General features: G+C 38.9%; 2 protein-coding genes and 1 non-coding gene across 10 annotated transcripts; 1 reads left to right on the top strand and 2 right to left on the bottom strand.

Annotated features, from left to right (window-relative positions):
- Positions 1–25,245: 25,245 nt before the first annotated feature.
- Positions 25,246–74,233, top strand: Hltf (helicase like transcription factor). Of its 6 annotated transcripts, XM_040754634.1 has the most exons (26): positions 25,536–25,948; positions 26,522–26,729; positions 31,465–31,631; positions 32,832–32,965; positions 33,734–33,831; positions 35,879–35,953; positions 37,217–37,408; positions 41,023–41,118; positions 43,666–43,735; positions 44,839–44,935; positions 47,231–47,310; positions 47,391–47,435; positions 48,202–48,288; positions 52,190–52,287; positions 56,166–56,309; positions 57,098–57,236; positions 59,419–59,554; positions 60,971–61,150; positions 64,921–65,045; positions 65,613–65,791; positions 66,160–66,285; positions 66,679–66,791; positions 67,209–67,389; positions 71,098–71,178; positions 71,701–71,872; positions 73,481–74,233. In XM_040754634.1, the coding sequence occupies exons 1-25, from the start codon at positions 25,926–25,928 to the stop codon at positions 71,851–71,853; spliced, it is 3,027 nt and encodes a 1,008-aa protein (XP_040610568.1). In that variant the 5' UTR covers positions 25,536–25,925; the 3' UTR covers positions 71,854–71,872; positions 73,481–74,233. The 6 variants fall into 6 exon arrangements, with proteins under 6 accessions (XP_005079723.1, XP_012975777.1, XP_040610568.1 ...); XM_005079666.4 differs by lacking the exons at positions 25,536–25,948; positions 73,481–74,233 and adding an exon at positions 25,246–25,472 and having other exon boundaries at positions 44,842–44,935; positions 71,701–71,991; XM_013120323.3 differs by lacking the exons at positions 25,536–25,948; positions 73,481–74,233 and adding an exon at positions 25,246–25,472 and having other exon boundaries at positions 71,701–71,991.
- Positions 46,197–46,318, bottom strand: LOC121143387. The gene has a single exon (XR_005880590.1). It is a non-coding gene; the product is annotated as a U6atac minor spliceosomal RNA (small nuclear RNA).
- A 1,848-nt stretch (positions 74,234–76,081) lies between the features above and the next one.
- On the bottom strand, positions 76,082–108,152 carry Gyg1 (glycogenin 1). Of its 3 annotated transcripts, none has more exons than XM_040754637.1 (8): positions 107,999–108,152; positions 105,824–105,959; positions 103,253–103,427; positions 102,826–102,988; positions 92,751–92,877; positions 79,152–79,371; positions 77,137–77,187; positions 76,082–76,888 (listed from the first exon to the last, which is right to left on the bottom strand). In XM_040754637.1, exons 1-8 carry the CDS (start codon positions 108,135–108,137, stop codon positions 76,715–76,717), a joined length of 1,185 nt encoding a protein of 394 aa, XP_040610571.1. In that variant the 5' UTR covers positions 108,138–108,152; the 3' UTR covers positions 76,082–76,714. The 3 variants fall into 3 exon arrangements, with proteins under 3 accessions (XP_040610571.1, XP_040610574.1, XP_040610572.1); XM_040754640.1 differs by having other exon boundaries at positions 105,824–105,954; positions 107,999–108,098; XM_040754638.1 differs by lacking the exon at positions 77,137–77,187.
- Positions 108,153–119,180: the final 11,028 nt, after the last annotated feature.

Here is a 119,180-nt window from a genome sequence, read left to right as displayed (position 1 = left end):
TCAAGTTGTGTCTTCCCTTTCCCATTAAACCCTCCCATGAATGCCCCCACAGACACATCAAGAAGTATATGTATGTGATTCTAAGTCCAGTATATTAAATAATAAAGTTAATCATTGTGTGAAGGTAAGGTGGAATGCATGTCTAATCTCTGTGTTTCTGCTCTGTCTCCTTTCATCTGGGAAGTTGGGTAAGTATGAAGGTTGTAGTTTTGCTCCTTTGTCTCTGTATGAAAATCTCTATGAACTGTTTTATTCCGTTTAAAAAGTTGGTTAATATGAGTGCTAAGATACAAGTTGTAGAGAAACTTAATAAAATGTTTCATATGGATTTCCACTCCTGTGAAAATGTAGATTTAAGAACATTCAAGGAATGCCATATGCCATGCATTCACCTTTTGTGAAGCAGATGTTAAACTCATAGTCATCTTGTAATAGGATTATCACTAGAGACTGGAGAAACTTGGATAAAGCTGTTTTAGACCCTGGTCCTCAATTACAATGGAAGACTTGGTAGAAAGATGAACTAAGACCATTGAACAATGAAATATGGCTACAAGTATGGAAGTCTCCTAAGACCAACTTCTTGGAGAAGAAAATTATGTTGATATACAAAGGCAATATTGATATGATGACCATTTCCTGAATTTACTGTACAGCATCTTTAAATGCTAGGGACAGAATTAGAGAAGTAGGAAAGAAAATTGAGTCATTTACTAAAGTTACACAAGGGCCAAAAGGAAGCCTTTATAGATTTCTTACAAAGACTGACTTCAGTAGGAAATAGAATGAAAGCAAATTCAGAAGTTAGACAAATAACAATTGAATCTCTGGCTTTTGAAAATGCTAATGCATAATGCAAAAGGGCAGTTAGGCCATTAAAGGTAAGACCAGCACCCTTGGAGGAATGGAACAGAGCTACAATTAATATAGAATCTCGTGACCATGATCATGCTTGGATAGAAGAGGTAATGTTCAAAGGTTTGAAGAAAAATCAAAATGTCAAGTATTTCAATCATGGCAAACAAGGTCACTTAAAAAGAGAAACATAAAGCAAATATTTTGGCAAGCTTCTATAAATATGACCAAAATTACAAATATGAATAAGTGACATTGTCGGTGAAGGCCTTGTAAACACAGAAGCAGATATCATAATAATGGCACCAGAATCTTAGGATCCAAATTGGCCTTTTTAGGAGGTAGATGTTCACCTTTTAGGGCTTGGAAATTTATCTCAGACAAAACAGAGTACAACACGGGTTGAATGTAGAGAGAAAAATTAAAGCCACATGTGGCTAACATAGCAATGAACTTACAGGGACATGATTTGTTACAGCAATGAAATATGCAGATTAACATTCCTCCAATCTCAGAAACAAACCATAAACTAATATATGTTTCTGGAAAATATATTAGAAAGTATTATAAAGAGCAGTAACTGACCATTCAAGTTGTACAAGCACAAGGCACAACAATTGCTGATCTTTCAAAGACACCAGCAGCCCTACCTTTAAAATGGTTGATGGACAAAACTGTATGGGTTAAGCAATGGCCTTTAATAACAGAAAAATTACAAGCCTTACAACAGCTGGTACAGGAGCAGTTAAATGCTCAGCTTATTGAAGAATCAACCAGCCCTTGGAATTCTCCTGTATTTATTATTTTTAATAACATTATTTGTTAATGTTATTAAATTAATATAAATAATGTTATTAAAAAGAAATCTGAAAAATGGAGAATGGTAACAGACCTAAGAGCTGTTAATAAGGTGATTCAAACAATGGACTCTTTACACACTGGAATTCCTTTGCCTTCTTTATTACCTATAGGATGACCTCTTTTAGTTATTTATTTAAAATAGTTTCTTAACTATAACTTTACCAGAAAAGACAGAAAAATTTTTGCTTTTGTGGTGTCTACTTATAATAGTTCTCAACCTGCTAAGAGATACCAAGTTCTCCCACAAGGAATGCTAAATATCCCCACTCTGCCAATATTTTGTAAATCAGCCATTGGAACTATTATGTAAGCAATTTCCCCAATCTATAGTTTACCATTATATGGAGGATAGTTTACTAGCTGAAACAAATGTAGATTCTTTATGGTAGAAGTTACAAATTGCTTCTGAAAAAAATACAAAGAGGATATTCTACTAATTATTTTAGGATATAAAATAGGTGTACAGAAAATTAGACTCCAAAAGTTACAAATTAGGAGAGATCAATTGCTGACTCTTAGTGACTTTCAATGATTACTAGGAGATATTTCTTATATAAAGTCCACTATTGGAATAGAAAAAAAATGAACTAATTTGTCCAAAACCTTAAATGGTGACAAGGACTTAAATAGGCCAAGAGAATTATCACTGAAGCTGAGAGAGAATTAGTTTTCATGAAAAAGAAATTACAGGCCAGGTGGTGGTGGCGCACGCCTTTAATCCCAGCACTCAGGAGGCAGAGGCAGGTGGATCTCTGTGAGTTCGAGATCAGCATGGTCTACAAGAGTGAGTTCCAGGACAGCCTCCAAAGCCACAGAGAAACTCTGTCTTGAACCCCCCCCAAAAAAAAAAGGAAAAGAAAAAGCTTGGTGCTAGAGATAGAGAGCATGCACAGGGTTCTGGGTCTGAGACGCAGCAATGAGTTAGGGGTAGGGAGCTAGAATGTATTTTACAGTGAAGGCTATTTCAGTTGACACTAGCCAGTTCCCAGGGTTCAATAGCTACACCGGACAAGTGGCTTGTGAACTTGGACTGACAACATGGATACTCCAGGTCTAGGGCATCTAGGGGGCAGTTGCTGCTCCCATTCCTCTGCCAGCCCTCACTGAGAATGTGCTAGAATGCAAATAAATCAGGAAAGGCAGGTTACAAATCAGAAAATTTAAGTAAAGTGGCTCAAACCCTTTATGATTGTGCACAAAAGTCAGAATTATATGATATTCTTATGGTATTAATGGATTTTACAGAACCTTTCAATATAGTTACTGATTTGCAATATACAGAAAGAGGGTTTTGCATATTGAAACTGCTGAATTTATACCAGCTGATACAGAATTCACTTTATTATTTCTTCAGTTCCAAGAAGTAATCAAGAATAGGAATCATATATATATATATATACACATACATATATATATACACATACATATCTCACATCCAATCCCACATGTGTCTGCCAGGTCTCTAGCACAAAGTAATGATGAAATTGGTCAACTATTAATAGGAAATGTGCTGGAGACCTCAGAATTTCATAAAAACAAAACAACAACAAAAAAAGCAAAACAAAACATCATGTCAATAGCTAAGGTTTGAAAAAAGATTTTTCTATCACTTGACAAAACAGGCCAAGGAACTTATAAGGAACATGTCCTTGTCCTTTATACAAAGAAACTCTACTACCACTGAACAAATGAAACATCTGAAGAAAAAAAAAAAAGACAATTCCAAATGTAAAAGTCTCATGAAAAAGACTGAATTGGCTTATTGGTATATCACATCTCCAACAAGATAAAACTTCATAAATTTCCCCAAATGTTTGTTACCTTTCTCTTAGTCATACTTTGGAGCAATCGTGTCCTCACTTTATGTATCTGGTGCTAAAACCTGCAATGGGCTATAAATGGGCCTCTTTCTAAGGAACCCAGTCTCCTAACTGAACCTAGTTTCTGATTTGACTCTGTGTATGTGTGGATCATGTGTTTTACTGGATTCTCCCACCTTTCATGTTTGAATCCAAATTCTAGAGTCCATATCATCAGTCACATCATCCCTCCACCTGCTATGCTGCTTCTCCGCTATGGGCTTCTGAGGTTCTCTGGGTTCTGGAGCCTGTTAAGCCTTCCTGGGTGCCAGTTACATGGGAAAGCTTTCTCTCCTTGTACTTGCTCTCTCCTCTTATACTGTGTAAGTGTTACCCCAGAGCTGCCTGCTTTGTCTATTACTATAAAAGTCACACCCACTGGTATGCTAGGATGCCCCTTTCACCCCACTGGCCCCCATCATATGGAAAGGGATGTCTCTCCTCTGTGATTTGGGACATTCTCTCTGTCAGGTCTCTCAGTCTGCTTGAGGTTGCCCTGGATTGAAAAATCTTGTCACCAGGACCTCTCTCTTTTACTCTTTCCCTCCTTTTCTCTTCCCCACGTTTTCATGCTCAGAACTATGTTTGTAGTTATGCTAAGCACAAGTGTAGTTCATTTACAAGGCCTTTAGCTTTCTGATTATGGTACTAAGCTTAAGCCTGAAGCAAGTTAACTAAAACAAGTAGTTTGCTTAAAATCAGGTACTTACTTAATAGAATATGGCCCTCAAACCTCTCAGACATCTGCTAAATATGGCATTTAAAGTGTTCAATGAAAAAACTTCCTGTGATAAAAAAAAATTCCTGCTACTAGTGGTGATGCTAAGGTCTCCAAAGAAGATACTGAGGCACAGATGATTCCACCAGGATTTTGGTAATGCTAACCACTGGGCAAAAGCTGTTCCATGCTGGCATAGTTCTGCCCAAACTGTGGGACACTGTTGGATTTACTGTCCTGTTCTTTCTGGCCAAGGTAGGTCAGTTTTCCCAAGTTTGTCATCCAAAGAAAAGTCTCTCAAATTGTCTGGGTCTCAAACCCAAAAACTAGCATTGCACTGTATGGCAGCTGAGGACTTACTGTTGTCCAACCAAACAATCAAAATCGTCCCGGGGGAGTTCAGGGTAACTGTCCAGGTAGCAGAGTAAGTCTCTGTCCTTTTAATTGATACAGAGGCCATTTAGATTTTAATTACTGCTCAAATTTATCCTTCTCAGATCTCTGAAGTTGTTGATGCCTAACTGTAGCTTATTACTTTAACAATGATAGTAAGCACCCAGCCGCTCCCCACCCACGACTACATGTGCCTATTCAGTTCATTTCATGGGTAAAAATTCGGCCTTGCTTTTTTCTAGAGCTGAGAAAGGCAGAGGTCACACTAAAATGGAAACTTACAAAACAGGTTTCAATGTAACTTTTTACTATTCCTTTATTTAAAGAATCTTGTTTTGCAATGGTTGCTTTTGGTAACCAATCATTGTGTCTCATGGTAAATGATTGGATGGAAAAAGAAAAGGTCTAAAGTTTACGTAAGTTGTGAGGATCTAAGGAAGTAATTTAAGGTATGTAAATGCAAGTGGTAAAGAGGTCTAAGGGGGTGAGAGCTTAAGTTAGTTGTGAGGGTGGAAGAAAATGACTTCAGTACGTAAAGACTGTTGTAAGTTTGGTGCCTCCACCAGCCTGTGACAGCAGCCGAGGCAGCAACAGCTTGCATCACCCGCTAGGAGTGGCAATTTCCATTGTCACATTGCTATGAGTTTGTGTACAGTTGAGTAGCAATCTGCAGCCCCTTTAAAAATCATGGCGGGCTGGAGAGGTGGCTCAGAGGCTAAGAGCACTGGCTGCTCTTCCAGAGGTCCTGAGTTCAATTCCCAGCAACCACATGGTGGCTCACAACCATGAGATCTGGTGCCCTTTTCTGGCCTGCAGGCAGACATGCAGGCAGAACACTATAACAATAAATTAATCTTTAATAAATAAATAAATAAAAATAAAAATCATGGCACCCCAGATTCCTCTCTCTGTCTTGTTCCTTCTGTCTGTTTCTTCTCCCTCTCTTGTCTCTCTCTGTCTCTCTCTCTCTGTCTCTCTCTGTCTCTCTCTGTCTCTCTGTCTCTCTGTCTGTCTCTCTCTCTCTCTCTCTCTCTCTCTCTCTCTCTCTCTGTCTCTCTCTCTCATCCCTACTCCAAGACAGCTTTTTCTCTTCCCTCTTTCCCAATAATGCATTAGATCTGTTGCCTAGTGTTATGATAAAGCTTGAAGGGGACCATGCAAATTCCATGGCAGGTGACATTGACCAAGGCAGAGGGGCAAACATGCCAGGCAATGTCCCCCTCAAGCTTTATCATAACACCTGGTATGATCTCTTAGTAGCAGACTTTGGCCAGGCCCACCAAAGTTACCTTCCTATCACTTTATCATAACAAATACAAACTATAAAGGTCTTGTTATGAAGCAGTCACCTGAGTTGACCACTCAGATACAGTGTTTAGTCAATTGAACAGCTGTATTCCAACCAGCTGGGACAATACCCAAATTGTTTAAGGATCTAGGTGTAGCTGTTGGGCCCTTCCCCCATAGGGATCTGCTGACCAGCTTGTGACTAGGAGCTTATCTAGCAAATACTACTTGTTTCCCTCCTTCCGGTAAGGCCCGAACACAAGTTCCTGTTATTTGCCCATCCTTATTGCCGGAGGGGACTGGGAACGTGGACTTCTGACCTTGGTAGTTTTCCACGGTGTCTGCACACTGGTATATAAGGCTTCCCTCCTTTCTAATAAATGGGCATTCTCCTTGTATGAATGACTGGCTGTCTCTTGTCTTTATTTAAATCCTCAGGCCTCTACCCTGAATCTGTGAGAAGTGTTGTAGTGCTGCCACTGCTACAGTGCCTTGAGTGTCCAGAACACATGATTTTTAGAGACAGAAACTATGTCTTGGCATCTTGCTTGGCAGTTGAAGGGGAGTGGGGAGCTCTTTCACAAAGTAAGTAGTTTGGAAGTAAGCAGTTTTAACAGAAGCTAAGGTAAGTTGGTTAGGACATCCTGACCTTTGATTCCAAGGATAGAGTTGGATAATTTTTCATGGGATTATTCATCCAGCAAATCAGATTATAGTTAAACCTAAACTGACCTCAGCAAGAATAGAAGATGGGGAAAACTATGACTGCCTTGCCCCCTCATGGTCTAAGGAAGTGATTTGAAGTATGTAAAAAATATTTCAATTTTTTTACCCATTCACTATGCTATTGTTATATTAAGACTTCAAAATTCAGTTTTAGTATTAATCAGTGTAGTTCTGGTAAGTTAATAGCCTAGTTCTGGTAAAGCACTGACTACTATTATCATAGTCACAAGCTCAAATTTTTAAATTTCCTAAGCACTCAAAAGTGTTTCTCACTCTGCTGAAAACATTTGTGCCCAATCCATATAGCTAGCCATCCCTGTGGACAGAGGAAAAAGTGTTCATGCCATTAACCCAAACCACAGCGTTTTCTCTGACTCAAATATGTGAGTCTACCACTGCTGTTTATAGTCACTTCACCACTTTTTCTGCAATGAGGATTTCAGTATAGCGTACAAACTAGTAGTGTTCATATGAATAAAGCTTTCATCTCTTTTGGTAAACTTAAAAGTCAAGTAAGCGGGCCCGGAAAGATGGCTCAGAGGTTAAGAGCACGGACTGTTCTTCCAGAAGTCCTGAGTTCAATTCCCGGCAACCACATGGTGGCTCACAACCACCTTGAATGAGATTTGGTGCCCTCTGCTGGCATGCAGGCAGAAGACTGTATGCACAATAAATAAATAGAATATTAAAAAAAAAAAAGTCAAGTAAGCTATAGGGAGTCCCGACTTGAATCCATCTGTCACAGGTCAAATGGCCTCCAGATAAGTACTGCTGTCAATCAACAGCTTAAGTTCTCTCCCCATTTCTGGTTCCCCTGGTTGTGGGACCCCTCCTCTATTCTCAACCACTAGGACTACAGACTTGGAAGTTTCAAGTATATTCCCAAGATAAAGATTTTTCCCCTAAATAGCCAGGCATGGTCTCCAAATCAAGTTCCAGGAGAGCCGGGGCTATGCATAGAAACCCTGTCTCCAAAAACAAAGTAAAACAAAAGATCTTCCCCAAAACTCCTTAAACTTACTTTTCATCTCTAGTCTAAATCTATCCTATGACGTCCAATCAACTCACATTGTCCATTCTTTTGGTATTCCTCCCAACCCCACCGGACAGGCCATTGTGGAGCGCACCCATGCCACTCTCAAACAGTATTTTAAAAAAATAAAAAAGGGGGAATATGTCACCTCCCCCAATATTCAGTTATCCACCATACTTTATATTTTAAATTTTTTGACCACAGACAGTAATAATTTGTCTACTATGGAGAGACATTGGAACAAACCTTCCCAGTCTTTGGGATGGGTCAGATGGAAGGATTTGATTACAGGAAAATGGCAGCCACCCACTCCCCTACTAGCTAGGGTCCGAGGGGCTGTTTGTGTTTTCCCTCCAGGAAGTGAGAAGCCTATTTGGGTCCCCGAACGGTGCATCAGGCATGTTGACCCCGACTCTGCTCCCGACACTAGGAATGCTCACCATGATAAAAATGATCCAAACATTGCCAAACTCAGGTAAGGGAAGTATGGGCACTGGTGAGGAAAACCCCTCCCACTGTTTTGATGCCAGTTAGTCACTGCAGCTCCCCATTCATCGCCTTTATAGCACTAATAAATACATTGGGAGTGGCTGCTGCCAACACGAGAGTCTGAGTTTCCCCCTCCTAAAAGGGGAATCTCTGCTTTATTAAAAATATTTAATATCTCCATGATTAAACCCTCAGTTGAAGGGTGGATTGGATTAAATGTCTAGGCCCTCACCTAACAAAGGTCAAAAAAGAAAGGGAACCTAAGATAAGAAGTTGCCCTCAGTTGGAGGGTAGATTGGAGGATCATCCTCAATGGAAAGATAGATTAAAGATGGGTAAATTAAATAAACTGGTAACAGTTAATAAATGAGGTATTAGTATTCAGTAAAGAAAAAGACAAAGGTATATAAAATAAAAATGTTTGGTTACATTTATATAGGGTAGGTTATTGAATTTTGTGAGTCATCTCTAAAAACTTTTGGCAAAAGCCTGGCCTTTCCGCTTTGCATCTACAGAATTACAAGGAGTGGGTATGGCTGTAGCCCCTGAGTGTAGCTCAAAACTTCTCTAATGAAGAAATGATGAGGGACATACAGGACTTTTTCAACCTTTAGTTTTAATTAAAAGATTGACTGGAGTTGTTCTGTTAAAGAAGTTTCAGTTCAACAAACTAATCATAACCTAGGCAAAAGGAGAGATATGTATGCATGGTCTGTGTGTATGGACGTGGCCACATCAGTATGTATGAAGTGTGAAATGTAAATGCGTGAATGTTGACAAAAGCAACTGTTCTAATTGCCTTGGATATGATTAAAGGGATACTTAAATCCCTTCAAACAGTTAAAAACTACCTAAATCGATTTAGATATAGCCAAAAGAAATATCCAGTCAGTCGGTTAATATTTTAATAAAAAATTCAAGTTAAGCCCTCAGAGCCAGTCAGAGAGAGAGAGAGAGAGAGAGAGAGAGAGAGAGAGAGAGAGAGAGAGAGAGAGAGAGAGAGAGAGAGAGGTTTTTTCAGGGAACTGTCCTGCCACTTTGGCAGGCCCCACCCCCAAAGGTGTCTGTGTAGATGCAAATTAGGCCTTGTCAGCTCAGATGCAAATGAGGCCTTGTCAGCTAGTGAGAGCTACAGGTTAGAAAAAAAAAAGGACTATTTGGGACATAGTATAGTTCACAATCCTTAAATGATTCTCAAAGGTACTTAATGGTTATGTCCCTTTTAAAGGACATCTACTAATAATTTAAATAGTGATCCCAATTCACCTAGATAGTTGACTAAGGAGGGTAGACAAATCCTTCTACTGTTATGGTCCAACTTCAACAGTTCAAACAAAATTTAAAAATAAAAGGGGGAGTAATGTCCCCAGTCCCCACATGATTCATTAAATAATCCACTCCTCATTTAAAAATTTTTAAAATATAAATGCCAGTGAGGAATCTGCTTCAGACAGATTCTGACGTAATGAAAGTTAAACAACTATTACTCAGGTCAAATGGAAACATCCATACACTAGACAGTAGAGAAGACCCTAATTTGGGGTCGAGGGCATGTTTGTGTTTTCTTACAGGAAAAGAATAAAGCTTCAGTAGCTGTCACAACATTTGGTGAGATGCTTGGAGCAGAGAAAGCTGGACCTGAGACCGTGGGAGCCTGCTCAAGCCAGTTTGAGATCTCCTAAGTCGGTGTTCCTGACCCTTGCTGTCATCAAATCTACAGCCCGAGAAAGAAATAAAACAGTCAGTTCGAGATTTCCAGTTTCTCATCAGGCTTGCTACATCAACCTCCTGGACCCGTTGAGTTTTCATCCCAAAGCCAACAAAACTGGAAGATTAGCAGCTAGCCTTTGATACACCTTAAAACAACAGAATTCATTTTGCCAGCTTTTCCCTTTGGGGGAAAAAGGACCCATTTAAAACATTTGGACATTGGTATGGACTGTGATGAGTGGCAAAAGCCTCTTTTCAGTATTTGAACAGGACATGGTCACTTGAAATATCAGACTTGGTAGTTCCTGTTTCTGGAATCACACCTATGCCAGTGTGTTCTTCTGGAGAAATGTGGTTTGTCCTGGTGCGACAAAAAGACTTTGACTCGGGTTACATGTTCGGCTGATACTACTGACATTAAATCGACAGACTACATCACCACAGGAACAAATTGGTACTCTGTAAATAGTGCACAAGCCTCTTGTTCATATTTTTTATAATGCTACATGTGTAACATCAATGATTGTACCTAATGTATCTGTGCAAGTGCACTCTCTAATGCTTTCCTAAGTAGATTCAGTGCTAAAGCTCTTGATAGGACTCAGATAAGGGCTTACTCACTGAAATACCATGCCTTTCACAGCCCCTAAGGCTAGATGCCTCTTCCTGTTTCCCTGTGGTGTCTCCCCGATTCTGGGGCCGATTCTGGGGCCGGAGATTAAACCACCAGCCAGGAGGGTGAGAAGTCTGGAAAGAATGGTATGTAGATGAATGGCAGAAGTCCTTAAAAAGGGAAGCTCCTTTTTCTTAGAGGGACTTCTCTTGAGAGCTCTCTCCTAAGCGGACTGGGGTCTCCTCCTAAGCTGACTTGGGAAGCATAAAGTTTTCTTAAAGCAACCGACCGGTCTCTGTGTCATCTATCCCGACCACCTCGCTACATTCTCGGATGCAGGCCGCACAGCAGGTGCGACAGGACCCCTCCTCTATTCTCAACCACTAGGACTACAGACTTGGAAGTTTCAAGTATATTCCCAAGATAAAGATTTTTCCCCTAAATAGCCAGGCATGGTCTCCAAATCAAGTTCCAGGAGAGCCGGGGCTATGCATAGAAACCCTGTCTCCAAAAACAAAGTAAAACAAAAGATCTTCCCCAAAACTCCTTAAACTTACTTTTCATCTCTAGTCTAAATCTATCCTATGACGTCCAATCAACTGCAAGCTGCTCCAAAACTACCCACAACTTGCCAGCCACAGGTGGTCCCTTGGAATCAGGGAACTAAACAGATGTGCCTGAGTCTTCCTCTTCCCAACCTTTGACTGGCTCTCTAGCCTCTGTTGGCCCTGACAATATGTCTCATTTGCAGCCTTGAAGCAATTAAAGGGCAGCTTACATCACCATTATTATCAACACAAAGGCTGGAATATCAGGTCCAAAGAAAATGTGAAAAAAAAAAGGCTAACTGTGGTGTCTATTAGAATACCAAAGAACATGCTGGCCCTCGGGCTTTCTGAGCACTGCAAATACCTGTAACAAAGTCCATGCTGACTGGCATCCTGGCTCTTTTCACACTACATCTTACCCTACACTTCTCCAGGATGAGGCCTTGAGGGCTTCCCTGCCCCCAGCTTCTCATTCCTATGTAACCCTGCTCTTTTTGCTTTCTCTCCCTTTTCTCTTAGTCTTCTCTCTTCATCTCCTGTTCATACCCGATCTTGGGCAAGTTCACTGCTTTCTCTCTCTCATCTGCACTCTGACAGATGCCTCTGACTGTATGTACTCTTCCTCATATCTACAGCACAAACCTTTCCTTCCCTAGACAATGCCTCGGAAAGACGTTCTCACTTTATACAGAGACAAACACATTTGCCTTTACTTGGTGCTTTCACCTTGGCCCCTCAGCAGCATTTTGTCATTCTTATTTGGTTTGGCTTTTATATTTTGAAATGGGGTCTCTTTGTTAGTGGCAGCAGGGAGCTAAAACCCAGAAAGGCTTCTAGCATCCTCAGACAATCCACATACTATGTCCCCATGTCCTGTTACTTCTATCAGGTAATGCAAGATCCTTGACTTTGCTGCAGGAAAGAACAGTTGGTGTGTTTATTTGTTTAGACAGAGAAAAAGGAGAAGGATATTGCACACTGAAAACAGGAATATGCACTATATATGAAATTTTGTGGATTTCTAAGTTATATTACTCAAGGGATATAATTTAAAGACATGTTTAAAGATTGAGCAAAGCTTAAATTCAAGCAAAGTTTTAAATTAAATAAAAATATGAGCTGGTTTACCTCTCTTGAGTAATTTCATTGAGTGAGATTTAAACGTGTTTTAATGAGTTACATAATTTGTATTTAGTTAATAATAGATTAGTGCTAACACACTTAAACCCAAATACACAAACATTTTGGCTCTAAGTAAACACAGTATATTGTTTGTAAAATCTTTCTTTGAGGTGTCTTTAGGAAGGCAAATACTTCCTTTGTGGACAATTTTGATTTTATCATCTGTGAAAATATTTTGACACTGTATTGCTTATTTTTGCTGTGATTAAAACAACCACAGAAAGAAAGAAGTTAAGAGAGGGGGGGGAGAGGGAGAGACAGAGAGAGAGGGGAGGGGAGAGAGGGAGAGACAGAGAGAGAGAGGGGGAGAGAGGGAGAGACAGAGAGAGGGGGGGAGAGAGGGAGAGACAGAGAGAGAGAGAGACAGAGAGAGAGAGAGAGACAGAGAGAGAGAGAGAGACAGAGAGAGAGAGAGAAAGAGAGAGAGAGAGAGAGAGAGAGAATTAGTGACCAAGGGTTTATTTAGCTTGCAGTTTAAGATGAGGAGTATTTCATCATGGTGGAAAAGGCATGGCAGCTGGCAGACATGGCAACAGGAGTAAGAAACTAGGTGATCACATTTCATCCATACGCAGGAAGCAGAGAGAGACAGAGAAAAGGAAGTGGAGCCAACTGGGACCACATGTTGGAATACATGAACATAAATGGGAGTACTTTATATTGAAACCATTGTTGCGCCCAAACTCTGAGCTCCCAAATCACCAAGAGTCCTGATCCGATGCAAAAGCAAAGAGTGTTTAATTTTATGAGTTAACTCAGGTTCCCCTGTCCATCCGACACAGTGGGTGAAGCAGGAGGACCTGAACAGCAGTGGGGCAGGGTATATACTGGGGTAGAGTAAGGGGAGTGTCTGGGGGTCTACTAGTTGTATAGCAACAGTCTCAAGAATGGTGTACCTCTGGGCTTGGGCAACCTGTTCCTGTGTTGATTGGTCAACTGCAGCTGCAGGAAGGTTGCTATGCCTAGAGGCCCTCTCAGGGTGGTTGCTTTGCTGTGCATTTCACTGTCATTAGTAAAGTACATCCACAGCCCACCAGCTAACTTCCGATTGGTTCCTTGCTGCATCCTAATGACTAGGATAAGGTCTGGCAAGGTTGGGGACTCAACACATTTCTGAGTCAGAGGACTACATCTCTCTGGGTCTTTTCTGTAGCCTGTTATGGCTGCCAAAGTGGAGGGCTAGATGAGGGTCTGGGCCCTTCAACAATAACAGACTCATACCCTGGTTCTAGAGTCAGGGATTTCTTTTCTATCCTATCTTATTATGTTATGCCCAGTTTGGGGAACCCAAAAAATTCACCACCAAGGAGACCATTCACCGAATGCAAGAACAACGATTTCTTTATTATATCGAGCTGCAGCAAGGACCCCACTCATCCAAGAGCAAGTGGAGTACCTGCTTTTGACTAAGCAGTGTGTTTATAAGGGGAAATTGTAGGACCAAAAGTCCAAGATTACAAAGTTTCCATGGTTACATAGGATGAAACAATGACTATATGCTTCAGGCAGGGTGCAATTAAGGAGAATGCTGCAGAGGAAATGAGTTTGTTAATCATCTCCTGGACCAGGGACTTTTACAACTGTGAATTGATAGCTGTCCGATCTTTGAAATAGAGGAATGTTCATACAGCTTGAGGGCATGATATCTGGTCTAAGGCCTTGCATCATGTAGACATTTGTTTAACCTTGTCTGTTAACCTTGTCTGGGCTGCCTTTTGTGAACTCAGAAAGGCTTAAGAGTTTTTCTTTTTCTATTTGGACTTTGGAGTCCAAGTTTTAGACTTTTATTAATTTTTCCCATTTTAGTCCTTTCAATCACATGATAGCCCAGGCTAGCCTAGAATTGCTACACTCCTCCTGCCTCAGTTTCCTAAGTGATCAGATTACAAGTGCCAGCCTTACCATTCTCTCTGTCTCTCTGTCTCTATCTCTCTGTCTCATTTTTTTGAGACAGGGTTTCTCAGCATAGCCTTAGCTGTCGTGGAACTCAATCTGTAGTCCAGGTTGGCTTGAACTCACAAAGATCCTATGCCTCCTAAATGCTGGGACTAAAGGCCTGTACCAACATCACTCAGCCCCCATTTTCTTCTTTTTTATTTTATTTTATTTTAATTTATTTAGTTTTAAATTTAAATTTAGATTAGAAACAAGGTTGCTTCACAAGTCAGTTCCAGGTCCCTCTCCGTTTCCCTCCCCTCCTCCCGTGCCCTCCTCCCAGCCCCCCCCATTATCCCCTCATTTCCCCAGGGAGGGTAAGGCCCTCCATGGGGGTGTCCATGGTCTGTCATTTCATCCAGGGCAGGGCCTAGACCCTCCCCACAAGAGTTCAGGGTGAGAGTGCATCTCACATTGTTGGATGGGAGTCCAAAGTCCGTGTGTATACTCAGGATGAGTACTGATCTACTGCCCAAGGCTTAATAGATTACCTAGACCTCCTCACTGACACATTCAGGGGGGGTCTTAATCAGTCCTATGCTGGATTCCCAGGCTGATGCCTGGGATTCAAAAGTTAACCTTTGTCAGGTCGGCTGTTTCTGGGGGTTAAACCAGCCCAGTCTTAATCCCTTTGGTCATCAGTCCTCCCTCTCTGTTACTGGCTTTCTTGAGTTCAGCTCAGTGCTTAGCCATGGGAGTGTGCCTCTTCTTCCATCAGCCACTGAATGAAGGTTCTGTTTCCCAGACTCTCTGGCCATGGGATTGTAGGCTGGCACTCCCCAGATCTATATCTAAAATCCATATATGAGAGAGTACATGCCATGTTTCTCTTTTTGTGACTGTGTTACCTCATTCAGGATGGTTTCTTCTAGTGTCATCCATTTGCCTGCAAATCTCAGGATTCCATTGTTTTTTTCTGCTGAATAGTACTCCATTGTGTAAATATACCACATTTTCTCTATCCACTCTTCAGTTGAGGGGCATCTAGGATGCTTCCAAGTTTTGGCTATTACAAATAATGCTGCTATGAACATAGTGGAACAGACATCCTTGTTGTATGAATGGGCATCTTTTGGATATATATACCTAAGGGTGGAGTTGCTGGGTCTTGTGGTAGGTTTATTCCCATTTTTCTGAGGAATCTCCATACTGATTTCCAAAGTGGCTGAACAAGTTGGCACTCCCACCAGCAATGGAGGAGTGTTCCCCTTTCACCACATCCTCTCCAGCATAAATTGTTGTTGGTGTTTTTGATTTTAGCCATTCTGACAGGAGTGAGATGCTATCTCAGAGTTGTTTTGATAAGCATTTCTCGGATGGCTAAGGATGTTGAGCACTTTCTCAAGTGTCTCTCAGCCATTTTAGACTCCTCTATTGAAAATTCTCAATTTAGTTCTACAGCCCACTTTTTAATTGGATCCTTTGGTGTTTTGGAGACTTGCTCTTGAGTTCTTCGTAAATTTTGGAGATCAACCCTCTGTCAGATGTGGGATTAGTGAATATTTTTTCCCATTCTGTGGGCTGCCTTTTTGTCTTGCTGACTGTGTCCTTTGCCTTACAGAAGCTTCTCAGTTTCAGTAGGTCCCATTTATTAATTATTGATCTCACTGTCTGTGCTACTAGTGTTATGTTCAGGAAGCTGTCTCCTGTACCAATTCGTTCAAGGGTACCACCCACTTTCTCTTCTAAGAGGTTCAGTGTGGCTGGGTTTATGTTGAGGTCTTTGATCCATTTGGACTTAAGTTTTGTGCATGGCGATAAACATGGATCGATCCGCATTCTTCTACATGCCATTCTCCAGTTATGCCAGCACCATTTGTTGAAGATGCTTTCTTTATTCCATTGTATATTTTTAGCTTCTTTGTCAAAGATCAGATGTTCGTACGTGTGTGGGTTAATACCCGGGTTTTCAATTCGATTACATTGGTCTACCTGTCTATTTTTGTGCCAATACCAAGCTGTTTTCAGGACTATAGCTCTGTAATAGAGCTTGAGGTCAGGGATGGTGATGCCTCCGGACGTTGCCTTGTTGAACAGGGTTCTTTTGGCTATCCTGGGTCTTTTGTTTTTCCATACAAAATTGATTATTGTTCTTTCTAGGTCTGTGAAGAATTGTGCTGGGATTTTAATGGTGATTGCATTGAATGTGTAGATTGCTTTTGGCAGGATTGCCATTGATCCTACCTATCCAAGAGCATGGGAGATCTTTCCATTTTCTGAGGGCTTCTTTAATTTCTTTCTTTAAAGATTCAAAGTTCTTACGATACAGGTCTTTCACTTGTTTGGTTAGCGTTACCCCAAGGTATTTTATGTTGTTTGTGGCAATTGTAAAGGGTGATGTTTCTCTGATTTCTCTTTCAGCCCTTTTATCATCTGTATATAGTAGGGCTACTGATTTTCTTGAGTTGATCTTGTAGCCTGCCACTCTGCTGAAGGTGTTAATCAGCTGTAAGAGTTCCCTGGTAGAGTTCTTTGGGTCATTGATGTAAACTATCATATCGTCTGCAAACAGTGAAAGTTTGACCTCTTCCTTCCCAATTTGTATCCCCTTGATCCCCTTTTGTTGTCGTATGGCTCTGGCTAGAACTTCAAGTACAATGTTGAAAAGGTATGGAGAGAGTGGATAGCCATGTCTTCTTCCTGATTTTAGAGGAATTGCGTTGAGTTTCTGTCCATTTAGTTTGATGTTGGCTGTTGGTTTACTGTATATAGCTTTTGTTTCTTCTTAAAACTGTTTTTTTCTCAGCTTCAGATATCCTACTCTCAAATTTTCCTCCTTACAGCCTCTTCTGATGGATCCTACTCTTAGGTTTTCTGACTTTAAAATTAAATATCTTTGGTAATGTTCAAACTATGCTCACTCTTTCAATGAAATCAACCAACTCTGTGGCTTTACCAAGTAGCTAAATGCTATCCCCATTTGCCTCAATGTTCATCTCACAACTACCAGTTTCTCCCTTGAACTTCCACCTTGAATATATAACTGCCAATTTAACTTTTCCACTACCTATCATTTTTAGACATTAGAAATCCAAAAGTAGATACTATGAGCTGGGTAAGATGTGGAGTAGATGAAGTCTTCATATGACTAGGAATGGAGAAGGGCCACTACAAAACAGAATAGATTGCTTTCCAAAGAGAAAAAGAGGGAACTTACTAGGAATTCATAAAGACAGTAACAGAACAGTTGAAAAGTACCAAAAAGAAAACCGATGATACACTGAAAAGAAGTCCAGATGAACACAACTCCAGAAAGCAGGGTCCTCACTGAGTGTACGGTATCCCCAGAATCCTGCTCAACTCCTAGTCCCACCTATCTTACTTCCCTATTGGCCAACAGTGCTTTATTCAACAACCAATAAGAGACAGATTTACAGAATGGAATCTCCCATCATCTCCTCTTTTCTGTCTAAATAAAAAGAAAGATTTTAACTTTAACATAGTCAAATTATATATAACAGAACAGCTATCAAGGAAGAACACATTTACAATATTTTGTCCATCAACATTCAGCAAGATTTAAAGAAAATATCATCTATCCCATCCTTGTGAGTCCCAAAGTTGTATATGTAGCTTATCTTTTATCATAACTAAGGAAAACTATAATTATAACTATCTGCCTTCAACTCTACCAAAGACCACAGAAGGATAATACAAAAACACTAGAATTGACAGAGACATCTTGCTGCCTGGACAGTCACCTGATGTTCCTCTGTAATGTTAGGGCATCCATCTTCAGCCCATAGGTCACAGTGTGTCTGGAAGACTTCTCAGCAAAGTAGGAAATTTCAAACTGTCTATCTGCATTGGCAGTCTGTCAATCATTTTCTGTGTCCTGCAGAAAGTCTTGTAGACTCTTCCATGAATCAGGAACCCTAAAGGACTGTTTGAGTTCAGCAGTCACTTTCCTGTGGGTCCTGTTTATATAGCAACAGTCAAGCAGTCTAGGCAAGAGCAGTTTCTTGCCCAAATGGCTAATCTTGCCATGTTGAAAGCAAACTCCATAGCGAGTCTCTTCAATGCCCATCTTCCTCTCAGATGTAATTGGTGCTGCCAGGAGCAGATATTTCTCGTTGTCAAGAAAAACCCTAAACCATTTTAAATGCCATTTTCTGAAGGCCTTTGAAAGGTTTGAAGACTATCTATCTGAAATACATCTCTATATATCTAGAAAACCTAATTTACCTAACTATAAATTCTGACTAACATAAGTAACTATCTATAGTCTGCATTTAATTATGTATTATGTTTTAAAAGATCAGTATAAGCACAATACTTAATCAAGAGGAGAAATATACATATCACAAAATTGACCTTGAATTTGTATCAATAAATAAAAAACCATACCCATACCAAGTATTCATTTCCATACCATAATTCCCCTTTTTCCTTTAAAAAGAGATTGGTTGTGATCATTAACCAATTATAAGCAACCCCATCTAATGAAAACAAAGATTTATAAACAATATGGGAATTTGGACGTCGCTCATTCCAAACTGCTTCTTGCTGGATGGGTTGCTGTTCATACCATGGGAATCATGACAAAACTCAGAAACCTGTATAAGTCCTTATTTCAGGGTCTGTAAGGCTGTCTCAATTGTTGGAACACCTGGCCCACTGCTTGGTTCAAGCGTGATTCCAGCTCATCGCCTCAGTCTATGTTGACATGCAGCAAATGCTGCCGGCTTGGATATGTGGTCACTGCCACTTCCAGCTATACAGACACAACTTTCAATCGTTACCAGAGCCTCTTAAAAGAACCTTGCTGTTTTGTTTTGTTTTTTTATGCTGTCAGGAAGACTCCCTTAAGCGAGCCGCATTAGTCTCTGCTTGTCTCTAGCAAAACAGAGCCCACCTGAGAAAAATGCTGCTACCAAGAACCCATGCTTTTCTCCATTCTTTTGTTTCTAAAATTCCTTTAAAGCTTTTGTCAATCTACGTGGAAATTCAATTCCACGTGATGACACCATTATGTTGAGTGAAGCCTTTTCCCTGCCAGCTGCTTTGGTTTTTCCCCACCAGTCGCCTGGGCTCTGCTGTGTTGTAGTCCCCAAATAACACACAAGACGCTGTATTAATTATGAAGCTGTTGGCCTTGCTTGTTTCTTACTGGCTAGCTCTGACTTAAGTATTTAATCCATAATTGTTAATCTAAGTATTTATCTTACCGGTGAAAAGGGTCTGGACTTCTTACCCCTATGGCAGCTACATGATGACTCCGTGTTTCTCCTCCCCAGAATCTTGCTCGACTCCTAGTCCCACCTATCTTACTTCCCTATTGGCCAACAGTGCTTTACAGAATGGCATCTCCCATCACTGCCTGGTCAGGGTAGACTGAAACCTCTGACTAGCAGGGTCTCCCAACATAAACAAAAACATCAAATATCCACATTCATTTGCTTCTTCATCTAGATGGCAAAAATACTGAGGTATAAAAAAGCAGAATGTATGTATGTATGTATGTATGTATGTTTGTATGTATTAGTTCTGAAGGCTGTAAGTTAAAAAAAATCAGAAAAACAACACAATCATTTTTTGATGAGGGTTCTTCTTAGTTTTTTAAACACCAAGTTGCCTCCATGTTCTGTGATCATATGGCCTCCTAATATCCATTACATTAATACATTGTCAGGTATTTGTTGCCCCTGATGAATTACTGACCGAGCATGTTTAGCTCTGTTTTGTGTAGGTTCTGGGATAGAATGAGACCCTAACTCTATGATAGGTAGTTAAGAGAACAGCAAAACTGAATGAATAGATTCCTAGTTTGGGAACAGAAATTTGAAATCGCATACTTTGAAAAAAGTCTTTCAAAATGTGTCTGCAAAAGCAAATCCCTTATAAAACACTCTTCTCTCTTTCTCTCTCTCTCTGTAATATGTATGTATGTATGTATGTATGTGTGTATGTGTGTATGTGTGTATGTATATGTGCATGTATGTATGTCTGTATGTATGTATATGTTTATGTGGGTACGTGCATGGGTATACATCCATGTGTGTACAGGCCAGACAGGAGGATCCCTGGAACTTCATAGTATCCAGGTCTCTTAGTAAGGGGTTCTGTTGCTGTGAAGAGACACCCTCATCATTGCAAACTCTTACAAAAGTAAACACTTACTTGGGGTGCCATACAGTTCAGAGTTTTAGTCCATTATTATCATGAAAGCATGATGGCATGCAGACAGACGTGGTGCTAGAGAGGAGCTGAGAGATCTACATCTGGATCCACAGGCATCAGGAAGAGACTGAGACAACTTCCTACAAGACCACACCTACTCCAACCAGGCCACAACAGCTAATAGCGCCACTCCCTATGAGCCTATGGGAGCCATTTACTTTCAAACCACTACCGTAGCCTAGCCCAAAGAATGGTCTTCTGTTCAATGAGAGATTCTAAAAATATAAAGTAGGAGATAGCAGAATATACTCAGCATTGACATCTGGCTTCCATACCCATGGGTATAGACACATGCACGAAGTGATGTAACCACACAAACCACAAACATTTCCCTCCCTCCCTCCCTCCCTTCTCTCTTTCTCTTTGTGTCTCACTCTCTCACATACAGCCCCCCCCACACAGAGGTCTTTCATTCACTCATGCAAACAAATTTTGTAAGATATTTCCCAAAGTATATGGTTTTAGTTTTCTGTCCTCAATCTAAAATTTCCCATTATTTTCATTTACTCTAGTTTCTCATTTTTCTTTTGGTGTGTATGTGGGGCACATGCATGTGGAGGCCTGAAATTGACATCAGGTGTCTTCTTCCCACATTCTCACTGTTGAACCTCAAGTCTGGAGAAAATTACACTAGGAAACTGGGAATGAGGATTTGGAGTGCAGACATTTGGGACAATTACTTTTCATTGGGAGAATAACAAACAATATTTTATTATGCTTGTTTCAAGACTTGAATTTCTTTGAAGAGAAGAAATGTTCAACACCAAGATGGATAAGGACTTTCTACATCTCTCATGTGAAGGCAGCAGGCAAAAGCACCTTGGCCTGAGTACTGCCATTTTGACTTCAGACTCCATTTTACCTGTAGGGTGAATAAAACTTCAGATTCCCAAGCCCTATGGGAACTTAGAACTTTGCAATAGCTGACCCTTCTCCTCCTTAAATCATAGAAATAATCTTTGTGCATCTTTAGAGTTTTAGAAACATTATAACTGTTCCTAAGAACAGAAGGAACAAATGAATCTGATTGGTTGAACTGTAGAGAGCCTTTTGCTTTGCCTCTTGAGTGCTGGGATTAAAAGTATGTGTCACCATACCCAATTACTCACTTTTTGTTTTAGTTTTGTAATAAGGCCCCTATGTAAACTCAAGATGGCCTTCAACTAGTTAGTAAATCTTCTCCCTTCACTTTTCAGTTACTGGGGTTCAGGAGTGGGCCCCCATGCCTGTGATAATTTTATGAGTAAGTCTTTCCTTTGATTTTTCACAAATTTCTCGATTGGTCAACTATTGTTGCTTTCTGGTCGTGTGAATTTTCTGAAGAGCTAACTGTGCTGCCTGCTTGCTAAATAAACCCTTATCAGCAGTGGTTTGTACTCCTTAGGGATCCCATTATAGCCTCTATTTCTCTTTAACCCACCACTTTACCTAACAATGTTTGAAAGGTCCAACGTTAGTTGAAAACGTTATAAAATCAGCAAATGATTAGTTGGGTTGATATATATTTACTACTTACACTTCAAATCACTATCAGTTAACATAATCAAAGACCTTGATATTAATCCACACACCTATGAACACCTGATTTTGACAATAAGCTAAAATTATACAATGGAAAAAAAGAAAGCATTTTCTTTTAATCATTTAGCCACAAACTTGGCATAAAATGCCCACCAATCTCTCCAGTGTTTATTAGGTAAAAGAGAAAAGCTTTGGCATGGTCATGGCAGCAGCTGGAAAGAATTCCATTTACATTTCTGTACAAAGGTAGACTTGGAGTGGTGCTGCTGCTGAGGCAGGTGTGGTAATGTACTCCTTCAATCCCAGACCTCAACCAACCGTATTCCTCATCATAGGTTGAATGAGTCGTTAGAATAACTCATTTCACAAGGATAATATCAAAGGTAATAATACAAATTAAAAAATTATTTACTTTTATTTTAGATACATTGGTGATTTACCTGAATTTATGTCTAGTTATGGACAGTTGTGAGCTGCCATGTGGTTGCTGGGATTTAAACTCAGGTCTTCTGGAAGAGCAGCCAGTGTTGTTAACTGCTGAGCCATCTCTCCAGCTCCATCATCCATTGTTGAAAATTGATACCAATTAACCAAGCAAAACAATACTCAGCATTAATTTTCTATCACTGTTTTATTCTCCCTGCTATGGTTTACCCAGCACTTTGTCATGGAATTGGTACCTAATTATGTAAGAAAAAACATTTGAAAATAAATAATATTTTTTCTCTTTTCTTATTCTCTTTGGCTCTTTTTCTGTGTTTGTATGTGTATATGAATGCATGTATGATATTATGTGTGCTCATTCATGCAGCGGTATACACACTGAAGTTACAAGAAATTGTTGGGTGTCTTGTTCCATCACACTCTTCTGTATTTCTTTCAGCTAGTCTCAGCCTCCAGAGAAATCCTTCTGTCTTATTTATTCAACATGTAATTGTCAAACATCAAATATCAATCATTTTAGGCATCTGGCAATAGATAGCATAATTAGAAAATTATATGGCATATTTTTAATGGATAAATACTATACAAACATGAATCTATACATTTACATATTATTTGGGCAGTAGCTAAGGAAGCATTGTTGTATCACACTTTGAGTCCAATTTTCAGATGACTCCTCTGGTGATAATGATATATATATGATATATATGCATATATATATATGATATATATATAAATGGCAGCCTCTTTGGAAAAATAAGTTGTATAGGGCTTCTTTTTACATGACTACTTGAGTAAATATATTGGTTTTATAGCTGAAAGATAATGCTGAAGTTGACAATGGGTTGTTTTTGTTGTTGAGGATTGGGTTTTGTTTTCCATAGAAAAAGCTGCCAAGTCTAGAAAGAACCATGTTATATGGAATTTTATCTTTTAGGCCAATGAGCATGGTTTTATTCATTTTACATATAAAATGCTATTAGCTGTGATTGATGATACAGGCTACTGTGGAGGCTGAGGGTTATGCCTCAGGGTCAAAGTTGACCTGGGATCTACATTTAGTTCAAGACTAGCCTGGGCAACTAAGTCTTTATCACAAAGATAAAAGTAAAATAAAGGCTGAGGATATAGCTTTCTGGTAGACAGTTTGCTCACACTGTGCAGGCCCTAGCATTCAGTACCCACTACTGAAAAAAAATCCAAACTTTGTCCTTTGTACTATAATGCATCATGAAGAAAGTACAATACCCAAAAGGAAGTCATCATCATCTTTACTTTTTTCCTGTTTACATGCTTCAGATTCTATCAGTTGGAGCTAGAGTGGAAGAGTGTCTGCTTAATATAGACAAATTTACAGGAAAGATGATAGACCTTCAAATGAATCTTCTGCAAGGTTGATAAACTGTTTTGAGCTACGATTGTACAGTGTTTAGAATGCTGCAATCCTAGACCTAAATGATCTCGGTCCACCTTTAGCCTTTTTAATAACCATTTATTGCTCTCCTTTGTATTAAACACATTTTTTCATGATCATCCAGTAAATCATTTGGGATGTATAGGCAGCACTACTTTTCAATAAACTAAAAAGCTAAGGATAATGTCAGCACCTTAGGTACATAAGAGAGAGGTTTCCTGTTATACTGTTTTCCACCTGCCTAATGGTCCCAACAATGTATTTGAAAACTGTCTTGATTTACAGCGTTCTTTGTTTTGTTAGCACAAAAACTTAACCAAACATCTTCCATTGGAACATAGCATTTGGGGTGATCTAAATCTCTGTTCTCAGGCCATGCTCACTGATATTTGCCTTTCAAGCCTGTTAAAGTGAATTTTTTGTCTGTTTGTTGTTCTTTGTTGTTGTTGTTGACATTAGTATTTCCCAGGGTGCCATGCCAGTGGTCCACTTGAAATGCTCTCATTCCATTGCTGGTGCACAGATCATTATTATTTAAGACAATGAACACACACAAGCCACCCACCTTTCACACTATGCCAATGGAAACATAAAATGGACTTCTCTAGGAAGGATGACTGTCAGTGGTGAAAACATTTACTAATAATTCTAGCAATTCTAATGGTTTACAGCATACCACATTATGTATGTTTGGCTCAGCACCACCCCTAGCTTCCTAGTTTAGGTGCAGGTGAAGATGCAACAATTAAAAGACTGCTTCAATAGCGTTTTTTTGTGGTCTCTACCTTGGCTGTTACTGATGCACACACAACCCTAAGGCCTAATTTTCCTTTAGATTATAAAGTTTCCTTACAGTGTCTCCTTCAATGTCCTGAGAAAAACACAAGTGGCCTCAGTGCCACCTCACCTTACACCAGTGCTGGACCATTTTCAGCAATAGAATCCTCAGGTTGTTCTATTTTTGGCTTTCCTCTACTGAGTGATAAAAATTTCTTTAAACACAAGAAAATAAGGTGAGAGAGGGAAATTAATGCTCTTCCTCAGATTTCCAGGGTTCAGGGTCTCGCACACACCGAGGTTACAAATTACAAATATGGTCAGGGCATCTCAGAGGAAATGAGGCAGGCATCCCGTGCAGAGCTCCTTCTAGGGGAGGCCCAGTCAGGCGTTATATCAGATAAGGTGGGCTAGGGGAGGGTCCGACCTAAGGGGACAGCTTTATGGTTTTGGGCAGTGGCTGGAAGAAGCCTTTACTCAACATCCAGCAGGGAACCTTAAGCCAAGAGGCTCACTTGAAAGACCTCGAGGTTTTCCCGCGCAACCACCCTCGGGGCGCGGGAGAACCCGGATGGAACCTCCCCGACACTCCACTGCCTTTGAATCGCAGCATGGGGCGGCGCTCCCCACCCTCCAATGTCCTGATTGGTTGGTATTCACAGGGTCTTCATTTCGATTGGACAATCGCGGTGCCGATCACACGACGTCACTGGCCTCCCAGACTGTTGCTGAGGTGGTGGGAGTCGACTTCTAAATAAACCCGCGGCGGCTTCTCTCTCGAGGGTCGCTCCCTCGCGGTTCGGCTTTGGTTCCCGGTCCCTGGGCCGCGAGACCTTGAGGGACTGTTTCAGGCGGCCTGAGAAAGCCCGGGCGCCCAGGGCATCCCGAGGTCACCCCGCCCGGCGCCATGTCCTGGATGTTCAAGAGGTGAAGGGCTGAGGGGGTGGGGCGCGAGGCCCGGGGCCCCGCTGCCGGCGGCCGATCCGTGCGGCTCCTATTCCTTCTGCGGGTCGCTTGCACCCGAGAATCTGCTGCCAGCACCTCGGGAAATCTCCACCGCCGACTGTGGGGGTCCGAAGCTCCACCCGAAGCGCTTTATTCATCAAAACACCCATTAGCTCCCCACAGTGCTCCAGGCATTGTTGTCCCCCCGTACGCTGGGAATTGTTATTGTGACAGCTCCGAGACAGCCCTGACTCTGGGTGTCTCACGGAGACGAGCACAAGCCTGCTGACGCGTGTTTGCAGAGGAGCTGAAGGGGAAAGACGACTTCCAGAAGGCTTCCAGCAAGCATCACTTTTAATCATCGACAGCGGTTCTTATGCCCATCCCTGCAATAATTATCCTTAAGATTGAAGTTACCCTTAAAATAACAGGGTGATGGATAGGCAAGGGGCCTGCAGGTCAGCGTCCTATGATGTCATAGTTTAGATAGATGTTCTGAAAGAGTTAAAGCAGTGAATGCTGGATGTCAAAGGTTAAGGCTGTTTTCATAGCCAGACGGTGCAGTGCATGCCCTTAATCCAAGTACTCAAGAGGCAGAGGCTGGCAGATCTCTGAGTTCAAGGCCAGCCTGGTCTGCAGAACGAGTTTCTAGGTTAGCCAGGGCTACACAAAGAAACCCTGTCTCGAAAAAACAAAAAGGAAAAAAAAAATCAGATACAATGGTAATTTGGTTTTAAATCCCTTCTTCATTAGTTGGCATGGAAATTTTTGACATTTTAGTGTAAATTTCCCCAGGAAAGAATTTCCAGTATTTCACAGGTCAGATTATCCTGGTAGCATTCCTCACTCAGCTCTTGCTTTAGCCAGGGTAATTGTTACCTGGTATTTGCCTCATAACATTTCACTTGCTAAAATAAATTGTAAGGAAATGATTGCCCTGAAAATACTATTTGACTGTGTTCTTTGAGAAATAATTGGTTAAGTTCTGTTGTTTTAATGTGCCTTTTGTTTGTTTTTATTTTTTTTAATAGGGATCCTGTTTGGAAGTATTTTCAGTCTGTCCAGTACGGAACCCATGGAAATTTTTCAAGACTTTCACACCCAACTTTCCTTCCACGTTTTGAATTCCAAGACGTTATTCCTCCAGATGACTTCCTAACTAGTGATGAAGAGCTAGATCCCATTTTATTTGGAACTTTGAGAGGTCAAGTTGTTGGACTTCGCTATTACACAGGAGTAGTGAGTATAAGAGTAGATTCTAAATAAAATTGTTATATGCTCATGGTTTTAACAGTAAATTATATTAAATGGTGATACACACATATTTATAATTAATGTTTTATTTTGAGTGACTGAAATATGCACTCAAAGTCTTGTTGTAAATACCTTTGCCATCTTTGATTAATTTTTTACGTTTGTACCATGCTTACAGTATATAAAGTACTTTTGTCCATACTGTCATTGATTCTTATAGTTACTGAGGCTCTCTTCCTCAATGGAAGATAGAGATGTAGATGGTTAAATGATTTGTCCCAGTGCAGAAAATATATGCTGAATTTAGGAAGCAACTTCAAATCCATCAATTTTTACTAGATAGGTTATCTACTTTTGAGTTCTTTATTTTTGCAATAGACTAACCCCTGTTTTTCTTCATATTTATTCCTGTTCTCTAATTGAATGTGTGTGTGTGTGTGCATGTGTGTGCATGTGTGTGCATGAGAAAAAGAAAAGAGGACAGATTGAGACTATATATATTCTGCACAGTAATCTTCATTATGGCCATCTTTGTTATTTGGATGATACTTCTAATATCCAATTGATCGTGAGAAAATTTCAAATATAAAATTAGAGTAAGTCAGAGGTTAGCAAGTATTTTCTATATTTTATTTTTTCCTTTGATCTTTGTAAAAAACAAATACTAAATGTATCATTTTATATTAGTATAGTTCAGTATATATTTCTTTAAAATGCAGTTTGTGGGCTGAAGAGCTGATTCAGCAGTTACGAACACTTGGCTGCTTGTGCAGAGGACTGGAGCTCTGTTCTCAACACCCATGCCTGGCAACTGACAACTCCCTTTAACTACAGTCCTGAGGTCCTATGCCCTCTTGTGGCATAGATGGGTACTCATACATAACCCCGGTATAGAATATACATATATACATGATTAAAAATAAAATATATCTGAAACAGCTTTTATATTTCATTTTCATAGCAATCAGTAATTAGATTCTGTTGATTGTTAAAAATGTTTTTGTTATTTTTATAAGGATCAAAACAGGGTTAATGCATTATCTTCGGCCTTTAGGGCTGTAAGGCCCACTCTTGTTTCCTGTTACATACCTGTGTGTCAAAAGGTCTGTATTTGTTACTTTTCCCCTTCACTTGTATCTTTATGTTAAAGCTTGTTAAAAGGTTTTTTTGTTGTTCTTGGGGGAAGGGGTTTGAGATGAGTTTGACTCTATAGCCTAGCCTGGCCTGGAAAGGTAGTTCAGGTTGACCTTGAACTCATAGTGAACTTACAATGCTCACAGTGGTCCACTTGCCTCAGCCTTTTGAGCACTTGATGGTTTCAGAACTTTTTTTTTAAATTGAAATAAGTTATCAGGAGATACTTTGGGGGGATTCTGTGTTTCCCGTTTGTCTTGTCTTGTTTTTCATTCTCTGTATTTTTTTATGTTGAAACATACCATGTTGTTTAGTAGTTATATAAGATGTGCCATCTAGGAGATTACTCAGGAAAGAACAATTATTTCTTGAGTTTTTGTAAATTCATAATTTTCATTTTCTACTTGAGAGTTTGGCTAAACATAAAATGCTTGATCCATATTTTTTCCCTATATCCTAATGCTGCACAGTATATTGTTAGTGAAAGTTGATGCGGGTAGGATTTTCTTTCCCACTTAACTGAATTGGAATTTCTTTGCCTGATGATTAAAAGATATTCTTATTTTAAAAGTCTATTAGTTTCATTAGAGTATTTGCTCCATAAATTTGTTTCCTTCTATTTCATAAAAACTTCTGTAATTATAGTTTGCTTTATTTCAGAGTCATTTCTTTTTTAGAGACTCCATATTCTCTCATTCACTTCCTCTCTCTGACTCGATCTCTTTGCTGTTGTCTCTATACTACCTGTGTGTGTCTTCTACTGCCTCTGAATATTTTTTACTATCATTTTTCATTTTTCTGTTTTCCCCTATCATTTATTTTTCTTGCCATGTTTTTCAAATGCTTTGTTTAGACTTGTGTTAATTTTACTCCAGTCTTTGCTCTTGAAATACTTTCTTTTTTCTAGTCCTTTTAGTAGTCTATCCATTCTTTTTTGTTTGCTTGTTTTGTTTTGTTTTTTGAGACAGGTTTTCTCTGTGTAACAGCCCTACCTGTTCTGGAACTAGCTCTAAAGACCAGGATGCCCTCAGACTCACAGAGATCCACCTGCCTCTGCCTCCCCAGTACTGGGATTAAAGGTGTGCACTACCAACACCCAGAAATCCATTCTTATTTAATATGTAACTGTTCTTTGGTTCTCACATCCCTTTATGAGTTGTATTTTAGATTTGTACTATTGCAAAATTTACATTGTTTTCTAAATTACAGTTTTGTGAAGTATTAGATTATAGTTATTAATCCCATAGCAGTTACTTATGTTGATCTTAGAATAATCTCTATAACATTAATTAACTAATAAGAATATATGTTGAATTGGCGGGGCTGTGGTGGCACACACTTTTAATCCCAGCACTGGGGAGGCAGAGATAGGCTGATCTGTGTGAGTTCAAGTCCAGCCTGGTCTACAGAGCAAGTTTTAGGACAGTCAGAGCTGTTACACAGAGAAACCCTGTCTCGAAAAACAAATAAAACAAAACACAAAGAATATGTGTTGATTAAATATTTAGCTCATTTTCCCACTGTATTTGTAGGTAATGCCTTCATTATTTTAAAAATAAATAAAATGCACTGAATTTCCATACCATAGCTTACTTTATATATTCTATACTTGTTTTCTGTAAATGTAAATCTATAAATTGTAGTCACATATTAATAATAAATCCAAACAGAAAGCGGTTAGTTCCTCCTATAGCGTTCATGCCACAGTTGTACCTAAGGACATTTCTTGCTATGCCAGTACTTACTCCAGTTCACGGTGCTCACAGCAGGGTCAGACTGTTGATGATCACCCCCCACCCAAGCCTCCATAGCACCTTCCCTTACGGTGAAAGCTAGTCAGCAGGGAATAAGTCAGTACCAGCTTCATTTCTCTAGATCCTGAGGCCAGTATGCTGTCTTCACATTTGTCTTACCATAAAGTTCTGGAGGACGTCAAGAGCCAAGACAATACACTGTATTGTTTTGGGAGTTTCTTGAATAACTTCAAGTCTAGAATCCCATACCTGACACTGAACTTTAAATTTGGTAAACTAGGGATTCTGGGGTGGTCATAGTCCCCTGTATAGGGTAACTCTAAGTAAAATTCTTTTATTTGTGAAAAAATCGCACACACACACACAACTTGTGTGTGGCTTTTTTTTCATATATCCATCACCCATTATGTTAATTACCTCTCTCCTCACCCTTCCTCTGCTCTGCCCTCTCATCCCTCTCCCAACTTAAACCTCTTTTCCCATTCATATCAACTGACTTCTTTCTCCCACTCTTAAGCACCCTCCCTGCATTGTCCCTGTCTGGTTTCCTGGATCGAATAGGCATTCCAAATTAAACATATACCTCTAAAGACTTGACACTAAGATCCACATATGATTGGGAGCATGTAATGTTTGTGTTTCTTGACCTGCAAATTTCATTTTTCTTTACAACTCAATAAAATCCTGTTTTATATAGGTACCACATTTTCACTTATTATCACTTGATATATATAAAGGATATTTCCATGTCCTAGCTATAATGAATAGAGTAAATATGAACATAGATGCACATGTGTCCCTGACCCAATCATTCCATTTTGGGACTCATAGTTCCAAAGATTAGCTGTAACATGGATTAATAAAAGACCCAGAGACTGATATTAGAGTTCAAACTTCAAGCTGAATATCAGAAAAGCAAAGCAGCTGGCCACTAGCTTCTTACCTCTACCTCAGGCTGAATGGGCTGATCCTGTCTCCACAAGTTTTCACCAAGCCTCAGACTGTACCTCTTCTCAGCGTGACTGGAGAATGAATGCCTCTACTTACCTTGCTCCTGTCTTCCATACTTCCCTGATGTTGGGATTAAAGGTCTGAGCTATAATTCTCTTTTAGACTGATTCATTCTTGTGTAGATCTAGGTGGCCTTGGACTCACAGAGATTGGTCTGTCTCTTAATCCTGAGTCCTAGGATTAAAGGTGTGTACTACCACCTCCTATCTTCTGGCTGCTGGGATTAAAGGTGTGTGCCTGGTTTCTGAGGCTTGTGGCGGACTTTGCTTTCTTAATCCTCAGGCAAGCTTTAATCAATCATGAATAATATATCATTACAAATAGATGTTTTGAAAAATGCAGTAGCATGAATCTTCAAGGTAGACTTAACTGTACCTTTTACATTGGAAAGACTTATTAGCTTCTAATGAATATAAATTAGCAAATGTAGAAGAATTTCTAGTTTGAGCTGGGCCTGTGGCTCATTTGATAGATTGCTTTGTAGTGTTTACTACGTCCTTGGGTTCAATTTCCAGTGTAATATAAATGAAGTGGTAGTGCATATTTGTAGTCTCAGCACTCAAGAAACAGAGGCAGAAGGGTCAAAGTTCAATACCATCTTGAGCTCAAGATCATCTTTGGCTCCAGAGCCAATTTGAGGTCGGCCTTGGATACGTGAGACCCTGTCTCGAGCAAGCGAGCAATCAAGCAAACAAACAAAAAACCAAAGGAAAAAAAAACTAACAACAATGCATGAATGGAAATTCTAGAAACATTACAAGGAAGTCAAGCTATTACTGTTCATTTTTATATTATTATTATCTGTTCCTTATTTTTACTAGGTAAATAATAATGAAATGGTTTCTTTACAACGAGAGCCTAATAATCCGTATGATAAGAATGCAATTAGAGTAAATAATGTGAATGGAAATCAGGTTGGCCATTTAAAGAGAGATCTTGCAGCTGCCTTGGCCTATATCATGGACAACAAGTTGGCACAAGTGGAAGGGTATGTACTTTTAGAGTTGTTTAAGTGGTTGTGATTTTCAGTTGTCTCTAAATATGTAAGCATTTCCTGAGCCTCTGCAAGTGTCATGGCACTTCCCATCACTGTGCTTCCTGATGTGTTCAGTTTTCTTCTTTGCCCTTCCTTTCTAGCCATCAAAGAATTGTACTCTTATTTTGTTGCTAAATTGTTACTATGGAGAAAAACGGACTTGTGTTTACTACTAGGGAGTATATACTTATCCTGTCTCTTGCAGCTATACCCAGCTTACACATGGTGATCTTCCCACCTCAGACACCTTCTGAGTGCTGGGATGACAGGCATGCATTACCAGAGGGACTTCATGGTGGTGGGGTATTTTATCTTTTCTGCTGTTGTTTTGAGATGGGTTTTGCTAGTACAACCTGGCCTTGAACTCGCAATTCTTCCTTAGCCTCCTGTGTACTAGAATTAAAAGTGTGTACCATCATGCTTCGCTCACTTGGACATTTTTGAGTGTGCTTCATTTCTTACTGGAAATGAAATCAGGATATTCTATATTTTCCATATGATAATTTTATCTCTGTGTCAAAACTTACTAAGAATTTTCTTTTGGTAAATGGTAGGTCTGACTTGTGGTCTCCATTGGCTGGGACTTAGGGAGTGGCTGCCCTTTAGCTAGGGCATATGCCCTGCCAGGGTCGTCACCATTTTGTTTCTTATTGTTACAATCCCGTTTTCATTCTGGTTGCTTGTTCTCTGTGAGGCCTTGTGTTTGTGATCTTAGTGTGAATATTTGGGATAGTTATACCATAATCCGGAGATGCTTAGCATATTCATCCCTGCTGATTTGGAAGATAAAATAAGTAGTTAGGAATCATCTTTGCTTTTTCCTTTATAACATTTTTCAGTTGAGAATAAATTTTTACTGAATACTGGATGTTGAAACTATCCTCTCAGATAGATGCATTATTTTGTTTATTTTGCAATCTTGGATGTGAGCTAACTTTTGTAAACTACTTATGCTGTCATGTCAAGTTCTTTTGACATCCTGTTATAAAAATCGCCTTTTCCTTCTGATTGTTGATTTTCTTTTTCAATTTTTCAAATTTGCTTAAATAATCTGTTCTTGTTTCACATTTTTGCATTTGAGTAATATATTTAATATATTCATAATTGCTATAAAATAATGTTTAATTTCTCATTTTCCCCTTACTATAATAGGGTAGTTCCTTACGGTGCAAATAATGCTTTTACCATGCCTCTTCATATGACTTTTTGGGGAAAAGAAGAAAATAGGAAAGTGGTTTTAAATCAGTTGATGAAACATGGATTTAAGTTGGGTCCCACACCAAAAAGTAAGTTTGATATTTTAAGCTGTAGGGATTGTAAAGAAATTAGTCTCTTTGAGCTTGGTTGGCTAAAGTAATGTTTGCAAAGTCCTCTTAAGTTGTAACCTTTTTTCTGAATCTTTTGAAGAAATTGCCGACTTTCCTTTTTATATTTCTATTAAAATACAACTATGTATTACTTAATAACAGGACAGATTCTGAGGAATATATCAATGTATTGATATTTTCATTGTGTAACCATCATAGACTACTCATACAAAATGAAATAGTTAATCTTATAGACCCATCATTATATGTCCAAATACAGAACTACATATTTGTAACTATATATTCATTCATACACAAAAATACACAAGGAGGGTCAATGTATCCTGTCTAGTTTTTCCCAATGTTAACATAATTCTTCATTTTAAACTTTTGTTTTTATAATTTTTAGACAAGAAGATTTGCTCACTAGGGAGTGAAAAAATTTTGATGTTTGCTTAGAATTTATTAAAATAATATGTGATTATTTAATAATGTAATTTTTTTCTTTGGGGAATGATTTAGTATTTAGTTTTAGGCCTAGGGATATAGTTTAGTAGTAGAGCACTTATATACATTATGTTTTGTTTTATTTTGCTATTCTGGGGACTATCCATGCTAGGCAATTACTCTGCCACTGAACTATACCCCCAGATCTGTGGGAATTTTTAATACTGTTTGTATTTATGTTTATTTCTGGAACTTAATCTACTTTTATTTGGCTTTTTTTTTCCCATTTGGAAACTGTAGCTTTAGGATTGAGTTTGGAGAGTAGTTGGAGCTCTGGAAGAGCTGGACCAAGCTATAATATGCCAGCTCATGTTGCAGTACAGATGACCACTGAGCAGGTAAGCTTTTGTTGTTGTTGTTTGCTCATTTTTATCTTGAGTCAAGGTCTTGTGTAGACTTACCTCAAAAGCACTTGCGCAACCCCAAGACAAAAGTGACACCATGACCATAGCAACTCTCACAAGGAAAACAATTATATGGCTTACAGTTTTGGGGTTCAGTCCATTGTCATGGTGGGACATGGTGGTATGCAGGCAGACATGATGCTGGAGAGGTAGCTGAGAGTTCTAGTCTTGCACAGGCAACAAGAAATAGTCTGTCTCACTGGGCATGGCTTGAGTATGAGAACTCAAAACCCACAGTGACACACTTCCTCCAACAAGACCACACCTACTCCAGCAGGGTCACACTTCCTAATAGTACCACTCCCCTTGGGAGCAAATTTCTTTCAAACCACCACAGCTATGTAGTTGAGTATATTCTTGAACTCCTAGTCTTCCTACCTCTGAGTCTCAGATATTGGGATTACAGACATTTGTCACCATTCCCGCCTCAGGTATGCTTTTATTTTGCACTGTAATGTAAATTTTTAGTGGTTTGCTATTTAAAAGAACAGGATAAAGATGTGTGTGCTGGTATTAGTGATCTTTAGAAAACTATAATGAAAAGTACTGTAAAATATACAGAATTGAGATACTCATTTGCAAACATAATCTTAAAAAGCAGTGATAAGAACTATAGTCATCCCTTATAATTCACAGAAACAGGAACCATCCAGTCTCATATTAAAAATGGTATTTTTGTGTAGAATCACTGTACATCTTACATATTTTAAACAATTTCTAAATTAATTATATCTGTTATACATATAAAAGATATATAGTAGTTAGAGTGTATTTAGGGAACAATGACAAGGGAAGTCTCTATAGAGGCTTAGTATTAATGTAAACATTATATGACTCACTATTTTTGATTAACTAGATTTATGAAAAGGAGGGTGGATTCACATATGCAATTATACATACATAAATCACACTACGTATGTAGTGTTTTTGTATTTTAAATTTTCAGAATGTTCACAGTGGTAATAAAAACACTAGAATGTGAAAATTATTCTCATTCTTTAGTAAGGTTGCAAATTCAATCTTAAAAAAATTAAAATCTTTAATATTGTTCTACCTATTTTGCCTAATTTGTCATCCAGTATGTTGTTTTACCAAATTACTCTGAAAAAAGTATAGTGTTAATGTTCATATAAATAATTCAGACAATAACATTAAAACATTTTTATGACTGTTTATCCACTAGTGGTTTTAGAAATAAGCATTGAAATGTTTTATGTGTTTATTCACTAGAGGTATTCTTTTTATTTCCCAGTTATGGTTTTCCCTGTGTGTTGAAAGGGCATGAAGTTGTGCCTGGTAGGCAAATCGTTGGCCACTTATATAAGCTGGCATGATGTTTTCTATATGACTGCTATGCATTCATATGCTAATTTGTAGAAGAAATAGTAAGACATACAATACAGTGTAAGTTGCTTTAAAATGGAATAATAGATTAGTTTAAATGATCAGCTAAATTAGCCTAATAATGAAATTATCCTACTGTTTCGTAGAACATAGCAAGTTACATGTATCTAGTAGGTCTCCCAAAATAGTTTAAATGCTAATAGAATCATAGAATTCTCATGGAAGAGAGAACCTTGGCAGTTTATTTCATGCTCTTGACTTTATGAAAATAAGATACAGGCCACAGTTCTCTGCCCAAATGTGCAGGGTCATTTGTGATAGGACTGTGACTGGCATCTTATGATTTCACTACTGTCCTTTCAGTAGCATTAGGATTGGTCCTTGTAAATGCTTGGGCCAGTGCTCTCTCAGCAGGCTATAGCCACGGTCCTTTGTAGCTCTTTGGTGTATTCATTTGGAATGAGTACATTTACTTCTATAGGAAAATCATCGCTTTTCAGTGAGTTTAGTATCTCAGGTACTTATTTTATGTACACTTGATCATTTGACTTGCTCAATGAAAATTATTTGAAATCTGAATTACATGCAATTTTCACTTCTATTGGTTTGTTCAGTATTAATTATTTTTTAACTGTAGCTCAAAATGGAATTTGACAAATTATTTGAAGATTTAAAAGAAGATAGTAAAACTAATGAAATGGAGCCATCTGAGGTACAGAACTTGTATATTTTAAAAAATTGCTGTATGTCTTATATAAAGTTTTGTAACATTGTTCTTCAGGTATGTACTATATTTTGAGATTGATTGTGTCCATACCCTATTACCTTCTCTTTTCTTTCTTGAGTATTTTCATGTAGTTATTCTTCTGTTTTCATGTCATATTTGTTACTAATATGTATATATGAATACACATACCCTAAGTTCCCAATATGAGAGAAAATATATAACATGGGTCTGACTTTCTTTCTAGGCCTGGCCTTTCCCACAAAATAATAATGGTACAATTCCATCTGTTTTTCTGTAAGACACATAATTTTGTACTTTATGGCCAAATGAAACTCCACTGTATAAATATATAGATTCTTTTTTTGTCTATTTATTTTTTGATGGGCACCTAGGCTAATTGCTGCTGGTGGTACTGTTGTAATGTCACATTAAACTTTAGAAGATCTTACTCACAGCGGGATTATATGGTAGTTCTGTTTGTAGCTTTTCTAAGAACCTTCATACTGATTTTGATGTGCTTTCACTGGCTTACATTTCCACTAGCATTAAATATAAAAGTTCCCTTTCTCCTAAGTCCATGTGAACATTTTCTGTTTTAAAATGGTATCTCTTCTTACACAGGTGAGATGCATTCTTAGTGCATAGGTAAGGACATTGGGCAGTCTTTCACATATATATTGGCTATATGGATTTTCTTTTTTGAGAAATGCTTGTTTTCTTCATTTCCTTATTTGCTGACAATTTCAATTTCAAAAAAGCATTTCAAAAGCTCAAGAAATCTAAGAACTGACCAATGGTATTGCATAAAATAAAATGCTTCTGCATGGTAAAGGAAGCAGTTAATGGGCTACTGAGATAGTTTAGGACATTGATGTAATCTCTACTGGTTTCATGTCTGTTTTGGGGTTAATATCTAGAAAACATAAAGAACTCAAAAATGTAAATCAGTATTTCTAATGTTAAGCTTCAGAATTATTAACTGTCTTGGTAATTTACACATTTTATACTATAAGATAAAACTTAGATGCTGGGTAGAGGTGGTATATACCTTTAATCCAAGCACTCAGACAGCAGAGACAGGCAGCATGAACAGAGCTAGTTCCAGGACAGCCAGGGCTACACAGAGAAACCTAGTCTCAAAAAAAAAAAAAAAAAAAAAGAAAGTAAAAAGAACGAAAATAACCCAGTTTCTCCATATGAAAAGAGAAAAGACTGACTATATTTCTCTTTATGACATTGTATTTATAGGCTATTGAAACCCCATTACTTCCACACCAAAAACAAGCCCTGGCTTGGATGATTTCACGAGAGAACAGCAAAGACCTTCCACCATTCTGGGAACAGCGAAATGACTTATATTATAACACAATAACAAATTTTTCTGAGAAGGAACGACCGGAAAATGTCCATGGAGGAATTTTAGCTGATGATATGGGTTTGGTAATTTTCATTTTTCTTCAGTTAGAAGAATCTTAGTTTGCAATTACAGTTTTGTAAACAGAAATGTTTTGAAAGATGGGTGCTAGTTTAGGACTAGATTTTGCTCTCAGTGTAGATAAAACTTTTTTTAAGTAGGGGTTTCTATGGAATCAACAGAAGAGTCAAAATGGGTAACAGAATACATTAACATTAATGAGTATATAAACATATATTTCCAGTTTTCTTTACTTATTGGAATTCAGGGAAGCTTGTCTTTCATGGGGTTTTTAAAAAGCAAAGGTCAATGATAGCAAATTCAGCCCCCATCATTGCAAAAAACAGTAGAAAGTAAGGCAAGACCTAGTTAGTTCCCACTAAGGAACCTGCACCTCATTTTGTGCTTTAAGAAAGAAGTCCATTGGCACAATAGTCTCACAGCCCTCTTACAGCCTGTTTAGCTATACTGGCCTGTTTGTTTCTTGCTGTGCTTCTGTTGCAGATTGTTTGGCCAAGAGAGACATCCTCAGATACCAGAGAATGAAGTCATCAGGACTATGCTGATGATGCCATAGAGTTTGTGGTTATCTGGTTGGAGGGCCTACTGCCAACCTGAGCTAGGACAAGGTGGCTGTCCCTGCCTACAGTTTCCCTTACTACTGCAATATGGACACTGGCTTCATGCCTGACTCTCTGTATGACCCCAACTTTAGTGTCACTAGGTCTGCTGAGAAGTTTAGAAACAATAATGCAGGTGCTGAGTTTGATCTGAGTCCCGAAAAGTTAGATAGGAGCCATGAGATGTCAGATGGTAGCACAAGAAACAAGACAGTTTTGGTGACAAGTTAGATTGGAGCCATAACAAGTGTGATAGAAATTCAGAATTGGCAGTAATGAAGTAGACACAGAGAGTGGGACAGGGGATGGGATCAGGACCAGTAGACCTGATAAAGGTAGACAGGGGAAGAGGACAGAAAGCAGTGCCCCATCTCCTAGAGCAGTCTCTTTACATGCAGCACAAGAAAGTGGTAAGCTGAAGACAGTTAGTTATATTTCATGGTGGAGCTCATGCTTAGGAGCTCCTGGGACTTCCCAAGTAGGGCAAGGCCATGATGGTCACTGGCATCTTCTAGGAGTATCCGTCGCCATTCCTAGAGGTTATATTCCTGTTAATAAGGTTCCCTACTCAGAACCAAACTGTAGGACCAAACTTTGACTCCTCACACCCCTGACAGTTTTCTTACTGCCCCCTTCCTTTCTTCCCTTTCTCCATCCTGGGGACAAAATCTAGGGCTTCAACCATATTAGGCATGTGTCCTGTCTACTGTCATACACATTTAACTCCCCTTGGTGTTTTTAATAACAGTTTTTCTGTGAGAGAAAAGAAGACAGTATCTTTTGAAATAATATTCTAGTTCAAGTACTGGGTATGCAACATAGTAGATATTTGTGACTGATTACCATAGCCATTCCTGTGACTTTGGTGGTAGAGCTGTCACTTTGAGCTCTATAACTTTTATAGTATTAGGCATTAAAGTAGTCTTGAGATATGTAAAAGGAACAATATACAAAAAACTTATGTAAGTAATGTATTTTAAAGACAATTCTAAACAATAGCAGCTTTTATGAGAATGCTGTCACTGTTTAGTTTTACAAGTTGTTTTGATGTTTAGGTGAAAAAGTGACAGCTGAGCTGTCAAATTGTTACTTTGTTTGACATGTTGGGATTGTGTTAATTTTTTTTCTTTACAGATATTATAAAAGGAAAAGTATTATTAGTTGCTTTTCGTATTTCTATGGTATCAGGTAGCATGAGTTTTAATTGGTCTTAATAAAAGCCCTGAGTCAGATATTAGTGGGTGAAAGCAGAAAGATCAAAGAAGAGCAGCCAGCCACTAGAGTTCTTATCTCTATGAAATCCTCAGACTGCAAAGGGGCTAGTGCCTGTCTCTAACTACCTTATATCATATCTCTGCCCAATTTCACTTCCTGTTTCCTCCTCCCTAGTGCTCTGATTTAAGGCATGTGCCTCCCAAGTACTGGGATCAAAGGTATGAGATCCCAAGTGCTGAGATTAAAGGTGTGTGCTACCACTGCCTGGCTTCTATGGTTAACCAGTAGCTATCTCAGCCCTCTGATCTTTAGGCAAGCTTTATTTGGTAGATCAAAACCAAAATATTACCCAGTATCATATCTCTTTAGATAGGATTTTTTTTTTTTTTACTTTCAGTTCTGGAAGGTACAAGGGCAGGAATTTAAGTGGTGGTCATGTTGTGCCTATAGTCAAAAGGCAGAAATGGAGGTAGATAATCACCTCAGTCTATGGAATGGTGCCACACACACAGAGTGGCTCATCCTGCCTTATTTACCTAGTCAAGAGACTTCATTATGGCTATGTCCAGAGGTTTGTCTTCCAGGAGATTGTAGTTCCTGTAAAGTTGACAGTCAGTATTAATCTCACAAGTATTTTGAAAACTTTTAAAATAAAATAGTAAAATCCAAGTATTTATTATTTATTCATTAAAGATGGTAATCACTAGGCAATGATACTTAACTTATTTGTTATCATTAAAATCCATCTATGTGTGTTGTGCATTGAATACTTCACCTGTAATTGATTTTCTGATGAGGCTTGCCCATTGGAAAGTACTAATTGTAGTGCTGAGTCATATAGTGGATTTCATCATGCAGTATTAAAAGTTTATGTTCTTTAACATTACTACTAATCTTATGAGAAAAGTGGTTAACTCCTTGGCAGTTGCTTTAGTCATACTGTAATGTGCAAATTTTGTAACATTTTACCTTTTGATTGAAAATTGAAATTAGCCCTTGCAACAAATACTGTAGTTTTCCTTAAAGACAATTCCTTACACCTTACATTGATTATTTTCAAGAAAATTCATCATACATACTCAGTCATTAACAATGACAGTTGCTCATTCTTTCAAGTAATAATAGTGTATGAGTGTATGCAAATAGACATGTAACAACAATTAGTGAAAAAAGAGGCCATGAATTTGAAAAATAAAGGAGGAGTTTATGGGAGGGTTTGAAGAGAGATGATATGATTATAGTCTCAAAAAGGGGCTTGGTAGCAGTGTGTGAAGACTGCTACTGAGATTCTTCTGGCCTCCATCCATAGATATATTCACACATGCACTTACACACACAAACACTTTTTATCTTACATTTTCCTTAAAGGGTATGAGAGGACCAGACTTTGAGGACTTCTTTAAAAGTACTAGTTTTATTTCTGTATTACTGTATATATTACTATTGAAAATAATGAAGGCGATTGTCTTTATATGCATGTTGGAATTCCTCATTATCTTAAATTATCTGAGGTTCATTGAAAATAGCTGTTAATATTAGTTTCATGATAAAGTGTTAGTTCAATGTAGAATGGTAGTCATTCAATAAAATGACATTTCTCTGATGCTTATAGTCAATCATAAATAACTTGAAAATTTTTCTTAGCTAAATGAAATATTTATTTTTCATTAACAATTATATTGTTTAATAATCATGCATGCTGTGGCTTTGACTGATATTCAGTATTTTATTATTTTAAAATAGGTTTTGAAATGTTTTCTAGATGAGTTATAGAATCTAACCATTTGTCTTAAAATATTTTAAAGGGCAAAACTCTTACTGCCATTGCAGTAATTCTTACCAACTTTGCTGATGGCAAGCCTCTTCTCAGTAAAAGAAGCAAGAAGAATCAGCCAAGAAAGGTAAAGTAAGTGTGTTCTGTGAAGAATGCTCTACTCCAGAAATCTCTATCTCACTGAAAGTAGTTGACAGCTCATTAATAATAGCTGATTCTTTTCAGATGTGACTAATGATTTTTCACCATTTATAATGGTGCTTATAAAACATAAATACCATTTTCATAGGGATGCATATTTTTAATCCCAGTACTTAAGAGGCAGATGCAGGTGGATCTCTGAATACACGGTCAATGTGGTCTACAAGGTGAGTTCCAGGTCAGTCAGGGCTACATAATAAGACCTTATTTCAAAACAACAACAATAAAAACAAACAAACTAAAAAGCCCAGAAGACACAAATAAATAAAGAAAAAGAGTGTAATTACTATATTTGTCTTAGTTCTGTTGCTATGAAGAGCACCATGTCCAAGGTAGCTTACAAAAAAAGAAAATAATAAAAGACAAAACAAAATACAATACAAGCAACAACAACAACAACAAAAACAATTGGGAGGTTGCTTACAGATTTGAAGGGCTAGTCCATTATCATGGTGGGGAACATTGTAATAGGCAGGCAGGCATGGCAGTAGAGCAGTAGCTAAGAGCTCATTATTGCTGGCAGATGGGAGGGAGGAAGTGAGGGAAAACAAAAGAGAAATTAGAAATAAACCATTATTCCTGTTCTTACCTGAAAATTCTAAAAGCCCGAATTAGGAAACAGCACAAAGATGCTTTCTATATTTTACTTTCTATGTACACTGCTTTTCCTTAGACCTTACTATTGAATTAAAAAATTTTTTTTATATTTACTGGGACTTTATTTAAGCTACTAGAATCTCAGATTCATTTATTTCTGCTATAAATACTACTGCTGTATCTTATTAGCTTTGGGAATTTTATAAGAGAGTATGATAATGGCTGTCTAATGGTAGATACATTATTTACCAAATAGGGAATCCAATGTGAATCTTATCTCATGAATTTTTTTTCACAGTAACATCTATAATTGAGAGATTTTTTTGTGTGCGTGTTTGTATGTTTGTGCTCATTTGGAAAGATTAAGACTAATTTTCACTTTTTTAGTATAGTGGAAAATTATATTCATTGCTTTTCCTCATATTTTAAGCAAATGTCAAAGTGTATAACTAGAAAGCTAACTAGGAAAGGTTTTTATTTTTTGCATTTATTGAATTAAAAAATTTTGTGCAATATCTTTCCATCTTCCAACTTCATATTCTTTTTCTCAAAACAAAACAAAAAGATAAAAAGGGGGATGAGCCTGGGAGTGGTGCAAGAAAAAAATACTGAAAAGAAAAAGATACCGCCGGGCAGTGGTGGCACACGCCTTTAATCCCAGCACTCAGGAGGCAGAGGCAGGCGGATCTCTGTGAGTTCGAGATTAAGGCTGGTCTACCGAGTTCCAGGACAGGCTCCAAAACAATACAGAGAAACTCTGTCTCGAAACAAAAACAAAAACAAAAACAAAAAAAAGAAAGAAAGAAAAAGAAAAAGATACCTAAAGAAAATACTGATAAAACCACAATAAAAACATGGAGTTCATTTTGTGTTAGCCAACTGTTTCTGAGCATGGGGCCTGTCCTGCAGTGTGGTTTATATAGCTAGTGTCACTTCATTGGACAAAACTGATTTTCTCTTTCCCAACAGATACCAATTGCAAATAGCTTCTTGTATGGGGGTGGGACTTTTTGCCTATTTCTCCTCCCCGCATGCTGGGATTTTTGTCCGGTTGAATGTGTGTTGTCAGTCTCTGAGTTCATAATGTACATCAGTCCTGTTGTGTCTGGAAAATGCAGTTTCCTTGGTGTCATTTGACTCTTAAAATTGTTCTGCCTACTCTTCCACGTAGACCCTGAGACTTGAGGAGAGAGGTTTGATAAAGACATCTCATTTCGAGCTGAGTCCTTAAAAATCCATCACTTTTTGTATGTTTCCAAGTTGTATCTGTTTACCACTGTCTACTGCAAGAAGAAATTTCTCTATGATGAGAATTGAGCAATGAACTGATAATGTGGGTGTAGCAGTATGTCATTAGGAGTTGTTTTATTACTGTGTTCATTTAGCAGAACAATAGAAGTAGGTTTTTCCCTAGAAAAATCCCCAAGACCTATCTAGTTTCAAGTTCTGGGCTAGTTTAGCAATGCCAAGTATGGGTTCTTTCTCATGGAATGGTCCTTAAATCCAATATTAAAAAGTGGTTGGTTACTCTAATAAACATTTGTAGTGTCATTGTACTAGTACATCTTGCAAGTGTGTCATTATTGTAGATTGCAGGTTTCATAGCTAGATAATAGTGATGATTCCTTTTCTACTCTGCTGGTGTACACAGACCTTCTAGCTCCATAAACACTAATCAGTAGGAGAGAAGCTTCTCTCATGATTTTTATTTTTGAGATGCTTTTTTTACCTCTTTTTCACCAATTTTAAAATGGTAAGAAATCTATTAGCATTTTAAGTAGTCTTTCTTATGTAAAGTAAAGCAATACAAAACAAACTTCATCTTAATATCATTTAAAACTGATACCCCATTGAAGAAAATGCCTTTTTTACATAGGAATACAAGGATGAGACTGTCAAACTGCGAGGAAGTAAGACTAACAAAGAGGCAGATGGACTAAGCACACGTGAGTTTTAATTGTGAATATGGTCTGACTACTTTATGTTTTTCTTACCTAAGATAATTCTATTTTGGGTTTTGTAATAGACAAAAATTTAGGATCTCTTTTTCTGAAGAACTTTGGGAGGATTGGTAATCAGAAAAGGTTTTGTCAAAATAATTGGCTATTAGTTTACCAGTTAGGGAAAATGGTTTTAATTGAGAGAAAAATTTCTTCAAAGAACAATTTAAAGAAAAAAAAATGTTTTGTTTTAGAACTTCTTTGTGTTACAATGCAGTGTGCATAGTCGCAAACAAAGAAAGCTAGAAAGATAAATCAGAACCAGTTCTGAAGTCAAAGGAGGGAAGAAACCTGTGATTTTAGCAGTCATGACCATTATGCTTTACTTGCTGAAGCAGAACAAAGCTGAAAAGAATGTAGATGAGTATGTGTAGAACTGGGAAGGACTGGGGTAGTAGAAAGGGATAGAAAACACTCTCAGAGAGTAGAGTTGAGTGTGATTTTCTTTTTTTATATGATGATCTTGTTATAGGGTGAGAATTGTGGTAAGCGTATGGGAGAAGATGAGAACTCAAGAGTTATTACATAAGTTAGCACTCTTAAGCTTGTGGGAATAAGCAAATAGGTGGTGGGGAGAGGTCCAAAAATTGGCCTATAATAGATAATGCCATCGTATTTTCATTGCAAATTAATGAAGTTCTCTGGGAAGAAAATGAATTTGAATTTAGGCCAACAGTAGTATATTTGCAGTGCTTGGGAGGACTAAGCAGTGATAAGGAAGGTTTGAAAATACGAATTTATATTAGTGTTTTATTAGGGTCTACCGTCCTCCTGGGTGTGTATAAGTTGTTGAGCGTTTTTTATGCAGAAGTAAATTCAGTCTCTGGGTTGGTGGGTGATATGGAAAAAGACATTTTTATTGGGTCATAAAAAACTGGATATATATCCTAGTGGGAAAATACTAGTTCAGGAAAAATGCAGAAGGACTACCAGGGGACTTGAAAGTAGTGAAGTTATTAAAGCTCAAGGTTAGTTATGGAAAAACTAAACTCTACAGAGCGATGATGCTCTATTAAGACAATTTGATAATTCTGTGTGTTTCTTTAAAGTAGAGCCATCCAGATGTAGTGAAGAACCTGGTGTTTCAGATATTCAGGAGAATAAGAAGTATCCTATGTCAGAATTGTCCAGTTTCTGCCCTAAAAGGTAAAGTGTTGGTGTTAAGCTACGTGGCATGTCTATTTATACACTTCCTCTGATTTCTTCTAAGAGAGAGGTGAGTACTGTGTTTCTAATGGCAGACTGTTAAATCACAATGACAAAAGAAAGAATTTGTTAATCCTTAAGTCATGTTGCCAGTCTCATCCTATTTTTTGTTTTAAAAGTGAAAGTAATGTTAATCTATAGAATAAGTGGTTTACTAATTTTTAATAATTACTACCACTTTCCCCCTAATTTTTGTTGATATAGATTTTTCTGGTTGAGACATTAGGAGTTTTCCTTTGGATTTTGAGGGATGAAATTAATGTGTTTGGAAAGCTTAACATAGCATTTATTGGTTTGTTCAGAAAATTATTTGTGGAGAGTTAACACAGTCTAGACTCCAGGGAGAATGTGGATAAAAGATATTATTCCTGCTTGATCTTACCTTGAATCTGTTAACTTTATAAGCTTTATTTACCATCTCAAGTCTGGTATAAGTACCAGACTTTTTTTTATATAGTGTGGTCTACCATCAGTGCACATGGATGTGATCTTGTGTCTAAATCTCCAACAGTTCTTCAGGAGTAACCACAAAATATGGTCTAGTTGATGATTCTGTCATTAATCCCCTCTTGAACTGAACTCAAACTCATTACTTACTAGTTTTCATTTAAAAATATTTTCATTTTGTTATTTGATGTGTATAAGTGTATGTAAGTATGTATGTCTATGTGCCACTTTTGTGTTTGGTGCTCAAGGAAGCCAGAAGGTGGCATCTGATCTCTTGCAGCTGAAGTTACAGACCACTGTGAGCTGCCATGTGGGTGCGGAATTGAACCTAGGTCTTCTAAAGAGAAGCCAGTGCTCTTAACCCTGGAATCTAGCCTGGTTTCCTTCATATTTAAATGCCAAATCTAAAAGCTGAACTAGTCATAAGCCTACGTAGTATGGCATTGTTAAGTAGAATAGATCAGATAAAAGGAAATGAACATATGACAAGGAAAATGTGTTCAAACAGCAGCCAGTGTGTGTACTATAGCCGATACAGACAAGCTTACTCTTCACTTTATTTATTTATTTATTTATTTATTTATTTATTTATTTATTTATTTATTTGGGTTCTTCAAAACCGGGTTTCTCTAAATTGTTTTGGAGGCTGTCCTGGAACTCGCTCTGTAGATCAAACTGGCCTCAGAGTCACAGAGATCTGCCTGCCTCTGCCTCCTGAGTGCTGGTATTAAAGGCATGTGCCACCGATGCCGGGCTAAAACAGTGGTTAGATGCCACGAAGTAGGTGGCAATGCCTAACCATATGTGTGTTATTAGGCTCAAAGGCCTCTTCCATCCTTGCCAAGGGGAGTGCTAACTACTTCTTTCAGACAACACTACTCTTCAGAATAGTAGTATTTTTAGGCCTTTTATTTATAGTCGCATTTATGCTATATGGTCTGTTATATTTTTATTACCATCCTGTTAACAAAGCATACATAGGTCTTTTTAAATGACTTCTTAACCTCTGCTCTATCCACAAATGTGACATATATGCCCACAAATTCCTGTTTGATTGAACTGTACATCTTCTCAGTGATGTGGCTGGTATTTGTGTACTTTCTGTGGCTCAGTTTTTTTTTTTTGTTTTGTCCTTGGATTTGTACAGATGTTGCACAAATTGACTGTGCAGATGCTATCTTCCCTCCTTCCCTTCTTTTACTGTTCTATAAATAATCTTGTACTGAGAGTAGGACTATCTGAAGCCCTGTTTGTCCTAAGCTGAGGCCTCCATCCTTTCTAGTTGTTCTCAGTCCTCTTTGGGGAATAGAGCATGTCCCAGTTGGGACTTGAGTTCTTTAGAATCAACTCTGGACATTCCTGTCCTGTTTTTCAGCATTTCGTTGCTACTGAAGCTAATGTTTTCCTGTCATCACTGCTCTCACAGGACAGTGGCTCTCACAGTCCCTGCTTTACTTCTTTGTGAATTTAGCAGTCTATATGTGACTGTCATCTGCCATCTCTGGTTCTAATGTTACATCAGTGTTTTAGTTGAACTACTGAACATTGAACTCTATGCGAATGACTTTTCAAATGTAATCTTGTTGATACTAGATTTTACAAGTACAGCTATATGGTCATAAAAGAAAGAAACTTTTGGCAAGCAAGAGACATATTTGACTTTTGCTTGGCAAACAAGAGACTCTTTTGGAAAAGGTTTTTAAAAAGCAAATGGGAGTTAAACAATTTCTATGTTGCATTTATTAAACATTGCTTTATTATATTTTATTTTGAATCTTTCAATTTTAGGAGAAAAATTGCTGTTCAGTACATTGAAAGCAGTGATTCAGAGGAAATGGAAACTAGTGAACTGCCACAGACAATGAAAGGTAATATGACTTGACTTGACATTCTGTCATATATGCTAATCTCCTAGTGTGTCCATTTTTTGTTTTTTGTTTTATTCTAGGCAAGCTGAAAAATGCACAGTCATATACTAAAAGTAGAGTAAAAGGTAGGTGTATATTACATCTCAGTTCTTACATAATTTGCATGTAAAAAATTTTAAAATAAAACAATCGCTAATTGACATCTTATTGGCTTAAAAGATTTTTAGCAATAGTATAAAATTTGGTTGCTTTTGCACTCTTCCCTGCATTTGAACTTTTCATGAGCTTACCATATGTGCTAAATGAATTAAATGATGCAACTTCAATGAATAATATTTAAACCAATTTAGACAATATAATGTTCTACTACTTATAAAATAACTTGAATAAAACTATTTTTACACAAGTGTGCACAAGCACACACACACAGGAGTGATGAACAGGTTAGGAGTACCTTCTTGGCAGCATTCACATACACGTAAAAAATAATACCATTTCCTTCATCTTTGAAATATGCTTTATTTTCCTACTAATTCAAGTCATACTGTCTTTCTAGTTAGCTGAGAAATTGTATTACATTTGGAAAAAAGCTTGTTACCATTGGACTGATGTGAAATTTGCCAGCTTCATACTGGTACAGCTTTCTTTTTAGCGCCGAATCCCTTTGCATTTGTCTGTTCCTGCTTTCTCTTTTAAGAGAAGTAATAGCTGGGATATGATCACATCATTTCTCTGAGCTGTAGAGATATGCTTAGTGTTATAAATGGCAATGTTACTCAACAAATACTATTTTTATTTAATAATGTAATCTCCCAAGTTGCAGAATATAGAAAGTGTCTAAGGAGGCAGAGTAAAGAATTTTTATGAGTCAGTGATTTTTCTTCTCATCAGGATCATCTAAAGTTAAAGAAGATACAGAATTTGCTCATGCACTTGCTTCATCTGCCTCTGTAACAAAGAAGAAAATGTTGAAAAAGGGTCAGTAAGTCTACTAGTTTTCCACTTTTTCCCCTTTTTTGTTCTAGTCATTTTTGATTGGTTTAAAGTTTAACTTGGATAAGTCTAAATAAGGATCTAACTTTTAATATTAGGATTTGCTTGTCAGTGATCTTTATTATAGTTTTTATTTTTATAGAAAAACAACATTGCTTATTAATGTGATGGAAAAAGAGTTAAGGTTAGATGTCTGAGAGAATTGGTTTCCATGTACACCACAAGATCTTATTTCCATGGCTTATGTCATGAGGGATGCAATGAACAAATAAAAGACTTTCAATGTTAAATGATAGAAAGGAGATAAAACAGTATAAGGATGTAAAAGCATAAAAGTAGACTTGAATGTAGTCTGTTTAAAAATGGTATATTTTACCCAGAGACTAGGTAACAAGGAGGGCCCAAGGGAGGACACCTGGGTCTCCCAGGGAAGGGGAAATAGAGAAGTGGGAGTGGGTGGGTATGTAAGTAACTCAAGGTATCAGATTGGGGGTTGGGCAGAGGAGGGAGTGCTGAGAAATGTGACTGGAAAGGGGGGCTTTATGGAGTGGGGTAGAAGCCTGAAACAAGAAAAACTTCCATGAGTCTACAAGGATGGCCCCAGCTAAGACTCAGGCAGCAGTGGATGCATAGCCTGAGCAGGCCATCCCTGTGATTGGATTGGTTGCCTGAGAGCATTCATCCAGTAACCAGTAACTGATGGAGGCATGGCCAAACATTGGGCAGAGTTTGGGGAGTCCTGCTGAGGAGAGGGAGGAGGGATTGTAGGGATATCAGAGTCAGGGGGAAATCAGGGACATCATAGGAAAACCCACAGAAGCAGCTAGCCTGGCTCATGGAACTCACAGAATCTGAACCAACAACCAGGGACCCTACATGGCACCAACCTAGGCCCTCTGAATATATGTGACAGTTGTGTGGTCTATTAGTGGGACTCCTGGCAACGGGAGTGGGGCTATCCCTGGTGCAAAATTTTGGCTAGCTCTTGGGAACCTAGTCTTCATGCTGGATTGCCTTGCCCAGCCTGGATACAGGGGAGGTGCTTGGTCTTAGGGCAGCTTGATAGCCATGTTTTGCTGATGCCCAGGGGAGACCTGCCCCTTTCTTGGTGAATATGGCAGAGGGGAGGGGCTGACAGGGCAAGTGGATTGGGGGGATGTAGAAGAGAAGTCGGGGGCGGAAGGGAGTACAAGGAGAGGAGGGGGGGGAGGCTGTGGTCTGGATGTTAAATACATAAATTGCTAATGGCAAAAGAGGTAAGGGCACATACTACTCTTCCAGAGGGCCCAAATTCAGTTCCCAGCACCTATATTGGGTAGCTAACAATTTCTTTTAACTCTAGCTCCAAGGATCCAACTACTGCTGACAAACTCTTCTGGTGCATGCATACACACACACACATACACACACACACCATATACACACATAATTAAACTTAAAACTAGAAATACTTAGGAAAAAAATCCATCCTGAATATATGCTTGCATTCCATGGGCTGGTCCTGGATTTAATAAGGAGAAAGTGAGTTGAACATCATTTACTTTTCTGTACTTCCTGACTGTGGATGTAGTGTGACCAGATGCCTTATTCTTTTGCTGCCATGGCTTCCCCTCCTTAATGGGCAAGATATTCTGAATTTGGAGGTCAAAATAACTTAGTTTGCTTTTGTAAGGTATTTTGTCACAACAACTAACAAAAAATTGGTGCTGAGGAAAAGTGTTATTGGTGTGCTAACCCTGACTGGTTTGTAAGCATTTAGCACTGGTTTGTAGGATCAGTGTGAAAGAGTTTGGAGCTACAGGCTATAGACACACTTTAGACAAGAGAGTAAGGGGACATTTTGGTGGGAATTTGGAAGATCAGAATTCTGAGAGAAGTGAAGGCAGTAGGGACTTTGCTCATCAGGTTTCAAAGGACTCTCTTGGGAACAGGGCTGGCGGCCTTTTGTGTTTTATTCTGGCAAAGGATCTGACTTCATTCTGTTCATGTCTTAACCATTTGAGTGGGGCTGAATTAAGACACATTGATTGGCTGATTATTTGGCACGGGAGTTTCAAGACAGGATAGCATTTAGGCTGTATTATGGTTACTACTCACTACTCTTACCCAGGGTGACAGAAAACTGCAAGTGGGGCAGACAGGGTAAGACAAGTGTGCAGCTTGGCGAGGAAGGAGTGAGAATTTATAGTTGAGGACAGGGCTGTGTAGTGTGATGTCACTCTTTTGACTTTTTGTACTTTTTGCGGGGTCCACCACCCAGCTCCCAAGTAAATCACACACAGAGGCTTATTCTTAGTTATGAATGTCTGGCCTTAGCTTGGTTTGTTTCTTGGCGGCTTTCCTTAAATTATTCCGACTACCTTTTGCCTCTGGCCTTCTCTCTTACTTCTGTATATGTTACTTTCCTTCTTACTCCATGCCTGGCTGGGTGGCTGTCCCCTGACATCCTCCTCTCATTGTTCTCCTTCCTCTTCCTCAGTTCTCCTTCTATTTATCCTCTCTGGCTGCCATCCCCACCTGCCCTTGCTCCTGCCTTGCTACTGGTCGTTCAGCTCTTTATTAGGAGCATCAGGTGTTTTAGACAGGCAAAGAATCACAGCTTTACATAGTTAAGCAAATGCAGGATAAACAAAAGTTATACACCTTAAAATAATATTCTACAGCTGGGGCGATATGGCGAGAGTGACTCTAATTGTTACAGAGATTAGGCGACATTAAAGAACCTTACAGCTGCACTGGCATAGGAGAAGTATACATAGGGCGAGACCTTGCCCATTGAAGGCTCCAGTTTGTAACAGGGCAATGAATTTAAAAGGAGAGAGCCAAGACACAATGCCACTGAAGGTGTTCTGTACTCCACAGTTGCCACCCAGAGTACTTGTCTCTCAGGGTCAGCCTTAAAGGTACATAGAAGTAAGTGGTTGTATCTTTGGTCCAAGGGACAAGCTACGTTTTGAGTCGACTCCAGAACTTGAAAGTGATGTCCATATGGTACAGATTTTGTAGGCAAGATGGATAATGCAAGGTTCATGGAGGCTTAGGTCAAAGCTTCAAAAAACTGCTGAGGCAGGAGACCCTGCCAGGAGGTGGGGGAAGCCATTGCACAGACTGTGAATGTATGGTCTTAGGTAGAGTGGGAGCTCCAAGATATTGTAGATGCTACTACCTTAGTTTGTGAGGAAGGCTGTAGGGGCTCACAGTTAAGAAATTGCCCTAAGTTTCAGAAGGACCTTTGAACTATTGAAGTTGGGCCTATTCAAAAAGTCTGTGAAGAAATTAGAAATGAACTAAATATATTTTGCATTTTAAGATGAACATGAAAGTTCAGGGGCCAGGGGTGAAATGTTACTACTTAAAGTGATGTTCTTGTGTGTTAAGCTGACAAGAGATGGAATTGTGATAATTAATCTTTGATTAGAATCACCATAAAAACACCCCTGGTTGTTCTAGGAGGGTGTTTCTGGGAAAGTTTAACTAAAGAGGGAGACTGCTCTGAGTGTCCAGTTACAATCTTCTGATTCTTCTTGATAATCACTATTTAATGTTTGCTTTCAGGGAGTGAGGGAGGCTAGAAACAGCCCATCTCTCTTTTCTCTTTTTTTAAAATTTTTTTATTGTGACATTGTAACAGAGTTTCTCTGTAGCCTTGGCTGTCCTGGAAATCCCTATGTAGACCAGGATGGCCTCAAACTCACAGAGATCCACTTGCATTTGCCTCCCTAGTGCTGGGATTAAAGGTGTGCACCACTGCTTCCCAGCACCCAATTCCTAGCTTTTAATTCTTCTCAATGTCTCTTTTCATAGTTGATGATTGTTAGGACCATGTTGAGCTGTATCTCAGTATTTAAAAAAGCAGATAAAGTCTATCAACACATTGTTCTTTTAGGGGCATCTGTGATGAAGGGCTCAAAGAAATGTGACACTGGAGAGAGGACAAGAACAACACTGATCATCTGTCCACTTTCTGTGCTGAGCAATTGGATTGTAAGTCCAAAGTTTTTCTGCTTAAAATGGGATATCATATCTGTCTGTAAGAAAGTATTGTTAGAAATGTGTGACCTTCATTTAATCAGTTAAGCGAATTATATTTGCTGACCTGAAGTACTTTTTCTTTGAAGGCTTATATGGTTAACCTCCTAATTGCTACTAGCGACTTTGATTTGTACTTTCGCTTTCACCGTGTTTGTTCCCTCTAAGAGAGACATGTTTATAATTTAGCACTCCTATTATATTTAGAAATTAAATTTGGGAATTGTGAGAATACCACTGATAGTAACTTATAGTATATAACCATGTATAACATTACATGTGCTCCTGTCTGCTTGGTTTGTCCTTAGTTTCTTTCATAGACTTTTTTTCACTTATCTTCACTATTTTCAGTTTTCAAGTGACCAAATTGAGAGGTTATATAACTTGACCAAGGCCATCCAGTCAAGTGCATTAGAGAACTCAAATGTGGTCACCAATAATTGACCTCAGAATCTCTTGTTTTAAGACTACTGACCAGAAAATCAGGTTTCCTCCTCCTGCAGATTGTTTTTCTTTTTTAAGAACATTTCATTGGAATGGGATCTGTATATGCTATTTGTAGGAAGCAGCCTGCTTTTATGTCCTTGCTAATTTGAACCTCAAGCTTTGTTTTATAATGAAATATGATTATTTGGGAAGCGTTTGAACATAAATACTACTGGGTGTGAGCTTTCATTCTTGTTTTCTTCTGGGGTTTCTGTCTCCACCTGGTTTGTCCTATATCAGGAAGAAGAATTCCTGTTCTTCATAAAACTATTGGCTTTGTTTTATTCCATTTTCCCTGTTTCACTTATCTGTTCTTTTTCCCTGTCTCTTGGTTATTCAGTATATTCCACTGGGTTTTCATGAAAATATTCAGGTCTTCATTTTACATATTTCCTTTTGATTATGTCTCACCTTGAAATTATGCTCTTCTGCATCCCTTCCCTATTAGAGTTCTTGGAGGTTAGTGTCTGCTTTATGCTCTTACTCACTGCATTGACTTCTGCTTCTAGCTGTCAGAATTGCACTGGGAGATCCTGACTGACTCATCATATTCACCGTCCTCTTTTTGACAGTATGTTCCTCTTTTCTTCTCAACTTTGTATTCTTCATTGACTTAATGCATTTCTTCTTCACAATGTTTTCTCCTCTACGACATGACATCTTTTGGTTTATTTATTTAAAAGAAATTATTCCTTCTCTTGACTCATTATCATTCTTCCCTTTTGAGGCTTATGGGTTGTGGTGTTTTTCCCCCCTCTCTATTCTTATTTCAGTAAAACTATGGTCTTTCTTTTAGATGTGTAGTTTGCCTTGGTAAGGGCTATAAGTGCATGATTGAATGACAGGTTAAAGGTGAAACTTAGAAATACTGATAGAGGCATAAGTAATAAAACTGTGAGTTTCTAAAGGCTTGGTATGTACAGATGTATTTTTAAAATGATTAATCAAGGGGCATAGATCTGTGGTAGAGTGCTTTCCCAGCATAACCAGCACCACATAAAAAATTAGATAAAAATAGATGGTTAGATAAATGTAAAATAGATAATTATATTTTATATTTAAAAACCTTAAGTTTAAGTAATATAAACTTAGAAAAGATACCTCAGAAAATAAAACTTTGTAAAAATTTAAAGAAATAATGGACATTTCAACATATAGAACAGTGGTTCTCAACCTTCCTAATGCTGTGACTCTTAAATAGAGTTCCTCATGTTGTGGTGACCCCAATCATAAAATTATTTTTGTTGCTACTTCATAATTGTGAATTTTCTATTGTTATGAATTCTAATGTAAATATATGTGTTTTCAAATGGTCTTAGACGACCATTGAATGACCCTGTGAAAGGGTTATTCAATCCCCAAAGAGGCACATGGTAAACAGTATTTCATTCTTCCAATAATATATTGTGATTATACTCTTCCAGGTTAATCACCTAAAATTTCCTGTAACAGATTGGAACCTACTCCCCCCCTTTTTTGTTTTAAAAGATCTATATTTTTATTTACTGTTTGTTCATGTACTCGAAGGTGCTCATGGAGGCCATAAAAAGGCATTCAATCCTCTGGAACTAGAGTTGTAGATTGATGGAAACTTTTGTATGGGTGCTGGGAACCAAACACAGGTCCACTGCAAGAGCAACAGGTTGCTCTTAACTGCTGAGTCATCTCTCCAGCTCCCCCTTTTTTGTTTGCAAATAAGGAAAATAATCAAATTAAAGGAGTAAGATCTAAATACCAGTTCCACAAACACCATGAATTCATTTTAGCTACTTATTAAGACAGATTGTCTAACTGCATTCCGAATCACCCATTTCATCTTATTGATAAACTACCTGACACACAGAGTATCTAAAGACATAGTGACTATTGTTTCCTCTCCAGAAGTATTGATTTCCTTTCATTCTAAGCCTTATTCTTCCATAAATACATAGTATTCCATGTCATTGCTACCCATTTGACTAGAATTTTTAATTAAAAACTCCTCCTCATACTGAATTTCTTCTTTACCAGATTACCTAAGAAAAAAATTCTTTGTGTTTTTATCTGTATTTCAGATTCCCCCTAATTTTGCATGTTTTGGCTTTTCTATTTTATGTGATTTTCTTCAGCCAACTGTAATCTATTTTATTCTCATTTGTTATGGAAACTCCCTTAGGGGAAACCTTTAACCTCATTGTTGTATGTTCTTGACTTACAGCTTTTTTCCCTCACTCTGGAGAACATTTTGCATTTTTTTATGTCATCTGGAATTATTCTGTATGTAAAGTGTTTGTGAGTTGCAGATGAGTACTTTACCTTATTTCCTTCCGGAATTCTGCTATCCTTTGTCTTCTGGGTCTCATCCTCTTTGTTTGTTCCTTTGACTTTTCTGCCCACTGTTGCTTTGCTTTGCTTCTGGCTCATATACAATTAGTCTTGGGAGCTTGAGAGTTTTGACACCAAGCTGGGTTATATAGTGATCTTAAAAAAAATAATCTAAAAACTTTAATGCTAACTTCATTTACTCGGCAAGACCCAAGAATTACCAGAGTGCAACCATCTTTACTCTTTTCTTCGCTGGAATACTCTAACCGTATCTCAGCTATGTCATTCCTCCAAAAAAGCATAGTGTGGTTCTTTTTATTGGCAGGCTAGATCCTTGACCACCTTGTTGTCTCATTGTACATGTTCTCCTTAAAGCATAGTTATTTAAAGACTTATTCCTAGTTGTATGTTGTATCTGTGTGTAACGTTAAAATGCATATATGCACCTCTGACACCTGTAGGCCAATGTTTATGGTCTGTGTTGCAGTCTAGGTAGTCCATAGTAGTGGTTCTCAACCTGTGGGTTGATACCCCTTTGGCAAACCAGCTTTCTTTCTTTCTTTCTTTCTTTCTTTCTTTCTTTCTTTCTTTCTTTCTTTCTTCCTTCCTTCCTTCCTTCCTTCCTTCCTTCCTTCCTTCCTTCCTTTCTTTCCCTTTCCTTGCTCAAAATCATCTAACCCTGTTGCTTACAAAGTAATTTAGTAAACTTCTTTTACTTAAAATGAAAGACATGCTAGATGTTCCTTTAATCCTAGTGTTTGAGAAGCAAGTCAGGAAAAGGACTACATAGTAATAAAATAGTTACATATAAGTGAAATGACTGCTCATTGGTAGGACAGGCACAATTTATGTAACATCTTTTATGTGTTTGTCAGTTTTACGATTTGATACAATATGATATGGATTAGTATAGTTATCATACTTTAGTTTTAGATTGTAGGAAAACTGATTTAATGACACTCCTGTTGGCACACCTCTTTGATATGCATGCTAAACTTGATACTCATCTGCTTCTCATTAAAATAATTGTAATTTTCTTTTAGGATCAATTTGGACAACATATAAAATCAGAAGTGCACTTGAATTTTTATGTTTATTATGGTCCCGATCGTATTAGAGATCCAGCCTTGCTTTCAAAACAGGATATTGTTTTGACAACTTATAATATTTTAACTCATGATTATGGAGTAAGTATGCAAATACCTAAAGCCTTAAAGATATTTATTAGTTTTTAAAAATCGTGTGTGTGTGTCTGTGTGATAATGCTGGTGACGTTGGAGGCCCCTATAGCTGTAGTTATCTGATGTAGTTGCTGGGAATAGCATTGGAGTCTTCTGCAAGAGCAGCCAACACTCCTAACTGCTAAACCATCTCTCTAGCCCTATGTAGAAAAATTTTAAAGGTTGAATTTAATTACTCTCCTTCACGTTTCTAAATTGAAATTTTTTGTATGATTTTTTAATGATTAGTGTTACAGTTTGAAAATACACTTTTTGTTTATAGTAGTCATTAACTAGCTTCTCAACTCTTTTCATGAGCCTGTTATTTTCCTTAACAATTCCAGTTATTTTTGGAATACTAAATAGTGAAAATCTCAATGTTCTAGGAAGAATATTACTGTTTGTATAAAACAAAGCAAGGTTGTTACATTGAAAAATGACTCACAAGGGATGGCTTTTCTGTCACTGTTTCAACTAGTGCAAAATTGTTCAGTGTATTATGCACGACTCAGTAGACTTCTTAGCTTGGAGTAGGAGCTAGCTGCTTCTTAGTGGTACTTTGAATAACATATTTAGTATCTTTTGCTTTGGTGTTCTTAGCAATAAAATAGAGGTAATATTCTAGGCTTGTGTGTATTCATTAATTGTCTTTGGCATACTTCACAGTACCAGGTACCTAATAAGAGTTGGTAGGAGAGATCAGAAGTACTATTGTTTACTGGGATTTTTGATTTCATATGAAACCTGTATTTCAGACTAAAGATGATAGTCCATTACATAGCATTAAATGGCTAAGAGTGATCCTTGATGAAGGACATGCTATACGAAATCCAAATGCTCAGCAGACAAAAGCTGTACTTGACTTAGAAGCAGAAAGAAGATGGGTATTGACAGGTAATTATAGCATTTGGTTGTTTTAATTTTGTTTAAGCTTTGTGTATCTGTGTATTCACATGTGTGTACATTTCTGTGGAAGCTTGATGTCAGTATCAGGCCTCTTCTTGGATCATTCTTCACCTTTTCTATGAGGCATGGTCTTAGTTGAACCCAGAGCTCACAGTACTACTAGGCTGGCTATCCAGCTAGCGCTGGGAATCCTATCTTCATTCCAAGCAGTGGTATTACAGGCAGAATTTAAGTGATTTCTGTGGATCCAACTCCAGTGCCATCATAGTCATGTGGCAAGCACTTTATCTGCTGAGCTATCTCAAAGCCCTCATTTTTTTATTAGTGTTTTTGAATTGATGCCTAATACTAGTCATATTCATGGACCTTAATGTGGTGTGAGAGTTCATTGTAGCATATTCAAATTAGGGTAATTATATCTGTTTCTTCATTTATTTTTATGGTAAAAGCATTCAAAATAATTTCTTCTACCTTTTATAGGATATTCTTTTTTCCATCTTTATCCTACTACTGTGCAGTGTAACAACAGAACTTATTTTTCCTGCCATGCTGTACCTTAATAACATTGAACAGTCTTTCCCCTCAACCTCTGGTAACCACTATTTTCTTTTGATCTCTAAGAGATCAGTTTCAGTTTTTTTTTTTAATTACGTGTTTGTGTGTGTGTGTGTGTGTGTGTGTGTGTGTGTGTGTGTGTGTATAGATTAGAGGACATGTAGATTACATGACAACCTTGGTTGCCAGTTTTCATTTTTTCTTTGCTTGTGTTAGGGTCTACCCCATATGCCAGGTTAGCTGGTCTGTGAGCTTCCAATTCAGTCTCTGCGTCTCACCTTGTGTGATCCCAGAGATTACAGATCCATGCTACTGTGTCTTTCTTTATATGGTTTCTGGGAATTAGAATGAATTCAAATTCAAAGTTGTTGGATACAAAATCAACATCCAAAGTTTACTACCATTTTTATATACTAATGATGACCATAGTTTTACAAAATAGAGCTACTATAGATTATTTGCTACTGCTCAAGCATAATCTTAGTTGTCAACAATTTACTGATACGTGTTGCTTTAATGTGTCAGATTTTCCTTATACTATTGGTGGTGAAATTAATGATTTACATAGAGAGACAGACAAAAATCTATCATGACCTTTGATTCATTTATAAGATGACTTTCCCCTTTTCTTGGTCCTCTGTTAGCTATTATAATTCTCCTGTGATTGCATAGCTGTAGAGGCAATGCATTCAACCATGGCTTCCATTATGACCACTATTTTTTCTTTAAAAATTTAGAAATGCAAAGATGTAGGGGGCATGAGTGCTCAAAGATAAGCATTGGAGAAACCAGGACTGTTAAGCAGCAGGGTTGTCTCCTCAGTGGAGGAAATGAAAACCTGTTTTCCACCCAGAAGGTTGAGAGTAGATGCTGTTAATAACCTGGTAACCTTTGCTATCTGTAGAGGTAGATCTCATCCAGATCCCCTAGAATGTTTATCCCAGACTGTCTCCCTAGACCTTTATCTTTGTTTCTCAGTCAATGAGAACCATCCTTAGGAGGGATGTCACATGTGGCTTATAGCTGCTGACCTCCATCTCTGTCAGAGACCATACCTGATTCTAGGCCCTTAAAGTTATAGAACCCATATTCATGGTTACAGTACTTTGCAAATAAGTTTCAATGTAGTCATGTTTTAAGCTGCATTGTATACTTAGGGTTGGGATTTTTTAGAAAAATGGAAACATTTTCTAAAATTATACTATATTAAATTTGTCTAAAATAAACCATATCGTGTCAAACTCTAGAAGTTTCATTCTTACCTCACCCTGGTTGTTTTCCTGCAGGCTGTGGTGCTTGTAGCAATCCACACACACCAATAACAAATTATCTGAAAAGGAAGCCAAGACTAAGGAGATGGTTCAGTGGTCAAACATTTGCCTCATTAAGTGTGTGAAGACCTGAGTCAGTGTGTTCCTAAGACAGTGTCCAATTTCAACTCTTTTTGTCTCATTGGACCTGGTGAATATCTTAGCTAAAGAGCTATAACTCAGTGGTAGACTTCTTATCTAGCCTATGTGATCCCTAGCACCACAAAATTAATTTAATTTTGAAGAGTTATAATGGTTTCCCGTTTGTTTTGTTCTTTGGGGCTTTTTGTTTGTTTGTCTTTTAGGTACTCCTATCCAGAATTCTTTAAAGGACTTGTGGTCTCTTCTGTCCTTTTTAAAACTTAAGCCATTTATTGATAGAGAGTGGTGGCACAGAACAATACAGCGTCCTGTTACAATGGGAGACGAGGGAGGACTTAGGTAAGTTTATGACAGCTGACACATTAGCAACAGTTAGTGCAACCACTTGCCACTTCCATTACCATTTTCACTTAGCTTTTAACTTTAGTCTCCAAAACATATGAGTGTCAGTGTCACTGACTCTTAAAACCTAGTGACTTGGTCTGGGGATACAAGAGTTCTGTTTGTGTACTTTTTCCCTACTAGCAAAACTGAAAGGAAAGGCAAAGCTTTATAGTCATTGTGTGTGACTGTTACCCCAAAGCCAACACAAAAAGGTTCAACAATGATAGGAAAAGCTATATCCTTTGATGATTCACTATGCATCATATTTTGATAACGTACAGTACTCTTAGAGGAGCATTTGGTGATCTATAGTGATCTCAAATGAACATTTCATATGGTTGATTTGGGTGGATACAGTTAAAAGCTGAGGAAGGAATGAAAACACTCATGGATATTTTGCACATACTTGGCTTCTGTGGTTCTAGAACAGTGTTTGTCTAAATAGGATTTGGTACTTAATGGTGGGTCATAGAATCATTATAAAGGTGCAATCAGCATAGATAAAGAAACAGATATGTAATAGAGACTATGAAAAATACCAGACAGAGTGCATCTCTAAGTGAAGATGTATGATGTATATGTATTGAATATTTATTTCTGTTATGGGTGGATACAGTCCAATGTATTTCTGACTGAGTTAAAGTGAAAATGATACAAAATTTAAACCATTACCGTAACTGTCAAAACTGGCCACATGATTCTTAAGAACTATTTATGCTCTACTAAGTCTAAGTTAAAAATTGTTTATTTTACTATTATGGAAAATATTCTAACTGATCAGCCTCATTTTTAAAATTTTGACACTGAAGGGAAAAAATGGCAAGATTACAGAGCATAGTAAGGCATTTTTCCCTCTTCTGAGTATGCATGTTTTTATTTTTCAGTTATTCACTAACTTATAAAAAGTTCACCTGATTTTCATTTTATACCTTTATTTTTCATATTAGATGAGACTTTTTAACTCATGATCAGAGGATTACTTTAGAGTACAGAAGATAGGCTCTCACTTCTATCTGCACTCTATGTGATAAAGTACCTTAACTTAATAATAGCTGCTTAGTAAGAATGCAAATATTGTGCATTGAGTGGTATAATTGATAAGAAGGTAGCTGAGGAATGAAAGTGTCAATGATGACAACAAAACCAGAGCAGCTTTGTAGAAGTAAGAACATGATATAGGATTATTAGTGTTATGTTGAAGCACAATTTTTTATTTGTAGAATATTTTTGTGACTTTAAAAGCTGAAAAAAAGATTTTTAAAAATGTATAATTTATTAAAATTATAAATCAATAAATTCTTGAGTTTTGTTCCTTTTTGCTCAATTTATTTAGAAATAGTTATATAATTACTTTTTTTTAACTTTGACTAGGCGTTTACAGTCCTTAATTAAAAATATCACACTTCGAAGAACAAAGACAAGCAAAATTAAAGGGAAACCTGTTTTAGAGTTACCAGAAAGAAAAGTGTTTATTCAGCACATTACACTTTCAGAAGAAGAGAGAAAGATTTATCAGTCTGTTAAAAATGAAGGCAAAGCTACCATTGGAAGGTATGGAAACAGAATGCCATGTTAAATTTTTTTTTCTGCTTTCTTAACTTCTTACTAGCTGAATTACAGTTTTTAAATATTTTAGCTATTATCTAAAATATATTGAAAGCTATTGTTTTGTGTAGCTTATACTTCAAATTTTTTTCTTTTTAAAAAATTAATTGAAGTGAATGAAACAAAGGTATAATCCATCAGGTAAGTAATTTCTTGGGCCTGCAAAAAGTTAAAGCTTATTTAAAGTGTTGATTTCTGTCAGTAGTCAGAGGAACTTGCTTACTTCCATTTCTAAGTGTCATGGGAGTAGACACACACAGAGCAGACAGATGCTCCCAACTCGATTTTATGCTTGTTTTCTGTTTAACAGACACCCAAGCCACATCTTGTTTTGATATATATCAATTTTTCCGTGAAGTCTTCCCTTATTGGCTTATAGAAACAATTTTGTACTTCCTGATTCCTTCTCTCTGCCTCCCTCACCCCCCCCATAAAACTTAGTTTTAAATTGCCTGTTTCATTTTATTGAAAATCTAAACTCATTTTAATCTATTTGTATCCCAGTATATGTGTATGTTAGGTACTTGGTAAGTTTGATTGAAATAGTTTGAGAAGAAAGTTCACTTAGCATTGCTAAGATTTGGAAGTTGGAAATCTCCTTTGTTTTGTTCTTTCATCTCTCCAATTAAATCTGCTTTGTGCCTACCTCATTAAAGTTTCTCTGTTATGAAGAGTCCCGAGTTCACAGCCCTCTTTTGTCTTTGCCTCATTCTGATCCCTGTGGGCAGATAATGGTTTTCTTGAGCTGGAATTATTCACCTTCTGACTCCTAATTCTTTTTAATTGTCATCATTTCCTATTCTTAGATTTCTACATCTTCTTGTAAGTCATGCTGAGATACCCATGTTTGTAATAATATACAGATGATTACCATCCTACTCTTAAAAAATGTTACTTTTTAAAAGATGGTTGCAAATTCAAATTGCTTCCCTCAGCTTCTGAACCATCTTACTCTGTAGAGACCCTTGCCTCACAGAGCACTGATTACATTCTTTAGCTTCTTCTCAAGTATTTGGGCACAGCATTAAGAAATTAATACTGAAAATTGGTACCTAGAAGTCAGATTGTTGCTTTGATAAATGCGACCAAGTGGTTTGTAAGCCTTCGGAGTTTGTGAGAAGAATGTGAAAGAGTTTGAAATTTTGGGCTAGAAAAGCTAGACTGTTTTAAGCAGTATACAATGAGCAAGCCATTCTGTTGGGAATGTGAACAAGAGGAATGCTGAGAGAAATGTGGACAGTGGAAGATCAATTCATGAAATTTAATAGGGGAACAAGCGCTATATTGGTTACTTGGAGGGGGGTGTGGTGTTTTTTTGTTGTTGTTTGTTTCATTTTGTTTGTTTGCTTTATTTTTTTTCTGTTCCAACAGTAGAATCTAGTAACAAAAACAATTTAAGGGAAAGGAGGTTTACTTTGCCTCAGTTCGAGGTTACTACTACTACAGGGAAAGTCACAGTGGCAGCAGCTCTGGCAACTTGTCACATTTCATCTGCAGCTAGGAAGCAGAGTAACAAATGTTTGCACCCTGTTTTCTTCTTTTTTTAATACAGTTCAGGATCCCAGCCTAGGGATGGTGTCTGCCCACACAGGGCTTATGTTCTGCACACTTAACCTAATAAATATAATCTCCCAGAGACTTGACTCCTAAGTGACTCTAGATTTTATCAAGTTGACAGTTGAGATTAACTATCATACTGGGCTAATGGCTGTTTGTCTTATATTCCGGCAAAGAATCTGGCAACATTTTCCCCATATCCTGATAAGGTAAATGAATAAAAAGATAATGGATTAATTTGTTTGACTGAGGAAATTTCAAGGAGGAGTAGTTCACTGCTGTTATCCAGGTCTGCAACAAATAGGACAGAAAGATACTTAGAATTGTGTAGTTGGTGAGATAAAGAGCACTAAGCAGTGTACCATTTTAGGCAAGGCATATGCCAAGTAAAGCATGTATAATTGGGTTTTCTGTGCCTCACAATAGGTTTCTCCACTGACATAGCAAGCTAGATCAAGTCAGATTGAAAAAGTAAAGAACAGGCTTATTTTGAGCAAAGCCACTCCCTAGTGAGTCCTACAGGCCACCAAAATCAAGGCGGGAGAAGGGACAGGAGAAAAATCACAAGGCCAAACTAAAGCAGGGCGCTTATGTACCCTGTAGATGAGTAGTGATGACATGTCAGTCACAAGCTGTGTTTGTGCCCAATTATAACACTTTGGATAGAGACTTAGGCCACTGGCTACCTAAAGGGAGGAGTCACCGTAGCTGCCAAGGATGCAGAACTGGGCTTTTAGATGGCTTTTCTTTGTTGGAGATTCTCTGACAGGGCAGGGTTTGGAGAGAGAGGAATGGGCCTTTCACAGGATCAAGCGGGGCCATTCCATCCAAACAATGGCACCTTTTAAATCTTTTAAGTAAGTACCAACCACCATCCACACATACCTTTAAAAAAGAAAATGTACTTTTTTATTCTATTTTTAAAATTTTTTCTGTGTCTTTTAAAAATATCTTTCATCTGCTTTTTACCAATATTGGTTTATTTATAATCCTTTATAACTATTTTTTGTTTTCTCAATTCTATTTCCTTTCCCATGGCTTTGTCAGTGGTTTTAGTGTGTCATGATTTGGATGAAAATGGCCCCTATAGACTCAAACGAGTGGCACTGTTGGAGGTGTGACCTTGTTGGAGGAAGTATGTCACTGTAGAGGTGGTGGGTATTGAGGACTCAGATGCTTAAGTCAGGCCCGGTGTGGCACTCTCTTGCTGCTTTCTGCTATGAACTATGAACTACCTCTCCAGTGCCAGGTCTGCCTGCACACCACCATGTTCACTGCCATGATGACAATGGGCTAGACCTCTGAACTGTAAGCCAATTCCAATTGAATCTTTTCCTTGCTAAAAGTTGCTATGGTCATGATGTCTATTCACAGCAATAGAAACCCTAATAAGACATAGTATGGCTCTTTCTTTCTCAGGTGGCTTCCTTTTCCTTGTTATACTCAGATTTGTATTGGATATCTTGTGTTGACATGCTGCACCTTGTAAAATCTTTGTCTTTGCCATGAATTTTTATTGTTTGGTGGGAGTTTTATTGAGTGACATTAAATCATGTGTTCACAGTATAATTCCTATTTTTTCTGTGGTAACTTTCTCGGGTGAGTTTTTTTTTCACTTCCTTCTTTGTTCTATGCTGATTATTTAATATTTGACTATCTTGAGTTCTTTCTGGACTAGCTGCTTTGTCCAGATTCCTATAAAGGTCCTTGTTATGTCCCAAGGTATGAAGAAATACCCAATTTTTCTTATTCATAGGAGTCACATGTGAATTCTTCTAGTTTTTATTGATGTTTATACAACAGAGATCAGAAGCATTATAATTGCTTATAAAATTGAGTATTGTGCCACAGCCTCCCCACTCAGCATGTGAGTGTGAGAGAGAGAGGGTGTGTGTGTGTATGTGTGTGTGTGTGTGTATATAAATTGGACTAGACATTCAGGTCACCATGCATACACCCTATTTCTGTTTTCACATGAGAGCCACTAATTGTCCTTTCATTGTATATGCACATCTTATTTTGAAAAACCAGCTGGGGAATGTCAGTGTTTATTGGCATTTTCCTCACTGACTTTTTTGCTTGGTTTTATTAAAGATGGGGTAGCTTTTCTTTTTATTCTTGTTTAGAGATGTTGGTAATGTCTGACATTTTATCTCTAGGTATTTTACTGAAGGGACTGTCCTTGCACACTATGCAGATGTCTTGGGTCTTCTGCTTAGATTGAGGCAGATTTGTTGTCATACTCATCTTCTTACAAATGGAATGTCTTCGAGTGGTCCCTCTGGTAAGGATACGTGATTGGTTCATATCTCATTCAAAAGGACAGATTTTCATGATTTGAATTTGGTCTGTTACATTGCTATGTCCTGCTTTCGTTAAGTTTTTACAAATTACATCTTTATGTTTATGTGACTATGCATGGGTACATGGATGCATGTGTGGAGGTCAACTTGCAAGCGTCAATTCCTTCTATACCATGTGAGTCCTGGGGATTGAATTCATGTTGTCAAGCATGGAGTCATGTTTCTTTACCTGCTGAGCCATTTTCTGACTCCAAGAATCTTTTATGAATGAAATGGAAGTCTGATGTCTTTGCAGCATTTCCAGAAGAACATTCAAACTGGTTCTTTCTCATATGCTGCTAATGTAGATAATACTGTTTTATGCTTGTGTGATATGTATTAAGTGAAACGGCATCTTCTTATAATTCTAAATTTATGAACATGTGTTTTGCAAATGCCATAATAAAGATGAAAGACAATTAAGCAAAGTTCCTTATATAAGATAATCTATTCTAGTTGCATTACAAAAGTTTGTTCTGCAATTAATTTTTGAGCCTCTTTTTTCCTAGGAAATGATACACCTGAAGAACTGAGGAAGATGTTAATAAAGAAGATGAAGTTAATTCTGAGCTCTGGTTCAGATGAAGAATGTGCAATTTGCCTGGATTCATTAACAGTTCCTGTGATAACACATTGTGCACATGTGTTTTGTAAACCTTGTATCTGCCAAGTCATTCAGAATGAGCAGGTTGGTTTGTTGTTCAGTATGGAGTCAGTGTTTAATGGAGTGATACAACTTTCTTTGGTGTAATAAAAACCTAACCAAGTTCAGGGGATGATAACGTGTTCTATACTTGAATTTAGCAATATACCTCTCATGTTTAATTATTTCAGTGTTGTAATAGGTGATGTATTTATCATAAATTAAAAGGTATTATTTGGAGGCACTATGTTTTAGTCAGTAATATTAGTTCTAAATTTCAGATCTTTGTGTTCAATTAAATACGTTAGTAAAGTGAGACACAATGAATTTAAGTTTTATAGTAACCATATTTTTTAAAAAGTAAAAAGCAACTTGATAAGTTAGTCTAATATATCTTTGTTCTTTTGTGATAGCCACATGCTAAATGCCCTTTATGCAGAAATAATATACATGGAGACAATTTATTAGAATGTCCACCAGAAGAGTTGGCATGTAACAGTGAGAAAAAGTCCAAAATGGAATGGACATCCAGTTCAAAGGTAAAGTGCCCATATGCAAATATTCTAGAGTTATATCATATTCAAACAGGAAATGTCATATAATAGAATAGTAAGTCTAATTCTGTTTTAATCCTATCATTGCTTAATTCTTTTGGTGCTACAGGCTTGTAATTATATTTAGTGTTAAATTTAAGTTGGAAAAGAAAGGGATTTGGATTATTATGGTATCTTTTTCAGTCTCTATTCTTTTACTTTTGCTTTTCAGTTAAATTATATGAAAACTCTTTCAGTGCTGGGATTTGTTCAGTGAATGCTGCATTATGTGAACCTGATTAAAATTGGTCTGTGCTGATATATTTTTAAAAACTAGAATATTTGGACTTATCTTACCAGTTGAGATATAATCTAATGGATATGATTTTTATTTTTCAGATTAATGCTCTAATGCATGCTTTGATTGAATTACGGACAGAGAACCCCAACATAAAAAGTTTAGTTGTTTCTCAGTTTACCACATTCTTGTCTTTAATAGAAACACCACTTAAGTAAGTTTAACAGTGTTTTTTACTTCACATGGGAGGATTTTGTACTTGTGTATTGTTTGATAGCAGAAACAATGTTTTAATGTTTTATAGGTTTAGTCTTTTCATCTTTTTAAAGTGATACTCAGTATAATTACAAAACTTCTCCTGAGTATAATATCTTAAAAATAAGTTCTGACTTAGTATTTGACAGATGGCTAGGTGCTTAGTAGGCATTTACTTTGTTGAGAAATGAATGAAGGAATGAGTGTGTAGTGGCTAGGAAAGTGCTTACCTAGCTTTGTGCAATACCTTAGGTTTAACTGATCTTTAGTACCACATAAATTAATTAGTGAGTGAATTTCATTTAACTAAAATTTGTTAACTAGTTAATAGTTTTTATAGTATAGTATTACCTGTCTGTTTTCTTTTTCCCATTAGAGACTCGGGATTTGTGTTTACTCGTTTAGATGGTTCCATGGCTCAAAAGAAAAGAGTTGAGTCAATTCAGTGTTTTCAAAACACAGAAGCAGGATCTCCCACTGTAATGCTACTGTCCTTAAAAGCAGGTGGAGTTGGCTTGAATCTTTGTGCAGCTTCTCGGGTGTTCTTAATGGATCCGGTAAGTACTTAAGTAGACTTTTCAAAATGTTATCCCTCCCACCCCCAAGCAAAAAACAAAAAACAAAACAAAAGAAAGAAAAGAAACAAAACCTGTTTGGTAGATGCCTTTGTAGTTAGAATTAATTGTGATAAAGGTAATATCCTTATTTGCAGATGTGGAAACTAATGCACCAAAGAGTAAATAAAATTAAACAATGTGCCTAGTATCACACAGTACTCTGTGATACTAGTCAGATTCTGAGTTCTTAAGTACTATTCTGTGCATTTCTGTTCTTTTGAATACATAAAACATGTCTGTTACAATGTTTTTAGGTGAAGTAAGCTGCAAACTAATGATATCTCACTTTGTGTTGTATGGCCAGGGGATAGGGAATTTGACATAGTGGCTCCTTTAGAGGGGCCACCTCTGATTTGCCTAAGAATTAGGTCACATGCAATTTTAAACCTCTTTCTTCTGAGACTTATGAGTTCCTGGAGGAGATCTAAAATGTATAGTTTAGACATGTGTCCTAGCTGATTCAGGTTTAGCTGTCCATCAACATGTTCTGGGTATGTTTTACTAGCTGAAAAAGTGCAGGCACTTGTGGTGGTGTAATTCAGGCTCTAGAGATAAGAGAGCCACACTTTACTCTGCACTCTTCTCACAAAGACAAATGATCTGAGCTTGCATATACATAGGAGTGTATTTTTCAGAATGTACAGAATGGGCTCTTTATGTATATGGACCATAGACTGGCTTTTATTTCTAATTTGCTCAGTGTGCTATCTGGACCAGAGCAAACCTGTATAATTTCTATGCCTTGATACATTTAAGATTTATTGTTTTGGCTTGCTCCTTGAAACAGAAGATTTATATCATGATAACATGTAGACATTTTACTGAGATAAGAATATTAGTTATTCTGGTAAAGCTTCCTAGCTTGGTGCATGTGTCATTTTTTTTTAAGGTGTTTCCTCTTTGAGGATAACCTTCCCAGAATCACGTTGTACCCACTTCCATGGGTGCAAATCATGGGTAGCAGTGGTGTACATTTCCTTAGTCCTGTGGTCAAGTCTAAAGTTAAAATTTATGGTTATTGTTTGAAAAATTCTGAAATTTATCAGTGATAATTCTAAAAGTTCATTTTTAGAAGAGACTCTAAAAGTATTTGTTTTGTTTATATTGGCCACTCAGGTTATAGTTTAAAAAAAACAGTACCACAGTTTTAGTGCTTTTGTAGTAGATTGATTTTCATAGAACTTGCCACACTTTTCAATGTCATTTCTAACTTAAAAACAAAATCCAACCCCCAGAAAAATAAGATTCAACAACAAAATCTCACTGAAAATTTTTTATGTATTCATAAGGCATTCTCTAAATAAGTAAGGTAATATTTGAGTGGGCATCATGAGTTCCTGATGAATCTAGCTACCTCCTTAACTCATTACATGTGAGAATGAATGCTGTATGTTTTATATTGTGAGAAATTTTAAACTAGATATATATTGCCTGCTTATCATTGTTCTTGGAATAAAATACAGGCAATAGGAAAAGTTGATTTAATCTCTTGGTATAACTTAAAATGTCTGTGAAATACAAGTAATTCATAAAGTGTTTTAGAGAAGCATAACTCATATATCCTGAAGTCAAATTCCTATATTGGAAAATATACAACTTAAGGTATCAACAAATTAATAGCAAAAGTATTCCTTTTCTTAGTTACCTGGGAACTTAGAAGGAAATGACAGCTTAAGCACGAATTCATCTGCATAGGAATTATAGTTGTTTCTATTTTCAGCTAGTACTTTTTGTGCAAATGTACCTTTACCTCAAATACTGTTTTCAGGTTATGTGTGTGTTTTGGTGTGGCCCGTATGTAGAATAGGGAATGACATTGGCTGACTCTCTATTGCTCTCCGTGTTTCTTCATCAAAACAGGATCTGTCATTGAACCTGGAGCTTGCCATTTTGTCCAGACTTGCTTGCCAATGAGTTCCTAGAATCTACTTGTCTCTGTCCCCCAATACTAATCCAAGCACACTGAGCCATAACCAGCTTCTTTGTGGGTGCTGGAGTTTCAAACCCAGGTCCTTATGTTTTCACAGTTCTCATACCACTAAGCCACCTCCAGCTCTTGCTTTGATTTTTAAGAATCTTTAATTTTAACTTTTTTATAACTTTTATTATTTATTTATGTTTATGTGTGTATATCTGCAGTGTGCACAGCAGGTACCTGAGGAATCCAGGCAGAAAGCTTCAGATACCCTGGAGCTGGAGTTACTGGTGGTTTTGAAATGCCTGAACGGGGTGCTGAGAACTGCATTCCAGGCCCCTGAAAGAGCAGCAAGCACTGTAACCATTGACCCATCTCTCTAGCCCCCAATTTAATCCTTTTATTTTGAGACAGGGTGGCACTTGCTTATATGGGACTTGAACTCATAGAGATCTGCCTGCCTCTGCTTCTAGAGTGCTGGAATCAAAGGTGTAAGCCACTGTGAGGAGCAATCTGCTGGTTATCTTGACAGCAATTTCTTTTTTGGGGGGAATTATAATATAATCATGGTACCCTTCCCTTTACTCCCTCTAAACCTTGCTCTCTTTTAAGTTCATGTCCTACTTCATTAATTGTTGTTATAAACATGTATGTATGTGTGCATTCATAAATGCATAAATATAACCTGCTCAGTCTGTATAATGTCTTTTGTGTGTATGTTTTCAGGGCTGACCATTTGGTATTAGACAATCACTTGGTGTGTTCTTCCCAAAGGAAGACTATTTCTCCTACTCTCAGAATTCATCTGTGGACTGTAGTTCTTTGTGGTTGGGACCTCTTGGACTTTGCTCACACATATTAGCATGCTACAAACTACACCCGTGGAGTCTCACCAACATGACTGCCTCTATCATTTTGAAGCCATTTGGCTGCTGAAGAACTCTATAGCTGGGTGGGGTTTTTTTGTTTGTTTGCTTTTTTGGTTGTTTTTGTTTTGTTTTTTTTTTTTTGCTTTATTTCATCATTTTCTTCAGCTTCAGAAAGAACTCATGCACTTTTAAGGTTCATTTTGGAAGTCCAGCTGATTTTAAACACAGATTTTAAACAAGTCTGGAAGAGCTTTTAGGCCTTTTGACTGCCTTGAAACTTTTTAAAAGTATTTGTGCTTTATCAATGGGGATAGAAAACCAGCAGAAGAAACTTTTTCATATGGGGGTCCAAGAATGGCATCTTTTCAGCCATCTGAGATGCATAAGTTTTCATTTTACACTGAAAAGTCACAAGGGGTTCTGATCAGTTGGCAGGTCATTATGTTGCTGCTGCCACACTGTCAGGCTTTTGTTGGGCACAAGCTGAACATTCCTATCTGAGATGCTCTAAAACTTGGATCTTTTTGAGTACAGACTCAAACATCCAAACGTTTTGGACTTTGGGCTTTTGGATTATGGATCTGTGCAAACATTCCAAAATCTGAAACACTGAATGCTAAAACACACGAGTCTTAAACATTTCAGATAAGATCCTCATTTACTGCTGCAGTGGATAGAATGCAGTATGTGGGGAGAGGGCTGCCTGTCTTCATAGCGATTGGGAAATAACTTTCTTGCAGGGACATTGTGATGTCAGGGTTTGAATTCAATTAGGAAAGGATGAATACATGCATACTGAGATGAAGGACTAGTGCAGAAGACTCACACAGCAGAGCAGTAGTCATACAGTCATCTTCTCCCTAGGCTTGGAACCCGGCGGCAGAAGATCAGTGCTTTGACAGATGCCATAGACTTGGCCAGAAACAAGAGGTTATCATCACAAAAGTGAGTTTAAAGCTACCTATTTTAAGCTTATGTTTGCTTTTTAAAAGTAACACAGGCAATATGTGGATATATTCCTGCTATGACTGAAGTAGAATTGAGAAGAAAATGTAAAATTTACTCTTTTTCCTCCTTCATAGTTTCAAACATGTTCCAAGGTTTTTTTTTCCTCTGTAGCTACATAAATTCTAATTCATTTTATCTCTCAGCATAAGAAAATTGAAGGAAAAAGAGTTAATACTATTATTTTATAATTTCTTCTCTTCCTTTAAACATGTATTGAAGATTTACACACACACACACACACAGTCATTTGACTTTGAAATGTGGGTATTGTTGAAATACAAATTTTTTTAAAGGTGGTATGTTTATTCTTTGACTTTAGTGGGCAATGTTGTTAGCATGCTAATCTTTTGTGTGGCTCAGAAATAGTCTATTTAGTAAGAATTTTTAAGACAATTGAAAAAACCTTCATTTTGTTACCTGAAAAGTTCTTAACCAACTTCATTTATTTTCTTTTTGAAGTTCATTGTAAAGGATTCTGTCGAAGAAAATATGTTGAAAATACAAAACACAAAAAGAGAACTTGCAGCTGGAGCTTTTGGAACTAAAAAAACAGATGCTAATGAAATGAAACAAGCTAAAATTAATGAAATCAGAACTTTAATTGATTTATAATTTGTGGGATTTTTGTAAGGTCAGTTCAAGCAGATACCTAAGTTTTATACATGAAAAATACAGATTTAAGAATGAGATCTAGAAAATATTCTTCCTACTTGGGGCATATTTTATATTAATAAAGTGATATTACTGGTACATCTCTTCTATATATGAATCTTATTTTTAGTGATACTTCAAATAGCAATAAGTCCATTGTAAACTGGCCTGAAAGAGGGTGATAGAAGTCTTTTGCTCTCCCCCTTTGCATAATGCCTTTGCTCAGTATTTTCCTGCATCCCCCCATGTATTCCACATCCTCATTCTTTTGTTTTTCCATTTGTTCATGTTTTATTAGTGACAAAAAGCTTGAAACAAATTTGACCAAAAATTAAGTTCCATTGTGTTGGTGCAGGTGCCTGGGTAGGGGTTGGGTGGCCATTGTGAGAGGTTGGGGGGTAGGGTAGGGCATCCAGCAATGAGGCCTTCACCCACCATGGGGAAGAACTGCAGGTCATCACACATTGGTCATGCTCAGGAGTTTGCCTGCAGCTTCTGAAGCTCAAACTGGGAAACAAAGCCTCTGGCCATGGTGCAGGCAGTGACCCCAGGGTGCCACACGTTCATTCTTAAGTGTGGTCATAGCTTATACTTTTGACTAGATCAGTTTTTCTTTGTTGCAAATATTTGGTTATTCACCTAAGCCTTTACTTGGTGATTCAGTGGATCTACTGTCTTGTAAATTATTAATATGAATACAACCTATAAGAAAGATTTTATTGGATGTTCAAAAGCTGTAGCTGTATCTATAACCAAACCTTAAATGAAAGACCAAAATTCAAGGGAGCAAGTTTTTTTTTTTAATGTATTTATTTTTATTTTTTTCCCAAGGGAGCAAGTTAATCACAATTTTATAGCTTCATTGAGATGTAATTTATATATGTGACTTGTAGTATGTATTTTGAAAAAATTAGGGACCTCTTCAAAGGTTTATGTCCATTTTAGTGAAGTGGCACTACATTCATTATTTAAAAGTAGTGATAGAAGTGTAAGGGATAAATAGTCTGTAGGGGTGAGGGAACCAGTTCTACCCAGTGTGTTTTAATGTTTAATTATGTGATTCAAATAGATACTTCTATAAATTGTTTTTACTTATGTAGGGTTTCTGGAAATAGCTTTATACATTTTTATAATACAGAAGACTGCTACTATTATGTGAGAGGCTGGACAGTCAGGATGGGAGTTGGGCTGGATGACCTTCAAAAGTCTTTCAACATTTATTTCTTTTCCTTTTTTTAATTTAAATTAGAAACAAGCTTGTTTTACATGTCAATCCCAGTTCCCTCTCCCTCCCCTCCTCCCCTGCCCCTCACCAACCCCCTATCCCATTCCTTTTCTGCTCCCCAGGGAGGGTGAAAGACATCTTAATCCTGAATGTAAAAATGCCTTTGTGTGTTTAAAATCAGAATTCAATTTTGGAATTTCACTAATTGATCCATACATTTTTCTTACCCTGTTTTTGTTAATAAGAAAACTTACTAGTTACCACAAAATTATAGATGACTTTGAGTCATATTTAGAATAAATAAGCAGTCAGGTTCTGTAGTTAGTAGTTTTATTTTCCTGTGGATTTTTTCTTTAAATCCAGGTAAGAGATTACTAAGGAAAGCCTCATGGCTTATGGTACAGACTGAAGAACATCTGAGATTTTATTTATGCTACCAGAGACTTGACTGAAGAGATATGTACCGGTCTAAGGTGTATGCCATATATTGTACCCCCTCAGTCATCTCCAACCTTTTATTTCTCCAAAGGAACAGGATTAATGAGCAAGAATCTTCTTGGTACCATTCCTTAGAGGAACAGGTGAGGCAGGCATGGTTTTAGGAAAGACACTTCTGCAGGGGTGAAAGTGGAATAATGGAGACTGGCCTGCTAAGGTTAGGAGTCCCTTGGGAGATTTTCTACCTTGTAGGACTAGCCATCCCGTGTCATGACATACAGGATTAAGGTTCTGTAGTACCCACACAGTGAAATTAAGTATAAACTGTTTCTGGCCCAACAAGAAAGAAACCCAGCCTACTTATAACCCAGCTTACCTATTTTAATTACAGATAAACTCAGGCACAGAAGTGAAGGCAATGTGCTGCTTACCCAGAAAACTACATACATTATTGTGCTTCAAAATATATGCATAACAATAAAATTTATCAAGCAGTTTTTCTTAGTATATTAAGTGGTGTTAATAAAAGTTAATTCAAGATATATAAACCACCGGAATGAAAAATTTTATGCTATGCTGTTTTATTACTTAGAAATATATTGAAAATATTGTATTTCTAGTTGTGTTTCAAACTGGATTTTTCTTTAAATTTAAAATCAATAAAAAGCTAAAAAATTACTTTCTTTGGTGTTATCATTTAGTGACTATTTTCTTTTTCACAGAAAAAAAATGTTTCACTTTTATAAAGATGTTTGTTGCACATTTTGTCATTGATTCACTTTAAAAAGTAGTTATTGAATTTTACTCATTCACATTTAAGTTTTGTACAACTACTGAAGTTCTCATTCAGATCTTAGTGTACGTTTGAGGTTTATATAAAATAAATTGATCTGAAATACTGAGTTCTACTTAATTTCAATTTAAGAACAATGGGAGTTAAAATATAACTAAATTAGTTTTTACTTAAAAATTATATTTTATGATTAGAAATAGTCCTACTTAGTTTATTAACAGTGAATATATTGTTTATAAGGGGATAGAAATGTAAGAGCATATTCATTATTTCCATAAATGTCCACCACCCTATAATTTGAGTTACTACCTCTTTTATACATCTTATTACAAACTTTCAGGGGTTTGTGGGTATTTTGAAGTTTGAGCTGCTTGAAAACAATTTTGTAAGATTTTTTTCAGTAAGGTTTAATTAAGGGATCTTTGAAAGATGAAGGTTATGAAAGATGAAACCTGCCAAAGAAATGGTAGGCTACTTCGTGATACTGTATCCACATGACTTGATACACCTTTATACACTGTGCTATGTACTGCTTCTAACTCCAATAATGTCAACAGACTTCACTAAATACCTGTTATGTAAAATCTAAACATTATACAAGCTTTTTCACCTTAAAGCTTAACTTATGCTGTATTAAAAATAGAGAACAAACAAATTCAGTGCTTGATTTCACAGAATTTGATGTTTGTAAATCTAAATTAAAATATTTCCAATCATACTGTTTCCTATACACTTTATAGACACGCTTGCTTAGACACAAAAATGAGGTGCAGTTCTGTTTATCTCTAGCAGACTCAGAAGCCAAAAAGGAAAAAGCATATGACTTTGCCAAATTAACTAGACGAGGTTTGTGATTCCATTATATGATCTGACCAGTGGCACAGCCACTTCAGTCCTTTTGGTAAATGTTTCTTGTACTTGAAGATCATAGCAACTCATTGTCTACCAGCCCAAGTGTCTGAAGATATTTTATCACTACTATAATTTAAGTGAGTACGTTAAGGAGTTCGTATTACTAGCCTCTGAGTTGCTTCCTAGTCATTGTCTTTAGGTATCCAAACCCTTGTATATTCATTCAGCCATACAGAATAGGAATGACTCAGATATATCTATAGGATATTACAGAAAAGAAGATGGCAACCATAAAAGTGAGGGCATAAAAGCGGTTACAGCTTTTTTCAATTAAATCTTGTTTTTCCCATTTGTGTTCTTTATTTTCTTCAGCTGAATTATTTGTGATACCTTGTTTTAGTTATAAAAGATTGTTTTAGATCCCACTCTTCATACCTTACAACCCACTGCAGCCTACACCCTCTTGGTGCTATGGGTCATTGCTCTAGGGTGACTGAATAAATGCACAGATTCAGGCACCAAGAAGTCTTAACAAACTTAAATTTGGTTTTTGTTTTGTTTTTATAAAACTAGAGATCATTGTTCCACCACAGAGTCAGATAGTTCTGAGAGATACGAGTATGCTAATTACTGGCGTGGCCTGATAATTTAAGGTTTCAAGAGTCAAACTCTCTGAATACTCACCGAGGATGTAATTTTTCTATATTGATCAGATCTGTTGCAATCATAGGAGACTAGATTTAGATGTCTTAGATAATTTTAAAAGCATATACCAGTGTGAAGGTTTGTATTTTTGAAACTGACCAGTTGCACAAATTTTGAGAAATTACTGAATGATTTTTTTCCAAGAATGAGGTAGAGAAGTACTTAAACAGTCAAGATATGTCAATAAGTCTTTATTTATTATATATGGTATTACCACAGTTAGCCATCAGAGAGAGCACACTGCAATTTTCAAGTAGACAGAAATGAAAAAAAGTCTGCATGCTGTCTTCATGGTGCATAGGAAACTAGTGAGCTAACAACTAGCTGGTAGGCTTATAAATCACTCCACTGTGTTAATAAAGGCTGTTTTAGCCTGGAAATGGAATTAACTCTCTGACAAGCTTTGGGCAGTTCTAAATTGCAGGTCTAGTGAAGGGTACAACAAGCAAATATAGAACAATGTCATATCTTGTTTTGAAGTGAGATAGATGGAGAGTCAAGTTCTGCACCACTTGAGAACCATCTTAGTAATTTAATGTTGGCTTTCCTTTACAATATATGTTGGCAACTGAAGAATTACGAATTTCTAGGAAAAGTCTAGGGTTAAAACAGCACTTTTCCATAAAACAGAATTACTAATTCATAACATCTGACCAGTTCTCATCTTCTGTCCTGCCCAAATCCTCATCTGGTGAGGTATAGTGAAAGCCTCTAACAAATGTAACAGACTTTTCAACCAGCTTCACATACTATAAGTATCAGAAATGTGCCTAAGACGTGGATGTGTCCACAGGGAAATGGCAGTGCTTCTATTGTAGGTAAGTGTCAAGTTTTCTCTTGATGTTATCAAAAGAATCTGCTCCCATGTAATCAGCCTGGCCCTGTTCCCACCGCTCCTTTCTTTCTTCTGAGGACATAGAAGGTTGTGGTGTAGCCGGGGCTTCCCCAATGGACAGGTGTGACAAAGCTCCTGAGACATGTTCCTAGAAGAGACAGTCATCAGAGGCACCTCAATAACTGAACTTCTGATGAACTTAAAGAATGCAATAAACAGAACATGAGAAAAGCCAAAATGAGTCATGCAAAAACTGAAAAGCATTACACAAAAACAACAAAAAAGACAACAATACAAGGGCCATATGATTTTTTCCCTAAAAAATGAAGACTTCTTGACTCAGTGAAAACATTGGGAGAACAAAGTAATTAGGGTTAATGTTTAAGTTCTGCATACCTTTCTACAGAAGCCACAAGAGAAAGCCAGTGTATAGACCAAGTCTGAAAGCTGCAAACAGTTCAGTAGAAAGTGTAAGATGGACGGACAAGGGAACACAAATCTTATGATAAATTCTTGATCCATGTGGGCTTGGAAAGGTTGAGAACTTAAACAAAATGATTCCTCAGATACTGTGCTTCACAAAGAACTTACCCAGGGAGATACACTTGCACACTCAAGTCATTGTTTTTATGAAGGAAAGCTAAGTGGTTTGAGAAGGTACCAAACTTTCCTGTTCAAGCTTTCATTTGGATTGCAAGTAGCATCTATTCTTGCAGCTTCTGATAATGTGCTTGGTTTTAGACAACTGTTTTTGTTTCCCATCTTCACCTTTTCTTGGCTTTAAATCCTCAGCTCTTGTGTATTGGAAAGAATGGGACATGCAACAAATCTACTCTACCTTAAGTTTGAATCTCATTGCATATGGCTAGACAGTCAACTAAGTGTACCTTAAAAGACAACCTGTACAGCCATTCAAAAACTCTAAGCTGCATAAGTACTAGAAATCTTACTAGAAGAAGAATTGATAAAATAGGCAATGCTTTTAGCAGAAAAAAAGGGTGGAACAATTTTTCTATACTTAGTTTACTGGCATAGATGTTATAACTGTGTGTAAGTATACAGAAATTCTCAAGAGTTTAAGTAAAGGGTTTTGCTCTAAAATTATAGATAAGTATTTAAATGTACTTAAACGCCAAGGAGTTTAGGTATAGGGTTTTTACTGACATGTGAACAACCGTTAATTCATGTATGTAAATATTCTGAAGCTACAAGTTGTTTAGGTACAGAGCAACGTCAGAGTGCAGGCAAAGCAAGAACATAAGGTCAGCCATGCCTTTGCCTTCTGCTTGCAACACAAGTGTTAAAGACATGGTCGCTTACCAAAAAAATTCTCCCTTTTTCTGCCATCAAATGCTATACATACTTATTGGCTCTAGAGATAAATTTTCATAAAGATTATAGTCTTTCAGACATGAGTTTGAGTCCTAATTTTTAATGTAACCTTTTGTATGAGTAACATTCCATGACCTCCCTAAGCCTTATTCATCTACAAAGAGGGGTTATTAAGAATAACTACTTAGTTGAATGGGCTAATTGTACTAAGCAGTGAAGAACTTACAATGTTGCTAGCCACTGCTGTGAATAGGTATCATGACACAGTACTGAATAAGAATATGCTATTTATTTCTCCCTTTTTCATGCCTATATTGGATACTACCTCATCATTTACTCATGGGTTTTTTTTTATCTTAATATGTAAAATAATATTCTTCATCTTCTTCCAATTCACCATGAAGAACAAACCTCAGAAAAGTACCTTTAAAATCAGAAAACATGCTAATGAAGGTTGTTATTATACAATTTACAGTGTCATGTCGCTCCCACAAAGGGATCATTTCAAGATCTTAGGAGAATAAAATAGGAAATCAGAATATTCCTACAGTATTTACTATTTATTGTGTATTCCTATTATTGTAATTTTCACATGAAGTTTATTTTTTTAAACAGAGGCAAATAAAAGATATATTTAAATGTTTGAGGTTTCTATGCCGTATATGGCATTCTTCCCACCTCTCCCACCCAGTGCTGGAGATGGAAGGTAGGGCTTTCACATACATGTAAACATACCTTACTAGGCTACATGCCTAGCCTAGGCACTCTTTCTTTGTATAGATTTACAATATTAGGAATCATCTAAGCATCATTTTTATGACCAATGGGTCAAGAATTCTATAGTTACAATGTATGGATGTATAGAAGAATTCCAAAAACATTATTAAAATTTGCCACACAATCTCCTTTTGCTTTTAGGTGCTTATCATTTCCCAGCTCTAAGATGACCATATCTCTCCCCACATAGTCCTATATCTATTTAAAATGCTACACGAATTTCTGAATTCTCTTGATATATCAAATTTTAAAAGTACAGCACTGAATTTCCTGAAACAAAAGTGAGAACAAACGGAACCTACCATCGTTAGAGAGGAACAGGCATCTTTGTCAAGGCCTTGTTGTTGAAGCAGGGGTAAAACACTGGTGGTGAAGATGTCCCACCACAGGTTCAGAAACTCTGGGTGACTCACAGTTGGGTCTTGAGATTCACATTTGACACTTTTTGTTTGGGGACTGTACGTGTAATTCCATGGCTTGATTTGTCCCAAGAAGTGCACAACTTTGGCATTTGCACCAAACCTGCCAAATGAACGGGTAGAAAGGGTGAGTAAATTCTGAGCAGTAACAGAGTATTAGCATCATTTTCTGTGTGTAGCCTCAGTTGTACACCTTCCTTCCATCCTGTAATAGGAGTTGGAAAGAAAACTACTCCACTGTAACAATGGGAGACACTTTGTTAATGCTCATGTTCTTCCTCCCAGGAGTTAAGCTCTTAGGCACACATCCTAAAAAGATGTATTTGTGTAGTAGCAGACATCACAATGTCACAACTGCATTGCTTGTAGTGAAACTAGAAGTAGTCCATATCCATGTTAGGTGAAGTTATTGAACAGTAAATGTGCATTCTCTCCTTCCTCCACAGAGAGGGTGCACTTCTTACCTAGTACTAAACATGCTCATATTATTTGATTTGGTAAATGGAAGATAGAGTTTGATTGTTTATGTTTACCCTCTCTGAAAAGTAAAAAAAAAAAAAAAAAAAACTCCTGCCAGCAGAACCATGTTGTCTGTAGCCTGCTGGTTACAGAATACTGGAAACAAAGGTTATCTTTGCAAAATCTTTGGCCTGGCTCCAATTTCAACTAGGAATGGATGAAAGGTATCGTATCTCTTCTGATCCACCAAGACATTAAGTAGTAAATACTTGCTTATACAGTAATGCAGTGTTTTGATATATGTACATGTTGCATAGTTAGATCAGTGTACTCCTACATTTACTGAAGTATTGTATCCTTTTGGTGAAAACTTTAGAAACTTTTTCTAGCATTTGAAAAATATATAGTACATTATTATCTAAAGTCACCCTACTATGTTGTGATGTTTCTTGAGGGATGGATATTTTAAAACCCTGCAGGTTAGGGCTGGAGAGATGGCTTAGAGGTTAAAAGATGTACTACTCTTGCAGAGGATCAGAGTTCAGTTTTCACCCACACTGGGTAACCTACAACCACCACAGTTTCATGGGGCCTAGTGCCTCTTCTGGCTTCTGAGGTCACTGCACTCACTTGTACAAACCTACCTACCCACACACACATAGGCACAAAAGGTAAAATTAAAGCCCACTCCAGCTTATATGTTATATATATGAAGTGATGGGTACATATGCGTGCATCTGTGTGCAGAAGGCAACATTCAGTATCTTTCATAATTGCTTTCCTTGGCTCTTGAGACAGTTGGGCTGTAACCCCAGCACTGTGGTTCCAGATGCCCATACCTGGCTTTTTATGTGGGTGCTGGAGATTCAAACACATGCCAGATTGCTTGCACAGCAGACACTTCACCAGCTGAGCCATATCTCCAGCATCACACTGCACATTTTTGACATGTAATTTTTTTGAAATGTATACCAAATTTCACAACAAATGGTACCTTTAAAGGCATAAGAGCTAAGCCTGGTCCTTTATTGGCTTGAAGGAAATCTGTGAATTTAAAAACAGACCATAGGGTCTGGCAAGATGACTCAGTAGTTAAGAACACTTGTTGCTCTTGCAGAGGACCTGGGTTCAATTCCCAGCACTCATGTGGTAGTTCACAACCATCTTTAACTATAGTTTCAGGGGATCTGATGCCCATACATACATGCTGTCCAAATACAAATAAAATGAATAACTAATTTTAATAAAAGAACAGCTAGGATTTCATGGCTGAGAAGCATAAAAAAAGTGGTGATGAATCTCAGCAACTAGCTGGGCTGATTTGTATAAGGAGGTAGTCCTGGCTGCCTGAGAGAACAAGGCAGAAGGATTTGGAATTCAGGGTCTACTTATGCTATGCAGTGAGTTCAAGCCCAGACTAAATTACTCAGTGAGAAGCTGTCTCAAAGTTAAAATAAAATAAGGGCAAGTACAAGAAGCATCACAAGTTAAATGGGAACCTGAGTGCCTGGAAATTCAGAGGAAAACGGGGCACTACAGTCATTGTTGGAGGGCAGAGGTTCAAGACAGTAGGTTGTAACTTCAAGTTTATAGAGATGGCATCCAAGTATCTTTACTAAATTTCAGCAGTTAGATGGCAGGTGTCAGCTGAGCATCTGTTGAGACAACCATGTGCCATAATGGGCAGAAACTGGGGTACAAGTTTTGTACTGGGTTTAAAAGTTAGTGCATTTATCCTATATGTATCCAACATATTTGAATGAGATGTACAGCCAAAATAACGTGAACCTTTTGGGCAACATTTCCTACCTCCCAATTATATTCTGTATTGCCTGGGACGTGCCCAGGATTTATAAGGGCATGGTTGGGAATAATAATCCTATTTGGTAGGCTTCAATTAATGAAGCTAAAAGGGACTGATTTATTCAAGGTCATATAGCTATTAAATGGCAGAGATGGACAGTTTCGTCTAAGGCTAGAGTTTAACTGTCCTGTGATCATGGAAGAAAAGTGAAGGGTGATAAAGAAAGCTCCTCCTCCAGGTTTGCTTAATCTACCTCATGTTTCTTTTGAAAACAGATGCATGATATCCCAAACTCTTTATTTTATACATAGGACTTTTTCTTTCCTCCCTTTCTCTCCATCTCATCATCCTCCCCACTCTCTACACATAAACATAGAAATCCTAGGTCCTAAGTAACTGTATCTCAGGCACTGTGTTTGGTGTGTGTCCACAGGAAGCTTCTGTCCATGCATGAAGATGGGTCACATAAAAATAATCAGTGTAAGCAAGCAAGTCAGGGCAGGGCCACCCTATCATTAAGGGCTATGGGAATTTCAAGTCTGTACAGGTGGGTTTTATGCAGGAAGTCAGGATGGAACAATGCCTGAGAAAGATAGGCAGGATTCAAGTAATCATTGCAAATGTTTCGTTGATGGTGAGGGATTCTGTCTCAGAGATCTGATATCTGTGTACGTGTGTTTGAGTGTTGCATTGGTGGTGACAGCCATAGTCTTACCCAAGCACTAGAACCATGCAAGAAAATGCATACAAGGAAGCATAGGTCTCATAACTTAACAAGAAAATGCATACAAGGAAGCATAGGTCTCATAACTTAACAAGAAAATGCATACAAGGAAGCATAGGTCTCATAACTTAACAAGAAAATGCATACAAGGAAGCATAGGTCTCATAACTTAACAAGAAAATGCATACAAGGAAGCATAGGTCTCATAACTTAACAAGAAAATGCATACAAGGAAGCATAGGTCTCATAACTTAACAAGAAAATGAATACAAGGAAGCATAGGTCTCATAACTTAACAAGAAAATGAATACAAGGAAGCATAGGTCTCATAACTTAACAAGAAAATGCATACAAGGAAGCATAGGTCTCATAACTTAACAAGAAAATGCATACAAGGAAGCATAGGTCTCATAACTTAACAAGAAAATGCATACAAGGAAGCATAGGTCTCATAACTTAACAAGAAAATGCATACAAGGAAGCATAGGTCTCATAACTTAACACCGCTGATGTAACTTCTCTGCTTGAAGCCACAGCACTTATTTTATTTCCCTGATTTAGCCAGCCATTAAAACTCAACCTACATACTAATATTTACATTTTCATTAGCCTGTACCTCATATAAATGCTACACTGTTCTAGCATGGTAGCAAAGATACTTAAAATATACTGAAACATCAGGTAGTAACTATCTTTTCTAGCCTACTTGTCTCACAGTTCACAGATGTAAGCTACCAAGAGTCAGCGAAACATTTTTGAAGTACATATGCTAAAATCTGTTTAGCATTTGCATTATGTACCTCATTTAATTTCCAAGACAACTAGATAATGAAACCAAGGCTTGAAGTTAAAGAAATTGTCAAGGATCAATTGCATGGCTGGGGACTGAACAGGCTGTGATTAATCCAGGCCAATTGACCGCAGAGCCAATGATTTTTTTTCCAGGACCAGTTATTCTACAAGACTCCCAGGATTATAGGGCACTGTTTGTCCACCTGTGGTCAGCCAATCTAAGCAGAAACAGGAATGTGTAAAGTGTAGTCAAGGATTCTGCAATAATAGTAATCAGTAGGGAAATTACTTAGCACCAATAGCCTGATGACTGTTCTTAGAAGGATAAAGTCTGGGAAGAAAAAAAAAAAAGGAACAAGAAGTGGATAGTGTATCTTAGGTCCATAGTGACCCACTTATAGATTGTGCTAGGCATCAGTCATCTAAGGCCTCCCCAGCTGCTCTCCTGTATCTCAGTCTATAAACTGGGACTCTGAGCTGTGTGTGGGAAAAGGACAGAATGATCCAACCATCCTCCCAGACTGTCTAGACCTCTGCTGTGGGCAGGAATGTGCATCTCAGTTTCAGGTCCTCTCCACAACCTCCTGGATTCATGTTGGGACTCATGGTCTTCCTCTTAAATGTCAACAGCAATGGTATTTGGAGATAGCCATAGGCCTGCCTTTCACTGTGGCCCAGGCCTTGGGCTCCACATTCATGATTCCATGTTTCCATTACTCATTAGCCTACTATCTTTTGTAGTAAAGAAAGGATCCTCTTCCTTCAAAATGTCTTTACTTATTCTTCTCTAACAGAAAAAAAAAAACACTAAACCAGTGGATGGCCTTGTTTTATATAAACAAAGCATTCATAAATTCCTAAGTTTGTTGGAAATAGATGCTTAAATTCTAAGGTAGTACTTCTTAACCTTTTTAATGCTGAGACCATTTAATCCAGTTCCTCATGTTGTTGTGATCCCCAACCATAAAATTATTTTCATTACTGCTTCACAGTTGTAATTTTGTTACTGTTACGAATTGTAACATAAATATCTGATATGCGGGATATCTGTTATGCAACCCTTCAACCTCCAAGGGTGTCTTGACACACAGATTGAGAACCATTGCTCTAAGGAGTCTGAGGTGAGGGTGCAATTGCCCTTTCTGTCCTGACAAGAAAATGATTAGGACTCTGGAAAATAACTTGGCACAAATGATCCCAGATTTCTGCAACAAAACAAAATAAAACAAAATGTAAGATTTGAGTAGCTTTCCTTAAATGCCAATTGGGGCAGATTATTCAAAAGAAGACAATAGTTACTGAAGACTGAGGAGTGCAGAAGCAGACAGAAAAGGGCATGGAAGAAGGGAGAATGATGCAAGGCCTCACAGAAAGCAGGCAGTGACTTCTGCCTGTGGCTTCGGCTGAGCTGTAGCCAGCCTTATTCCTGTGTAGTAAAGGATAAGGACTCTTGCATGCTTTAGTAGTTGGATGAACTGCCACATACATAGCAATTATAGAAATGGGTAGCAGTGGAGAGCAAGAGAAAGAAAACATGTTAGAGATGGAGCCTGTGTTGGTCACTAAAGACAGGTGGTCTGGTCCGGTCCAGGAGCTCCTGAAGTGTGATGGAGGTAGAGAGGTGGGAAGCAATGCAGAGTGGAAAACAAACTGCAGCTCAGGAATGGAAACGAAAACAAACTTGGCAGTTTCATGTAAGGTGGTCGCAGCAAAGAACGCTCTTGGAAATCATGTAGGAATAACTATCTTGGTATGAAGAGTAATGTCTGCATCCCACACTGGCCACAAACGTGTAAGTGATCCTTCACCTATATTACAGTGTGCCAGCTGCATAGCAGAATAGCCAAGGAGGCTAAAGGATTTATCTGACAGTTTTGTAGACAAAAATAATGAGCAAACAGTCTCAAACACTGGTATGGGTTTTGTATCCAAGGTTTCAATTAATCTAGATAAAAGTTTCAGATAATTTTTCACATGTACATTATGGTCACAAGGGGATGACTTAAAAACCATTTCCCATCCTTCAGTTATTTATAAAAAACCAAAAGAATCATATAAAAATGAATTTAAAATATGGACGTAAGAAAACGAAAGTATTTTCAGTCTTTTGAGACTATCGGTATGGGAATTTCATTCAGTAGTGTACCTGCCTGGCATGCATGTAGTTCTGGCCTTAATCCTTTGGACTGGAAGCATGTAAACAAAATAAATGAACTGATAATTTCAGCATAAATACAAATGTGGGCACAGAGTTTATAACCAGGCAACTCAGGGTTATCTCAGCTTCATATTTTCCCCACCAGCGTCAGTAAGTGAATAGAATGTAAACCACCTGGCAGAAAGCAAAATAACCAGTGGCTGGGAAGGGTGTGTGGCCGTGAGAACATAACACTCAGTTCACTCCAGCTTATGACAAGTATAATGTGGAGGTTTCCTGACATACCCTGGGTTTATCCACAAAATCACCACCCAGGAATTTAAAAAAGAAGTTTGGTACAATTGTCTATAAATTATCAAGAGCAATTTATTCTGACCCAGTAAGGGGATTTGTGTCAGCTTTCATACATTTCTTAAAATAAGTATTCTAATTTTAACTTGATAGAATCTCTAAAGAGTCATCCAGATCACAAGACATAGTTTGAACCCAAGCCAGCAACAATAGTGCTTATGTTAGCTGCTGAAATAATCCCTGTGACCTGATGTTACCAAAAGATCAGATGGACAATATATGGCTATTTCAGTGGTTGGTAACACAGATGAGGCTACAGACCTGTTTGGAACAGAAAGGGACTAATCTAGGAGGGCAGGTACACCCAGAAGCAAATTTATCAGCCAACTTTTTATATACAACGTTCTATGAGATACTAAGAAAGAAAAAGCAGCACTTGCATGGTTCTCCACTAGAAACATGCCAAAGATACCAGATATTCGCTTGCCCACTCCAAAATGGCTCATGCTCTGTGTCATCACCACTCATTCACATGCCTGCTCAGATTCGCACGTGTGGGACAGCTGTACAACAGCTCTCTCTTCCTACGAGTGATGAATACCTCCCCTCTCACCAAAATGCACTTCTCTACCCCATCCACAGTCTAAGTCAGGAGCCTGGCATGGCTCATGCCTGGCATCTCAGCACTTGGAGTGAGGAGCTGAGGTAAGAGGACTGTTAAAAGTATGAGGCCAGCGCGGGCTACACAGTGAGTTCAGGGCCTGCTTGACCTAGTACAAGTCTTTAAAAAAGGCAGCAACTCAACTGTCCACGAGGTATACTTAAATGGTTAATGTAGGGAGAGATACATACCTGTAGCGCTGACCACACCCATTTGGGCGTGGTCACAGGTACATAGAAGGTACAGGGGGATAAGAGCTAAGGGGAAGAGACGCACTGTCTCTTGGGGTTCTGATCAGGTCTCAGAGAGCAGCGGAGCACTGACCTTAGGTTCTCGGCTTCTCATGTAAGTGACTTCTCCCTAATAAAATATCATATGATATCCCTACCCTGTGTAGCTTAATATTCCCCCATAGGTTAATCCTGAGGAGGAATGATACACTAAGTGAAGTAGCAGTGTGAAACACAGAAGAATTCTTGTTCCATATTCAGACACAGATACAAACAATATGACATATTCAGTTTTTCCTTGCTCTGCAACTGAACCCTCTCCATAGTGTCCTGGAAGCCAAAACATCAGCACTCAGTGCAGACTACATAGCTCTGATTGAACGTTGTCAGCTACATTGCCTGAGGCCAGCATTTCTCCATAAAATCTCAGAAAGTCAAGAGGAAGATGCCTGGGACAGCATGTCCTTCTCTGCCTCTACCAGCTGACTGTACATTCATGCATCCAACCAGAGCGAGTACCTACCTGCCAACATCCATACACACACACACACACACACACACACACACACACACCCTTCCCTCCTGTGCTGAGGCTGAAGTGTCCTGGCTCCCCTCTGAGCACACCTCCCCATGTGTACACTAGATCCCTTCCTTTTCATCTGCTCAAAGACATCACGCCCAGCTCTCTTCTCAGTTCCCTGCTTTCTTAATGACATCTCTCCACATGCCGTTCGTATTGCTAGGAATACCTTGTACTACCTGCTGTCTACAAAATATCACTATAATACTACCCCACTCAGCTGCCATGTTCCTCTTTGAAGCAGTTATCTAGGAAGGCCATGTCCATTCTCTCAGACTCGCTTCAGCTAGGATCTCTCCTCCACCAGTCTACTGCATATACACTTGCTGAAGTCACAATGACATTGACATTGTATGATCGGCACTTTTTCTAAATTCTCATTTTATCCACAACAGCACGTCAGACAGATGGAGTGTTCCTTTCTCCTGGAAACATTCATTGTCAACTTTCTACGCTACCACTACTTCCTGGCTGTTCTTCTTGTACCCTTCTGCTCTCTTACCCCTTCTCCTAGGGCTCAGTGTTCATGATTCTTCTACCAATTACCAGTTCATTTGGCTGCATCATTTTATGCTGTGGCTATAAGCATTTTGTGTGCTGACAGCTCTAATAGTTTTGTCTCATTCAGACCTATCTCCTGAATGTCTGATTTGTTTACGATTAAATTTATTTTTGGCAATAGACACACATATGGCCTTCTGATTGCTCTCACCCCTACTGTCTCTTATTCCCCCCCACCCCTGTACATTCTGCCTTCTTTACGAATTGGCCACGCTCATGGCTTTTGTTATATTTGTGGGCAACCCACTGAGTTTGATGGGGCCATCTTTGTGACTATGGTTTTGAGCTATCCTATTTACTGGATTCTGGTCAGTTCAGAATTTGTGCACACCTAAAGATGATCACTACTCCTTCCAGAATCTCTCAGTAGCCAATAGTTCAGCACTAAGAGGTAAGGCCCGAGCAGCCTTTTCCCTGTCCCTGGATGGCACTCGACAGGGCCTATATTGTGTAGGCCCAATGTAAGAAAGCACAGCGGCTGCGAATTCATGAATACAGTGGCTGTGTCACATCTAGATGCTGGCATTGCATAACCTTTCTTCCTATTTCCCAGTGCTTACATTCCTTCCATCCCTTCTTTTGCGATGTTCCATGAGCCTTAAAGGGGTAGTATAAATATCTCCTTCAAGGTTAGGGGAATCCTTTTAAATCTGTTTATCTATTCTACAGTTTCACTAAGATAATACACCACTCCAAACTTCATATCTCCACCACCTATCCCCAAAGAACTTCCTACTTTATAAAATGGAACATTTACATTCTACAGACTCCAATGATAATATCTGACACATCCCATCAGATACTTGATTTTTCAGAGGAAGCTTGAAGCACAGGTTTTATGTGAAGTTCCTTAATTTTTATATTGTGGTGCCGAGTCAACCCCTACTTTTTAAATAATGACAACAGAATTTAATAAAAATTCTGCATAGTACAAATAAAAGATACATATGGGACAAAATGAAGTATATAGCATGAGAGTTTAAGATCTGTGAGGAAGGCTTATCTTCTATTTAATCTCCTTTTTTTCCTTCCGTGCGCCCCTCTCTAATTCAGATGTCAACTTTCAATTAAGGTTCCGCCTGTGGGATCTCACTCCTTCCACTCCTGTTTGCCTATCACCAGAATGCCTCTCCAAGCTGGCTTGGGAGCCTAAAGAGTGTGGCATAGCAAGAGTGTTTGCCTAACTGCACAAGATCCTGATGCTTGCTGTCAAGAGCAATAGCATTAAAACAAAATACAACAAACAAAACCTAACGAGTAAAGGCTGAGTTGGTGCTGATATGGAAACTTTCTCCTTGTTGATGAAGACTCAGGTGGTAGCAGAGCACGCAGCAGTAAGATCAGGGACAGAACACCCAAAAGAGATAAATGCTTAGAGATTAGGTCACATTGAGTATTGGGACTCCTGAAGTCCAACAGGTATTACCAATACCCAGAAAAGAGGATCAAGGGATCTGTAGCCACCACTTGGTTCTTCAGACTCAGCACATGTCAAGAAGCTCTGCACACTTACTCTGCTGTCAAATGGGTTAGGTTGGTGTACATACACACAATGTATAGGTTCCAGGATCACCAATAAACAGCTGGAGAAGTGACCCAAGTAACACATTTTAGGATTGTAGGTAAAGATGTGGGAATGTAAAAAGAAACAGAGAATGTTACAGTTTTGGTGAAAACAGCCATGGGGTTAGCCCAAGACAAAGGTGTTCTAGGGACATTAGAAATACATTCAGCCAGAAACACAAGAGCATAGAATTTCAGACACTAAAGGGTCCATTTCTTTCAGAAAAATATGATTTAAAATATGTCTGATGCAGACTTAGTCATACCAAAACTTGACAATCCTAATCTAAATCTTTAAAAAGAAACATATATATGAAAAACCTCAGAGAATTAAAGAAGTAGAAAAAATATTGTTTTTCACTATATCTCAAATCATATTTGAACTCAAGTAAAAAGAGAAAGTGAAAATATTTATATGAAAATTATTTATAGATTAGACTTTGTAGTCAACCAATTGATTAATAATCTCTGCAGTAGTCTAAAGCAATATTAGATGATCCTATACCTTTGCTTTAGGCATGTTTTATAGAGAATGATAACCTAAAGAGCTATCAGTTAAGGGATTAAAAGGAAATCTAAATGGCAGTAACACAGTGACTTTCAAAATATTAATGATATTTTTCCCAGTACTATACTCAAATCAAAGTCTCTACTATAGGCATGAGATAAGACTTTCTCATTGGAGAAAACAGGTTTTAAACCCATGCACACACACATGCACCAAGGAATTCAAATTATATATATACATATATATGTGTATATTGTGTATATTATTTACAAGCTATAATTAAAAGCCAATTCTACCCCAAACATTATGCTAAGCATAACAAATTAACAATATTTTACCCAGAAACACATTTACAAATTGTTTCTCAATGTATGCACTAAAATTGACTTTAAATAACTAAACAAAACATTTTTGTTCTCCAATTATGCTAAAGTGGATCTTATAAAATATGCTACTTTTGGTTTTCAGAAACTATGTTTGAGTAGTACAGAAGGTGATAAAACTACTAAGTTATTTTTCTTTGTTTTGTTCTAACCAGATGATATGCAGAAAGGCATTAAACTTATTATTCCATGGCTCAAATACATGTTCATTCCCAGGAGGTCATCTGAGTTGAAACTATATGTAATAGTACACATTTTAAAAGTGTGTGTGTGTGTATGTGTGTGCATGCGCACACACACCTGTGAAGTGTGCATGCATATGTGTGTGTGTGTGTGTGTGTGTGTGTGCGTGCACATGGGTGCCCAACACTTGGGAAAAACTAAAGGCTTTGGAGACATCTTAGCAAATGGCTATGTGGTTTTGAGACAAAGTCTCCATTCTTTCCAGTGAAGTTCCTTGCTTTAAATAATTCCTTAGACTCTCTTATCTGCCATTACCCAGGGTCCCCCATGGAAGGCATCATGTACTAGAGCTACTCAGCCTTGAAGGCCACCAATGTGGGCTACAAATTTACAGGCCTTTCTGTAGAAAGCTATGGTAGCCTAAGTATTTATGATAGGCTAATCCAGTCTAAAAATTGATTTAAATTGATATATCAACTTAAAACACAAAACAAATGGAACTACCTACATCTTGGTATCCTTTTCCCAGTGTAAAGAAATAGAGGGAAATGTCTATAAAGCTAGGTGTCTGGAAGAAAACCAAAAACATTTTCTGTCAGGGGAAGGGAAAATGAGCTCCTGAATATGGTTTCAGCATTCTTAACCAGACAGCAGTTGGAGGAGATAAGGTCTGATTTTGAGCAGTCATATCATGGAAAGAGCTGGCCCCACTGAGGGTATGCTACCCTAGGGTAGCATAAACTCCTGTCAGCCTGCAAGCTGACCATTGGATGGATGACTGATCTCAATTTCCTTAATGTGCGATGCTCTCTATAGAAACGGCAAAAAAATCAAGAATAGTGCCAGAGCCAACATCATCCACTGCACCAGGAAGATGAAACCATCCTGGCCATTATGACCATTTCGATCTCCAACTTTGTCTGGGAAATTCACTTAGAGCACATGAAACAGTGGGGTTCTTGGGAGATATGGACCAAAGCTCTAGCAAAGAAGTCCTTCTTCTTCCCCAGCACTAAGGCTGATCTCCCTGCTTCTGTGTAAACAAAAGAAACTCAACAAACCAAGCTGTTCCAGAAAGGTAGGATGTGTCTGGTATTGGCAAGTAAGATGGAAAGCAGATTAGACTAAGCCTCAGGGAAGTTTCATGAACACTAAGTTCATCCTGTTCAGGAACTGGAGCTAAATGGATGATGTCAGATTCACGCCTGCTCATGACACTCATTCCAAAACAGCAGCTCACTGCCAAACCCAGAGCACTGATTGTGCCATTAAAATCTTTGCTCTCATTTGTTACATTCATTTCACCATTTGGATTATAGCAACTGCTCCACTATAGACAAATTCAGCTCTATGGGGCCAAATTATGGTGTCTGTAGGAAACTGCTCAAAGAGCAGGACTAGTTATGAGTCAGTAAGGATTAAAATAAACCAGGTCTACAACTGCTTACAACAGAGCTTGTATTTTACAAGCCAAAGGACTGAGGAGTGAAAATAACATTATGTTCTTGGTGATGGCAATCCTATTCTATTTGCTTTACTCAGAATAGTGGTGTGTTTAAAACTGCCTGCCTTACTGTAGAAGGAGGAAAGAACTGAGAGCTTGCCAGAGATATGCCACAGAAAGAGTGAGGGAAAGCACAAAATACTTACAATCCTTATCTGGGGATGGTCACAGAGTCTGCCCAAAAACAGCACTGAAAAGGAAACATTCCTGCCACAAAATTCAGACATGCTCATTACTGGGTGTAAGATGTACAGAGAAGACTGGATAATGAGACAAAGCCCCTTTGTCCTGCTCACTCAGGAAAATCCATGCCACATAGGGATGAGAGAGACTGCCTTAGCTCCCAAAAGGGCCTCACTATGCCTCAACATTACCCTGCCAGCTAGGCCCCTGCTCAAGAAGTCTGAATCATCTTCTCAGTTCAACACAGATGAGTCAGAAGCTAAAGAACATGTCTCCGGCCTTCACAGTTTGATAAACACTACAATGAGGCAGCACGAAGGATCTTTCATTTGGTGTGCAGTGCAGGCCAGACTCCCAATGGTTAGTTCTCAATGCTCACAGTAACTCCATGAAGATACCAGGGCAGAACAGCTCAGGCTCTAGCCCAGTATCAGTAACTGCTAAGTGGCAATTTAAGGATGGGAGCTGAGGGCAGTCAGGTGCAAAGACCCCCTCTCAACGACAACAGCACACTGCTGCCGGTTCTAAGTCCCCACGAAAACCATGGAGAGAACTGTGAGCATCCTGTTTGTGAAGGAGGAGGAGTGGGAGGGGAGGGTGGGGCGGAGAGAGATAACTCAGCAGCTAGTGCTGTGCAGAGAGTGAGTTTGCACCTTGTCTGGGGACTCCATGTTCTGTGTTCCAACTCAAAATAGAGAGGAACCCTGTTCCAGAAGGCAGTAAAATGTCTCGGGGCTGCTTCAAGTATAGATTAGTGGATAATATCAAACCTCTCAAAACTGCAGCGATGTTTCTTACAAGAGCAAGCTTTCCTCAAAGCACCCAACTATTACTTTCCACAAAAAGAAACGGAGCGACAGTCCACTCCCCTGCCCTCACCATAACCAACAGCACTTACGCTTTAAATGCCGGGAGGTAGGAGTATATTGAAATGCTGCTCAGATTATACACAAATGGCAAGTGTTTCCTGATATCTGTTGTTGCCCAGCCACTAAAATATGTATTCAGTAGGCCCTGGTCCCCACCTGAAAGAAAACAAACAAACAAAAAGGAATTACAATTTATAAACTTCCAAGGCAGTTCAGAGATTTTATAGGAACACATGGAAACATTAAAATAGATACAAATTCTGTTTTAAATTTATTGTTTAATTTAATAATAAATTCTGAGCCATATCCTTTAGGACATTTTGGGGGTAAACAGCTATTTTCTGATTTACTTTTGACACATACTTAAGAAACAGCTACTATGTTACACATTGTACCAGATACTATTGAGTCAATGTGAATAAGACACATAGTCATTATCTTCAGAAGGGTCTGTGGTAGAGTAACAGATGCTTATACTAGCAAGTCAAAGTTAACAAAAATGATCGCAGATGGGAGTAAGGGCAGAAAAGAAAAAAGGACAGATGTTATAAGGATACATGGGCATGGCTCAGAGAAGGGCTCCATAGGGAAGCTGGGCTTGAGCTAAGACCTGCGGTCTACTGTAGAGTACTTGACGACAAATGCAGGAGAGACGAGCAGCAGAGGGAGAGCAGGACAGGGCATAAACAGCTCGCACTCAGCACAGACGCAGGAACATGAGGCTACAGGAAGACATGGAAGTGGTCTACGTGAAAGGGGTTCTGGGATGGTGGATGGAACCAGAAGAATCACAGCACATCAGTTTTCAGATGAGATTTTAGACTTCTCCACTAAGATTAAAGGAAAGAGAGCAAAAGCTGGCAAGCTGGAGTACGGAGCTGTCTTCTGGGCCCCCAACTTCTGGCTCACCATTCCTGGGTGATTTCCCTTGTGAAAGAGTGGCCTCCCTCACTTTACAACAAAGGCATGAAGCCCATCCAGGAACCCCAAGGGCTGAGCAGGTATTTTGCTGTATAACTGTAACAGCCTTTAGCCAGCAAGGTGACAACCCATCGGGGTGTGTGTTACTAACCTGGTCTCTGGACAAGCAGTAGCCAGTCATGATTGTTGCTAAGGTTAGCCACGAAGTAGTAAAGTACCTATTCAGCCTTAGGGACCAAACGCCTTCCTTGGAAAGTGAAGTCATGGCCATTCATTTGAAAGATAAATAAGCAGGGCATGGTAGCTTTTGCCTTGAATCCCAGTCTTTTGCCTACAGTTCCCCAATTGGGGAAGCCAAGGTAGAAGGATTGCTATGAATTTAATGTCTGTCTGCCTGAGCCAGAGAATGAATTCCAGACACTGATGTCCAAGGACAGGGGTCTGCAGTCTTACTATTTTGTTTTCCACATAGTCATCAAACCAAAGACGGAGGAAATGCTCATAGCAGCTCTATTTACTCTGGGGCAGAACAAGAAATAGCCCCAGAAGTCTTTCAATAGGTCCATAAATAAAATGCCATAGAACAAAGGAGCAAACTACTGATACATAGGATTTGGAAACATCTCAAGAAAACTGGGTGGAGTGAAAAACCATCATGATTCTGTTTATATAAGTTCCTTAGAGTGACAAAACCACAGAGGACATATTTGTGGCTGCCAAGGACAGAAGACAGCAGAGAGGAAGCTGTGACTTTAAAGGGTATCATGAAGGCCCTGTTCTGTTTTTGACTGTGACAGTGGTCTCAACAAAGTACATATGTAATAATAGAGACATATCTATACAGGCATGCAAGTCAGTGCATAAGTAAAATGTTAATTTCTTATTTTAGAATTATGCCATAGTTATATAGGATATTGCCACTGAGGGAAATGGGTGAGGGATTATAGGAACTCTATTATCTCTTACAGCAGCATGTGAATCTACAATTCACTCAAAACATAAATAATGCAGAATAAATTACAAAAATATAAATGTTTAACAAGGGTCAATGTAATTACAATGAAGAATACAAAAATAAACGTGATCATTTTGATTCTAAATTCCATAAAGACAGAGATTTGGGCTCTTTGCTTATCGCTATCATTCCCTCAAATGTATAAATATGGAAAACTATTTCCTGAATTAATGCAAGAACCTTCAAGAGCTGAAAGACCATCAGACCGTGGAGGGAGAGTAAATTAAGCCACTAAATACTTACAGTTATTATTATGCTATTAAAATCAACATAAGACAATCAGTCTACTGTCTATTATAAAGACACATATAGCATACATTGTGATTCTAACTATGGTATAAACTACACATATAGGAATAAAAATAAAACAAGACACTATATTAGAGGATTGGTGCTATAAATGTTTATCCCTCATTTTTTCTTGTTTCTGTAATGCAAAAACACCAATACAAAGGGGCAGGAATGAGAATTATCTTATGACCGTTTAAAGGATTCTTTTTGTATTCTTTTTACTATGAACAGAAATATATACATGTAGATGATAAAGCATATTAATAATAGAGCTCTACACATCCACCATTCAATTTAAAAGCATGAATGTTGCCAACTATGTTCTCTGTTCTCTGAGGGCATACCCATCCAATCTCATTGTCTCTCTGACATGGGTAACTAAGTTACAATTACAAATGAAATTCACAATTATTTTACTAATGTATCACCAGACAATAGAAGCACTTGCTCTTATTTTTAGAAAACCTTTGTCTGCTGCACTGGTTTTGTTTGTTTGTTGGCAGACCTAGGGATAGAAGCCAGAACTTTATGCTTGTTGGGAAAGCATGCTACCACTGAGCTATATCCTCAGCCTGTCTACTCCCTATTTATGGCACAGAGACTACTCATTGGTTAAGGGCATTAACTGCTCTTCCAAAGGACCCAGAACCCAAATCCCAGCACCCACATGCATCTCACAACTATCTTTAATTCCAAGATCTGACTCTCTCATACCTACAGGCAAAACACCAATGAACATAAAATAAAAGTAAATAAGCTAAAAACAATTATTTAATGAATATTCTTTTTTAAGATTTTATTTATTTATTATATATACAGTGTTCTGTCTGCATGTATGCCTGCACGTCAGAAGAGGGCACCAGATCTAATGACAGATGGCTGGAAGCCACCATGTGGTTGCTGGGAATTGAACTCAGGACCTCTGGATGAGCAGTCAGTGCTCTTAACCTCTGAGCCATCTCTCCAGCCCCATGCATATTCTTAAAATGAATACTGCCTACATATATAAAGCATCACAAAATCCCACGAAGGCCTTACTAGCACTTCTCATGTCCAAGTCACTGTGAGCTTGAGAAAAAGGAGTCAGAGCTGCTGGCCTCGTGCAGGCCTTAGTTGGTGGCCTCTGGTCATGAAAGGTGGTTTCTGCTTACTGTCAGGCCCCCTGCAAACATTCCCAGCTCATTAGCCGAGGGAAAGCTGAGGAGCACCCAGGCATCAGGAAACAGTAAGGACAAAACGCAATAAAGTTGCCTTGGTGAGTCAGTGGTACACATTACCCTGGCAAACCTGAAATGCTCATTAGGTACCATGGCTACTGATTCTATCATATGACTACAACAGATCAGTGTTTACCCTGAAACAGTGGATTAAAAACAGAATTAAGAATTCAGTGATTTGGGGGTTTTTCAGTTTTTCAGAGTTAATATTTGAGACAGGGTCTCTTGTGGCTCAGGCTGGCCTTGAACTTCCTTTGTAATCAAGGATAACCTTAAAATTCTGTTCTTTCTGCCTCCACCTCCTAAGTCTTGTGGTTACAGGTATGTGGTGCCACACCTGACTGCAGGCAATGCTTTTTAACTGAGCAGTCTGGAGATCCTAATCAACTTTCTCCAAACACACAGTCTGACATTTCACAGTCGGGAAGACACATGGATTATAGGGAGTGTCAGTAACACCCTTGTTTCTTAAGAAATATTAAGATCATTATTCAAAGCAGAATATGCATATAGTTAACATTTGTACAGCAAAATACACAAAGATGCAATGAAGATTGCTAAATACCCATCTACTATCCCTCCCCCAAGTAACAGTAATCCAGGGTTTTGTTCAGTACTTTCTAGTCAGTCTTAGAGGCAGCTTAATTTAATCTGGCAGGTTATGGCACTTTTAATCTTAGTCATCTCAGAACTGACAAACATGATTAGCAGCGACCAGCAGCAGCTGTGATCCGGTAAGCGGGAGTATGCCAACATGTGGGAGGCAGGGAAGCAGGACGACATGACAAGGGACACCTTGCTCCAGTTTTGCAAACAGGAACAGATGCCCAGTTCTGCACCATCCGTCCACTAGGCTGCCCAAAGCTGCTGACCTTACGGCCCCATAGCACTTGAGTAGGGTTATGGGCCTGGTAACCACGGGCACATCACAAGGAGACATTGGTTTTATTAGACAGTAAGTGTTGCCTTTGAAATTTGTCCATGTGCTCACTGTCGTCTAGGTCCTGGGACTGCACAGTTTGTTGGCAGACTGATTGGCCATAGTCACAAGAGGGAAGGTATAAAGCAATTCCAGTTTAAATATGAATCTCAGTATCTCTGCCATAAGAATATTCCTACCACGGTGCTCCTCATTTGTGATCCAGATTCCTGGAGCACAGGTTTTACCACAGAGCCTGACAGAAGTGCAGAATATTGACTATGAAAGCTAAGAAGCATTGGCCTGCAGCCTTTTGAACAAAACTCCTTTTCAGTTATACTTTACCAATGGGTGTAACATTTAAAATTTTCATTTATTTAGAAGACATGTGAAGTTTTCTGTTATAGGTATAATATATATGGTCAATGAGAGGGTCCAACTCTCAAATGATTCCTAATTCACTAAGAAGGCAGAGGGGCATATACTAAGCAGATAAAGTTAAGAAAATTTCCAACTATTATCAATCAGGTACTGAAATAACACAGAACTCACTCTCCAAAGCTGACTTTTACGTTATTTCTGGAAGACACCATCACTGCTGCCCACAGCAGCAAGCCAAGGATTACCAAATGACAGCTGACACTGCTCTGCAGATGCGGAGATGTGGTTCACCTCTGGATGAGGGCTACTGATCATCAGTAGATTAACCCTCCATGGCTTAGGGAAATTCAGGCACTTGGCCGAGGCCTTCCTGCATTTCACTGGCCTTAACCCATTTAAACCAAGAACAACTGATCTAACAATCCACATTACAGCTCTTTGCACTTAAAAAATTCCTAATGACAAAGTTATATTATGCCATAAGACAGTGAAGTTAGCAAGAATTACATGTTCCCAGTCCGAGGCAGGGCCTCCTGGTCCAGTCTCGTTACTATGTTCATCCTTACAGAATCAGGACTGCATAGCTACCTGTCAAGCACCCACAAGCTCACAAATACGGTAAAGCTTAAAGAGGCCAAAAGCAAAACCTGTGCTATTTTGGACTATTCTTGCTTCTTCGACTTGGTATCCTGCTTAGAGGTTGAAATAATTTTGAAATACCAAATGAGTGGACCCATTATAGAAATACAGGTGAGTTCAGTAACATCCAAGAACAGCAGGAGACCACTAACAGCTGCTGATTTAGTATGACAGTCTCCTTGGACTTTGCAGATCAGAGGGGAAGGAACACAGCTGCAGAAGCCAAGACCACAATTTCTTTCTTTTTGCCTATAAAATTATTAAGGCCTAGCTGTTTGTCTACTCAGAGAAGGTTAATATGTAACATGGTAATTAAGAATTTTTTTCCTGTTCAATCATTCCCAGAATTAATTCCAGAGGATATTGTAGTGCGGGATAATTGGGAAAGAAACATAGCAAAACAAACAAATCAACAGCAACAATCCTCTTTTTCTCCTGTACACTGAGCCAGAGTTGAAAAGGACTGATCAGCCTTGGCGTTGACACCAGCTCAGAGTCAATAGGCAAAACAATTTAAAAACACAAACACTCCAGGAACTTGGACTTGCCCCTATGGAAAATTAGATGCTAATTATGAATGAGGTATGTAGTCACTAGTTCTAAATTCTGATACCCCAGGTACTTGAGAGAAAAAAGACGAGTCAAGCATGGTTTTCCATATTAGGATTCTTCTCCTGACCAGAGGCGATTGATAGAGGATGTGACTGAAGGCTGGTGATTAGAAGAATAGCAGGCACATCACATTGTCATCAGATGGGCTTAATGGCAGCTTCAAAAGCTCAGCCATCAGCAGCCTATGTGGCTTGTCAGGGACACCAGACTCCAGTCTTTTGAATGTGAGCAAGAGATTAAGCAGGACTGTCAAGATACTCAGACAGACACAGTCATCTGCTAACACGCTTTGTGTGGCAGGCTCCTAAGCATGGAGATACCCTCACTAAATAAAACTCAGGAACACACAACTCAAGTGGAAAAAAAACTTTTGAATTAAGATTAGCTAGTTTAGTCTTCTATTGAATTGAAACATATTGAACATCTGACTGCTTAACTTTTTCTACTTCTCACGCTAGAGAAAACTCATTCATTCCCTTGCTAGGAACAAGTGAAAAGAAGGCCACTGTCTGGGAAGCTGCAGTTAAATGATGAACCATGTTAGCAGCACAGAGAGAATCTCAGTGGTTCAGGTTCTACTGAAAAAGCAGAAGCCCTTTCCAAAAGAACACTTTGTACACACTGAGCCTGCTTACCAACAAAGCTCAACTCCTAGTGCCTCTAGAATGCCCAGTGCAGCTTAGCTTCCAGCTGCTAGCACATTTCCGTTTCTTTAGTTGTGCCCTACATAATTCACTATGGCATGTGACTAATGGCAGCTAAACTTCCAGCCACTAGACTAAAAGGTCTTTACATGAGGAAAATCATGTGGCGTTGGGCAGCTGGTCGGCTATCAGATATGTTTTAGAATTTGATTCACTTTCTGAACTTGAGAGAAGTTGTTCTAGCTTTCTGGGAAGATTAAACCTCCTTCAATGAAAGTTGAAGAAGTGGAAAGAGCTTCAGCCTGCAGCAAAATTTGAGCTACACAGTAGAGTTCTGCTAAAAATCACTCCTCTCTTTTCTTTGGAAAGGCAAATGTCTTCAGGGTAAGAGCAGAAATGTTCTACAAGTTCTACATGTGAATATTGCCACATTTCCATTCTGTTTGTGAGAGGAAAATGGTAGCAGCTAAAAGCATGTTAGTAAATTGACATCCTGTGTTGGTCCCAGTGAACAGGTAATATTTTCTTAATGTTGCTTAGGCAAGACGTGTGTGTGGGGGGGTATGTACATGTGCCAGTGGAGGTTCAAGACTGACATCTGGTATGTTCTTTGACTGCTTGTCACCTTTCCTTTTTGAAATAAGGTCTCAATCACTGGTCCTCACTCATCAACTCTTAGGCTAGCCTGCAAAAAGTTCCGGAGATGTTCCGGTCTCTGATGCCCCCATTGCTGGGGTAACGGAGACGCTCCAGCACTTTAACTTCTGCTTAAGCTTTTTCCATGGTCTGGGGAACTGAACTCAGGTCCTTAAGGCTGCAGGCCAAGCACTTTACCCACTGGTCAACCTCCTCAGCCCAGCTGCACTTTTTCACAGGTGCAGCATGTAAGATCCTGGCATAGAACAAATCTCTTTAACCTCAAACTGCTGATAAGGTGGGCTGGTCAGTTAATTGTGAGGTGTGGTCCTGTGCACTGTGCACTGCAAACTATTCAGCAGGGGCCTCAGCTTCTAGCCTCCAGATGCCAGTATCCCTGGCTTCCCTCAGCTGAGACAACCACACGTGTTCAAGAAGAATTTGGAAGGCTGAGGCAGGATCGTAATGAGTTCATGGTCAGCCTGGGCTACGTAACTACTCTGGATACATGAAACACCCCATCACAAGAAAACAAATTCTCCAGAAGTAGCCACACATCTCTTTCTTGGGGTTGGGAGGGTGGGGGAGCAGGAGGTACAGAATCATTCCTGGTTGTAAACTACTAGCTCGGGGTGTACATTAGCCAAATAGTGAAACAAGATTGAAACTTAAACATCCATATTCTTTGCAATGAGATTTCAGGCAAAAGACTACACAGAATTTGATGTCTACAAAACCAAGTCTCATTGTGTAAAACCTGAAATAATGTGAAGTTTGAAGCTTCACTTCAGCAATCTAAAAAATGTTCAGCTTAACCTTTAAGACATTTAAGATTTTTTAACTTCTATAACTAGTTAACAGAAATGAATCTTTGTGTGTCTTCCTCCATACCCTAGCATTGAAATCACAGACTACTCATGTACATGGGTTCTGGGAAACCGAACACAGGTCTTCATGCTTGCATTGTAATGGCTCTTACCTACTGAGCCATCTCCCAAGATCCAAGAATGAATCTTCTGTTGATACACAGGGCTGAATTGTAATGAGAAAGGCTGGCTCAGCCGATTCTAAAAGACCCATTTACTTCAAATCCAAGAAATGCTCTTAAAAAGAAGAGAGAGAAAGAAGCTGCTGGAGCAGGGGTCTGCTACAGTGCCTAGTCTTCTGGCCATTCCCATGTTTCCTGCGGGCAACCCTCGCACAGTGTCAAAGGCCTGGCACAGAGTGACTACTGTAAAGGTTTTGTCCAGCATGCCCTTCCTGTCTGTATTAAATGCACTCCCTTTTCTAAAGAACAACTACCAGCAGTTTGAGACAGGAACTGGTTTTGCATATTAACTATTGGTTTTGTCTTGTGAGGTTTCTGTTATTATTTTAAACAATGGCTATTCCCTCAGATTGGCCTGAAACAGAAATATACCTACTAATTAAGCTGGTCAAATTTCCCATTGGTGAACACTTGCCTAACACACACACTCAAGGCTCTGGGTTCTATCTCTGACATCAGGGGAGGGTGGGAAAGAAGAGAGAAAAAATTTGGTGAAAGACATTTGGTCCTGTTGGGGTCATGAAGTCCATTTCACTCACAGATAGCATTGAGGGAAACCAGGAATGTTAAACATGCAGGGCTGGCCTCTTTTCTGCCCAGAAAGCTGGGAATGGAGTTGGTTCATAGTTTAGGTGACCTCTGTACTATGCCAGGCTCTGACATATAGCACCAAAGATGGTTAATAGCCTACATGACCTCTGTCCTATTTGCATGAGCAAGATCACACAGGTTCCTCCCCTAGGCCCTTAAGATAACACATCTAGCCTACCTCTAGAACCCATCTTCATGGAGAAGTGACAGTGCTTTGAAAAGAGTTTCCATGTAGCTGTGTTATATCAGGAAACTTCTTTCCAACTTTTACTGTACTTAAATACGCTTAAATGAACTGCGCGTTGTCAGACTAAAGAGGTTTGAACCAACATCAGCTACTGAGTCGTACTGAGCCAGATTTCCTTCTTGCCTCACTTTGATTACCCTGGCTCTTGTCATGTTTGAAGAGGCTCCCACATAGGCCTATGTCACATACAGCTACAAATACAGGTACTATGTACAAGTAAATGCTCACAACTTAGTCAATGCTACACTTATCAGCTATGAAGATACCACTTTACTTACTACATAGCCTTATAGAAAATGACACTTTGGAAGTAGAGGTTGTTCATATAAGCTTTGTTTTTTATGACTTACAAAAGAATGACTGCCAAATTATCAGGCTGGATTTCCTTGTTAGCATGACTGCCAAGAACTTTGGAACTTTACTCAGGTCTAAAGCAGAAGTTGTTTTTTCTTTAGTTAGTGCTGAGGATTGAGAGAAGCAAGCTGCCACTGTGCCTGACCTTACCCCTAAGACTGAAGTCATTCCTTGTCTTTCCCCAGTTTTAAAAACTCGCTCTTGTCTAAAGGAAAGTCTCTTAAGGCATCTATGTGGATCTGGAGAAGTACTTGCCTAGCATGAATGAAACTTGGTTTGATCCCACCACTGAACAACAAACCCAGCTGTGGTGACAAATGCCGCTTGGGAAGGTAGAGACAGGAAGATGAGAAGTTCAAAGTCATCCTCATCTACATAGTACATTTGAAGCCAGGCTAGACAATCTGAGACTATATCTCACATGCACACACACACACACACACACACACACACACACACACACACACACACACACACACACACGTCTACTTTAGCTTAGGTTACTCTGGTGTATTCACAGAAAATGTGCATGTGCGTGTGGGGGGGAGCTTACTAATAGCTTATCAAATGCATGATAGCAGATACATACCATCAAAACTACCTTGCTCAGAAGCAAGGTGCAACAGCTGGTTATATGTTTCAATTGAGGGTTGATAGACAAAGACTCCAGAATTGAAGCAGTCAGGCCACCCTGGATCTGGTGCTGCTGACAATTCTTCTCTTTCAAAAAGATCATCAACATTTGTGAGGACCTGATTCAAGAAAGAGAAAGAACAAAGAAAGGCATTACAAGAATGCTTTGCTTCTGCACACCCTTCCTAGGTTCTCCCTGTTACCCAACACACAAAAGAGGGTGACAGGTGTAAGGGACCTGAGATTACTTCCCTTCATCCCTTGACACTTTTTATGATAGTGCTCTTATCTGAACTTCACTGTCAAGTCTTGACAGCCTTTTTCAAATGAGTGATAGGTCTCCATGACTAAGCACATCCCTTCAGCCTTAAAGCCACACTCACCAGAGTATCTGCATCCATGAACACACATTTGGAATATTGAGTAAGTGACCAGCAGTGGAGTTTCGTCAGAGTGATGCCCAACTCAGGCCTCTTCATTAAAGTTAGGTGAGCAGAATCGCCACTGTCCAAGACATCTACCATGATGACTTCATCAAAGACAGTCTCTAAAACTTTTCTGTAAAAATAGATTACAGAAAACATCATAGAGAAATCTTTGCACAGCACAGGACCCACTGACTGTCAATCATGAGACAATCAGACACTTTGGCATCATATACCCCCTTAAATCTGTCTTGATTCACCTCAGAACAACTCTGTTTGTGTGTACATGTAGTTTATTTCATGAAGCGACAGAACTGTTTATGGCTGGCCTGTCTTAAGACACCATGGGAGAACTTTTCTTCCTTCTTGTCTCACTGTACACCTGGTATGCTATGAAAACAACTTGACAAACATGAGCAACATTTATATCTCTGTACCAGCCCACGTGTTTGACAATGATATTGTATTAGAATTGACTTGACTGACTTTTGCATATTTTAAAGAAATTGTGCTGGATAATGTCCATATAATATATGAGATGAAGCCTATAACAAATCACTTCTTCTAGAGTAATAGACCAAGAATTTCCTGAAGTTTTGTGTCTGTACTGCTTAGGTTTTTGGCAATTTGACACATGCTAGAGTCACCTGGGAAAAGAGAACTTCAATTGAGAAATGCATCCATCAGATTAGCCTACAGGCAAGGCTATGGGACCATTTTTGATTGATGGTAGATGTGGGAGGGTCCAGATCACTGTAGGTGGTGCCAATCCTGGGCAAGGTGGTCCTGAGGGAGCATGTCATGGAAAGCAAGCCAGTAAGCAGAATTCCTCTGTAGCCTCTGCTTCAGTTTCTGTCTCCAGGGCCATAAGGTCCTATCCTGATTTCCCTTCACGATGTGGATTGTCAGTTGTAAGCCAAAATAAACCCTTTCTTCTCCAAGATGTTTTTGGTCATGGTGTTTATCACAGAAAAAGAAAGCACACTAGAAGACTGTCCCAAGAGAGATTAAAATGATTAACTATGAGATCATTGTTTTGGAATCCAGTGTAACTGCTCTTATTAGGTAATTAGCAGTTACTTGGCCATAATAAGAAACTCACTTTGGTCTGTGAGATTTAAGAGTTTTCAATGTTCAAAATTACCTAAATGTGTGCTCTGTGTGTGTGTGTGTGTGTGTGTGTGTGTGTGTGTGTGTGTGTGTGTGTGTGTAAGTCGTTTGTCATTCTCAGGAATCATTCCTCAGGAACTATCTGCCTTGTGTTTTTAGAATCTTCTCTCATTGGGATCTGGGACTTAATGACTAGGGTAGGATAGTGGGCGAGTGAATTTCAGAGATCCACCTCTCTGTCTACCTGGTGATAGGATTACAGACATGCATCACCAGGCCCAGATTTTTACAATGGTGCTGAGGATTGAACTCAGGTTTGCATGTCTTTAGTGTTATGCTAATGAAGTAGTTGTGACACCTAGCTAGAGGGAAAAATGAATGATACAAATATATCACTAACAAGCATTCGACAGATTCACAGAAGAAAACTGGTGTTGCATTTTATCTCTCATGTCAGATAAAAATATTTTTTAGTTCAGAGAGTAAATGGGTCTTTTTAAAAATTTTTTTTGTTTTTAAAAAGAAATGGTTAGTGGTACCAGCAATTTTAATGAATCATGGTAAGGGCATTCAAGATTAAATCTGGATGTTATGCAATTATCACGAACAGACTATTAGGAGAAAGTTTTTGGAACACCTTTCTCAAGAGCTATTTAAGATCAATATTATTAATGCAGAAGATATACGTATATATATATATGCACATATGTTTAATGTCTTATTTTTAAAGGCCATTGGCCTATGTTTACATTTTTAAAATGTAAGGCATCCTCAGTCTTGAAGAAGGCTAGAAGACAGCAAAAATGAGACTCCGCAACACTGCTGGCACACCAAAGTAGTTTGAATGGTCGTACCCAGATATCACAAAATTGAATTCCAAAAAATCCAAAGGAACTAACCCATTCAATAAGCAGCTTGTACTTCTCAGTGTGTTCTTTAACAAATCCTGAAATAGTCTCAGAAAGCCTAATCATAAGGACTTTATTCTAGCATATGTAAAGATCATGTCAGCTGGAAACAGAGAAAACTGTTCAATATTACCTGAGGGTTTCCTGGTTTACAGGAAGCAATATAAGTCTAACGTCATTTGGGAAAAGGAGTGCAAATGAGAAAGAACAACATAATTTACAGGCTCACCCTCAGAAGCTTTAATGAGGGGACAGTTCTCTCATTCCCAGATGGAATTCGGAAGATGGGAGGCCAGAATGGTACCTCCCAGGAGGAATCCCGGGACATCTCCCAAAGGCTAGGAAGAGATTTCAAATTCAGGAGTCCTTAGCTTAGCATCACTTATCTGTGTCTACCTAGTGCTCAGCTCCCTAGGAAGTACATGGGGCTCAGTGCCCACTGATTCCAGAAACAGGGGAAAGGATGTTAGAACCCTGAGGACAGACAGACAGACAGGCAGGTAATCCTCACCTCATGGAATCTGAGACCTGTGGGGTGGTGAGTACAACCATCCTCCTGGTAGTCCTTTGCTGTTTTAAAGATGAGCCCAGGACCAGTGCACCTTTGGCATAGGCATCGTTTGTGGTCAGCGTCACAAAGGCCTGATCTTAACACAAAGAAAAAGAAGCATATCTCAGCTGGAAAAGGCCTTTCCCCAGGGCTACTCTCAAACAATAGTTCAGCAAAATCATCTCAGAGATCAACTTCCTGTGTTAGTGAGGCAGCAGCCCCTTTAGTGGGAGAACAGGAATAGGCCAAGACTGCGGTTTAGCAGGAATGTCAGATAACCTTCAAGAGGACCACCAACCATAAGACTCAAGTCTCAGTTAGAGTCCACACAGATTCTTAGATCAAACTGTAGCAAACAGGGGGGAAGCGTAGGGAACTGATGGTGACAAGGAGATCAGGAAGCACATGTCCTGTCTTCTACAAGGGCTGATGAGTGGTATTTTCATCCAAGCAAGAGCCCTATTACCTACCACACCAGAAAGTAAGTGAGCGTCTGCCTATAGTGAACCTACCTCCCACAGTAGCCTTATCTTTTAGTGACCAATCACTATTGGTGAGCTTAGAGGGCAAGTCTGACCAACCTGTCACTTGCTGTCTCTCTCTTCCCCCTTTTCATTTTCCTCACCCCATTCTTCTCTGGGGACCCAATCCACACGTTTCTGAACCCTTCTACATGTTAGGCAAGTGCCACGGCCACAGCTCGTACAGTTTTGAGCTAGGTTCTGGCTGTGTAAACCAAACTGACCCAACAGTTGTCCTGCCTCTACTTCCCAGGTGCTACCATCACAGGTATGAACCATGGCCAGCCTCCACTTCTTCGGGAGACCGAGCCGTATGCCACCCTCCCCTAACAGAGACATGGACAAACATGCCAACTTCCCCAAAGCTCCAGCCAGAACATTAGGCAAACATGTATTCTTTCTCCCACAGAACAGTCCTCATTGTACCAGCCTTTAGGATTTTTCCAGGCTTTTTCTGTGATCATTCTGGGGACCTCTCTAAAGGGACTTTGGCATTAGTTGGTGGGTCAGACTCTGGCAGTGGTCGTTTGGGGGTACTGTTGCCCAAGAAGACACTTAGTAGATTTTGTCTCTGTCACTCTCTGTTTCAGGTTTCCTCATTCTCCTCTGCCCATTTTCCAATGAAGAAGCTAAAAGCAGTGAAAATTCCTGATGAGGGAGAGTGCTGTGGGCTGTCTGGTGGACCAGTGCATTCCCCAGAAGCTGGCCTCAAAGTCATTTTCACCCCTACTATTGGGCCGACTTTCAGAACAAGCCACCACACTACGAAAATGTAGAAAGTTGTGAATTCCCCGCTCCAACCAATTATATTCTGTAACGACAACATCAACTTCAGCCTGTATTTGCTTCTGTCATCCTCAAAGCGTTCGGAGACAGTAATATTCCAAAACCATTTTGCCCCAAAAGTACTTAGACTGAGCACAATGAATTATGCTTTAACCTCTGAGTGGCCCAGACTTCAGGAGGTGGTGGAGAAAAGTTGAATATAAGTAGGATTCGAACGTTGCAGGTGACAACGCTATGCTTTCTCGGATTAAATTAATAAAGGGAGAGGTCAGATGTTATAAATACCAGATTTGGCTAGTTAATCCTGCAAATGGATGGGAAAGACCAAAGACAACTATGTGCTTTAACCTTCAGATGCCAGATCAGTAGCTGTCATAACGCAGGCTACAACTTTAAGTGCGTGGGAGCACCAGTTACCTCTAAAGTGCTGGGGCACATTTACCCAGGGCCTGACACCTCACAAGTGGCAAAGTGGCACCGAGGCCCTCCCAGGGCGCTAGTCTAGCCGCACCCGGCCCCACAGGCCTAAAAATAGGCTCGGCGTGGAGGCCAAAGCAGGGCCGCAGCCCGGAGTTCCCGCAGGGTGCCCGGAGCTCCCTGTGTCCGGAGCCCCAGAGTCAGGGCTCGGAGCGATCCCACCGCGCCGCACGTCCGCCCCACCCCGCCTGGCCTCCCCAGGTCGCAGGAGGCGGAAGCAGCCGCTCTGCAGTGCAGCTGGGTCAGCAGCCCCGGCAGCCCAGCCACCGCTGACTCCTGCGGTTCCCGAGCTGCCCCGAGCTCCCTGGGCGCAGCGGCGGTCGCGCTGTGGAAGCCGGTCACGTAGGCGTACCTGTCATAGTGCGTCCCGATGGGTCGGAAGAGCCGGGCGCCGGGAAAGGACCGCCGCCAGCGGGGAGGGCGGGAGTCCGCAGCCCGCCGCTCTTATAGCGGCCGTCACGTGGCCGCGCAGGCTCACGCCCAGGCCGCATCCTCCGCGGTGCGCACCGCGGGCGGGGCAGTCCCGGGGACCTGAGAGCTGCTGTGCTGGGAGGACACCTGTTGGGGACTGTGCAGCCTCCAATCGTTCCAGGGCCAGGGCAGAGAAGGAGACAGAGCTCTGGGGGCTGGGGCATGAAAACTGAAGGGTTATGAACCTCCAACCGGCTGAGCCCCGTCACAAGTCACGCTGGTTACAGCAATTCATTTCAACTGCCTAAAGAGAAGAGATCTTTTACTTCACACAACCTCTGGAAACTTTCCACTCTGTCACAATGGTTTTGTGGCAGTAACCAAAATTAAAAACGGGTTGTTACCAAATATTAAGTCTTAGCACTGTTTGTATCAGTCAATTAGTTAGTTGTTCTAACCATTTTACCAAATCAAGGGTGTAGGTGTTACCTACCACCATGTAGCTGTCAGTATACGGATGGAAAACCCAGGCTCACAAAAGTTAAGTTGCTTTGCTCTGACAATAAGCTGTAAGTAGAGAGGCAGGATTTGGACCTGCCTACCAGTTTCAGGTCAACGCGCTGCCTTAGAAAGTCATGGTGCTTTTGGCACGCTGGTTCTGGATAACAGGTGGTAAGTTTCGGTAATTCTGTTTAGGTAATCCAGTTGTTTCAGTTAATCTGTTTCACAAATCTTGAAAGTCAATTTGTCATTTCGGGGAGAAGTTGAGAAATAGCTTTCTAATACAGCCACACTTTGCACAATTCTCCATCCCATCCGCTCAGTCCAAGCACTGTGGTGGTTCAGCAATGGTGGTTCACCACTCTGAAAGTCATCTCTCTACAGTGAATGGTGACAATATCAGTTCAAAACAGGAAACAGATGCCGACGAATAAGTAAAGGTAGTGCCGCAGTCCTCAAAAAATAGTCCTTAATTTATGGTGCTTGCTGAATTTCCAGTTTTTCAACTTTTAAATGGCGCAGAAGCATTAAACAGCATCAGAAACTACTTTGAATTTTGATATTTCATTGGCTAGTAATATACGGTACAATATTCTTCCATGATGCTGGACAGCTGCATCAGCTCCCAGGCAGAGGTGGGATCATTAAGGCAAACAAACAAGTGCTACTCTTTAGCTAGGCTGTGGCACTGGGTACAAGATGTAGTACGATATTCTAAATAATCACAAAGGGTCTATGTGGACATATAGTCCCACAGCCATCATAAATCTAGGGTCACACCTACCCCACTGCTGCTTGGTATGTGGGCCTAGATCTCCTCCATCAGACTCAACCTAAGCACCTTTTTAGAAATAAATTTTAGGACTTAAGTCCAGATCTCCTAGAAGACTACTTGAAACTACATTCTATTTTTAATGGATGCATATTAACTTATTACATTTGTGTGGTACTGCTTGCCATTTCAGTAGGGACTACAATGTGTAATGATCATAGCATATCTAGTACCAGAATGATATTTTTTTCCTTTTATTGGCAATGTAATGACTTTGACACAGGGTTTTGTATATGCCAGACAAGTGCTGTTCCACTGAACTATACTCCTACCCCAAAGCTAAGGTGACTACTTTCATTGTTGTTTGATACAAGGTCTAGTTATATAGGTAAGACTGGACCCATATTCCTCATCTAAAATGAGTCCCCTCCCTTATCTTTCTGAGCAGGACTCCAGGAATGCACATGGAATCACAATCATAAGGTCAGAGCCTAAGAACTAGCTTTTGAAGTATTATCCTTTATGATACCTCTCTTGATTCTGTCCTAATATTCCCATGTCTACTGTGGCTTGAAGGTCAATGCGACATGTAAGGAGGACTTTCTGTACTTGGCATATACTTCATTTTCAGGAAACAGAAATGCAGGGCAAAGGGAAACATGGTTTTCCACTTACTCAAATCCTGTGTGCTTAGGAGAACTGCACTCTTTGCAATCTGTAAAGGCTATGCTTGAACTGTATCAACTGGAGGAAGGGAGACAGGAGGAGGTGCTTCACAGTCTGAGCTGCTCTTTTCCAGGATAACACACGGATCATTTTTTAACCCAGGTCACCTCTGCCACCACTGTGGTTCTTAACCACCTTTTGCTCCCATCTGAGTGTCTCAGTGTGGGCTTTCCCAGGATGCACTACTGGAATTCAGAAGGCAAAGCCAAAAGGAGCAAGACACCTGGAAAGTGGAGAAGTTTCACTTAGAAACAGCTCCTCTATTTTTCGTGTAATTTAATAACACACTTGCATAAAGTTTACAGATTTTTCCTGAGGCAAATTAGAAAAGCAGAAGATGAAGGAGGGACACTGGAGAAGAAAGAAGCCTTTCACTCAGATCTTGCGTGCAAGAAACTTCAATACAGCTGATAAAACCAATTACTTGTCAGATTTTAGGACGTCCTTGAGGATGTGAAAGACAACAATGTATTTACCAGGGGCAGAAGTATTTGCAACTTTGTATCTTACTATATCAGTGCTCTAGTCTCCCAGTCCTAACAATCTAACTTCAGTGCGGAGGAGCCACAATACTTACCTCTAGACTTATAGCCAGACTTAAGGCAAACAGGCTCCTAGAGTAGAGGTAGAAAGTGGAGAGGGAAGCCGGGCGTTGGTGGCACACGCCATTAATCCCAACACTTGAGAGGGAGAGGCAGGTGGATCTCTGTGAGTTCGAGACCAGCCTGGTCTACCGAGCGAGTTCCAGGACAGGCTACAAAACAATACAGAGAAATCCTGTCTCAGAAAACAAAACAAAACAAAACATAAAAAAGTGGAGAGAGAGAAAGAGAGAGGGGGGGGGAATCTTCATTCTGTAAATTCTTCTAATAGAGGTTTCAGTACAAGAAATGCTTCTAGAGAAACAGAAGTATAAGGATGAATCTTTTATGTATCTGGCATAGGCTTTCCAATTTGCCAACACCTACAGTTACCCAATCCTCTCTAGTTACTGAAGCCTCTCCTGAAAGCTCGGAGAGTACTGAGAGCCCATGGTGTGAACTAGTTTACAAACTTAAAGAGATAAATGTGTTTGATTATTCAGATTCACCAATTGCGGGCAGCAATGGATTTGCTAACTCTGTATATAAAACTTTAGACAGTTTGTGGGAAAAATAAGAAGAACAGTGATATTCTGTTGCTCTTAGTATCTCTGGATAAATTAACACAGCATAGGAAGGAATGAGCTCTGTGATAAAATTATCCAACATGGAAGGTGAAGGTTAACAATGAACTTAGTGAAAAATTGACTCTCTCCAAATGTACATAAGCAGTCTAAAGGTTTCTAAGTGTGTCCTCTCTAATAGCCACAGAGCTCAAGTTGCAGAAAATGAAACTGAAGCCCTCACTATAAGGTTAGCTGAACTACAGAAAAATCTCTTTTAAGCCAGCAGTGTACTTCTACGAAGGAAATTCTATGCAAGACAATACTGATGTCCCTCAGACCCCCAATAATTGCATCTAGACCTATAACAGCACTCAAGGCTAATCAGACTCCTGGAGGGGACACAGAAAGTGTAGTGCATGAAATGGTGCCTACACTAATAAAGGGCTTAATGAGTTGGCTAATTCATTCAAGCAGAAGTCTGCAGAATGTGCATGGGAATGGATTTTAAGATTGTGGGGTCATGGTAGAGGGAATTTAAAATTGGATCAGGCTGAGTTCATTGATATCCCTCTGAATGGAGGTTCTCGGTTAATATGGAAGTTCACACAGCTAAACGACGTCAAAAGTTTGTTTGAATGGTTGCCTGAAGCATTTGCCACAGGATAGCCTATTGAAAAGGAGTTGGAGATGCTTGATATTCCTTGACTTAGTGTTGATGAAGGGATTTTAAAGCTCAGGGAAACTGCAATGCTAGAGTGGGTACAGTGTGTAAATCCTAATCCTCCACAATGGGAAGACCCAGAAGACATGCCGTACACAAATCCTATAAGATGCAAAATGGTGAGAAGGGCACCAGCATGTCTGAAAAGTTTTATTGCTGCCCTTTTCCTTGTGCCAGACCATAGGGTTGGAAATGCTCATGGTCAATTGGACAAATGGAATGCAATGGGTTTAATTGGGCCATGAGGTAGCAGGGGCCAGGTGGCAGCATTGAGTCACCTAGGGGAAAGGTTATTGTAAATATCATATTGGTAATTAGAGACAAATCAATGTTCATAATGATCTAACCCCTAATGGTCCGCACTGGCAAGGTGAAATTTTATAGGGGTATGATTTGCATGGACCTTTCAGACTGGCTAATCAGTCATTGGGTTTCCAGGCATGAAAGAAGTCCTGCTGCATTTCTATTTGATCTGTGTAAGCAGAAAAATTCTCAAACAAATGAAAGAAATGCTGCATTGGATCATGGAAAAAGACTCAGTCAGTGAATCAGTTTCCAGACTTAAGCCAGTTTGCAGACCCAAAGTCATTGAATGAAGGGTTGGCCACATACCCCTAAGGAAGGATCCTGATAAGATACCTAAACCTAAAGTTAGCCTTTCTCCGTGTCTTCCCCAGAAGGACCTACAGCCTTTTACGAGGGGAAAGCAAACCATCAAACTTTCCAGGGTCTGCTGGATACTAGCTCTGAATTGATGCCGATTTTGGATGATCCCAAGAAACAGTGTGACTCTCCAGTTAAAGTAGGGGCTTATAGAGGCCAGTGATTAATGGAGTTTTGGCTGATATCCAACTCACAGTAGGTTCGGTAGGTCCCCAAACTCATCCTGTTGCTATTTCCTCAGCTCCAGAATGTATAACTAGGAAAGATATAAACTAACAGAATTCTCACATTGATTCTCTGACCTGTAGGGTGAGGAGTATTTCATTTGGAAAGGCTAAATGGAAGCCTTTAGAGTTGCTTCAGCCAAAGAAAATAGTGAATCAAAACCAGTATCTCACCTTGAATGAATTGTGAAATTAGTGCCACCATCAAAGGCTTGAAAGATGTAGGGGTTAGGAACATGTAAATGCTCATAAAAAGGTGATGTCAGCTGAGGAGGAACTCAGTAATCAAGTACATAGGATGGCCCATTCTGTGGACAGTCAGCCTCTTTCCCCAACTATCCCTGTCATTGCCCAGTGGGCACATGAACAAAATAGCTATGGTGGCAGAGATGGAGGTTATACATGGGCTCAACAACAGAGATTTCTACTCACCAAGGCTGACCTGGCTACAGCTGCTGCTGAGTGCCAGACCTGTCAACGGCAGAGGCCCACACTGAGCTTTTCATATGGCATCATTCCCCAGGCTGACTACACTGGAACACTTCTTCCACGGAAAGGACAATACTGGAATATTTATTCTGGTTATAGATTTAGTTTTTCTGCACATAATGCTTCTGACAAAACAGTCATCCATGAACTTATAGAATCTTTGATCCACTGACATGGTATTCCACACAGTATTGCTTCAGGCAAGGGAACTCACTTCGCAGCCAGAGACGTGAGACAGTGGGCCCATGATCATGGAATCCACTGGTCTTACCATGTTTCCCACCATCCTGAAGCAGCCAGCCTGCTAGAAAGATAGAATGCTCTTTAAAGGACACAGAACATCAATTAGGTGGAAATAGCACGGAGGAATGGGCAGGATGCTGCAGAAAGCAGATATGTTTTGAATAAGTGCCCAGGATATGATACTCTTTCTCCCATGGCCAGGATCTACAGGTCCAGGAATCAATGGATGCAAGGGCATAATAGTTCCACTCACTATGACCCCTAGTGACCTGATGGGGGATGTTCTTCTACATGCTGTGAATATATGTTTCTCTTATTGGTTGATGAATAAAGCTATTTCAGCCAATGGACAGGCAGGGTTTAGCCAAGCAGGAAATTCAAACAGGGATAGAGAATAGGAGGTGGAGTCAGGAAGATGCCATGTAGCTGCTGAGAAGGTAGGACACCTGAGCATTCTCTGTTAAGCCAAGACCACATGAACATACATAGATTAATAGAAATGGGTTAATAATTAAGAGAGAGCTAGCCAATAAGAAGCCCGAGCCATCAGTCAAACAGTTTATAATTAATATTAGCTTCTGTGTCCTTATTTGGGATTAAAAGGCTGCAGGACTAGGCAGTACATAGTCAGTCCACAATGACACTCTAGAAAAGATTTTGTATCCTATTGCTGTAGCCCTAAATTCTTCTGGCCTAGAAGTTTTGGTTCCAGAGGGAGGTGTGCATGTGCCAGGAGCTACAACAAACAGTCCATTGAAACAGAAGTTCCTACTTCCCCCCGATCACTTTGAACTTCTAATGCCCTAAGCCAACAGGATAATAAAGGAGTAACAGTGTTAAGGAAGGATGATGGATCCAGATTATCATGGAGAAACTGGATTGCTACTCTATAATGTAAGTAAGAAGATTGTGTCTGGAGTACAGGAGAGCATTTAGGGAGTCTCCATATTCTTCATGGTGCTACTGTGCCCTGTGACTAAAGTTAAGGGGGAGCTACAACAGCCTAATACAGGCAGATTGACAAAGGGCATGGCCCCGTCAGGAATATTTTTTAAGGTCAGAAAGATTAGAGTCCTTCTGTCTTGTAGTTTGCACAGTCTTCCAGTAGTTCTCAACCTTTCTAATGATGAGGCCCTTTAATACAGTTCCTCATGTTGTAGTGACCCCAACCATAAAACTATTTTTGTTGCTACTTCATAACTGTAATTTTCTACTGTTATGAATCATAATGTACATACCTGTGTTTTACTATGGTCTTAGGTGACCCGTGTGAAAGGGTTGTTCAACCTCCACAACAGGACTGAAACCTACATGTGGAGAACTGTTGGTTTTAGGATTAGAACTGCTGCTCTAGTAGTTCCCATGGTTTGTGCCTTGCTGGAAAGGACAGTTAGGTGTGGCTGAACTCTTTTTTAATATATTCATAATCCAGACAAATGGGATCTAGTGTTACTCACCTTTTGGACTTGGGGTTTATATTAGTTACTTTTTCATTTAGTGACATATACTAATAAAAGCAAATTAGAAAAGAAAGGTTTATTTAGTTCACAGTTCGGAGGATACAGCCCAGTATTGCGGGGAAAGCATGGGACAGGGGTGTGAATCAGCAGGCCCCATTGCATCCACAGTCAGGAAGCAGAGAGGGAGTGAATGCAGATGCTCAGCTCACGTTCTCTTTTTATTCAATCTATTGGCCGTCTTAGGGATAGCACCACCTATATTCAGTGTGCACCTCTCCTTCCCCTTTAAGCCTCTTTGGAAACACCCTCACAGACATGCCTTAAAGTAGCTCTCCAAGGTGATTGCAGATCCAGTTAAGCTGAAGAAAATGAACCATCATTTGAAATAAAGAACTCAGAAAACAAGTGTATATGTGAGACTGATGACTCACATTTACCACGAGCATTAAAAAATAAGTTTGTTGGTCTCAAGGAGTTTGTGATCAAACTTTCAGGATTAGAATGAAAAAAAAACTATTATATGCTTCTCTCAGTTGGAAAATTAATAAAAAGTTAGCTATTTGTGGCAATATATAGAAATGGGTTTATACCTGACTTAAGAGAGATGTATTAGTCCATTTTGTATTGCTATAATAAGATACCTGGATCACTTATACAGGAAACACTGTGCAGCTCATAAAGAAGTTGGCTTGGTTTGCAGTCCTGTGGCTGGAGGGTCCAACAGCCTGGCAAGGGATCCACGGCTTCATCACAGCAAGGCAAGGAAGCAGGAGGAGAACTTGTCTTCAGTCTTAGTCACTTTTCTGTTACTGTGATAAAACACACCATGACCAAAGCAACTTTGTTTGGGGCTCTGGCTCTGGAAAGATATCTATCACCATACATGTGAAATCACCTGGTCCAAGGGTAGGAACAGCTGAGAGCTCAACATCTCATGATGCAATCAGGAAGCAGAAAGAGGAACTCAAGATGGCATGGGTCTTTTGAAATCTCAAAGCCTTCCCCCAGTAACATAATTCTTCCAGCAAGGCCACACCTCAGTCATCCAAACAGCTACCAACTGGGGATCTGTAGAGTGCAGCCTTCCCGCCAGCCTGGTTCCAGAGCCACATCAGTCCCAAATGAACACACGGGAGGCTATATTAATTATGAAGCTGTTGGCCGTTCTTACTGGCTATCTCTGACCTAAGCATTTAACCATCTAAGTATTTCTCTTACCGGAGAAAGGGTCCAGACCTCTTACTTCAAAGCAGCTACATGATGTCTGCCTGTGTCTCTCTTTCCCAGAATCCTCCTCAACTCGTAGTCCCACATATCTTGCTTCCCTATTGGCCAACAGTGCTTTATTCAACAACCAATAAGAGACAGATTTACAGAATGGCATCTCCCATCAGGGATCAAATATTCAAAGCCCAAGACTTACAGGGACAGCTCTGTCAAACCCCCATACAATGTGCAGAAAGGACAGAGACATCAGGTAGTTTTGTTTTCTAGCTTTCTCTCATGAGAATTTACAGAGACAGAATACTTGGCTCATTTCTGAAAAGTAATACTAACCCGTTTATGATGGTCGAACCCCCGTAACTATCTCCCACTAGTTTCCCACCTCTTATCCTAAAGTTCTTCCACCACATCATGGACACCTTGTGGCCCAAGCTTCCAAACATAAACCTGTGTGACAGATCATATCCAAACCACAGCAGAAGACATTTTTAAAAGCTGTTTTTTTTACATACTTCTTCTTTTATGCCATTTTAAAATAGGTATTACATGACTTTCACAATTATGTTCAAATATTTGGTATGTCTTTTCTATCTCTTGAATATCTGTGTGTCTGTCTGTTTTGACACGACTGTGATCCCAACAGCACATGTCTCATGTAACTCAGACAGACCTTGATCTCCACATATGGCAAAGAATGATGACTTTGAACTTCTAATCCTATTGTCTCTATCTCCCAAGAGTTGGGACTACAGGCACATCTGACCATGCTTGCTCTATCAATGGATTCAGCAAAGTAGAAATTTTTAAATTTTAATGAAATATAGCATATCAGGGTTGTTCCTTTTTGTGGTTGTTCTTTTGTGTCATTGCTAAAGAATTCTCCTAGGTTATCTTTTTACAAGTTTTATAGTTTTGCATTTTATGCTTTGATATATGGTCAGTCCTTGATGGGGGATGTTCTTTTGTATATATGCTTCTCTTGTTGGTTGATGAATAAAATACTGACTGGCCAGACAGAAAGATGGGTAGGGCTAGTGAATGAGGAGAGAGACTGCTGAAGGAGTAACATGCTGGATTATGGGTAAGCCACAGCCTTGTGGCAATACATAGATTAGTAGATATGGATTAATAATTAAGACAGAGCTAGCCAGTAAGAAGCCCAAACCATTGGCTAACAGTTTCATAATTTTTTTTTTTGGTTTTTTGAGACAGGGTTTCTCTGTATTGTTTTGGAGGCTGTCGGTCCAGCCTGGCCTCGAACTCACAGAGATCTGCCTGCCTCTGCCTCCCGAGTGCTGGGATTAAAGACGTGTGCCACCACCGCCGGGCCCAACAATTTCATAATTAATGTAGAATCCGTGTGTTTCTTTGGAGCTGAAAAGAGGGTGGTGGGACCAGGCAGGATAAGAACCTTCCCAACAAATCTTGAGTTAATTTTTGTAAGGGACATAATGCCTAGGTTCAGTTTCACTTGTGCGTGTGTATGAGCATGTGTGTCTATGTGTATTGCCTTTCTCTCTTAAACTGACTTTTCCTCTTGTCAAATATCAGTTGACAGTATTTATGTGTGTGTATTTCTAGGCTCTCTTCTGTGCACTGACCAATCTGTATGGTTATTTCCCCCACCAAAATTACACCTACTTTTCCCTCTGGTTTTCAGATTCTTTACTTTTTACAAATTTCATTTCTTTAGGTTAGCATATAGAAAGATGTGTCTTTCTCTGTGACATCTTCATAATACCTTAGTCCTTCCCTTCCCTTTCTATCCCTTTCCACCTGATTGCCTTTCTTCTCTTGGCAAGTTCTTCTACCTTTCATTTTCTGTATTTACTCTACTTTCTCTATTTTCAATCTCCCTTAAGATCTTGTCTCCCTTTTCCTGATCCTATTTTTAGTTTCATGACCAAAATACACAGACATAAATATACCAATTATTTACACAAATATGTAATTTTAAAATCTATTTTTTTCAAATTATGACTCTATCTTATTTCAGTTGACATGGTGATTTCCAGTATTAATTTGCTGCAATGGTCCTGATTTTATTTCTCCTTGTGAAGGCAAAAGATTATATTATGCATGTGTTCCACATTCCTTTATCCATTTACATTTTGATGGACATCTCAGTTGGCCCTATTCCCTAGCTGTTGATGATAGTGCAGCAATAATACAGTCTGTGTATCGACATAGAGTCATTTGGGGACTTACAGCGTGTCTGAATCATAGTTTCTCAATTTTTAGATTTTTGGTTTGTTGTTTTTGAGGAAGCTTCATACTGATTTCCATAGTAGTCACCCTGTATTTTGCATGGAAGTCAGGATGCTTGACCAGTAAGATGAAGTGGACTTTATTAGGAGAAAATAACTTACACAGGAAACGAATGGTCGCAGGCTCCCGCTCCAAGCATGCAGATCCTGCCACACGGATGCCCTCTACAACCGGAAGAAGGGGCTTCACAACCACAATTCAATCCTTTTAACCGGTCACTTCCACACCTGTGAGCACGCCTGTTTGGTCGGTGGGCGGGGATGGGGTGGTGAAACCCTATGCAAGTTTCATTCCCACACAAGCAATGGATAAGGATCCTTTTGTCTCCATATCCCTATAATTTGCCTTTCCCTAATGACAACGAATGGTGTAATGCTGTACACTTTGCAAATGTATAAAGTGTTGTCATTGTTGTTTTTGTTTTTTGTTTGTTTGTTTTATGTATTCCTCTGGCAATTACCTGTCCATTGCATCAAGTCATTGATTGATTGGGTGAGCTGGGATTTTGGTGTTTCAGTTTTTCTCATATCCTAGATCTTCATCACATGTGTGATATGTAATGTTGAAGTTTTCTTCTCATTCTGTTAGCTGTTTATTCTAATCACTCTAGTGACTTTTTTGTTGTTGTTGTTGCTTGACAGAATTTTTTAATTTCATGTAATCCTATGTCAGTTCTTGGAATTAT

This window comes from Mesocricetus auratus, unplaced genomic scaffold, assembly GCF_017639785.1.
Source record: "Mesocricetus auratus isolate SY011 unplaced genomic scaffold, BCM_Maur_2.0 Super-Scaffold_100011, whole genome shotgun sequence".
Taxonomy (NCBI): Eukaryota; Metazoa; Chordata; class Mammalia; order Rodentia; family Cricetidae; genus Mesocricetus; species Mesocricetus auratus.
The sequence above is the reverse complement of the archived record's forward strand: the minus strand, read 5'-3'. Positions and strand labels throughout refer to the sequence as shown.

What these genes read in the sequence shown, in the direction of transcription:
- Hltf (XM_040754634.1), top strand. Translation starts at nt 25,926, where the DNA reads ATGGATAGGCAAGGGGCCTGCAG. An exon ending in GATAGGCAAGGGGCCTGCAG is followed by an intron (nt 25,949 to 26,521) that starts GTCAGCGTCCTA and finishes TTTTTTTAATAG; the next exon opens with GGATCCTGTTTGGAAGTATT. An exon ending in TTTTAACTCATGATTATGGA is followed by an intron (nt 56,310 to 57,097) that starts GTAAGTATGCAA and finishes CCTGTATTTCAG; the next exon opens with ACTAAAGATGATAGTCCATT.
- Gyg1 (XM_040754637.1), bottom strand. Translation starts at nt 108,137, where the DNA reads ATGCGGCCTGGGCGTGAGCCTGCGCGGCCACGTGACGGCCGCTATAAG. An exon ending in TCATGGATGCAGATACTCTG is followed by an intron (nt 102,989 to 103,252) that starts GTGAGTGTGGCT and finishes TTCTTGAATCAG; the next exon opens with GTCCTCACAAATGTTGATGA. An exon ending in CTTGTGGCTTCTGTAGAAAG is followed by an intron (nt 76,889 to 77,136) that starts GTATGCAGAACT and finishes TGTCTCTTCTAG; the next exon opens with GAACATGTCTCAGGAGCTTT.